General features: G+C 40.2%; 1 protein-coding gene across 2 annotated transcripts; it reads right to left on the minus strand.

The window, feature by feature from the left end:
- Window positions 1-237: 237 nt before the first annotated feature.
- On the minus strand, window positions 238-66,758 carry DKK2 (dickkopf WNT signaling pathway inhibitor 2). 2 transcript variants are annotated; one of them, XM_043545648.1, is made up of 5 exons: window positions 66,492-66,758; window positions 60,804-61,012; window positions 6,491-6,641; window positions 5,272-5,421; window positions 238-4,700 (listed from the first exon to the last, which is right to left on the minus strand). In XM_043545648.1, the coding sequence occupies exons 1-5, from the start codon at window positions 66,685-66,687 to the stop codon at window positions 4,450-4,452; spliced, it is 957 nt and encodes a 318-aa protein (XP_043401583.1). In that variant the 5' UTR covers window positions 66,688-66,758; the 3' UTR covers window positions 238-4,449. The 2 variants fall into 2 exon arrangements, with proteins under 2 accessions (XP_043401583.1, XP_007054460.1); XM_007054398.4 differs by lacking the exon at window positions 66,492-66,758 and having other exon boundaries at window positions 60,804-62,282.
- Between the last annotated feature and the right edge of the window lie 77,421 nt (window positions 66,759-144,179).

Genomic DNA, 144,179 nt, shown 5'->3' on the forward strand with positions numbered 1-144,179 from the left:
AGGATAGAAAGAGGATGGTAAGGGACATAAGAAACCAGAGTGAAATGTTGACCCATGTTTTAGGAGTCGGATGCCACATTTGGAGGGTCTCTGCTCCATATTGCAATATCAGAAGTTATGGGGATAAGTGCATAGAAATATTTTAATTGCTTTCATTTAAAATGTTTAAAATCCATAAATACCATAGGATGCAATACAATGCACTCAAGACAAAGGTGGGTGATGCAATAATTCATATCCTATGTATGTAATATGATGTGATGTATGTTTCTATGCTGTTATGCCATTATGCAGTAAAAATGTATTCATTTTAGAGAAGTTAATGAGTATTTCTGAAAAGAGATTGCATCTCTGCGGCTATTTGGGGGCAATAACTAGAACACCCCAGTTGCTTAGCAACAGTTTCTTCAACACTTGTTTCATGATGTTAGGCTTTTGAAATGTCATGGTGGAGCCAAATTCAGCCTTCAGTTTATTCCGGTAGCAACTCAATAAAGTCAGTTCTTTTTTCTTCTTCTTTTTCTAAATGTTCACAACCCAATTTCGATTTCAGAACATTTATTTCTGATTCAAAATATTGACTGAACAGTTTCTATACAAACAAATTTTAGCCTATGAGCTCTTCGCATGCTGTTCACTTCAGCTATATGCTATTTATTATTTGTGGTATGTGATGGTTTTCTGTGGCCAGTGTTTCTGCTCCCTGATTGGATGATTGATGGCTTGTATTGAGCAAGCCAACTCCCACTTAAGTAATGGGGAGCAGCAGATGTTCACAGTCTTGAAAAGCAGGCCATGAATCTTTTTTCAATAAGAGTTTAACAAAGGGCATATACCAGACAATTAATAGCAAATAATAGATAGCAAATCCTTTTGGTTTTGTACGTACACCACTGTTCACAAGAGAACATTCCATTCTCCAAGAATTCATGTGAATGAAAACCCATTCACACAAATGGTTGCAAATAACAAATAAAAGGGATACAGACATAGCGGAACTGATCAGCTGTTCAAAACTGGAACAAACGTTCACAGACACGGCATTTGCAGTATTTGACCAGCTCTGCCTGAGAGCAGACTTTGACCCTTTATTAGCAATTTGTCAGTAGGTCTTTGATTTTGTCATATCTATTGTTTCATTGTGGTAGCATTTGACTGGTCTAAGATGTTGCCTATCTTTGTGACTACATTTCAGTTAACCAGCACTTACATGCTGTAATTAATATAAATATGCCATATTGTTTGAGTACAATCTCTGGCTATTTTCTATCTGTGTTATCTTACCACGGTGAACATTGGGTATCTGAACAGCTGTTCTATTTGATTTCCTAGACTCTGAATATTATATGCATGCAGATGGGGGTATTTTTATTTTAAAAGTAGTTATTCTTGAAAACCTATGGGGAAAATTCTCCTCTCAGTTGCATATACACACTTCCCATTTAAGTCAGTGTTGCATAAATGACACTACAGATATCTGAGAGGAAATCTACTGCAGGTTCCACCATATCATAGTGAACAGATACCATTAACTGAAAAGTAGAAATCTCTGCTTCCTGAATGAGCAACTAAAATAAATGTTTTTTTTTTGTTCTTTAGGCACATGTATTAAAGTAAATGGCAAAACTCCTATTGACTTCAACATCCAGCCTGTACAGTATACAGTGTTGCCAACTCTTGTGATTTTTATGGAAAGTTTCATAATATTTGGTAGGCTTTTTTTCTTGTGTTATTTTAAAAACCCCTACAGTCAAGAGACTGCCTGAAAACCTCAGCTTTTAAAAAAAGTTTCTAGCCCTCTCAGTGCTGTAAAAAATATGAAAATATGAAACAAAAGCACCCTAAAAATCCAGAAATCAGATGGAAACTCAAAAGAATCCCAATTTTTAAAAAATATCTAATGATTTTTAAGCCAATCTACTTATTTTGGGGCCTGACTCATGATGTCTTGGCAATACTGAGTATATCTTTCAATCCACCCCATTCAATAAAGACCTACACTTAAACAGCAGGCAAGGAATGTGGGTAAATATTTTTGGGAAAAAGGACATTTAATATATTTCATCTTATTATACATTATTTTTCTAAATTACAAAGTCATCAGGCAGCACATATATTCTGCTACAAAGCTTTTTGTAAGAAATATCTCTATAAGAAAATACATCTCATTAAACATTTCCTGTAAATAAATTACTCCAAATACTAAGTTTTGTGGTGAGAAGGGGAAGTTATGCAGAAGTCAGGACATAAGATGCAAATCACTGAAGAGACCAATTCCGCAGCCTCCTACTCACATTGAATAGACACACTGAAGTGAGTGAGACTGCTCTTATATGTATGTGCTGTTATGGTGTAAGGGTTTCAGAATTGACCTCTATATTTCAGTTGTTCTGCTGAAATGATTCACTTTACAGACCTTATTTCTGTTCTCAGTTGCACTGAAGTAACTCCATTGAATTCACTGGAGTTGCAGTAATATAGCACTTGTGACAGTGAGACTGGAATCAGATCATCACTTTTTAAGGAATATGAGAGCCTATTTCTACAGACCATTCTCTTTATAACAATAAAAACTGGCTTGCATATGAAAAATATTATCCTATAAATCATTCTCTTTAATCCGGTATATACGTTGGAATTTAGATTCTTATCAGAGATACAGGAAGTGTAGTTCAGATCTGATTTCCAGTAAGAAAGTTTGAGTCAGAAGATGTATCTGAACCATTATTTGTACAAAAGGCACAGGTGCAGAAATGCAAGGGTGGGGAAAGGTGCCATAAAGGGCGGGGGGGGAGGGGTCAAAAGTTGGTCTTCACAATTAAAGTCAACTACTCTGCTGTACCCAAGCTGTTTGGAACTGATTAACCAAAGGGGAGAGCCATTGTCTTATACAATGTGGAAACAGATATTTCAGTAAGTTAATTATATAATCAGATGTTTTTTAAAGAAATTCCAGTCTCTTTACTTACATTTACACAGATAACATTCTTTAAAATAAGTGAGCAAAGTAAGAGGAGGTGCAAAGGCATTAAGAGAGAAGTCAGATGGTGGACATCCTTCGTTTTAGCCAGTTCACGAACAGGGTAGTTATGTTAACAGATTTCTTTAGCCATTGTAGTCAATGTGAATCCACTGTTCACAACAATATCCAAACTGTTAGCATGCAGTCAACCAGAACCTGTTCTCTTTTCAGTCTGAGCTGTTGTGTCACATCTCATGATGATTCGCAGCATGTCATAGATGATAGCATCACATGTCACTGTCTGTTCTTTAGGAGAGGTGATGAGATGCTTGCAAAAGTCAACTTTTTAATTTTTTTGCTGATTGTGTAAGGTGAATCCAATCCATTTTAGCCTCTCCAAACCACAGAAGAACCAGATTTACACTAACAGCCTATTGTTACTGTTATAGTATAAAACTTTTAATTTATTAGCATGCAATCTAATTGTAGCAGATGCATGCAGCATCTCTTATAGTTAAGGTTGCAAAACAATTTCTGTTATCACCTTCCATATTCAGATGTTCATAACTTTTCCAAATATCATCTTTATGGAACTATCTATAATGCAGGCATGTTCTGAGAAGAAAACTATATTTAGTAGCTCAATGAGCAACTGAATGGGTATCATTCTGGATGCATCATGTACATATTTTGCTTTTTCTGCTCAGCCCATGTATGCTAGCAGTATACTGAGACAAATACAAGCTATTAATTATAGTAACTGAAGATGAACCGATTAAGGCATTTCAGTTTAAATATTTATAGAATTATATATATATTTTAAACAAAAAAAAACCCTGTTTAAATGCCTCTGATCAGAAGAACTGCCACTGGTGTTTTGAAATCACTGTGTGGTGAGATTTTGCCACTCCCACTGGGGCCTGCAAAATCCAGCGCTCTTGCCCTGCAGGAGTGCTTTCCTTTTTCAAGTGACAGCCCTGATTAACAAGGTGTGTGGACATTCACAGTAACTTTTATTCCCATCTCTAACAGCTGCGATTTATCACTAATATTTTAGTAGCCAATAATGTGTTGACAGAAAAAGCCTTCCTGTAAAGCACTGCTTTGTGTTGGAATATGCTGTATACAATTTATTTAACAGTCTATTACCATGGTGGAAACCTATCCCACCCCTAACACTGAACTCTTGAAAAGTCATGGGACCATGCAGCTTGATAAATGTCAATAATTTCCATTGTGCTTTTTTATAATAGCATTTTCCACAAACTGTCAAAATTATTTACACAAAGAAGTTGCATAATGGAAAAACTACCGCCGCCATCGCATTCACCTCCCGTTCAAAACAAATGCAGTTTGGGGTGATTTCTATTCCTACCACAGTCATTACTTTAACCATTCTGTGTTTATTTACAGTCCTCATTTCCGACCATGCTGCAATGCAAATACACAAATTCACAGTCTGTTCGTAACATTTTTCCAATCCTCATTCAGATTTTCTGACATACATGAAGTCTTGATTTAGAAGAATAAGTGGCATCTTTCCATACTTTGCAAGACAGCCCTTTAGCACAGTCACATCGCTGGAAAATCTCCAAGCCGTGAGAGCCTTTCTTGCGCTGTTTTGTACACACCTCCCCCTGATGCAACACAGGTTTGCAAATTTTGGTCCAGAAATGGCGAGCACAGCAGTACCCCTCAATGCAGTCTGATGATCGTAAGCAGGGGTCTCCTTCATGCCCTAAGAAAAGCAACCAAAATATTTCAGTGCCTGAGACAGAGTGAAAGTATAGATTCAGAATGGTCTGGCTCGACGCTGACTAAGAAACAGAGGATATGATACTCATCGGCTGGTATTTGAAGTGCATAAACACCAATGCGTGGCGGGAGTTAGGTGCAAGGAGGATATCAATACAATCTACTGTAAGGCCTGATAAGGAGAAGTTCAACTAATGAAGCCTCATGGTCACAAAGGCATGTGTTACATATTGCATGATCATTACAAGATAAGTAAGGTGTGGCCTGCACAGATTGCACAACTGGAAAATACACTTTCACACCACATCTGACACATGGCTTACAGTAAAGGAACAAATGCTATGCCAAGCACAGAGGCTATGAATGACATATACAAGCAAATTAGTATAACTTATTTGTGGTCTGTGAATTCCTGCGATATACAGATGATGACAATTCCAGACCTCCCAACATTTCATAGCAGATTACTGTAAGTCAGCCTGGACTGCGTTGCTGTATCTTGTCTTTCTACAGCGAGGTGAATGAACTGGACTATATTGCAAAAGCAATCCTACCTTTTATGTGTGACAGCTTGGACTGTGGTCTCCCTAGATTCTGCCATCCCAAGTCCTTGCTAGAATAAAGACCGTTTTTTTTGTTGCGTGGTCCTTCCAGCGCAGGGATGTGTGGAGTAAGGATGCTTTCCGTTACTGGTATGCAAATACCTATGGGAATGAGATGTTAGAAATGGGAAGGCCTATTTGAAGGTTGTGGTAGAGGCTGAGAGGCAGTGCTGTCCAGTCAATAGGGCACTGAACTGAAATTCAGGAGGCCTGGGTTCTATTCACGGCTCTGCTAGTGACCTTGAGCAAATCACTGCATCTCTCTGTGCCTGTGTATTTCCCCTCCCACCATATGTCTGTCTTGTTTATTTGGATTCAAGGCACTTTGGAGCAGGGACTCCAAATCCTCTTATAATAGGAGCTTCAATCTCAGGTGGGGCATCAGCAATATAAACAATAACAAGAATAAGTTATAACTTCCAAGGCGTCATTTTAGTGGAGTAAGACCAGGATGAATTTGGTTCTTTACATTTATTGAAAAAGAATGGTTGTCCAATTTGCTATTGAATCAGTGAATTAATCCATATTTTAAGTAATCTGTCAGCCACCCATAGTTTAATCATGAAATATAGGTTTTGTTAAAAAAAACCTAAACACCTAAAAGAATGGGGGGGTCAGAGAGGTGGTTCACAGTACCTTAAATGAACAGAAATGTACTATGATGTTACAGAAAATTCAATGAAAAGGGGGATTTAAAAAAATAGTAAACATTCCCCTGGTGTGTTTGACATTGTATTAGTGTGAAACACAACTGCACTGCATTAACACAAGAGTCATGAATCTGACCAGTCACTGCATGACTACACTCTAAATGGTTAGTTATGCATCGAACTTCCTATTGCCACATGCAAATACAGTTTGAGCATGCAATCAAAATAACTGCACCCACAAATAAAGCATGCAGTTGCCTACACAGTTTTGAAAATCATGTTTCTTTCTAGCAGAGCAAAATCACAGAATCTCTTCTAATCATAAGGAAGAAAGAATATGACATACTTATACAATCCCTGTGTTACAAGTTTTTTGAGATGTTTCCTCCGAAGAAGGAATTGTGGTAACCCAAACAGAAATACTACTACACATGTCCTCTGCTTACATATATTCTCAATATATGCCATTAAACCAGTCATTGTCATATAGAAAAGGAAAACAAGAAGAGTTGCTTAAGTACCATTATTACAGCGGTTCCCAGGGCAGCACATGCCGTCTCTGTGGCAACGCTTCTTTTTCCTTCTGCAGATCATGCAGGCAGAAGTAGCTTGATGAGGACTATGGCAGTATCTCCCAACTTCACATTCTTTATCATTAGTGCAAGGGTATGCCTGGTCAAGAAAAAAGAAGGATTTAAAATAAAGTAGTAATGCACAATAATTCTTAATTCATATAGTTCACATCATATTAGCAAAACCAAAACAAGAAAAACGAAATGTGAGTGGTATGTTCAGAGGGAGGGGGGGAAAGGGGGAAGAATTTATCAGATCCAAGAAGGGGCCACAAGGGGGTGAAATTAAGGTGTGCTTCTCTATGGCAATTTACAGTTGCCAGAGAGGTCATTCAGGGACTATGGCCAGCTTTCATAAGTTCGAGCAGCCCATAGGCTGCTCTAGCTGATGTTGGAGCTGTGGCAACTTAAGAATCAGGAAGCCATAACCAGATCCTTAATAGCCTTATTCCTTCTTATATCAAGCATATCTTGGTGCAAGAGAGAATCTGGCCTGTGTTTTTTAACGCATTCCAAGTTATTGAGGCCAGTAATTAATACATAAAACCTCAGTAATCCAAAGTAAGGAATGAGCAGTTTTATCTTTGGTGGAGATCTACCTGGAAGTGAGTAAAACTCCCAAAGTGTCCTCTGCACTGGATCTTGTCTAAAATATGGGCTAAATACTTAGGTGGCAGCATTACTTTGAAAGGTTCCAAATTCATGTCAAGAACATGGACGAAGAGACCTTTCCCATTAGCCCATGATATTTACACTGAATACTCCCACATTGGTACAAATTCTTCTTTTGCATGCACACTGTTCCCACTGACACCTATCAGTGGGATCCTTTGAAAGCAAACAGTATCAACATCCTCCTAGCCTGACTGCCACTAAGGAAAGAACACATGGAACACTCCTGTATTCATCAAAACCACAATTCTCTTCCACTAAGACCTCCCTTTGTCACTTTTTCATGTGCGAATAGCAGAATATGGCCCTAAGGAGAGAGAAAAAGAGGCTTTGTCCTTCCAGATCAGACATAATGCTTCCATGAGATCCACATAAGGACCCCAGATCATTCCCGAAATCCTACCACTGGCTCCCAAGCAGCTGTAATTGTGCATCACTGCTGTATCTGACTAGTGCATATTAAATTATCCTTTCATTTACACAAGCAAATATATATTGTTATGTTATCTCACATTAATTAATTCAAGACTTTCCACACACGTGCTTTAAAATTGTATTCAGTGTTTTATTTAGTTTTCTATTTAACTTTTTGGATTTGGGATGCTAACGTGTCTCTCAGAACTAGTGCTGAGAGAAAAATTAGTTTCCCAACAACTGACAAAAAATGTTGAGGAATTTTTTACATAATTTCCCCCCGAAAATTGTTACTGAAAACAGTCAAAATGATTAATGGAATTATTTGTTTACCACAGAGGGCCTTGTTGGGCTTGTGTAGCTGTTTTCATTGCTATTTTTAGCCATACTAGCTAGATTACGGCTAGCTCAGTTATGCCTACCTGAGCTGCAAATCACACCTTTGATTTCAGTGTAGACATTCCCAAAGCCTGTTTCCCAACCAAAGAATTTGCTCCCTGCACAATATGCAGTATTTAAAAAGCCATTTTCTCACATATGAAGATGCAGTAATACAAATAAACACTTGGCTATTTTTGAAAATTTAAATTTACCAGTCTTCACTCAGTGGCATTTACTCCTTCTCCTTTGTAGTTGCCTCAGAAGCTGACACTGCTGCCTCATGGATAGTGGAGGGAGAGAAGGTGGTTTGGCTGACTGGAATTTGGTAATTTAAATGAGGAGGATGAATTTAACCAGGAGCGTCCTCATCCTACACCTTACTGTATGGGGTATCTACATCTGATTTACCTAAACCAACCTGCCTTGGCTTTCAAGTGCATAGGAATCTCAGGGAGCACAATCCCTCTCGGAGCTCCCAGCATGCAGGAGAAGTTTGCAGCCTATGCTGCAATAAGCATATCTAGCTCTACAAGCTGGTGCAATGAGGGGGATGGAGCCATGGCCCCCTTCTTATCTCCACACGCTTGTTTTTAAGGATATATGAGGAGACCAGTCTCTGGGCTTACTGGATATAATCCAATGCCTATTAAGTCATGGAAAACTCCAACTTGACCTCAGTGGACTCTGGATCATGCTTATTGAGCACTGGAACTGCAACTGTCCATTGCCTTTCCATGGGAATTGCAGAGGAAAGTAGAGGATTCCTTTGTGTCCACTTTCCTACTCAAGGACTAGGGAAAATCTCTCCTTTGGTGTTTACCCTCTTCAGTATTTGTAAACAGTTATGCTCCCTTTAGTCATTGCTTAATCATGCTATAATTCCCCCATAAATCAGTCCCTCCACCAGGCAATGTCATGATTTGGTTTGGCAAAACTTAATGAAGTCTAAGTACTTATCTGAAGTTATCCCAGCCCCTTTGATCTAGGAATTTGGCTAGAAAGCCCTTGTCACAAATATAAAGGGAAGGGTAAACACCTTTAAATCCCTCCTGGCCACAGGAAAAACCCTTTCACCTGTAAAGTGTTAAGAAGCCAGGATAACCTCGCTGGCACCTGACCAAAATGACCAATGAGGAGACAAGATACTTTCAAAGCTGGAGGGGGAGAGAAACAAAGGCTCTCTCTGTCTGTGTGATGCTTTTGCCGGGAACAGAAAAGGAATGGAGTCTTAGAACTTAGTAAGTAATCTAGCTAGATATGCATTAGATTCTGTTTTGTTTAAATGGCTGATAAAATAAGCTGTGCTGAATGCAATGTATATTCCTGTTTTTGTGTCTTTTTGTAACTTAAGGTTTTGCCTAGAGGGATGCTCTATGTTTTGAATCTGATTACCCCTGTAAGGTATTTACCATCCTGATTTTACAGAGGTGATTCTTTTACTTTTCTTCAATTAAAATTCTTCTTTTAAGAACCTGATTGCTTCTTCATTGTTCTTAAGATCCAAGGGTTTGGGTCTTTGTTCGCCTATGCAAATTGGTGAGGATTTTTATCAAGCCTTCCCCAGGAAAGGAGGTGTAGGGTTTGGGAGGATTTTGGGGGGAAAGACGTTTCCAAACGGGCTTTTTCCCTGTTCTATATTTGTTAGTGGCAAATATAATAATAATAACAATAATAGCTTGATGGTGGAAGCAATAAAGTCCAAGGGCAAAAGGTAAAATAGTTTGTACCTTGGGGAAGTTTTAACCTAAGCTGGTAAAAATAAGCTTAGGGGGTCTTTCATGCAGGTCCCCACATCTGTACCCTAGAGTTCAGAGTGGGGAAGGAATATTCACAGCCCTAAAGAACTAACTGGTTTTCTTTTGAGATTTCCAATAGGGTACTTCCTGATTTCAGTTAAGCAGGAAATGCCACTTGGAGTGCAAAGGTAATCCAAAGAGTATCTTTTTAATTAAAAAGTTAACCAAAACTTTTTGCATCTAATTTTTTTTTAAATATAACAGTGAGGGAAATGAACAGAGCATCAGCCTCAGCTTTTAGTTTCCTGGGTTCATAGAATCATAGAATATTAGGGTTGGAAGGGACCTCAGGAGGTCATCTAGTCCAACCCCCTGCTCAAAGCAGGACCAATCCCCAACTAAATCATCCCAGCCAGGGCTTTATCAAGCCTGACCTTAAAAACCTCAAAAGAAGGAGATTCCACCACCTCCCTAGGTAACACATTCCAGCACTTCACCACCGTGGTAGTGAAAAAGTTTTTCCTAATATCCAACGTAAAACTCCCCTACTGCAACTTGAGACCATTACTCCTTGTTCTGTCCTCTGCTACCACTGAGAACAGTCTAGATCCATCCTCTTTGGAACCCCCTTTCAGGTAGTTGAAAGCAGCTATCAAATCCTCCCTCATTCTTCTCTTCTGCAGACTAAACAATCCCAGTTCCCTCAGCCTCTCCTCATAAGTCATGTGTTCCAGTCCCCTAATAATTTCTGTTGCCCTCCGCTGGACGCTTTCCAATTTTTCCACATCCAGGTTCTGTTGGTTTGCTTCACTTCACAGCCTTATCCTTTTTTATGGGTAGAGTTTTGTCTTCATTGTAACAATCTGCCTGCAGATACTGGTTTTGAGAGAGCCAGCTGTTCACCAGTGATGTGTCAAACGAGTGGGAATAATTTAAAGCCTGAGATGGAATTTTTCACTGTGTTATGAAATGTACCATTATCAACAGTGGCTGAGCCAGTTTATAAATAAAGCTTTAAACCATCAAATTGTACAAATCATGGCAAATGTATTTTTTCACACAGTAAAAATTAGCACAGCTGCTCTACTATCCTGTGCTGAGTTCATTTGTTGTGGAAAATGTAAAGGCTGAAACTTATTCAAGTTGTGATCTTGACGGAGTTTGAGTATGGTTCACTATACTGACTGCTGGGATTAGGTAACCAAGTAACAGTTCAGGGGTAGATTGCCTGTACCTGTCCTTGCGTGGGCATGCAGGGGGCAGACAGCCGGGATCCTTCCACCCCACACAAGGACATGGGACGAGCACAGCTCTTGCATTTGGGGAACTGGAAGGACTGCTTCCTCCACGCATCCTTGGGGGTATAAATTAACCCAAAAGGGTCAGGAAAGAGGCAGGGCCATAATTCACCCTTCAAGTCTTCCTTCTCCAATGAGGCCAGCAGAGAGAGGCCCGCTGCACAAAGAGCTCTTGAGACTCCTCAGCCATGGGGCAACATGTCGCTCTCAATGGCTCTAACTGTTCATCCACTAAGCACAGCTCTGATTATAAAGGAACCTCAATGAAACTGAAAGATAATATTTAGCACTCACTGCAGCTTCATTTAGATACTCATTTCATGTCTTCAGCCCAAAATTAGACTTGGTCATTGCAATAAAACTATAGAATAATGCAGATCGGATCTATGACACAGAGTTGGAAGCTCAAATTGCATTATTAAATCTAATAAGAGATCCTTTGTTTTTACATGGTTTGCTGCTCCACCCCTGCCCATAGTTTCAGTCTCCTGTGAGCCAATTCATAATAGATATTGCTGATTTTGGTGGCAAGAAAACACATTTCAAAGTCTTGTTAAATTACTGCTGGGGTAGAGGACTCTGCAACAAGATAGTTTGAATTTTGCTTTCCAAGGGGTGTCTCTGGAAAGTACATCTCTCAGTTTGTGTCATGGCATTCAGGTGGATCAGTCCTCAAAGACTATCCTGTTTCAGCCAAGTCATGGAGAGGTATGGATGTAAACTCTAAAAAGAGACCCCCCTGAAACAGTGATTTTGTGCACTCATAATGCCAAGGGCTGTAAATGAGTCATGGGAATATTCAGGGGAAATCACAAAGCGGCCATGGAAAAAACCTCAAAAGTGGATTATTTTTAGTTTTGAAAACATCAGCAGTATTGGCTGAAAGCATCAGGACATAGTTTGCGGCAAAACTAATCCTTATTTTTCCACTTTTTGTACAAGCCTTGATAGGGCAATGTCCCTCTTCTATCTTCTGCTCTGTGTACACAGACTCAGAGACTTTCAATTGTTAAACATGCCACCACCTTACTGATTCATACACCATAGGCATTTACAGTTTCAATTTTTCCTCAGTTCTCTGCCAAGGGAGAGGGAAAAGATCTCTCTCTACCCAGAGATCCTTCCTAGCTCTGGTTCTACTAGCTTGCCTCTCTTCTTTGTGCTTCCTTACTGAGCCTTCTTATACCTCCTTCGTTAATGGGGCAATTTGCTCACTAGTGCTCTCCCAGTCCATTCTAATCCACTAATTAGGCCTGGTCAGGCCCAGCCTGAGGGGAATTAATTGGTGTTCAAGTGACAAGGATGCTGACTTAGTTGTTAGTTCTCAACATTCTGTCACCACTCTTCCCTTCTTGCCTGCTGGCCCTGTCTTTTTCTTTCCTCAGGTCTTCCTCCCTTGCCTGAGGTGTTACTCTGCCGGAGTCTCTACTCACTCCCAAGATGGTCATCTGGGGTCCCTTTGTGGAGTCCACCCATTCTTCACGAACAGAAATTTCATTTGATGGGCAGAGGTCACCCCCACAATTCTGCTTCTGCCCATAGGTCCTCGGATCATTGGGCAAACTGTGGGATCAGCCTCTCTATTCTCAACCTCTTTACTTTGTGGTGGGGCATAGAGCCTACCTTCCTCCACCTGGTTGCTCAGGATCCCTGTTTCTCCCAACCCTCCAATTTATGTCTGGGCTCTTTCCTTCTGGTGTGTGTGTGGCGCGGGGGAGGACCTGATGACCTCTCGACCCTGGCTACCAGGCTTGAGGTATTTGTTTCTTCTGCCTCTATTTTCACATTTTTCTTATCCTTCCCCCGTTTCTCAGGAGACTCCACTTTCTTTCCCTTCCTGATGGCTTCTTATCCTAGGTCCAGTGTTTACCAATCCATATCCTTTCAGTTTCAGTATTCCCCCCCTCAGCTTTTATTTCCTCCAGCTTGGGTTACATTTTCCACTGCTTGGGCCCCCTGGCACCAGACCGCATCTCAAATTGCAACGGGCTCCAATCTGTGCCCAATGTCACAAGTTGGAGCAATCTCTCTACTATTCTGGTTTGACCCCCTATAGAGGGTGAGCCATCTTTCCTGGGGAGGTCCACCTCTATGCATTCTTCTATCAGTTTAACAGCCATGTCCAGTGTGGCAGGCTGATGTCATCTGACCCATACTCGCGTGTTCTTGGGGAGGCTCTGTAGAAACTGTTCAAGGATCAGAGTGTTCATAATCTCCCTCAGCCAATGGGTGGTCCAGTGCTGCAGTCTCTGGGCAAAAGCCCAGGGTTGGACTCCCACATCCATCTATTCTTCAGTGGGTTGGCCCACCCTATCCAGGATGGCCACCGTTAGCAACTCAGTCTCTCACTTGCACATTTGTTAAAGCCACATAGGCCACCGGTGCCTTCCCAGTCAAATAGGGGACTAGACATTGGGCCCAGGTCTCCTTGTCCCAGCCTGCACCCACAGCTACCCTCTCAAAAGCTGCCTATGAATGCATGTGGATCATCCACAGGGCCTGTCTTATATGTTCCCTGTGGCTGGTGACTGGTTCCCTGTCACAGGACTCACCATACTTAGGAGCAGCTGCTCCTTCGTGTGCAATTGCTCCTTTATAAAGCCTTGCAGGCTCTTATATTGCTCTGCCAGTTGGGTGAGCAAAGACTGTCTTTCCAGATGGTGCGCCCATATGGTTAATTTGCCTACCCTGCGACCTGAACCTCTTCAGGACTGGTATGGGACACCCCATCACACAAGCAATGAGAAATACCTTTAGAGGACATATATTTTTCTGAACAGTTTTGCCCTGAACTGCCCCCTCTCTGCCCAACTCCTTCCTTACCGCTAAATGAATTTGAGTTCCTATGTGTGAAGGAAGCTCAAACAAGAGGCAAATAAGCAGCCACTCTGCCCCTGTCAAGTTCAAGCTGCTGTCTTTCTAGGAATGAATGGAGCATTGCAGGTAGGACTACTGTGTGGCTACATGCTGCTCATAGAGTTAGTCCAGCATATCATATGTGGAATTCCATTATGTCACTATTTGCTGCTTCCTCTGAGGGCAGTAAGTAGATCCTCCACTTGAAGTTCCTTAAGAAAACTGTATGAAGCTAGCCGAAGTGGCCAGAGTGGGTTGAGAGTATTCTCATTGCTGTGGAATAACTATTGCTAACAGCAGTGCTTAATTTGTACCAGGGCTGAGCCTTGGCACCTCTAGGCTTGGTAGTTCATTGCCCTGGCACCTCTAGGCTTGCATCAGTTATGAAAGTAAAAAAATTGCTTGAGCCCCAGCACTTCTTTCATTTCAAATTAGGCACTGACTAACAGGCTGGGGCCACATGAGAAACGGGATACAGGTGGGAAATGGCCATTATGTACCGCTTTCCTTAGTGTTGCCTATTGTCTGAGGCCACAAAATCTGTGGATGAGAGAGGAGCTTGTCACAACTCTTCATTGACAATGCAGCTTCTTCAATGTACTACCAGTTCTCAACTTCACATAAGCACAGTTGCTGGTGAACAATGCTAGAGTTGACGCTTCTGCTAAAGCTGAGCGGTGTGTGCAAGCAGACAAGGAATCAGCTCCTCCACTGTGGAAATCATGATTTGCTCTCAGATGTTTGCAAGAAGAAAATGAGGCTTATTCCTCTGAGAAAATTATTGGCTGCAAATCATTTGTTCAGCTCTCATTTTCTTCCTTAATTTGAAAGTGAGAGAAAGAGAGAAGCCATGGGTTCAGTGAGAGGCTGGGTGTAGCCAGGAATTTCTTGAGTGCTAATCTTGGCTGCGGAATTGACCATTCCTGCTCTCACTGAAGCAGAACACCCACTGACTTCAGTGGAAGCCAGATTGGGCCTTTGGTGAGTAGTCACAAGCTCAGCCACGTAGCATCTCTTCCCCAGTTTGTAAAATGGTGTAATAACACTTACCCACCTCTCTGCAGTGTTGTCAGGATTAAGAGATGGGCCAGCAGAAGCAAGCCCCCTTCAGCCAAGGGGGCTGAGTGTGCTATGCCACGAAGTGGGGCACTTGCTCTCATTCTTTTCCTGCACCAATAACCCCCTTAACTTTTCAGCTTGCCCTCTCTGCAGCTGTTTATAATGCTGTGAAAATGGCAGTACAGCCAACACATACAGGGCCAGATTGTGTGTGTTGATGTGTCCCTGAGTGAGGGCAGATGCTGCCTCCAACCCATAACCCCACAAGCCTTGTGCCTCACAGACACCCATCTAAGTCACAGTTCCTCCCTGTTCCCCCACCCCATTGCTGGGCAAGAATATTGCAACCTCCCCTCCCCCAGCCCTCCACGCTAGCTCAGCTGCGTTGGACAGTGTGCTGAGGGGTGGAGCCAAAACTCTCCTTATTTCTCATCCTTCCCCACCTACTCTCTGCCCATCCATTCTGGATGAAGGACTGTAAGCGAGGCCGCAACTCCATGTAGCCCATGTGGGAGAATAAGTGGGTTCTTATCCCCTCCCCATACCCTTACTCTCCTTCATGGGCACGTAGTAACTAGTTGCCAACTTGATCTGCTATCTAGGATTTCTTTTAAGATAACAAGAATAAAAAATAAAAAAACCCAACAACTGTGCACAAGTTGTTGGCAGCTGTGAACATGATGCTCCTGTCTGCACTGTCTGATTCCATTCACAGCATTTTCTCACTCAGTTCTGGAGAAAGGTACCATATCAGCAAGCAAGCCAGTTTTGGGGGAAGTGAGCTAGCAGGATATAATTCGTCCCCATCTGCCTATGTTTTCGGGGAGACGCTCTTCCTGTCAGACAATACGGTCATCAAACAATGCAGCATCTGTTTCCACCATATTAGTCCACTTGTATCTCCTTTTCCCTTCAGTTTTCTGCTTTCCCGGCTCCTTGCTATGGCATTAGTGTAGAAGGTAAGCCCCAAAAGTCATTCAAGCAAACTGCCTGTGTAACCAAGCTTTTTTGATACCAAGCAAGTTGGATTGCCCCTATATATTCTCAAATCTTCCTCATGGACTGGTGCAAATTTTGACTCTGTTCCATCTCTAATATTGCAGGAAAGAATCCTAAAAGTCTAACCATCCCTGGTGTTTTTTTCCCCCCTCTCCAACTACTGTTCTGTCATACTGATTTCAAGTGACACACCACAGCAACTCCATACCAGAGTATTCAGTAGTAGTAGAAGCAGCAACTGGCTCTTTCCTGGATTCAATCCTAATAAGAAATAAATAGCAAGTTACAAGGTAGGAGGGGCGAGTTGACGGTAAGTGAATCCAAAACTGGCACATACCAGTAACTCACTGATTACGTGGACTGCAGGTTACCTCTCTCTCTCTCTCTCTGTTATCTGTGTGAATGTTTCTGTTAAAGTACAGCAATACTGCACTGTAAAATTAGCAGTTTTATTGTCCTTGAAGACATTTTCATTACAGATAATTATATATGAGTAAATGTACTGGAGTTTGAGGTTTTTCAAACTTCTCAAATTATTCTCTGGGTTCACAAAATTAGTTCCACATCCTCAACCCATATTTCACCTATAATGTAAACAATTAGGGTTAGATTTGGACCTTAGCAAGGGACTGTGAATAAATTGCAGTGACTCATGAATAGCCTCAGCAGGCATTGTGTTTCAGAGACAGCCCTCTGAGGCGCAATTTCCCCCCTGGCTTTCTCCTTGCCCCAAGGAATAGTAATTTACTTCTGTCTTATTCTGATAGCAAATAATGGCACCTCGTGTATTGGCTGATATGATGAGGGGGGTTGGAGCCAAGTGTCCACTAATTCCTCATCCCTCCTCACTCACCTGCTTCAGGGGAGAGCTATGCACTTTCTTAACTCTGTGCCCCAGACTCCAATGTTCAGGTAGCTCTCACACAGATGTGATTGTTCATACCTCCTCACAGTCCCCCATGTGGATGTGCAGTCCAGTCACATTCTTGTCTTCATTTTTCGTGGTTAATTAAACACAAAAACACCTATGCTTTTTTTGGCTAAAGGGAAGCCTGTGCTACCCAGTGTATCCGAGGTAGCATCTTTATAGTTATTCTTTCCCCCTTTTCTGCTCCTTTTTTCACTGCCTTTTCTAAGCAGAACATGTGCACAATAGCATTTGGCTTTGAGTTGAACTTTCAAGAGCACAAATTTGCCCATCGCTCAAGATAATCTTAACAAACTAACAAATTGCATGCTATGCATGGACAGAGCTGTATGCAGGTGTTGCACTAGGGCTTCAGCTCTGGAGACCAGGGTTAAAATCTTGATTAGGTCACAAGTGAAAATGAGTTTGGTGATCTCAGCTTAATCCCTAGTGGACATTTGTCCATATCACAAGACACCAGAGTATCTGATAAACTACAGTCATTTCCTGTTCTATGTACAGGGAAAAATCACATTCCTGCTGTGCTGTGAATGGAAATCACTGTAGTTGTTTAATTATCATTAAATGGGACTTATATGAATGTATCTACTTCTGTGGGTGAATAGCTTCCTGATAATAAGGTTCATGATTATAAATTAGAAAAAAAATTGCTCCAAATTGGGGAAAGGAGTTACATGAAACCTCTAGAACTTTTCAAAAAAAGTTTTGGGTTTCATGAAACTTATTGAGTTACATAAAACCTTCTTCCCCTTAATTTAAAGCATTTTTTAGCCCAGGGAAACTTAATTTTTAAAACCATGTATTTCTTACTAAATGAAAACCTGTGTTAAGCAGAAAATAAATATTCATGTTTGAGAGTAATTCTCAGCTTGTTTCTAGGACTACCAGGGGAATAAAATTTTAAAAATATGCAGCAGTCCAGACCTCATGCTTTGCCAGAGCCAAATAAAACTCGGACTGTAAAAGTTTTGAGCTCTCTTCTGAATCTAGAGTATATAAGTATTCAGTGGATTCTGAATTTGACAAACCAGGTTTTCCCAGTTCTTACTATAATGCTATGGGCAACACTACATGTGAGTTGTGGTAGGAGCAGTGTGTAGCCAATGCCATTCAGGTGGGCTATTGGAGACACTGTGTCTCAGTGAGGCCTCAGGAACAAGAAGGGGTGGTATCATTTACATTACCAAGAATTGGGTGCAGTGTGCATCCGCCATGCATAGGGACAGCGATTGTGACCAGTCCCTGCTTCATTTTGGAAGAATGGGCTCCTAGTGCTTTCTCCCTTTGCACACCCGCTCATTTTCTGGCCCTAGGTTAGGTGTCATGTTTCAACTGGCTTGTTAGGATTTCGATTACACACCCATCCAGAGGTGTAAGAGAATATAAGGGCCCGTCCCTACATTACTCTCTGGACTTTTGGGCTGGATGGATAAGGATAAGCAGACCACATACACATTTACTCTTTCCCTGGAGTAAGTGGATGAGGAGTGGATAGGAGGGGCAGAGAATGGATGGAACCTTATTTTCACCCCTACACTACCGAGAGGCCAGTGCATCTGAGCCGGCACGCAGGGTGGAAGGTAACAATTTTATGCTGGTACTGTAGGCCAGTCCTAAAATACTACCACTAGGGAGCAGGGAAGGAACTGTGGTTCCCAGTGGAATGCAGCTACTGGCCAGCACTTTGTATCCCGTGTATCCTTGTGACAAATTCTAGCCATTAGACTATAAATAAATAACTAGTCTCTCTTAGCTATTCTGCATATTTAATAATAATCTCCTGAGTTTATATATATGATACCTCCGGGGAAAAAAGGATGCTTTCTTCAAAGCTTCAGTGCTGCATTGGTGTATTAGTAGCTAAATACATCCAGTGGGCTCCAGATCGAATCCAACCAAAGAGCGCACACAACAAAAGCACTTTGTGGCATTCCTGGCTCCATCTCGCCTGGTGGACCCCAGCACTATATGGCAATGCCTCCCTTTCAAACTTTGGGTGTAAATTTTGTGGGTCCATGGCACCCTCCAAGCTCAGGGCCTGGATCTGTGAATCCCTGGATCCAGGCTTAATTTATGTGCATCGATTTTGAATGCGGGTCCCTTATTGCACTTTAAAATTAATATGTTTGATGAGACAGGTTAAAAATGTTCCAAGATTGGGGAGCAGTCAGAGTGACCCAACCTTTACTGGCTTTAGCCCCCCTGAGTGGCTCATATTGGTTGATGAACTACCAGCAGCAGCATTATAATGGAGGACACCAAAGTAACATGAGATAATTTTTGAAAGCAGCCATACAGAACTAAATCAGTTGTGACAAAAAGCTTCTACCTCTTGATTTTAAGTCATCTTTGGAAGGCCTCACCAAAGACTTCTTGAAAGATGAAGGTTTGTTACTATGTGCTTCATTCCAAATCCAACCCTTTCAACAGTCTGTTTGTCCTTTTATCTCTCCTTTCTTCTCATCCATTTCTGCTGGTTTTACTTTTCAATTTGGTCTCTAATTGGCTATTTATCATCTGTTCCAGAATAAGATCTTTCTGGCTTTTTGATCAGCACATTAACTGGTATGGCTGAACAGTGGGTTCCCAAAAATAATGTTCATACATGATCTATTAACGCTGGAAGTATGCATTTTTTTTATTTAAGAATACTATCCAGATGGAAATAGGTAGCAGAGTCTATGCCACACAGAGCACCAGGAATTAAACCTCAGGTAGGTACTCACACATTATAGTAAGGAGTTTATTAATGTAGACAGGAAACTGGGAAGAAGTTAATGTTTCAACACATTTCATATTGCTTCTCCATCCCATCCCCTATCACTCAATATTCTGATCCCTCTCTAGAATTAAGGATGAAAGTTTTCGGAAAATCATAGAATCATATGACTGGAAGGCACCTCAAGAGATCATCTAGTTCAGTCCCCTGCACTCATGGCAGGACTAAGTATTATCTAAATCTTTACTCACAATGTAGAGAAGGTCAAAAATCAGGGGGGAAATGTTGAAAAAAAAAACCCCTCTCTTTTTTCAAAGTCAAAATTGGAAATTTCTATGAAAAATTTTAAATTTGGAACATTTTTGACCAGCTGTTACTCCTGTGTCAGTGTCTATTTGAGGTGAATATACAACAGAGTGAAATCACTGCCATTTTATCTTTTAGATGGATTTCTGGAAGCTTGGTGTCATGGTACTGAACTATCTCATGTGTAATCTGTGACAGCATCTTCAGTCTGGGGGCATCCCCCTTGCAAATGATTAATGAGAGAGTGGTACTGGTGCCAGCCCTAAATAGATCAGGTCATTTCTTGCAATATTTAATTTACCCTGTCCAAACAGAATATCTCATAGTGGTAGATATGGGCCCAAGTCACAAAGGTTGGATCCAGATCTGAACTTTCCTGAAGTAAGAGGGTATTTTGATCTGGGGTTTTGGTTTGATCCCATCTCTACATAATAGTCATCAGCAGTCATGACCAGGAGAAATTATAAATGCACCAAGAACATGGAAACAAGAGGAGGTTATAGCCTTTCCCTGTGGGTTCAAACTGCTGCTCAAGAAATGCACCTACTTTGTAGTAAGAAGTCCACAAAAACATAGAGAAAGCAATTAATTAATAGGGTGAAATCCTGGCTCCACTGAAGTCATTGGTAAACCTCCCACTGATTTAAATGAAGCCAGGATTTTACCTATAGAGAATGCTGCACGTTTATAAAAAGATATGCAAGGCTCCACATATTCTGCAATTCCATGTCTGTGGACTTGACCATGGACGCCATCCCTTCCCTACAAATTGCTGCAGAATTATGCTACCGCATCTATAATTTCTTTTTTTAAAAAATACGTTTCTAGCCCTCATGTTTACATGTTTCTTGAAAATGTGAACTCAGTGTCACACTGAGACAGCCAGAAACAACAGCACTGAGAGGCATGACCTGTGCTATTTATCTCAATTGGCTGTTAACTCTGAAACATAAAGATGTCAATATATGGAAGCAGTTATTTACTTCCCTGCTGAACATTTTAGCAGGAACAGCTGACTAACATGCTTACATCACAATCCCAAACTGCTTTCCCAGGTGTCAAAGGCCACAACTGTCATCACCCAAGGTTTCAAAAACCTTCACCTTCTCTGTTACATTCTACTTTACAGTGCAAAATCTATTATGTGAAATCTGTACTATTCTTCTGGCTAGAGAGTTGTCAGGGACTGAATCTCCGATATTAATCTCCAAAGCACAGATGTGTATCAAAAACTGAAAACACTGGACAGCAGGAATCAGTCTGATTTTAATATTAAAATAAATAACATAGGGCACTTGCACAGATTGTATTAATCATTTTCATGTTTATGATTATTAAAATGCCAGTTTTTATATTTCAAGCAAGATATCAAAGAATTAGCAGTTTGTTGCACAATCACTGCAGAATTCAGGATCTAGACATAGATGGGGACTTCAATATATGTTAAAACAGATCCCACTTCTGCAGTCCTTACAAGTGAGTCAGTTTTCAGAGTAACAGCCGTGTTAGTCTGTATTTGCAAAAAGAAAAGGAGTACTTGTGGCACCTTAGAGACTAACCAATTTATGTGAGCATAAGCTTTCATGAGCTACAGCTCACTTCATCGGATGCATACTGTGGAAAGTGTAGAAGATCTTATTATATACACACAAAGCATGAAAAAATACCTCCTCCCACCCCACTCTCCTGCTGGTAATAGCTTATCTAAAGTGATTACCAGCAGGAGAGTGGGGTGGGAGGAGGTATTTTTTCATGCTTTGTGTGTATATAATAAGATCTTCTACACTTTCCACAGTATGCATCCGATGAAGTGAGCTGTAGCTCACGAAAGCTTATGCTCAAATACATTGGTTAGTCTCTAAGGTGCCACAAGTCCTCCTTTTCTTTAAGTGAGTCAGTGTTGGTCATCACGAGTAAGGGTTGCAGAATGGAACTCAAAATTAAGTCACTGAATGCAACGCTGGGCTTTCATTTTTATTACTACAGTGTGAAGTATAATATTGGGGCCCAATGCAGCAATACTTAGGCATGGATAGTCCCACTGACTTCAAACAGGACTACCTGCATGAAGAAGGACTGTATGTAGGTAAGAGTTGAAGGTAGAGGCCCTTGAAATGTCACATGATGGTATCACCTGGGTCTCTGGTTCATTCAGCACTAACAACAGTGAAGTCCATGTCACAGTACTACAACATTAAGGACAATAATCAATCTCTACCTGAGGCCAATTAAGACTAACGGGGCACTATACCAAAAAGCCTGGACCCTTCACAGCAACAGAAAAACCACGATGATAGTGTTGTATGACTAACCTGGAACTGCCCGAACTATTCCAGCCTGTGGTAAACAATATAGCTCTTAATTTTTTCAACAATTTATAAACTTTTCATTTTTTTTCTTTTAAATTGTTCTTATTTAGTTTTGTATAAACAAGAAAACAAAAATAATACAGCAAGGCAAAAATGTGAATAAAAACAGATGAACACTAACATATTTATATGGCATTTTGCAGACTTATTATAGACTCAGGCAAAGCTTGGACCTGATTCTGAGCTGCACCTCTCAGGATGAGCTCTGGCCATACCCTCTTCTCCCTCTGACAGGTCCCCCCCCCACTTTCAGGCTTGTCCTAGCATCCCCCTACACTAGAGTCTAAAGGAAAAGGGATGGACAGCCCTACACTGCCAGACAGGGAGATCTCGATGCTCTCTGGCTTGTTTAATGTCATAGGAATGGTCAAAAGGGACCAGAATGCAAACCAGACCCAGAGTCTGTAACTCCAGAAAGAACCTTGCAAAATATATGTCAAGGGGAGAGAGAAACCATATGCATTTGGGAAGCCAAGCATGTGCTCTGTTCTAACCCAATGACACATTGTAAGGAGAGTGATCACTTTAGATAAGCTATTACCAACAGGAGAGTGGGTTTGTGTGTGTGGAAGGGGGGGTGGGGAAGAAAACCTGGATTTGTGCTGGAAAGGCCCACCTTGATTATCATACACATTGTAAGGAGAGTGATCACTTTAGATAAGCTATTACCAACAGGAGAGTGGGTTTGTGCGTGTGGGAAAAAAAAAGGGGAGGGGGGAGAAAACCTGAATTTGTGCTGGAAAGGCCCAACTTGATTATCATACACATTGTAAGGAGAGTGATCACTTTAGATAAGCTATTACCAGCAGGAGAGTGGGGTGGGGGGAGAGAGAACCTTTTGTAGTGGTAAACACCCATTTTTTCATGGTTTATATGTATAAGAACATCTTCTGTATTTTCCACAGTATGCATCCGATGAAGTGAGCTGTAGCTCACGAAAGCTTATGCTCAAATAAATTGGTAAGTCTCTAAGGTGCCACAAGTACTCCTTTTCTTTTTGCTAATACAGACTAACACGGCTGTTACTCTGTAACCCAATGACAGTTGGTGTGCAAATACATAGAAAGCTGCCCTTTTACACAACAGTGACATTACTGTACCTATACTATATGATGACTCACCCTTAACCTCAAGTTCTGCTGATACTTCTTTCTATCCTTTTCCCTGACATATTTTACAATATTCATTTGATCCATTTTTACAACCCGTCTGAAAATAATATTCTTGATCTCTTTAGTTAAAAAAATCTCTTCTTTGTTTCTGGATGTCTTGGATGCTAATCCACATAAGTTAATTACAGTGTTTAATCCCCTATGCTTGGCAAAATATCAGCCTGTGAGCAGTTTCTCTGTGGCCTCTTTTGGCCTAAATATCATTGAAGATTTGTTGTTGTTTTTACGTACTACAGGTCACCCACATTTTATAGTGGGTGGCCTAGTTGTTATTCCCATTAGTATATTTTCTACTTCTGAAACTAAGCCAAATGCAGCAACCTGGTACTGACTTTTTTAGCCCATGTAAATCTTCTGTAATGAAACGTTTAATCCTCTCTAATACGAGTTAGATCCTACAAGAATCAGGAACTATGGTAATAGTGCACCCCCTCCTTGACAACTGCTATTCTGCAAGTATCAAATTCTCGAGCACACCATATACGTTAGCAAACATTTAGTGCAATTTTTTCCAAACTTGAGTGCCTTATTGTTGGCACCTGCAGCAAACCCATATTTAAACTCCTATTAATAACCATAAATAATAATGATGATTATTATTTGTAGTATAGCAGTGCCTAGTGCTAGGGGCTACACATGCACAAAGTAAGAGACCATCTCTGCCCCAAACAGTTTAAAATAGAATAGACAAGGAAGGAGAAAGCAAGTATTATTAAATTGCTTACATTGTGTTAGGTAAGCCTGTTCAAAAACAGCTGTCAACCATGGCTCTGGAAGCACTATGCATGGCAAGCAAAGCTTAGATACTTGTTGCAATCATGGTTGTAGCATACCATAGAGTGGGGGTGTCATTTCTTGCATTTCACAATCCTGCTGGACAAACCTGTGCTGTGGTCTATATAGTATGTTCTAATAATGTGTTCGCTGTCCCCACACCATGTTGTAATTGTTAAAACTTGAATAGCTAGAAATCCTAATGTTGACAAGACTTTATATATGTAAATTTAATTGCTCTTAAAAATAAAATATTTTTTCCATACATGCAAAAAGGAAATATGTGTTTTACAATAAGCATCCAATCCACCAAAGCACGTAAACATTTGAGTGCAATGGAACTATTTGCATGCTTAAAGTTACACATGTACTTATGTACTGGATCATAGCATAAATCTGTTCATAATCTTTTATTACAGTTACATTGTACTCTATAGTCTACCTTTTGCAGAGATGGACTATTTCCCTGTAATTACATTGTAAGGAGGCAAAGAAAGGGGACAGATGAGGACTGAAATGACATTAGGCTTTCAGTGAGGAGCAGTGAAGAAATGATAGATGCCTTTCCTCAACTATGAGAATGATATTTCTCCATCTCAACCAGTTTTCTTTCTTACATGTGCCCATGAAATAGCCCAGGTGAATACAAAAACCACAGGCTAATTTGCACTCAAACAAATGGAGTATTACAAAATGGATACAGTAAAACCTTTGAGTGAATCTAGCATAGTAAATGTCACATAGCGGGTACAGTGGGTGCTCCTGCAATCCTAAACTACCATATATAGCAACACAGTCCTAGCATCATACCTCCAAACCTGTGTGTGGAGGGGGTCCTCTGCTCATAGCTTTCTCCCCACCGCCCCCTGCCCATATCGGAGGGTCAAGTAAATCAATGGACGTTAGGTGCCAAACTTTCTTAGGCATTTTTGAAAATCCAGTGCACCCCCATGGCTTTATGGGCCAGTTTCCTACCAGCCCTCCCATGTATCTTACTTTTGTTACAGGGGAGGCTTTTCTGATACAACTGAATATGACTTGATTCATGGGAACCCTGGGGACACATTAATATTTCACCCTCAGTCGTGACAGCACAAATTCAGACTGTAACCTACTTTGTGCTAATTCTGCATCCTATAAATATGCACATAAAGTCCAAAGGAAGCAAGAATATTCCCCCTTTGTGATGCCTCCATGAAAGAGAAGAGTCCCTACAAAATCGGACTTCCTAGTGCAGGAAGCTACTGCTGAGAATAGTGTCACAAATCCTTTTTCTCCACGTGGCATTTCTGATACCATATTCCATTACTAATTTTTATTATTGCAAAACACTTATATTGTATCATACGTTTACACGGTGCATTACAAACACTGATCTTCATCCTGCAAACCCTTACTCACGTCAGAGTAGCATTGAGGATGCCCAGGCTGCCTAGTTTGAAAATACTGGACAAAGTCCCCAGAAGATGACATATTAGATATTAAACTGTGATACTATATTTGATATAGTTCTTCAGACCCAATAGAATTTAACAGCTCTATGTTATGTTAATTATTTTGCCAGATGGACACATGAATCCTGCATACTAATCTGTGTGAAATTTGATAGTATGAGCAGAAAAGCAAGGACCTGATTCCTCGCTGCCATTCACCTTGTATAGTCGTTTGCAATTGTGCAAAGGGGATGCAAAACATTACCAGATCAGGATAGTAGCATGTGAATAGACCTAAATGACTACACAAGTTGCAAGGTAGTGGAGAGTCAGGTCCACATTTTCTAAAGGCATACATAGAGTAATACTTTACTCCATGAGAATTCACATGGAAATCAGTGGGACTTCTCACGGCATGGGATACTACAATGTGAATAAGGGTAACAGAATCTGGCCCTAAATGAAATAACTTAATTTTATGTTTCTCCAGAAATCCTAAAAGTATTAATTGACATTATAGACTAGTAAATGCTGCCAAAGGAAAGACAAAAAAAAAAAAAGATAAAAACAAAGCCCTCAAAAGCATTAACCTGAATATTATTTCCCCTGCTGGGTATATTTTTAGGACCTACTTAGGAAACCCTGTGAATAGTATTAAATATATATATATAGACGTAGATATATATAGTACTGCTGACATTTGGCAGTATGACTGGCAGCACTATATCACACCAAGAACACTGACCTACTATGTAGAATAATGGGACTGAGGATATGGTGGTCTGGTAACAAAACAGAAATGACTGGATGCAGTTCTGTCTTCCTTCTGTCATTTATACAGACCTATGGTGAAATCCTGGCTCAGTTGAAAGTCAATGGGAGTTTTGCCATTGACTTCAGTGGTTCCAGGATTTCACTCCTGGTTTTCATGTTCTCTCGTAATACCTTGTTTGTATGTACACACACAAACCCCATGTGTTTTCTCTTTTTTCTCCTGTTAACAATTTCAAATACTATGATTTTCTAACAGAGATTATTGTGCGCCTGAACCACAATATTTAAGGACCTATCCATTTATTTCAAATGCTCTCCACACACACACACACACACACACACACAGAGCTGTATGTTACAGATTTACTGAGGAATGTGCAGTATTACCCTTATCAGTTATATCAGATGTAACTCAAGGAAGGCTTTTGAAAAGTTCTAAAGAAGAGCAACAAACAATTGTTTTAATGATAATCCATTAGGCTTAAACTTTGTTCATAAGTCTTCCAAATCATTGGGTTTTTTTTATTGTGCTTCATGAATAATAGTAAAGTTATTCACTACTTAATGACTGGGTAAATGCCAGGTTTCAGAGTAGCAGCTGTGTTAGTCTGTATCCACAAAAAGAAAAGGAGGACTTGTGGCACCTTAGAGACTAACAAATTTATTTGAGCGTAAGCCTTTGTGAGCTACACGAAGGCTTACGCTCAAATAAATTTGTTAGTCTCTAAGGTGCCACAAGTCCTCCTTTTCTTTTTGTGGATAAATGCCAAAACTCTGGGAAAATGGTTTATTTTAGATGTTATATCCAGCACTACTGTTATCCGTCCTGTTTGGAGAAAATTGATACAAATGAATGGAAATTTTGTGGCTGCCCAGCTGTCACAGGGTGGGTTCCCCCTCCCCGTGTGTTTCACTTTGCAAGCAGTCCTCACACACTCCCGCGTAGGTTCAATACAGTGTGCTTTATTTACAATGTCTTCGACAAGTTCGTGTCCCCACAGCATAAAGCTGTCCCCAAGTTTTAACCTACTCACTAGGCACAGGGTGAGAGGTGGGGAGAAATCTCACCTCTCTGAGCTCCTGGCCTTCTTTGCCCGTCCTTCTATACTCCCCTGCACCCTTCCACAGAGCAGTGAGTCGTCCTTAGGCTAATCCTACTCTATCAGGCGAACAAAGCATTTTCCCCAGCCAGAATCAGAACAAAAATATGAATTTATTTTGAAAATAAAAAAACTAAAGGCAAGATATTGCAATCCCTTATTTATGTGAGTTGTTCTAACTGATGTAAAGAATCCCACCGGCTTCAATGGGAGTCTCAATGGATTTACCCTGTAAAGATCTTTCACATGAGCAAAGGCCTGTAGCGTAGATTATGCTGCAACGTAAGAATGCCAGGAAATTATTAACCTTATTTACTGGTTGGAACAGTTCAGTTCTAAGGAGTTATTTCAGAACAGTAGATGACTCATGGAAAACACTGAACAACATTCTCTTTAGAAGCAGTTCTGTGTACAGGAAAACTTGCTCCTAACAATTAATTTCTCTGAAATAACACATCCATTAATCTCTGCAAAAGGGCTGGGTCCTGCTGCATACAGCAGGGGAAGCTACAGAGCTATCATTCATAATCTGACACTATCAGAACAAGCCCATCTCTTCCATCCAAAATAAACCGTCCAGAGCTAAAAAAGCAGTCACTTCTGTAACTCAGCTGGGTTTATAAACATTTAAGAACTGATATTTATAACTCCACAAATGTTTTTTAAAGTGTGATTGCAATCAGGAAAGTCACTGTCCGAACGGCACCTTCAGACTCACTGGAACTGCTCCACATGTATATTCAGCATAGATCTACCTTTATTTCAGACTGAAGTGTTCCTACTTTTCTCCTATTTAGTACTGGGGAGTAAACACAACTGAGAGTGAGATGGAACAATTTTGGATCATGCATCATCCACTAAATCGTTAACTATATTCTGACGCCTGAATCTTTTTATTGTGGGGTATTTGTGGCCAACATTTTCAAAAAAGGGTGCTTAAGGTTAACCTCCAAATCCATATTTAGGCACTATGACGGGGTGGGCAAACTATGGCCTGCGGGGCGAATCCGGCCCACCAGCCATTTTAAGCCAGCCCTCGAGTTCCCACTGGGGAGGGGGGTTTGGGGCTTGCCCCGCTCCAGCACTCCAGGCAGGGAGCAGGGTCATGGGCCGCTCCAGCTCCTATGTGTAGGGGCAGCCAGGGGGCTCTGCTCTGCACACTGCCCCGCCCCAAGCGCCACCCCCGCGACTTCCATTGGCTGGAAACTGCGGCCAATGGGAGCTGCAGGTGTGGCGCTTACAGATGGGGCAGCGCGCAGAGCCGCCCGGCCATGGCTCTGCATAGGAGCCAGAGTGAGGACATGGCTGCTGCTTCCGGGACCCACTTGAGGTAAGCTCCACCTGGAGCTTGCACCCCTGAGCCTCTCCCTGTGCCCCAACCCCCTGCCCCAGCCCTGATCCCCCTCCCGCCCTCCGAACCTCTCAGTCCCAGCCTGGAGCACCCTCCTACACCCCAAACTCCTCATTCCCAGCCCCCACCCCCAAGCCCACCTCCCCACCCTGCATCCTACTTCCCTGCCCCAGCCTGGAGCCCACTCCCACACCCTGAACTCCTCATTTCTGGCCCCTGGAGCCAATACCCCCAACCAGAGCCCTCACCCCCTCCCGCACCTCAACCCCAATTTTGTGGGTATTCATGGCCAGCCATACAATTTCTATTCCCAGATGTGGCCCTCGGGCCAAAAAGTTTGCCCACCCCTGCACTATGACCTATTCCAGTAAAGAATTTAGGCACATACTTAGCTTTAAGTATATGAATGAACCCACTGACTTCAATGGGACTATTCATGCACTTATGTGCTTTAATGGATCTGGACCCTAAATAGGAGATATTGGGAACTCAGCACTTTTGAAAATCAGGCCATAAATGTGAGCCAGAAAAAACGTGGATGTTAATAACAGCACTCTAGTAGCAAGCTCCATACCTCAACAACTCAGATACAAAACTACCTGTTCGCCATGCTGGGGTTCTCTGTGGCCTTCATATGGTCACCTTAATGAGGCATATCACTAACATACCATCCCCAATGCTTTACAAACCAGACAGGGGCCGATAAACATAAATAACCTCAGTCTCATCAAACACATGGCCACTATTACAATTCAGCAGACTTTGTTTGTTTGTCTTTGTGTAGTTGAGTATTGGGAGTGATGGGGAAATGGTCATTTCATTTTAAAGAATTTATTAGGAAGACTATTATTTTCTTTTCATTTTCAATGCTCAGGATTTCAATACGTTTTAGGAAGTATCAATACTTTTTATTTTATTAGCGTTTTTTGGAACAGCTACTTTTTTGTACTGTGTTTTTTGACAAACAGTAACAACAGAAGCTTCAGTGCTTGTCCCAGAGACAAATAATAAACAGCATTGCTCACAGACTGACAGTCTGGCAAGTGTATTGTGGTATCTTACAGTAGAACCAATAAGCATCAGGAGCAGATTAATTGTTTCAGACAAAGATCCTACTTCTATGCAACCAGACCTAGTGATAACATACTGAGGGAAGGAAAAACAGGAAATACAATTAAGCCCAGATTCTGATACCTCTTGTATCATGTTTAGTAAAGTCTTAATCCATCAGTAGTCCCATTGACCACAATGGGATTACTCGCTGAGTAAAGTGCTATTCAATGTGAGTGAGGCTCTCATAAGCGGGCCCTGAGTATATGACTCTAGACACCCCTACACACCACTGCAATGATTTTTGTACAAAATATGCCTTGTGAGGTATCACCTGAAAACTAACACCACACTGGTCAATACTATCATTGTAAAATATGTGTAAAAACACTGTATGTGAAATTATGGACACTCACTAATATTATGTTTTAAAGTCTGTGAGCTTGTCTACACCACTACTTACTTTGGTATAATACGACAGGTTTCAGAGTAGCAGCCGTGTTAGTCTGTATTTGCAAAAAGAAAAGGAGTACTTGTGGCACCTTAGAGACTAACAAATTTATTTGAGTATAAGCTTTCGTGAGCTACAGCTCACTTCATCGGATGCATTCAGTGGAAAATGCATCCGATGAAGTGAGCTGTAGCTCACGAAAGCTTATGCTCAAATAAATTTGTTAGTCTCTAAGGTGCCACAAGTCCTCCTTTTCTTTTTGGTATAATATACATCACTCGGGATGCAAATAATCCACACCCTTGAGTGACGTAAATTACACTGACCCAAGCACCAGTATGGACAGCACTATGTAGGCAGGAGAGCTTCTCCCACTGACATAGCCACCACCTCTCGCAGAGGTGGAGTAATTAAGTTGATGGGAGAGCTCTCTTCCATCGACTTAGAATGTCTTCACCAGACACATTACAGCGGTGCAGCTGTAGCCTTCTAGTGTAGACTAGCCCTGTGACTAAAAGGTGTATAAACTGGGCATGTCAGGGGGAGTTGATAAAAGGTACCCTTCAGAAGAATGTATTCGAAGTTTCACTGAACCGTAAAGATAGGTGAAGTGAACCCCTAAGTTACTCTTTACCTTAAGAAGACAAAGGAGCCAAGCAATTTGATTTCTGTGAGCCAGGCTGGCCAATAAAAAGCTGGAAAGAAGACTGTTGGTGATAGAGAAACCATCTTGAACAAAGACTGTACCTTGCTAGATTAAGTTCTAGACTTTTAGATGCATGTTTTCACTTTTTATTGCTTGTTAACCATCGCTACCTTTATTTCTTTTACTTGGTATCACTTAATCCTCACTCTTTTGTTAATACACTAGTTTTGCTTTCATGATAACTTATCAGTGCTGGATAAGTTCAGTAAAGTGTGGGCATCTAGTAAGCTAATATGTTACAATGTTATACTGTTTGTACATAGGCAGTGAACCTAATACTTTTTCTGGGAGGCTCCAATGATAGGGACTGGAAGGGTACTAAGGTCAGACTGCAAAGACTATCCAAGTTGGGATGAGGCAAAGCTTCATAGCCACCAGACACCCAGAGTTGCAGATGTTGACCAAAACCCTTACTGGCCTGTGTGAACCTCAAAATGTCACAGAGTAATATAGTGATTTATTTTTCTGGGCATGCTCTTTGTGCCCATATCTGAAAATTGATCTCCTACAGATTGTGTGTGTATGTGCGGGGACACTGAAAACAATACAGACTCTTTCCATTGATATTAAAAATTTCTGACACCTTGTTACTTACCATTGTTTTATACTAAAGTTTCATATAATCATGCTACGCTGTACTGGCATATTATAAATAACAAATAATCCTGAAGAACAATACATATATCATAAGGGTATATTTGTTTCTAACTAGTATTATGCTTCTATTAATATTTCTCTTTTAGCCTAAGAGCCCCAGGATGGAAGAGGGCTGCATTGTCTAGGCATTGTACAAACATATATTTCAGTATTTTCCATTAAGTGCCTGAAGAGGTCACATCCATCTCTGATACAGAAGTCCATTGATTGCAGTGGATTTACACAGAGATGAACTGGGTCCAACCAAGTTCTTTCCAGGAGATGTCAATGCATCAGACTGAAAATTCATTTATTCCAGCAGGGGATCTGTATGTACTGCACATCTGTATACACTACACATAAGACTTGGTTTGATCTAATATGTTTAGTTAGGAAACTTTTCATTTTATTTGCTTCTCTCTTTTGAAAACAGCTTACTATATATATATATTTCTTTTATGGTTCACCAAATTACATATGACCAAATGTACCTATTTAGTGAAAATGGGTTCCATTAGTATGTAATCTTATCCAAGCATTGTTTTCTTCTGAAGAAAAATAATGGAGAACAGGTGGGGATGCTTAGCATCAGGCTCCTGTTTCTAGAATTACAATCTGCTGGGAGCCACCAGCAATCTCTGAAAGCTGTCAAAAGTGCTCAAGAAAAAGTATGATCCAGAGCACACTCAATACATTAAAAAGCCTTTTTGAAAATTTAAGTAGGTGCGACAGGAGAAAACTAGCAAATGGTGTAGGGATTTTAAAGTGTCCCTGTAAAAGGTCATGATTTCCTTCTACGCCCCACAATAACTCAAGCTGTCCTCCATTTCCACAGAAGAAATTAGCCATTTTTTTCTTCAGATCTCTACCATATGCACTATAATCTATACTGTTTTACTTTCTAAATATAGTCGCATTCACACCACTGGAAAATAGGGTCTTTGATTTCTCCTGGAAGAATATTTCCCCACAGTTGTTTGTCAAATTATTCTAGTGTCACAAAAGACGCTGTACAGATGACTACCTCCTTAAATTATTTTTAAAAACTGCATGTGATATTCTGCATTGATTTGGTCATTTGGTTACAACAGGGATCGGCAACCTTTGGCATGCTGCCCATCAGGGAAATCTGCTGGCTGGCCGGGATAGTTTGTTTACCTGCAGCGTCCACAGGTTCGGCCGATTGCAGCTCCCACTGGCCACAGTTCGCTGTTCCAGGTCAATGGGGGCTGCGGGAAGTGGCACTGGAATGTGCTGGCCACTGCTTCCCGCAGCCCCCATTGGCCTGGAATGGCAAACCACGGCCAGTGGGAGCTGCGATTGGCCGAACCTGCGGATGCTCCAGGTAAGCAACCGTCCCGGCCCACCAGTAGATTTCCCTGATGCGTCGCATGCCAAAGGTTGCTGATCCCTAGGTTACAAAAATGTACTATGAATGACCATGAAAAAAAAAGATAAGTGCAGGCCTAGACACTTTTCTGTAACTGTTAGACTGTTGCTATCCTTGTCTTATTGAATAGGAAGATGATAGGGAAGAGGTATTGTAATTGAGGGCCACATTTTCAAATATGGGGCATTTGCACTCACAAATTTAGTAACAGGTTGGGCTGAGATGTGCACTTGCGTTTTTATAGGCACATCCATTATATCCTGATTTCAAAATTTGGCTCCAAAGTTTGTTTGTGGGAGAATACACTTAAGGCAAATTTCAACAGACCTCCACCTCCAATTTTATTAAACTAGTCACTGAAGCTTGGTGGGTACCATTGATTACAATTGTGTGTCTATCTATCTACTTGTACAGCCTTATACAGAAAGGGTCTGATTCAAAGCCCATTGAAGTCAGTGGGCATCTTTCCATGTATAGCCTAAACTCATACTATCTGAGGACCTATGTTGCTCTAGGATAATGGATATTTTATTGAGTTTTTAAATTTAAAACAGCTTAGATGGGTTGGGGTTGTGACAGAGTAGTTCATTTTTTAATTTAAGCTGGGGAGCAAGAAGGGAAGTTAAAGTTATATATTTAGGGCCAGATTCTCTGCTGGTGGAAATTGGCAAAGTGTCACTGACTTCAATAGAACTATGCCAGATTACACCAGCTGAGTATCTTGCCCTAAGCGTGAAGCAGTATTTGTTTATAGTTATACAAGTACAAAGCTCTATGTATTATATTATGAATTATTATTACTTCTGTTTTGGAGCTTAATGCAAAGCCCATTGAAGTCAACGGAAAGGCTCACACTGACTTCAATGGGCTTTGACTCAGACTCTCTCTGTGCCTTGGTAGTTATGTCTGTCTAATATGTGCTAGTCTTGCTCCTCTGAAGTAGACAGCCTGCTGAGCTTCAGGTACCGTAACAGACATATTCTGTCTCAGCATTGCCCCAAGATCTTCTTTTCCTGCTTCTGTTGTTCTTCAAAGGAGACTAAATGGCAGCATGACCTCTGACCCCTGCAGATACTGGTATAAGTGGCACTTCATATGGAAACCTTTTGCTGCTGTCAAAGAAAATCCTGGGATGCCTCATAGCCTTGAAGATGCTACTTGGGGCCAAGCAGAAACTCCACTTTGTACAAACAGTTCAGCACAAATCAAATGGAAGAGCCAGCAAAAGAGAAAAATATTTGCTTAAGGGAGGTGTTTTGCTTCATTCTTGGATTTGAAAGAGGGATGATAAGAACAGGAGTTTTCAATTTAAAGCAAAACCTATTGCCTCATGAGTTGAAAAAGTAATTGCTAAAAAAATTCAACCTGAGGAGTAACTGTTTTCTGCTACACAGACTTCAGTACCATTCAGTCTGCCTATCTGAAACTGTGGATTGCTGAGACAAGTGATTGTATAGATGTGTCAGATGCATACTCAATAGATCTGCTCCCTGTGTCTGGAATCATATGGATTCTGGACTTTTCTGACTAAAATAAATGTTTTACTACTTTTTACTCCTGTTAGCTCAGCAGAGCCAATACAGCTGGATACAGATAGAGTGAACTGGATTCTCTTCCGACTTGTGCATCATCAACAGAATTGTTGACCAAATTCCAACTGTAGAATCTTTATTACTGGTGATGATGTGTGAGCCAAAATGAATGCAGCTTGACTTTCTGTTCCCAGGGTGAATGTGAAGCTCCAGCAGTTAGATTTAGCATCTCTTTATTTGTAAACTGAGCACATTTTATATGGAGTGACTGAAAGACAATAAACATGAAAACCCAGAATGCCATTTTTACAAAGTCCTATTCAGAATATAGTTGTATTATAATGCTAAAGTTCTAAATTCCCTTCCAAAGATATTTTGAAATAAAATATTAAAAGTGCAACATATTGGTAAGTGAAATATGTCTCAACAGGGAGCTCAGACAAATTTCTTAATCACCTTGTAAGCCAATTAAAATCAAACAATGTAGATCTACTTACATACTAGGATTACAGTTTTGTAAGCCAGATAAAATGTAAGTTCTTTGGCTGAAATTATGGTACATGTGTCATTATTAATACAAAAGAATTTAGACTCAAAAAAAGGTGAGTTACTGTAGTGGGAAAATTCTCCCCTCACGCCTACTCTGAAGTTATTTGCTCCCTCTTCATAAACACTGAATACTTTTCTAATCAGCAATTTATTTGTCTCCTCTTCTATCTATCATTCTGCAGTTTAAATGAACATTTGCTAACTCTATTTCAATATGTAATTCACCTCAGTCTGAAGCATCAAGGCTTGGGTTCAGTTCTTAGGAATTTCACTAATTCCAAATGTATATTTGTTTGCTCATATTCAATCATTTTTCACTTATGTGGTATTAACTGAGAATTACGCTTTTGAAATCAGTAGACTCACACTGGAGTGAAACTGGCATAAATCAGAAGGAATCAGATCCTTGGATTTTCAATAATGTAACTTTTTTTTTTGCGATTTAGATATATGGATACATAGCTTTAAAATAGAGACGTGTGCTTGAATGTTCTTCCTGCACCTGGTTTACCATTGGTTTTTAATTGTTTATTATCCACTACATTTGGTTTTACAGTTATAAAAGAACACTCTACATTTCCTTCCTTTCCTCTAGGCTGGATACTATGTCAGGAATAGTAATTAGTATAAAGAAGCTTGGATTCCTTTTAGAAGCAAATGCTTTTCAACATGAAAATTCAATTTACAAGAAATAAAATAGTGAATTCAGTGAAGCAAAAGTGATGTTAGAATAAAAGATACACAGGGAACAGAATGTCTGATTTCATGAAAATCTCATTGCGTGCTTAATTTTATGCACTTGGTCCATAATGACTTTTCCATCTTTCTTCAAAGCAAAGAAATCTTCAATTTCAAAACCATGTGTTGCCAAATAAATCTGTCCTGAATTATATCATTCTGAACTAGCTGGAAGACACTATATTTTATATAATACCACAATTTTGATATACAAACAGATTGCTTAATTTTTTCAGGACTGGGTTGCTGCATGTTCAGAACACTAAGTATCACTTTGTGACAATGCTGCTTGCAGACCTAGAGTGCTGCCCCTGCGTTTGACACAGTTGCTCACCCTTCCCAGTATGCAAAATCTGGATCCAATTTTCAAATGAAAGATCCCTTTGCTGAACATTTATTTTACTGTGGAATGACTTTACCAATCTTTGGTGTATAGATTCTTTTCAACCTTGGAGGTTATTTATTTAGGTTTTTATTCTCTTCAAAAAGTTGATGGAAAATCTTTGTCTGCTAGAGGAGTAATCACATGCTTCTGATTTAAAGGTTAAGTGACTTATACTGCCAAAAAAGCAACTGGTCAGCAAATATGTGTGTCTTTATGGATGTTAAGGCAAGAATGAGGGTAAAATTTTCTAAATATGACTTGTAAGCCTAACTTCCATTATGAAAAGGGAGTTAGGCACTTAGGAACCCAAGTCTAATTGAAAGTCAGTGTGATTTAGACTCCTACGTGCCTACCTCACTTTTGAAAACGGGACTTGGGTGCTTTTGAAAACGTTAGCTGGAGTTCCTTGCTCAGGCGTGGTACTCTAGTGAAGGGCTATGTAGAGGTTGTAACTAGATTTACTTCTCAGAAAGCAATACAAGTCCCACATAGTTTCTCAACTCTCTCCAGTTCATTCCAATGCATCCTGTGACAGAGGAGTCCTGAATTTGATTCCAACTCCTGGGGTGACAGAGGTTTGAAATCTGTGGAGTCAAAATATCCACTCAGGACCTAGTGGAAAAGAAGTGCCTTGTGTCACGGAACAGCAGTCTGTCCTGGTGCTGTATTGTCAATGGGATGCAAAGGATATCTTGCTTAGTGAGGCAGTGGTAACACACTGGGGAGAGTGTTAATGTGAGGAAATAGGGTTAAAGTGGAAAAATCCTCAATGCTTCCAATAACCTCAATAGGGTTATACAACATGCACATCTCTGTAGACAAGGAAAAAATTAACAAACTCCTTGTTTGCCTATTAAATCACGTCATGCTTTTTTAAAAGGAACAATAGCAGTAGCATTGAATTAAACTATCCCCTAATACTTAAAATATAGTTAATTGAAATCAGCATCAACAGCTGCCTTATAATGGCACTTTTTAAAAAAAATGGTGTTTTTGTATAAGGGACAGAACTGCCCTCCATACAATAAAATTATAACAGTGTGGTAGCATAGCACTATAATAATATAAAAGTTGAGACTAGCTTACTGTTTAAATCCACATACTTATTCAGATTGTCTTGAAAATTGCTGTACTTTCTGGGGCCCATGGTAGGGTTAGGGTCCAAATTTGAGGTCTGAGCAGAGGGTTCCTGAGACATAGCCCCCCATCTAAGAATATCATGTGATATGAAAATTTTATGGTTCTTATAATGTGTTTTGCACACACTTAGGGCTCAAACTATGGCTCTGATCCTCCTCAAATTGATGCTCACCTGCTTCGGATTGATCACAGCTATTGCATGGACATTTCAAAAATTATTCAGGATAAATGTTGGATTCTCTATTGTGGCTTGAGCCAAACTGACAAGATGGAGAATGTTAATTGTGCATGTACAGCAGGACTAGGGAATTGATTGTATTTATTTTCTAAAGTGATACTCTTTCTACAATATTTTTAATCCATAATATACCACATAGTTAACAGAGAAGAATGATATTCTTCCTACAGAATTCTATAGGGTGATTTACAAGGCTATAGGAAGCAGATGAGGGCAAAAGTTTTCCATCAAAACATTTTGTTGATGAAAATGGCTTTGAATCACAATAAATTTGTGTGGAAAATTTTCATTTTGGTTGAATTTTTCTGGTCTGAAAACTGAAATTTGCAGTAAAATTTTTCAGTTACAACTTTTTGTTTTTCTGTTTGGTTTTTGGTTAAACTACGGGGGTTTTGGTATTTGAAAACTAAAACTTTGTTTAAAAATGGTGGTGGTGGTGGTGGTGTTCGGGGGGGGGGGAGAGAGGTTTGACAAAAATGGGTTCAAAAATTGAAATTATATTTGGTTTTGTTTTCCCATAGAAAAATCCAAAAATATAAATTGATCATTTAGGAAAAATCACACTTTTAAAAAAAATGCATACAAATAATTTTCAAACAGCTCATTTTCTGTTTATTTTTTCACTTGAATCCTCTCTGATTCTACTCCAGTCTTTTCCTATATCTCTCCAGTTTGATCTTCTCTTTTATTATCCTTCTAATATTTATTTCATATCCAAAAAAGAAAAAAAAAATCCCATAATTGTCATGCAGAAAAAAATTGCAGCCATAATACACTAGCTGTCTGGAGATGTAAAATCACTATTATATAGTAGCATATCTCCTTATGTCTAGAACTGAGAGGAAAGATGGTCTTGTGGTTAAAACACTGGACTACAACTCAAGAAATGTGGTTTATCTGCTGGGTCTGTAACCAATTTCCTGTGTAACCTCGGGTAAGTCACTTAGTATTTCTGTGCCTCAGTTCGCCATGGGTAAAATGATGACAATACTTCCTTTCTCTCACTCTTTGTCTGTCTGGTTTATTTGGGCCTTATCCAGAGCCCACTGAAATCAATGGAAGGAGTCTCAAATTCTTCAATGGGTTTTGGAATGTAAACTCTTCATGGCACAATAGGGCCCCAACCTAAGTGGAGGCCTCTAGGCACTACCGTGAGAACAAGAAGATTGCTTACAATATTATAATATATATAATACACATGGGAATAGCAAGGTATAGTATAATATGTATAGTGTTACAGTACACGCAATCTTACTGGATGATCATTGTTTGCGTTGCTGAAGAACATCAGGTAAGGATAACATAGCCAATTACTGGAATTAATATGGTAAAATCTATCTTAACAGCTCACCTAAGAGACCAGCAAACATTAAATGCCTAGTCAAGTGGTCTTTAGTTAAAGTGCTACTTTTAAAGTGATCACATAAAACAGGCTCTTGGTGCAAGTTTCACTGTATTAGATATAACTAAAGGAGACCCTTTTTAGAAATTTATTTGTTTTTCAAATGTGGCTATTTCCTTTGCTCACCAGTTGGAACTGTGTTTACTTTCTTCATGTGCACCCCACGCAAATTGCCATATTGAGGTGTTCAAGCCAATCTCTGATCCACACAAAATCCTGAAAATTCAAACCAACTCCATCATTTTAATTTGCTAACGAGTGCAAAGAGGGAAAAGGGTTTGACGTAGGACAATGGATTAAATGGGCCTGTCACTGGTGCTATTTTTCTTGAATGCCTTACCTCCTGACTGCCATTCCATGGCCTTGGTCAGTGAAAATAGCCAGCAGACTAATTTTGTAATTTATTTGGCAACAATTGTGACTTTTTAAAAAAATACTGGGCCATATTCATCCCTCGTGTAACACCACTGAAGACAGTGGAGTTACACGGGGATAGGTTTAGGCCACTGTTCTTATTTGGAACTGTACATTTATAGATCTATACATTTAAAAATCCATTGAGAGCACAAGCAAGAAATCTCTTCAAAAATGAGAAATGACCCACACAGCTAATTGGACTGGATGAAGGCTAAATGGAGCCTGAATCCATAAGAATTCTGGTTCCCACCCCAGACAGACGTCTCTTCTAAGCTACCCCCATATCTCTGAGATGGATTTTTGTCTTCCTCCCACTTCTGAGTCCTTGATTTGTCTCCCAGGCAGCCCGGCCGGCAGTCGGCCAGCATCAATCAGCTGTGGGCTGAGCTACTGCGGGCTACTGACTCTCACTCACAGTTCCATCTGCACCATTTTGGGCTGGGCTGCACAGTCAGATAAGATCCAGCTTTGATACGCCCCTGCAGCTAACAGTGTCCCACCTTACTGTGGAGGTAATGTGATGTCCTTAGTATTTTACAGTTAGAACTCTCATGCCTCCAAGCCATTCTGTAGCTCAGTTTAGTATAACTCATCACAAGAAAAGAACTCAGTAAATGTTGCTTCTGAGGCTCTCATGGTGAGTGCTGATGTATGGCTGAGATTTTGAACACAGGTGCCTGAAGTTAGGCTTTGTTTACACTAGTACTTTTGTCGGTAAAACTTTTGACGGTCGGGGGGGCTGAAAAAAACCACCCCCTGACAGACATAAAAGTTTCACCAACAAAAACACCAGTGTGGACAGTGGTATGTTGGCGGAAGATGCTCTCCCACCAACACAGCTACCGCCACTTGTTGGCGGTGGTGGTTTAATTATGCCGGCAGTGGGAGAGGTCTCTTGCATCACCATAGAGCGGCTACATGGGAGACCTGACAGCAGCGCAGCTGCAGTGGTACAGCTGTGCCACTGCAAGATCTACACTGTAGTGTAGACATAGCCTTAGACTCCTAAGTCCTTATCTAGGCCCCTAAAAAAACAGTGAAGTCACTGGAAGCTGCAGGGAGCTCATTTTGAAAATCAGGCCACTTATTTAGTTGCCCCAATATGGACTTATGAACCTAAATTTAGGCACCCATTTTGTTAAATCTTAGTCTCTGTCCATATGGTATGGCATGCCAGAGAAAAGGAAGGCTCGGGGGCGGGGGGAGAAGAGGGAGTTAAGCTATGGTCATCAATACATTTAATGAAAAAGCAGCAGAAAACACACACACACATCATTTGTCAGTGTTTCAGCACATGGTAAAAGTAGGGCTACTAGGAGCCATTCACTAGGCTGTCCAGCTCTGGAAACAAGCTCCTTTAAATCTATGCCATAGAGAAGGCTGTATATATGTTTCTGTCACTTTTTATCAAGAATCATGGATTATTCTGAGAGCCTTCTAATAATCACCAGGTAAATCACCAAGTCACAGAGTGTTCGACGTGCTCTGGAGCAGAGCCCCAACAAATGGCTGGTTGGTCTGCTAAGCCAGCTGGCATGCTCTTCACTGTGTTGTGGGGGCGGGGAACCCAGAGCTTAATGTCTTCAAAGCAAGCCAGATGGGGGTGACAGACATCATGGATTTTGATCAAACAACCTAGAAGTCATGGGTTTTGTCACATTTGTCAGAGCCTGTGACAAAAATACAGCCAGGCTCATTAGAGGATTACTTTCAAATCAGTTTTCCCATTACACTTGCACCCAGTTTAAACTGCTTCATCAGGCTCCCTTTGACTCATTGTCTTCATCATTTTTCACAGCTGGTTTATTTTGGAAGCAGTTAGAAGCAGTGTGAGGAAGCAACGGCAGTCAACTTGGGAGAAGCACTGGTACAGTTTGGACTTCTCAGTGAAGTATTTCTGCAATTTAAGGGCTGAGAGACTGCCATGGGGCTGAGAAACTGCTGCTGGGAGGTAGAAGACGGGGGGGAGAAGATTATTTTTTGTTTTGCTTTTAATATTTTAAACATATGTATTCATCATGGCTCCAAACAGGGTGGGAGTTTACAGCTGGAAGGGTAAGGCAAAGGGGGGGAAATATTTTTATTATTAAATATATTTATTAAATAACGTGTAACAGGAAACTGCAGCTGGGGGAGGGCGCAAAGGGAACACAATATTTTTCAGATCACATGCAATCTCTTGCCTGCACACAGTGTTGGAAGGGGACTTACCTGAGTCAACATCAAAATGGGCAAAGACCTCATTTAAAATACAAAGTAACTTTTATTAGGTTCCCTCAGTCCCTCATCTAGTAAATTTAATATGAGTCTGGAAGAAAGCCCCCTTGAGTTCTATTCCTGACTCTGATACTGAATTGCTATCTGGCCTCTGTTCTCGGTCTCTCTTTTCTTCCCTCTGAAAAATGGGATAATGACCCAAATTCATCCTTGGGTTAAGTGGGTGCAACACCCAGGGAGTATCTGGGTCAAATTAAGCAGTGAATTAAACAAAGGTGTAACCTTTATATTGGGCACAAACTGATTGCAAAAGAGAAGTGGTAAAGAAACATAATTTGCACTAATATGGTAGTCAGTGAATGAGTGAATGAAATGTGTACTACTTTACAAACATTTCCTCAAAAATGTTTCACAGCTACTGGTTGGGTCATCAAAAACAGGGGAAAGTGCTGACCACCTCTACTATTTACATATAAGTAAACTATGCTTTTTCTGCTGTAAGGCCTGATTTTGCAGCTATTGTCCATGGAGAACTCTGAATGACTTCAAAGGGAGTTATGTACATATAAGGGCTTCAAGAGCTGCACAAAGAATGTGAAATCTTTTCTGGGGGCAAAAAAAGGCCTAATAGCTGCATCTCAGAACAGCAAATAATTTACTGTGCATGCTCGGAATGAAAGTTACAGGACCTGTTTATGATCTTTTTATTTTGTGAAAGTTTATTTATCCTCACCTGTAATCAGAAATTATTACGGGAATTTATTGGGAGGAAGAGCTTCACTACTTACAGCGAACATCACAGGAAGTTGCAGGGAGAGATTTTTAAAAGACTACAGCTCCCATTGTTGAATGACTTGAAAACCTGAGTGCTTTTGAAAATCTTATCATTTCCTTAACTGCCTACAGAGGAGCAGAACTCTTCTGAAGACCCAGTCCCAGCTGTGTGTGTTGTACACTTCTGCAAATTTGGCCCTAAACCTATTACTCTGTTTCTCTCTCTTTCCACTGTTTTTTTTTTTTTTTTTTTTTTGAGCCACGCTCATTTTTCCCATCCCCTGCAGTAATCTTATCTCATTTAGGAGCTGAGCAGCCTCTTTGGATAACAAGCCCCTACTGAAGTCCATGAGAGTTTTATCATTGATTTCAATGGAAGTGAGAGCAGGCCCCAAATGGACTTGATATAAAAATATTCATATAACAGGATACCAACATCCTAGGCTTCAGTTCAGCAAAGTACTTGAGAACATGCTTAACTCCAAGCAAATGAATATTCCCACTGAAGTAAGTGGGACTATGGTCATGCTTAAAGTTAGGCAAATGCTTAACTTTACCCTTGCTAAATTAAGGCCCTCATTATTAGTTTTAGCATTTGCATTCTGGTTCCATTGACATTAGTATTTTGTAGAGTTGTGGCAAACCGTTTTCCAAAGATAAAAATGTTTTGATTCACTGTGGTTATAATCTGCCATTTGCAGGGTCATCTTTCTTGCCAGACTTAATGATCCCTTTAGGGTTATGATTAAGGGTAAACCTTAAAACACTGTTACGTAGGGCACTTGAGACAGACAGGAAGGAAGAAGGAAATGTCTGGGTTATTTTGCTCTGCCAAATATTTGTGGTGAAACATATTGTGAAAGTAAACTGTAATCAGGGTGAACATATCCGAAGTTCTTCAAATATCAGAAATTTACCTTAATTTCTTGACATTTACATTTATTTTTGGGGGGGGAAATCAAGTAAAAGCAGTGTGATATTTTACTGAACAAGGGCGGAGTTTTTTCACCTTACAAACACAAAGATTCCAGTGACGGCAATGGGAATACTTGTGTGAATAAAGTAAGTGGTATTGGGTGCCCCATGTGTTCGATATGATGACACATAGTAATCAAGAGTAGTAGGACATACTGTCATCATGACAGCACAGAAGTGTGTTATGCAAAGAGATTCTGATAAGCAACTGCAAATTCATGTTTTATCTCTTCTGCTCTTGCTGTGTATTCTAAGCATTTCAGCATCCACCGTCAGAACGGATCACCTTATTAGAAACAGAGTGGATCATCTTGACCAAAATTCACCCGTGCGAAGGTGGTAGATGGGCCTTCTCCAGGCCCAAAACCCCACTTAAGTTCTCAAAATAGGCCTCATGCCATCACTGTGTACAGGCGTGAACTTCAAATTAACAGGCTTCATTCTAATTATTTTGCTTACAACTCCACATTTCAATGCTTTCTCTGTTAACACCCCCCCGACACACACACACACTATATATACCAAATACTGAAAGGTGACCAGAAAAGGCATTGGAGATAGTACGCAGTGCAAGAGAGGAAATCAAAACCAGAAATGTGGACTCAGCCGCTGTTGTTCATACTATTCTCACAGACTCAATTAATCTGATTTAGAGAGCCCTTCCTCAGCCACTACTGCTGCTACTGCTATAGCCATGGACAGGGAGACACTTCTCTGAAGAAGAGCATGGTACCATGCTGCTTCAGCAAGGCCAAAATTAAAACACTCATGTTTCAGATGCTTGTATATGTACCAGTGTTTCTGTGGAACTCATTAGATGTTAATTGTTTTAGACAGGATGGATCAGGAAAGGATCTCCTTGCAGCTCTGCTTGCAAATCCCCTACATCCGAATCCAGTTTTTCACTGAAAATGTTAGATCATTTCAGGGAAAGCAGATTAAGGGTTAATTCTGAGGGCTGTTGAAAACTGTTTGGTACAAGAATGCCAGATGAATGGCGTCTCATTCAGCAGTTCTCTTTCACGGCATCGTTTGAATGTTGTCCTCGTGGCTCCCAAATTATATATATAACCCAAAGGCCCAAATTCTGACTTCCCTACAGGACAGCTAAGGAAGAAGAAGGGACTCCAAGCAACTTCTAATTCTCCCTTGCCTGACCCAGGAGGCAGATTCAATTTAGCTACTTGTTCTCCCTGCCTGAAATTCACCCCTGTGCAGAGGGGACCAAGAGCTTAAGCAGGATTAGAATGGTGCATAGTTTTTGTACTGGCTCTGTACACAGGGGTGAATTTCACTCCTGGGCCACATAAAGGAACACACAGAACTCCATCCATCTGGAGGATGGTGTGGATTGCACTCTCAGCAAATTTGCGGATGATACTAAACTGGGAGGAGTGGTAGATACGCTGGAGGGGAGGGATAGGATACAGAAGGACCTAGACAAATTGGAGGATTGGGCCAAAAGAAATCTAATGAGGTTCAATAAGGATAAGTGCAGGGTCCTGCACTTAGGATGGAAGAATCCAATGCACCGCTACAGACTAGGGACCGAATGGCTCGGCAGCAGTTCTGCGGAAAAGGACCTAGGGGTGACAGTAGACGAGAAGCTGGATATGAGTCAGCAGTGTGCCCTTGTTGCCAAGAAGGCCAATGGCATTTTGGGATGTATAAGTAGGGGCATAGCGAGCAGATCGAGGGACGTGATCGTTCCCCTCTATTCGACACTGGTGAGGCCTCATCTGGAGTACTGTGTCCAGTTTTGGGCCCCACACTACAAGAAGGATGTGGATAAATTGGAAAGAGTACAGCGAAGGGCAACAAAAATGATTAGGGGTCTAGAGCACATGACTTATGAGGAGAGGCTGAGGGAGCTGGGATTGTTTAGTCTGCAGAAGAGAAGAATGAGGGGGGATTTGATAGCTGCTTTCAACTACCTGAAAGGGGGTTTCAAAGAGGATGGCTCTAGACTGTTCTCAATGGTAGCAGATGACAGAACGAGGAGTAATGGTCTCAAGTTGCAATGGGGGAGGTTTAGATTGGATATTAGGAAAAACTTTTTCACTAAGAGGGTGGTGAAACACTGGAATGCGTTACCTAGGGAGGTGGTAGAATCTCCTTCCTTAGAGGTTTTTAAGGTCAGGCTTGACAAAGCCCTGGCTGGGATGATTTAACTGGGACTTGGTCCTGCTTTGAGCAGGGGGTTGGACTAGATGACCTTCTGGGGTCCCTTCCAACCCTGATATTCTATGATTCTATGATTCCTTCCAGCCCTGGGAACCAAGAAGGGGTATCTGCGTAGCGCGAGACTGTGTCCATGGTCAACTTCCCCTGTGCATCAGATGTGAAGAAGTGCTGGGAGAGTGCTTCTACAGGTGGTGTTCTACCTTGGCCCTACAGGTGAGCCTGGAAGCATTATGCCTGCTTTTGCCTTGTAACTTCAGCTATCATGCAAGAGAGGGCACTTACTTCTCCTTGTTTTCCCCACTCCCTATTGTGCAATTATGGCTTCTTAAGCCTTAAATGAGACCAAATGTCAGGGGTGAAATCCTGGGCGCACTGAAGTCAATGGCAAAATTCCCATTGACTTCAATGTGGCCAGGGTTTCACCCTATATGTGGAGACTATGTACCTCTGGGTACCTGTTTGTATGTTGGATCCCATTTTTATATATATACATATACATATATATACACACACATACACACATACATATACACACACACATATACATATATATATACACACACACACATATATATTACACACACACACACACCCTCTTTAGAAGTGTTAGGACTGTATTATCTTACACTGTCTCTGTTTATTTCAGTGGGAATGTTATGAGTAACTGCTTCAGTTCAGACAACAGGCTGAATGACTTAGTGGATACCCCAGTGTCCAATGGTATCTAAACTATTTTGACCTCTCTCTAGCACATGCCTGTTTAAAATAATAAAGGATTTTCTTAATGACAATCCCTGTTACAGAGACAATCTGCAGCTCATTTGCTATTCCCTTTTCACTTTATTTTTAATGGGCCCTTAAAACATATTTCCCCTTAAAATTACAACATCCTTTTCAGCCCTTTTTGTTCATAGGACTTGTGTGCTCATAAACAGTTTGAGCATTCCCTTCACACCTGCAATGCACATGTCTGCCTCGGTTAAAGACTCTCCTATCAATCCCTCACTGATAACTAATGAGAACAGTGTTTATACAAAGGCACTTGTCCTTTTCACTGTAATATCATAACAGCATTATTTTTAAAGCAAACATGTTGCAAGTAAAGATGGGCCTGAGCTGCAAAGTTTGGATACAGATTAAAAACTTCCCCACTGTTAATGGGAATCTCTAGTTTTGAATTATGGTGTGTAAACTCCTATTTAGCTGTCTTCAGTAAAGCAATTAATGTACATTTCAAAATAAGACTTTCTATTTACAAGGTACCTTTCCCATGAGTCTCTACAAGCACATTACAAATATTAATTAAGCCTTACAACATCTCTGCCAAGTAAAAATGACTATATCCATATATCCATTTTACAGAGGAGTAAACTGAGACAAAGCAAGATTTCCTGATATACCTAAAGTTTCACAGCAAAAAAGAGCTGAGTGGGAAAAAGAATCCAGGAGCCTTACTTACTCATTCCTTCTTTAACCACCAGAAACTGTCTGCCCCTCAGCATTCCATAGTTTGTTTCTCCTATTTTTGAACAGTAATCCAGTGATAAAGAAAACTCTTATATTGTTCTATATTTATTATGTTGTCTTTTAATTTAGGATTATATATTTTATTTTAAAGTGTGAAACAGATTTAGGTATATAAAATGTAGGCTTCCTTCATATACAGTTCTGCCAATTAAATTCTGACCGGCAACAGCTGTGCAGCAATTTGGGGGGTTATTTCTGGCTTTGCTACTGACATGGGGAGGATGGTATCTAGACCAACAGTTTCAAACTTGGGTGCCTAATGTTAGACACTTATGTGGATTTAGGCAACTAAATAAGTCGTTTTGAGAGTTTTACATATCCACAGCTCCACCTGAAACAATAATAATGCTTTGTCCTACGTGGTACCTTTTATGCCTTTGAGCAACTCAAATGTTTATAGTTCACATGGTCCCTAGTTCTAGCAAGCGCTTTTCTCCCCCACCCCTTGTGCACTCCGTTCAAGGGCCAAGTCAATCACATGCCTTAGGGAAGCACAGGGATTGTTCCTGCCTTGTGACTCATACATGTAAATTGCCCCAAAATTGAGGGCGTGTGGGGTGGGGGTGGTAGCAGGGAGGAGAAGCAGGCTCTGCCATGGCTCTATCCACACACCAGGTAACAGAACTGGCTAGGAGCACTGGGGAATCAGCCTGTATCAATCCAAGGTTTTCCACAGTATTTTCTTGAGGTCCCCTGGGGAAATGAATAGGGCAGAATCTAAACGCCAGTATCTAGTCCTCATAAAATTTACTCTTACAACATCCCTGGGAAGAAACTAAAGTACATATGGGGAAACTGAGGGTCAATAAGATTAAGGCTCTCTCCCATCTGCATACTGGGAACAATGGGGATTACCCCTCTCACAGGCATTTGTGAGGCTTAATTAGCTTGTGTCTGCAAAGTGTTCTGGGAGGCTCAAAAAGGAAGAAAATTTCCATGTAAGTATTCTAACAGAGCAACACGAAGACAAGGCATAAAACTTTTGTAGGGGATCCTGGAAAAAGTGTTCTGAAAATGCTTCCCATTTAATGTAATTTGGTATCCCAAAGGCAAAAGGGTTGCTTTTCAGAAGCATCTTGCTCTTATAATTTTCCCTGGCTGGGATGGTTCAGCAGTGGGGAGCTGAATGATAGACAGTCTTTTGTTTAGTTTCCTCACTCTGGGACGGTTTGTGCCACCCTTACTCATGCGGAGTTGTATCTTACCTCTCAGACAGCCCCCGCCCCTCCGAAATGGATGGAAATACTCAAGGAATAAGATGCTGCACCAGCATGAGTATGGGTATGGGAATCTGGCCCCGGAAAGGCACTCAGATGGCACAGTAATTGATGGCCATGATATAAGAACCTAAATCAAACAGAACCAAATAAAATTAGTGTCAGGAATATTTTCTCAAGTCCCTTCAATTCAAACACTGGTGTAAGGGCTTGGAAATATTTATTTTTGTGCAGAAAGCTTGATTTTCTGGTTAGACAATTAATTCGGCATAGCGCAAAACACTGCTTAATAAATAAATTATAATACAAATATTTGTTTGGTCATCTATACTTTTAACAACGAGAACCAACGGAGACTAAAGTTCAGTTGCAATTTGTTGCAGCTGCTGTGGCAAGGACCCCCTTGGAAATGTAATTTCAAGAGGATTCTTCTTGTTAAAAAGCCATTTCCTTGTGAAGGGGGTTCTGGAAGATAGCAATAGGGAGAGGGGGGGAAAAAAAAGCAAGCACAGAAATTTACAAGCATTCCTGAAAAGCATTTTGAAAGCACTGTATTAATTTAAACAATTGCAGATACATTTTTACCAAGTTAAACAGTTTAACCCTTCCACTAAAACTCTATATTAAAAGTGGATTTTTAAATATAAGTTTTGACAGAACTTTGGCCTCAGTGAACACATTATCCTTAACAAGATGCACATGATGTTGTGTATGCCACCCAGCTCTGCTCTGGAGTTTGCTGGGAGAGAGAATAGCAGCCCACCTTTTTTCCCTGGCCCCTTCCAGAGACATCAGAATGTACTGTTTCCATACAGATACAACTCCCATGTGTTGCCCAGTCCTGGCTCCCTCACAAGAGCTGGCTGAGTTATTTCATGGTGAATAATATTCTTTGAGTCATTCATAAACTGATCCTGATTGCTACTAATTTGTTTGTTATACATAAGTATTCATTCAGTAGTCTGGATGAACAATTTCAGCTCCATTAGCTGATCACAAACTGTTTACTTCATTCTGCACCATGTGTTTGGTTACGTAAAACTCATAGTATCATTCCTGCGCCCTGACTGGGTGATAAACTGAAGAGAAAGAATGACAAAACTCCAATACGAGAGAGACCAGATGGGTGAGGTAATATATTTTATTGCACCAACTTCTGTTGGTGAGAGAGACAAGCTTTCAAGTTTACACAGACCTCAAGAACAGCTCTGTGTAAGTTTGAAAGCTTGTCTCGATCACCAACAGAAGTTGGTCCAATAAAAAAAAATATTAGCTCTCACCATATCTCTAATATCCTGGGACCCACACAGCTTCACCAACACTGCATACCACTCCAATATGGCTTTTCAGACTGTCTGTGCTAAAATGTGGAAACGTCTAGGATTCCAGAGTAATTGCTACCTCTACTTAGTGGCCAACCACATATTCACAAATAACTAATATGACCTCACGTAAAGCAGTACAATGAAGTTGGTCTGTTTACTTCTGAATGACCTTGTTTAATATTATTTATCTCTACCAATACTACCTTCTTTCTCCTGCAAGAGGCCTGCCTCCCATGTATGTCACCCTATAACCATGCCCCAGATACATAATTGGGGTGAATGTATTTTCTGACCCAAGACAGAAACCTCTTCCACTGGTGAAGGACACAGCTCCCATGTGGGTTACCTCCTTTGCAATGCACAATTTACTCTTCCCCTCTCTAAGTCACTTCAGTGTACTCCCTTCCGTACATGAGACAAGCATCCTTCCTTGCAAGATCCCCCTATTCAAGAGACAACTCTCTCCTCACTCCATGAGCTATCATCTCCCCTCTGAGAGATGGATGGGGCACTGACTCTTCATCTGAAGGAAATGCATGTGAATGACCTCCCAAAACCTAACCCCTTTGTCCCATTGGAAAGAAGGCAGAATCCTCTATCTGATCATTTACACTTCCACGAGAAGGAGAACCAGGAGGAGAGTAAACTCACCGTCCTGTCCTCAGAGCCACTCCCCCTAAAGAAGACTGGACTGACACCAGATTCTCTCCATCTGATCCTACTCTCTCATGAAGAGAAGCAGTCTGTAGAGAGGTGGGTGAGGAGGTAACAGCAGATTTACCAAGCCTGATTCTACCCATTATGAAGAGAGGAAACATGATGATCTTGGCTCAATATTTACTCCATGGAGTCTTCCCCCCACATGAAGAGAAGTGGGAGGGAAACTAGCTTTTCTAATAACATGCCTTTCACCACTCTGTCAAGAGAAAATGTGAGAGCCTCTTCATTTCCCTATCCCCATAATGAAGAGAAGCTGGATAGAAACTGGCATGTTCTCCCCAATCTTCAACCCAGAAGAGGAGAAGACAAGCGGCAGATGAGATTTGTGCAGTCCGTTCGATCCCTACTGGGACAGAGGCTTGTAAGACAGCTTCATTTAGCCTGATCTGCAGCTTCTTCTGAAGTAGAAATTGAGGGAAAAGATCTCCTAAACTCATCTTTGCTTCTCTGTTGTAAAAGAAACTGTTTTTTTTAAACACCAATCTGTAAATATTTTTGGACTGAGCTCAGATAACAAAACAGAACAAATAAAAGAACCCCAACATATTCTACATGAACACATATGAGATAAGAAAACTACAAGAGAAAGTAGCCAGAGCATACCTGTTGCTCTAGAAGGATAAGGTGGATACAATTTTCAAAAGCATCTGAATTATTTAGGAGCCTAAGTCTCATTATCAGAAGTGACTTAGCATTTAGGAGCTAAAGCCTTACTGGCAATCATTTGAAAATGGGATTTTGGCTTCTAGGTCACTTAGGCACTTTTGAAAATGTTTGCATTGCAGCTATCCAAACTGTACCGATCTAGATTAGCTTTGACATATGGTTTCAGAGTAGTTGTGTTATGCATATTTTTATTTGGTTTTAATATGATTTCTCATGCTCTTCCTAATTAATCTTGTTTTACTGCAACCCATGTAGTTTTAGTTTCTTTGGGAATTTCATTAAACTGAACAGAATCGGGGAAACCGTCAAAGTCTAACATGATGTATTAAAAGAAGGGTGTCTGGAGACTACCCTGCTCAGAATTTTGTGTCAAAAAGAGATCATCTAAGGAATCTTTTCCCATAAGGTTTGTTACTTCCAGGGTTGTGGTCCTAATGATATACAGGAAACATCATGGATGAATATGAGGTTTTAGGGATGTAAGCTGGCTACTGCAGTTCAGAGTATGTATATGTGTATATGTATATATATATACATACACACACACAAACCCACCCCCCGCTGGTATTCTTTATCATTCCATTTAAAAATATCCCTACTTAAAAAAAAGTCAAAATGTCAGTTCGGCAGTCACAAGCCCTGCAGACGACTGCTCATTCAATGCAAACTTTATAAAGTGCATGGAACTGAAGCCTATACTTTCATTCACTGGACTGATGTGTCTACTTGTAAAAACATACACAGCCTGGTTAACACTTACATTATGTGGAGAGAATGAAGCAGAGTTCCTGTGGAGTTGAGTAACACCTCATACCCTGAGCATTTGCAGAACAGTCCACCTTTGTCATGTGCTAAAATGTATTAAAAGTTGTACTATTTGCACTACATATGTGCAAAGTGCAGTTTTCAAAGATTATTAACTGTCATATGAACACTATCATATCAAAGACTGAAGGCAAATCCCATGGGACTGAAGCAAGTGCTTAAGTGATTTCTTGACAAAGGGCTTAAACAATGTTATCTTCCTTTCCTCCAGTCTTTACTGATAGGAAGTCCAAAGCAGTTAAATGAGGAAGCTTTTTATTTTCATTCATGATTTTAGATATGCTCATTTCAGAATCAATGACTTCTGTGTCTATTTGCCCAAAGGAACTAATAAATCATAGATGGGTATGGGGCTTGCCACAAGAACAATGATTATTGTGAGAATCATAACTATGAAATCACTGTTGATTTGTACTTCGGCCATTTGGTATAGTTGTATATGTCCATTTATGTCTCCTTCCCCAAGGTAGAATGTAAGGACACATTGTGTATTTGTAACATGAATTTTTGTAGCTCGTTCTAGAGCTCTGTGGAATTTTCACTGTGAAGCTGAAAACCTGAAATTCCATTGTTTTCAAGTTTCATTTTGAAATTGAAAACTGCTCTGTTTTCATGAAATTTTGAGGGAAAGTGGATCTTCATTTGCAGCAAAGAGAGAACATTTAGGGCTGTCAAGTGATTAAAAAAAATTCTGATTAATTGCACGGTTAAACAATAGAATACCATTTATTTAAATATTTTTGATGCTTTCTACATTTTCAAATGTAGTAATTTCAATTACAACACAGAATATAAAATGTAAGGTGCTCACTTTATATTTATTACAAATATTTGCACTGTAAAAAACAAAGTTGAACTTACAAATGTAGAATTATGTACAAAAAACCTGCATTAAAAATAAAACTATGTAAAACTTTAGAACCTACAAGTCCACTCACTCCTACTTCAGCCAAATCGCTCAGACAAACAAGTTCGGTTACAATTTACAGGAAATAATGCTGCCCACGTCTTGTTTACAATGTCACCTGAAAGTGAGAATAGGTGTTCACATGGCACTGTTGTAGCTGGCATCGCAAGATATTTACGTGCCTGATCACTAAAGATTCATATGTCCCTTCATGCTTCAACCGCCACTCCAGAAGACATGCGTCCATGTCGATGATGGGTTCTGCTCGAGAACGATCCAAAGCAGAGCAGACTGACGCATGTTCATTTTCATCATCTGAATCAGATGCCACCAGCAGAAGGTTGATTTTCTTTTCTGTTAGTTCGGGCTCTGTAGTTTCCATATCGGAGTGTTGCTCTTTTAAGACATCTGAAAGCATTCTCCACACCTCGTCCCTCTCAGATTTTGGAAGGCACTTCAGATTCTTAAGCCTTGAGTCAAGTGCTGTATCTATCCTTAGAAATCTCACATTGGTACCTTCTTTGCATTTTGTTAAATCTTCTATGAAAGTCTTCTTAAAAAGTGTGCTGGGTCATCATTCAAGACTGCTATAACATGAAGTATATGGCAGAATGTGGGTAAAAAAAAAAAAAGAACAGGAGACTACAATTCGCCCCCAAAGAATTCAGTCACAAATGTAATTAACACTATTTTTTTTTTAACAAGCATCATCAGCGTGGAAGCATGTCCTCTGGAATAGTGGCCAAAGCATGAAGGGACATATGAATATTTAGCATATCTGACATGTAAATACCTTGCAATGCTGGCTACAAAAGTGCCGTGTGAGCCTGTTCTCACTTTCGGGTGACATTGTAAATAAGAAGCAGTCAGCAGTATCTCCTGTAAATGTAAACAAACTTGTTTGTTTTAGCAATTAGCTGAACAAGAAGTAGGACTGAGTGGACTTATAGGCGCTAAAGTTTTACATTGTGTTGTTTTTGAGTGCAGTTATGTATAACTTACAAACGTAGATTTTTGTTGTTACTTTCACGATGACGAGACTGCACTACAGTACTTGTATGAGGGGAATTGAAAAATACTATTTCTTTTTATTACAAATATTTGCACTGTAAAAGTGATAAACAAAAATATAAAGTAAGCACTGTACACTTTGTATTCTGTGTTGTAATAGACATCAACATATTTGAAAATGTAGAATATCCAAAAATATTTAATACACTTCAGTTGGTATTCTATTGTTTAACTGTGCGATTAATCACAATTCATTTTTTTAAATTGCAGTTCATTTTTTTGAGTTAATCGTGTAAGTAAATTGCAATCAACAGACCTAATAAAATTTTGTTCAAAGCAGGTGTCATTGAGGAAAATTAAGCCAATTTTTGATCAAGGATGGATCTGCAATGAAGACATGAAACTTCATGTTTTCACTGTAAAAGTTAAAGGCAAATTTTGCAGACAAATCACCACCTGGAACAAAATTATGAAAGTTTTCCTCCTAAGAACTTTGGCTGCTGTGTGGGGCTCTCCATGTCACTGGAGTCACAGCTCAGTGAAGCTAGCTTCAATTGATGGGTGCCAAAGGCACAATCTAGCCCTCAAAGAATTTTCAAAGGACCCCATGAGGCTTTAAGATTAACAGTTTAAATGTACACAGGACTTTACTTTCTTCGATAGTTCCTTTCATGCTTAAGGATCCTTAGACAATTTACAATCTCTACACATCTGACACTTCTGCCATGGACATGAAGCACAGTGTTAAGCATGTAAAGCATCAACCAAATGGTACACTTACTGTGGGATCAGGAAAGTTTGGTGAAGGTCACCAGGGCAAAGCCTACTTACAAAGAGTGCCCTGGGATCTGGCCAGAGATCTTTAATGTCCACACAGAGGAGGCCAGGCCTCTGCCTTTAAAAAAAAAAATCTTTTGGATAAAACCTTAATTCTTGATGTGGCAAAGCTTAAAACAATAAAGGGACACATGAAAAAACAAACTCAGGAACTGGTTTCAAGGGGCCCCCTTTGGGCAGAATTAAATACCTACTGTACTATATGTCCTGGGATGCATAGTTGTAAGGCAGTCAGTAATAAGACCCAGAATGCTTAATCAACTAAACAGAATATGATAGAGATGTAGCATACGGACAACAGACACAAATGCTTAGTTTTATCTAAAATTAAAACTGCACATCATTCGCACATACAAAGCTTCAGTTTAACTGAGCTCGGTAGGTGCTAAAAAACCATTTTCAGAGGGAAAAAATGTTATTAAACGCTTTCTCCACCATTTGTCTGTGTAGTCTACTGAGACTGTTAGATCTTCAGGATAGGGATAGCCTTTGATATGTGTTTATACAGCTTCTAGCACAGTGGCACTCCAATTTCAGCTGAAGGCCTCTAGATGCTACTGTTATATGAACAGTCATAAATTGTAATAAATATAAATAATTTAGAGGAAGAACTCCCATAAAATAGTAAGATGTTAAGAAAAAACATTAAAGTGGACTCAAAGTGAGACATTGAAAGGAAATAATTCCTGCCCAGTTCTCTAACAGGAAAAGAAAGAAAGTTTCCTCAGCCACTTAACAAGATTGCTAACAATCTAAGTGTTCAGATTCCAGACAGCTAAAGAGGAGGGCAAATAATAATTTCTTTGGTGGCCTTTATAGATGCTAGCAATTCTGGTTACTTACATAAAATTATTGTGGCTGGATATAGTTCTGGGTACTGTAGTTAAATTATTCTTGATCCTGTGGTTAAATAATTGGTGCTGTCTTGCTTGTTAGCAATTCAAGAGACTGTGGTTACATTTTTGGTGTGTTTGGTACCTTTTATTGCTGTGTTCTTAGGATACTGTGGTCAATTACTGAATCTCATGCTGTTTTACTTGCCTGCTACTAAAAAAAAAATCTCATCTTAGCATTTTCTAGGATGTCACAGTGTTAATCCTGGTAATTATGTCCAGTTGGGAAACACTAGTATGTAAATGAGCTGGTGAATATTAGAGGTGTGCAAAGCTCTGCCATTTTGATTCAGCTCACATAATGCTTATAGTCGAAACACACACAAAAAACCCACCATCTGAACTCAAAGGTTTGCTTGGTTTCAACCTCTTCTCCACTTTCCTTGCCTGTTTCTCCCTTAACTAGCCTTTTTTACCCTCTCAGTTTCTCAGTTGCTCTTTCCTCTAACCTCTTAACCCCTTGTTCTTTTCTCTTCCCCAGCTCAGAGCTATTGCCCACTCCCTCAACAACTCACACCACCACCACGAAAGGTTAGGTCCATTGAAGAACGGCGATCCAGTTCAGCTTCTCAGCATCTGCTCTTTTGGCCATCTGCAGTGGGGAAAGTGACTGGACTTGGTAGAAGTAGGAAGGAAGGAGGGACCTGTAGCTGGGGTTAGGGAAAAGTTGGGGGGGGGGGCTACTAAGACCTATGCATTAGTAAAGGAAAGTAGTTGGAGCTAGTAGGTGGATAGAGCACAGCAGAGAGGATAGAGTCAGAAGACGGGAAGGACCTTTACCTACAGTAGAGGGTAGTACTCAGCAAGGCTGAAGCACAGAGAATGGAGAGTCTCCAGGAAACAGAGGGGTAAATGCAAATTGTGGTGAAGTGAGGTATGGAGGCAGCATACAAATAGTCTCACTGAATTCAAGGGAATCTTCATTACTTTCAACCAGGAGTAAGAATTTTGCCCATAAAAGTGATAATTTTAGAACAGTGGGGGACAAAGGAAAGCTTGCCCGGCCACTGTGTAAACTACGCATGATACGTGGCTAGAAAAATTCAATTGGCAGTGCTGCTAATCTGGTATTTTTCATTAACCTTAAATGGTTTCTTTGTTTTGTTTTTAAAGATTCTAAATCCATAATCATTCTCTCAAGAAGCCAAAATAGTAGCTGTTCCTAGAATTCACACATCTAAATCAAAATTAAAAAGAAAAGCGAGAGGAGGTGATGGCATGTCACAAGGCCCTCTTAGAATAGCACATTCTTACACTATTCCTGCTCAGGAAAAGAGTCCATTGATTTCACTGAGCCTCATGGAGCAGCAACTAACCTGGGGCCTGATTCTGCCACCTTTCCTTGTGGGATTACTTATGCGAGTCAGTAACACAGAATCAGGCCCTTACTGAGTAAATGGAGGCGCGTATGGCCCCATAGGTGTATATATTTTCCCTAGTGTGACTGCTAGTACATTTTACATTTTTGTGGAAGTGGATAAACAACCATAAAATGAGAAGGAGTGACAGGGATGAAGGGACAGCCAAAATCCAAATAATTTAGCAATTCTATGAATACTTGCTCTTGGCTATTGAAAAACTGCTAAATTATGTTATGGCTATTTTTAAAGAAATAATGCTTATTGTATAGGCATAATTGTGTTCAAGTAGTATTCAAAATCGTATTCCTCCTGATTGCCCCTGTATGCGTATGTCTACACTGGAGTAAAAGACCTGAGGCATACCCAGGACTGGCCTGGGTCAGCTGACGTGGGCTCTCAGGGCTGCGCCGTGCAGGATAAAAATTGCTGAGGTGTCTCAGGCTGGAGCCCAGACTCTGGGATCCTCCTCGTTCCTGGGGTCCAGAGCAAGAGATCTAGCCGAGCCCGAACATCTATACCGCAATTTTACAGCCCCACAGCCGAAGCCCTGCAAGCCCAAGTCAGCGGACCCAGGCCAGCTGTAGGTATTTAGTTGCTGCATAAATGTAATCCGAGACCAGATTCTGCTTGCCTTACTCATACAAATACTCCCATGGACTTCAATAGGAGCTTTGCCTGAGAAAGATGTGCAAGATCATCCCTTTCGAAATGAAAGCATTATGAAGTGTCAATTGCTAGAGAAAACATATCAATATTCCAGAGAAATCATGAATTAATACATCCATTTCTTTAATTGACTAAATTAGAGTCAACCGTAATCTTGATGTCGCAGATCATCATAGGATGTAAATAAATGTAAGAAATGCACCAACAGCATACTGGTCTAACACAAAACCACATACCCACCCACAAACAACTAATTGTTGGCTATCGTTCTCTTGTTCAGCATGAACCAAATTCTTTGCTGGAAGAGTTCTGTTGACTTCAGTTTAGCTCTGAAGGTAAATTTTATTAGTTTTTTTTTTCCACTTTATGCCCTAATTATTAGGGAAGCCATTTTCTATTTCTACGTAAAATAGAAGTCTCAACATTTTATTTCTTTGGTATTAAAAAGGTACTGCTATTTTTATCAGACTAACAATCCCGCTATGGAAAAAACATCAGCGAGAAAGATGTAGGAAGCGATGCTCTTTTAACATACATATCAAGTTCCCACTATAATGTCCGATTGTCTAAACAAATCAAGGAAGAGTACTAATTTAATAAAGCTCTATTTTATGAAAATTATTAAAATGTCTTAATTGGTTTGTGATATACGATACCACTGTTTAGAAATTCAGCAGCTTACCAACTCTGAAACCATACATGTCAACAAAAAATTATCATGACAAGATTCGTTTTTTTTTTTACTGAAGTGTTGTGTTAATTATCTTAAAGAATGAGAGAAAAATAATGTCTAAGAATTATTGGTTGTAAATCTCAGCTATTTTCATGGCTATCCAACCCCACACCTAACGATGTAGCCACAAATGAAGATGAAGCTTCATTAATGAGAAAAATATAATGAATACATTACCCTCTCAACAGGAGCCAATCCTGTATTCCCTGCTCAGGATAAACAGCCATTGATTCTAATGGGAGTTTTTCCTGAGTAAAGAGTGCAGGAATGGGGCTCCTTGAGCTAAATCTTGTTTGCCTTTCTCAGCCATGTAATCCATTAAATATTGACACTATTCACACGAGTAAACTGAGCAGGATTTGGCTGAAGTGATATTTGTAGTGCAAATTATATGAATACAGGATCTGTAACCTAAGTGGCATCTTCTTTCCCACTAAGGACATTTATAATTATATACAGATGTCTCAGTGTGCTTTGCAGTAGAGCATCACTAATTCGTGCTAGTGAGTGAGAGCCATTATAAATTAATGAATAGTTCAAATTAGCAAATAAGGGCCCACTCCTGCAAATCTTACTCCTGAGTAGTTCCACTGACTTCACTGGGATTAAGTGAATTGCATCAACATCATGTCTTTAGCGCTAAAGACATCTTATCCTGAATAAGGATGGCCATGTTAATACCAAATAGCCAGATTCTGTCTTCCATACTCTTGTTTTATAGTACATTACTGTGGGAGCAGCAGCACAGAAATTAAGGGACTGCTCAGAGAGCAAGATATTATGGGGTGCGAGAATGGGTGGCAAAATTTGACTTTGTGATTAAACACAGTGAAGAAAGCAAGGCGAATGAATAAAAATGTACATTGCTCCTTTATTTTGTCAATGGCGAGTTATAAGTCATACTCCATTGTTTCCTAGTAAATGTAAAAGTAGTAAAAGAATGCAATAATCTTAGTAATATGAGACTTTGCTACAGCACCTGCTATTAAACTTTTGCTCAGAGGTAAGGAATTCTGTGTGAATTATAAAACAATTGTGGGGTCTGAGAAGAGAAGCTACAGAGATTCAAAAATCATATAATTAGCTTAAAATAAAACCCTAATCACATATTGCTAGTTTTGCATGCACTCAGAACAAAATAGCTACATCCAATTATTAGGAAGCTGCAGTGAAATAATTCAGTGAATTCAATGAATCACTTGAATTTGCAGCTTCTTCCTTGCTTTAAAGAAAGATGTGAACAGGACAGAGACCCTTCAGCACTGGAAAGGAAACATACTGAGTGCCTGAATGTTGGCAGCTCCCTTGCCGCAACACTGTCTGTTGCTTATGAAAAGCAGCTGTATCTGGAGGTGCTACTAGTGTCTGATTGTATGAAAACCAATATTTTCGAAAGCAGAATAATGCATGCTCTAGCTATGTCATTTATACAATCACTATAATGTGCCATTCAAGTGGAGACCTAAGAGATGATAGAGGACTGATGACTTAAAACGCTACTTTATCATTTGCCTTCCAGGAAACATGAATGCAGAAATGTTTCAGTCAGATGTGTGTGTGTGTATATATATATATATATATATATATATAATCTCCAAAGCAGGGGGAGGAAGGAGTTGTTGTTCACAGCCAAATCAGGTTCCCTTCTTACTTCTATAACTGTAACTCCTTTTTATTTCAGCTCAACTTTGCCCTCCCCATCCTGACGGCTGTCATTCTGACCTAGCATGGCCATGACCAAAGAAAACATCTGCAAACATTGTTGGGTGTCCCAGAGTGAAATATGCAAACCTTTTCCTACTTCACTCTCAGCACAAAACTATGCGCACGAATTTTGCTAAAATATTAGACTAGCAAGCCTTCTGACCCTCATTAGTACACTTTCACACAAGAGAATTTCTCCTGCTCAATCTCCTACTTGTGATTTTTATGAAGGGTTTCATTTTATCACTAGCAACATCCTTTTCACTTTGAGCTCTAATTTGACATCCGTTCAAACTTGACTAACTAAAATAAATAGCAAGCAGCTACATCCTTTATTCATTAAATCATTTTATTATTATTATTATTATTAATAATGGTTTTATTTCCAGCCGTCTTTATGAGCAAATCCAGCAGAGAAATGCACAAGGCAATCGTTTAAGATTACTGACTCCCTCAGTCAATTTGATACTTTATTTTTCTTAAGGTTTAAAACCGTATCAATCCCCCTTACATCTACTCCTCTAAAAACAGTGTTGTCTTTGAGAGTCTTGGAGAAGTGAATTCATTTCATTTTGGAAGGAAAGCTCTGTCAAGAAGAGAGGGACTACAAATCTGACTTTTTTAAATATAATAAAGTTGAATTTTAGACCTATGTGAAGTAGGGAGGGAGAGAGATCACATAAAAAATCATCATTTACACATTAGGGAGAGAAAAAGAGAGATGTGTATATGAATTGTGTCCTACCTCTCCTTGCCGATGATGGTGCTTTGGAGGTTTTCCCATCTGCCCTTGGATTTTGCCCTTCTTACTGCTCCCAAGTGCCAGTCCCTGGTGGATGCCTGCAGATCTGTTGGTTGCCTGCGTTGGAGCCTCCCCCATCAGGGTGGACTTGATCGAGTTCACCTTGGAGCTGGAGCTGTCTAGCTGGGAGCTCTCCACCATCAGGATCACGGCTAGTAAGAGGAGACAGCAGGAGCACTTATTCCATATCAGCAGCATCATCTCCCCCTCCCCACCAAAAAAGGGATTTAAAAAACAGCAGAGGGATAAAAAGAAAAAAAAATTCTCCCAAAGTTTGTTAACAAAACAACTCAATAGATTTCAATGCCACATGCTCAGGAAACCGCTGTCCTGGGAGAGACAGGAAAAAGAATCCCCTAAAAAAAGTACAGTCTAAAAGAAATGAGCAACATTCAGATCAAGTGAAGTGACGGCTTTTTTCTCCAGATTCTTGAGAAGTTCAGGAAATTTTTTAGTGACTGGGAGCAATAAACTGAGGCAATTGCACCCAGGAAAGCTTCCCACCAGTGGAGTCACCCTGCAGGTTTGCTCAAACTTCAGACGAAGAGTCAGTTACTTATTTCCCCCCACTCCTCCTCTCTTGCTACACAAGTCAGCAGGGAGAAAACTCAAACCAGATCCAATCCAAGCAGCACTGTCAAGGGCTGGGATTAGTTTTGTTTCTCTCTCTCCCTCCTTTTTATTCCCCTCCCTTCTTCTTTCTTTCTTTTGCCTCAGTCTCTGTAGCCAGTGTTTGTGAAAAGGACACGTTCTCCTCCTACAGACTAGCTGGTGCTGGGGTGAGGGGCTCCAGGCATCCGGCAGACAAGGCGAGTCCTGGGGACTGAAGACCTGGAGTAAGGATCACACAGGCAGAAACAGACAGACATCTAGACAAACTCACTGACAAACTCCTTAGCACAGATCTCTACACACACTCACTGTTCTCTGACAGTCTCTCACTTTGCTCTCGTCTCCCACTGCCCCCTTTACTTTTTATAGCTTTCCACAATGGATTTCTCTTTCCTCCGCCCCCAGTTCAGAGTGACAAAGAGTGAAACTGACTCTTCTCATCCCCCCCTTGCACCCACCTTCCCAACAGCAGATCTTTCTTCCCATTTTGGCTGGGAGACGGAAGTATCCCCTGTCTTTAGGAACACAGGGGCTGTGTCCCCCTGAGTGACCAGCACACCTCCTGAACACATGTACACACACACAGTGTTTCAGGGATCAGCATACTCGAGGACACATATCCCTTTTCACTGGACTATCTGTAAGGCTCAGATGTTGGCACCCAGGCATGGTGTCAGAATGAAATCAGGAATTTCAATGAAGTCCATGATGAGTTTGTGCTGCAGTGGTGGCTCCTTCCTGCAGGTTTGGGCCTAGCTCCATAGGCACTGGAGACAGATGAGGGGGCAAGGGGCCATGCGCCCCACTTTTAAAAACCTGGACAAGAAAAAAAAATTATATATAAGGGCAGCGTGGTCCAGCCAGCCAGCCCGCACCCAGGTCCTACTGGGTGTAACATGCTGGCCATGTCCTGCTCTGCACTGTGCAGCAGAACTCAACTGCCAGCAGCTGGAACTGCAGAAGTAGCTCCTCTTGGCACCAGGGACCGGCCAGGTCTGGGATACGGGATGGACCAGTTACTTGAGGTCTTGTTCTTGCTGGTAAGGAGCTGTAGGGAAGATGGGCTAGGGCTCCAGCAGGGTCAGGCTGGTGGGAGAGGCTCCCTCAAGGGCTCCGGGAGGGTCACTGGGTGACGATTCTGTGACTTCCTCCTCCCACCTCTGCTGTGAAATTTACTAAAAATAAATAAATAAATAAATAGTAGCTTTAATTATCTAGGATGAGAGTAAAAGTTGGATCCTGCCAGAAAATGGTGCACTCTGCTAGATCCTGCCAATGTCTATACCCAGGCCCCCAAAATTCCACTGCCTAAATAAAAAATGTCCAATCATTAGTAGTGTGCAGAAAAATTCCACAATGAGACATCTTGGCACTGTAGCTCCACAAAAACACAGATCCAGGACATGAATCCTTCTGTATCCCACCAATTTTTGTGCCCAAGCCTCTAAATTCCATTATCCAAATAAAGAACACATCCAACTACTTTCAGTATATCAAAAAAAGTCCTGAATACAGCACATCTTGGTACTGCAGTGCCACAAACTTCTGGATCTGGGATGTGGATTCCAGTAATTTTGGCATGCCGCTTTTCCAAATCCCACCACCTAAGAACCCATCCAACTGCTACCAGTGTGCTAAAAAAAAAGGTGCATGGCACATCTCAGCACTGCAAACAACCGGAGACAGGCAATGGAACTGGGGATTTGGGTGCAAAAATCAGCAAGATCTGGCAGGATCTGTCTATATCTGGCTTTTACCTATTAACTGCAAGGGACTCACTGCAAAAGGCTCACCCTGGGTCAGTGTCTGTACTGCTGCAGACTAGTTACAAACCCTTGATTCCTTAGTATGTATGTATGTATAGTGAGTGACAGGAGGGGAGAGAACAGTTTTTCTTATAAGTTGCTTATTTACACACTTAAGTGTAAGCAACAACATTTTGGGAGGTGAGGAGTTCAGTAACTGGGTCTTCACGGGTTCTTTTCCTTCCACAGGGCTACTCATCTGAAATAGAATCAATCATTTCCACTTATTATAGCCCTTTACATGGGTAAGAGGGAGGAATAAATTAAACTTCATTTCCCTTTTCCCTGTTAAATCAGCAGTTGTGTGAGAGGAAATCACTTAGGCATGCACGGAGGAGGGAGGGCAGAGAGACGAAAGCCCCTTGAACCAGCATCCCTTATTCTTCTGATTCTGTGAGCTCTCTTGCCTGGCTGCGAAGCTGTGGCTAGATACTTTTTAAGGAGATAAGGAGCTGTGTCTCCAGCAATGACCTCATATGAAACATTGCCTTTTACAGTCTTTTAAAAGAACACAGAGGACTGTTTCTGTCAACGTGTCCCAATTTTAGGCTTTGTGGTAATCTAGAAGGAGCTCCTGGTAATGGGGAAGTGAACCTATAAAAACTTCAACTCAAGCCTTTGATATTTTTTTTTAAAACCCAATTTTACATGGAGGAATTCTTTAAAATCTCTTTTTTCTTATCCAAAGAGGTTATCAGCTTCAGTACTCATTTTTAGTATGGATGGATTTAAAATTAGTTTCATTTCTCAGAAGTGGCAGATCAACTATAGAGCTTGGATCTTAAATCCATAGGGTCCTAAAATAAATTGTGTTGAGTAGTTTAGAGTCTGATTTCAGGGTCAGATAAGTCCTTGTTTTAAAGATGAAATTGACTTTATTATGGTCAGTACAAAGGTTTATAAGTTTCACATTTTTCCTATCCTAGCCTTTGAGCAGAGAGGGAATGAATGTGAAATGAAACTTCATTAACAATCTGACAGTTTTTCTTGCTAACAGCTTTTGTCTTTTGCCCCTTTGTGGAGCCAGGATCAGGTTAGGAAATGAAGGATGGTTTTTGCATTTGCATCTGTGTATAATCATGGAAGGCATTTCTACAGGAAAGTGCTTTGAAATTTCCTTAGGAAGGAGAAAATCATCTCCCCCACCCCACCCCCCCCCGCTTTTGTTCACACACCTTTCCCCCATGTGATCTGGTTCATCGGAAACCTGTGAGAGAAAGCAAGGGCAATCATCTACCAGAGCAAAAGCAAAAGGCTACTTCTCATCAGGGGACTCATTCAGTTCACATATGGATGAGCCTTTCACTTATACCACCACCAGTTTGACTGGGAACCGGGTGGCAATTTAATGTGTTGAAAAGATCCTTCTCCGTAATAATTTTAAATCACTTAAACTTCACAGAAAACTAGTGAAGTGAGATCTGAACAGACTGCACACAGAAAGATCCCTACAACACTGCCAGGTAGAAACACCCAATCAGCTCTGATACCCCTGGAGGCACACACACAGGCACACCAGCCACCAAATTCAAACATAAATCGCACTGAGATGGACAGACACGCAGCTCACTAGTTTATCACTGCAGTGAGAGACGTCCTGCGTTTCTTTCCTGTAGTCAGAAGAGTCCTCAAACGAGTGTGCCAGGAGCTGAGGTATTACAGAGAACTACTACCATGGAAATCACATCTCTTTCCAGTCTTCACAGTGGATTTCACAAAGCAGCCTTCCCTTAGCCTCAGTGTGCAGCGCTCACTGGCTTGTGATAAAGGAGCAGAAGGATCAAGTGGCGAGGTTTTGCAGGCTCTGCTTCCCATCTCAGTTATCACTCCCCCATGGTATACAAGATCAGTTTAGTACTCTGCTTAGGTAAACAAACCTTGTCCCCCCTTACTTAAATTGATGGCACAACTTCTACCAGATTTTTGGCTTATTGATCAGAAAGCTGTGGGTGATTATACTAGACAGCTATGTGGGAGGGAAAATGTGATCCTTCATTGACAGTTTAATTATTTCATAAGTACCTTTAGGGACAGTGTCTCCTCTATGCTTTGTATAACTAGGAACACACTGCAAGCACTCAATAAGAGTCAGAACCTTCTCCCATTGAAGTACATGTGAGTTTGCCTGCTAACTTCGGAGGGAAGAGATGAGGCCCTACAAGAATTTATTGGGACTGTGGATCTGGTTCTGTTGTCCTCAATTAGGAAACATTCCCACTGACTTCAACCTGATTTTTTGGCTGAGCTAGGGCAGCAGGATCAAACCCCATATTAACACTCACTAATATTTATGTTTTTAAAAATACATTTTCCATTTATTTGAAGTAAAGATCAACAGAAATAGACAAATCAATGATGAGCAAGTCTGTTTGGGATATTGCTTCTTATGGGATTATAAAACAGTGGCTGAGAGAGAGAAATACAGAGAGTCCATGAAAATAAAAGCTACAATCTAATGACCTGTTCCAAGTAACAACAGCTCTCACTGAAATCAGTGGCCATTGAGGGTGCTGAACATCTCAGAGGAGGCACTGAGCACCTAGCTGGATTGCACTCTAAATCTGATGATTTGTCCTTAAATTAAAAAAAAAAAAAGGCATATATCATGTACATAGCCTGAACACAAACCACGGGACAAAATTCCCAGTAGCTTCTATGCCCCTGGGTATAGGTTCAAAGGAGAGAGAAAAATGTGGGGGTCCAAAGGTGATATAATAGATAGTAGAATGGTAATAGGATGTATTTGGTGGAGTTCAATGGAGGGATGAATCAGAAATAAATGTGACCTAGAATAAGCATTGCTCAGAGGATGGGGGAAACCAACTGAGAATCCAGCAGTCCAAAAGGCTAGAACCTATTTTATGATATGTTTCTTACATGAGATTCTTTGGAGTGAGGATTGCCTTGCAGGATTTGGAGAAAAGGTCTGCATTGTCTCCTTGACATTTGATTTTCTCCATGAGGACTGAAGATGCAAGTTCTGGGTTTCACTCTAAGTGCAGGAGGGCTAAGGATTTCTCCACTTGCTCAGGGTGCATCTTTTGCTCCTACCCCACCCTTCACAGAGCTCCTGTCCCCCTCTCTGCTCCTAGGTCCTTTCTCCCTCCCCTCTCCAAGCTCACCAACTCCTGCTTCACTCACCATCTGCACTTATTTACCATCTCCAGCCTCCTCTGCTTCTATCCACCCCACATACAGTCTCCTGCCCCCTCACCTGCTGTCTCCCTCATCCTCCGGCTCCTGCATTGATCTCGCCACTTCATTCCTTCCTCCACTGCGTTCAGTACAGCTGGTTGCTGCAGCAGTGCAGCAGGGGGTGGGGAGGCTGCAATCTCCCTGCTCAGTTCCAGAATCTTGCCACAGCAGACAGGAGGAACAACTGCAGGGAAAGCTCTGTTCAGCCCCTGCATGCAGAGGCTAGAGCATGCTCACTTGCTCTCTGGGGATGGCACATATACAGTCTAGTCAGAGGATGGGGCACGCTCAATATGAATGGAATCTTCAGATAATTTACAAGCCAAACTAAGATCTCTACTGAGCATGTGCAAACAGATTTTTCAAAAGCTTATACCTTGACCAAATTTGAGGAAATTTTCACAGGGACAGCAAAAGTGACTGTGACATGCCACTTCCCACATACCCCTGTCAAGTCCCTGCTCAAAGCATGGAGGTGCTAAAGCTTCTCAATTAAAACAGTTGTACTTTTTGTTTTAAAAACATGCAGAAAACAATGTATTTTTTAAACAGTCGAACTGATTTATCTTACACTCCTCCACACAAAAAACTAAATCAGCATGCAGCAAACAGGTCACGGAAAATTTCTGCCCAAATGGGACAAGTCTGGCAAACTTATAAGCAACTGAAATAGGGTTTCACAATGGAAAGTGTTCGGAGAACATTAAGTATAGGCTGCTAGTGCCACCTATAATAGTAAGAATATTGCTCTACACAGAAACAGCTGAAAATGCAAATAGTGAATCCCAGCAAGATGCAAGTTAGGCTGAGAGGTAACAATAGGGCTGGTCAAAATTTTTCCAAAGCTATTTTTGACAGTAAATTGGATTTTCAAATAATTTTTTTCACCATTTCTATTTTCCACAGAAAATTTGGAGTTCCCTAATGGATCAGGCTATGGAGTCATTCTCACTTTTTCTCTTGCCCCGTGAATGTTTTGTTTCACCAAGAAAGCACACACGCTTTGTTTTGGGCTGATCCGAAACACACGTTTTGCTTTTCGATTCAGTCAGCAAACCTTAAAACAAAAAACAAGCAAACAAAAAAAACAGTAGTGAGGGGAAAGTAAGCTTCCATTTTCCCCTTCGGGAAGAGGACAGCTTCAGAAGTTGAAATGTGATTAACTAAAGCTCTCTTATTTCTAAAGAAGTATGAAGGTATCTCCTTGATGGATTTATCCCTCAAGTTTGTCTCTGGACATTAACGTTTGCAACTTTCACTGAGCCTCTCTCATTCTCTGGGTACTAGGAAACCATTTTAGTTGTATGAAGGTTTTTAAACATACTGTTGCACATAAAAAAATAAATACTTTAGACTTGTTCTAGAAATATATCAGGGTGTTTTCTTTAATTACAGCTGGTCGTGTATTTTTCATTCAACACATTTTTCCCCTACCAACAAATGGGCTTTTTTTAAAACCTAGAAACTTGAAAAAAGATTCCAGTTTTATGATTTTTTCCCCAAAACTTCAAAGAAATGAATTTTCAACTATATGTATTTTAAAATGTTAGTTTTTCATAATTTTGAATTCCCCCCTCCTTCTCCCTCTTTGTGTCACAGAATGCATTAATTATGGCCAATTTGTTTGTCCACTTTTTCCATGTCTTTCCTTTTCATTTTTCCTTTTGTCACTCTGAAACTTTAAGAGATGAGGATGTTCTGAAAAAGTTAGACTAGCAGAAGGAAAATTGGAAAGAAGGAAGGAAAATTAAAAAAATAATCCTGGAAATCATTTTACTCAATGACAAAAAGGAAAAGTTTTTAAACACACATTTTGCTTAGATACAGGTATTAAAATTTGGTCCATATTTTGACAGCTGATGTAGTCTTTTCTGATATATATTAGTTCAAAAGTGGAAAATAGCTCTTTCAAGGATGTTGCAAACTTTTTGAGTGAAAGGATCTCAAAGAGCATTTAACTGGCTAAGGTAACAACCTATATGTGAAAAATATTACAGGCCAGATTCTAATCTCACACATTTTACACTAGTTACACCATAACTCAATTGACTTCAATTGGGCTATTCCTGATTTATACCAGCTTGAGTTCAGTTTCCGGTCCTAGGTTTTTATTTCCCTTAAACAAACAAAATTACCTGTTCTAATCTGCTTTTAATTCTGTGTAAAGCATTGTGGGATACAGATTATATGAAAGACATTATATAAAATAAAGGTGTATTGTTTGGGCTTTTTTTTTAGATTCTCCAGCTGCACTGAATTTCCACCACTCCATGCAACAGTTCTCGCAGCCCAGATATAGCCAGTGCCTCCCTTAGTACTCCCACTAGGGCCAACTAAGCAGTTTAATTTCTTACTGAAAAAGACAATCATGGTCATTAAGCAGTTCCCAGTTTTCTTTGGGCTCACTGAAGAGTGTTAAGTGAGAGGTAACACTTGGATACCTAAAAGGAAGGAAAATAAACTGACTTCCAAATGCCCCTGCTGCCTTAGTACCTTTGCTGCCGAGGAGCATTTTATACTTGAACATAGCTGCGCACTTTCACTTTCTATATTAACGCCAATGGAAATACTGATGGCAGACTAGCATGAAGGGTCTGATCCAAAGTCCACTGAAGTCAATGGAAAAACTCCCACCATCTTCAGTAAGCTTTGAATTGGGCCCTCAGTGCTTATAGAACTGGGGCTCAGATCCAGAGACAGGACACAGGCACCTAAATCCCAGATACCACTGCAATTCACAAAACCCCCGCTTGGCTGTCACCTAATCCTATAGTCACCTAACGTTACTGTGCAGCTAAAGTGTTGCTGTAAAAGTGCCTATGTTTCTGCCTGTACATAATAGGTGTCTGGAGACCTATTACAGGACTGCCCTTCAGAGTAGGGTTGCCAATTTTGGTTGGACATATTCCTGGAGAGTTAGTCACATGACAGTCTTGGAATTAAAGATTAACTCCCGGTGACTCCAGACCAACCCTACATCAGGAATCCTCAAACTAGGTGAAGGTAGGTGGGGTAACACCTATCTTGCCTCTAGGGCCTAATCCAATAGGTGTGCTTAGCATATGCCTATTAGGTCAGGGCCTATTCAAAAGGCAGTAAAAGGAGGAGGAGGTGGCGGCGGCTCATGCCTTTTAACTTTTAGCCCTGTAGTCAGAGCATGCACATGGGCTGTGGGAGATCCTACTTCCATTCCCCTCTCTGCCACAAGAGTGCCCTAGCTACAGAATGTAGCTCCTGGAAAGGGAACAGGAGATGTCATGTTCTCTGATAGTTTTGCCTAATTTCTAGCACCTCATTCCACATCGGAAGGGAGGCAAAGGATGCAGTAATTTATAAAATGGGTTAAAAATCCATGTTGACTTATTCAGACAGGGGTGTACTGAGTTTTATTCTTGTTGGTCATTACATGAGTTCACCTCCTTGATTAAAAACAGTACAGAACAGTGTAGCAGTATTAACTAACTGCGTGGTAGCCTGACGGGCTTGGCCAATCACAATTCAGGATTTACATAGCTCATTTGTTAATAGCTGTTAACCTTTCAGGGTTGGGAATCACAATTTCCCTGGGGCAAAAATTGTTGGCCAGGAATATGCCAGAAACAGGGTGTGTTAATGTCCACCCTGTGGCTATCACTGATCTTTTCCAGGACAAGCATTACTCATACATGGAAACTATTTAAGATTTGGCATTTTGATCAGCCAAAGGTGAACTTGGTCAGTAGAAGTTTACAATTTACATGAAAGGAAGGTCAGGACAATTAAGCCAGTCATGGAGTATTATCATTCCTGGTCACTAACCATGAATCTATGACTAATCACAAGGAAATGCTTCTAACTATACCCCATCCCACACACAAAAGAAATGATCAGTATCGACAAATATTGCTTTCAGAAACTAAAATTGGGTTCCCAATTAACTTAAATAAAATTATCCCAAAATATTCTTAAATATACTTTCACCCATTCATTGAATTAAAAGTGGAATCCAAGTTGCATTGATTACCCTTTCCACTACTCTGTTTATCTCAGATCCTATCAGAGAGAATGAGGAACCAAAAGGAAAGATTTTGGTACAGAACAAGCTAGTTCCATTCCATTGTTGGGGATGCAAAACTGAAAGGTCTTATTTACTCTAACGGTAATCATTAGGTACCAGAGGAAAGCAGCAGATAAAAGGGTGTAGGAAGATTCAGTCACTTTTATTTAGTGACATAACCAGTCACAGAGAAAAAGAAAGGTTTCTATTTCCTAAAAGTTTATTGTACTGTGTGGCAAAGAAAACTATGCTATGGTAATTAAATGTAAAGATCAGGCAATATTGTTAGAAGTCAAATAATTACAACTCCGCTGAAGTCCATGGAGTTACATCAGGGATGAATTTGATGCAGAACGTGTATTTCTCACTATTAAAGGACCAGTTTTTTTGCTTTATGCTGCACCAGTGATGGAAAGTAACCATACAGAGGTCAGGCTAGTCATCACAGTAGTACTTTCTGGCCTGAAAATAATAATAATTAAAAAAATCTATAAATCTGGCTAAATTGACCAGTCAGCCATGTTTACAGCTGTTTGGCATTGCTGACCTGGTGGCAGCTGAAGCATGTTGATGGATCCCAGCCCAAATACTTGGGATGAAATCCTGGCTCTGAGTAAATGGCAAAACTCCCATTGACTTCAGTGGGGTCAGAAATTCATCCTTGGTCTCTTGGAATCACCATAGAGTGGATTCTCTCATCTATCTCTATTGGAGAGAGAAGAAAGAGGCAACAGACTAGGACCAGGAACAGCAGAAGGGAAGAAGCAGTGGTTCTGTGGCATGTTCTGCTCCTCCCTTGACCTTACAGAAGCCCCTCTGCAGGGCTATGGCTGAACCGATGTTCTTCTGAGCTCAGAGAATGCCTGAGCAGCACTTTAACAGCAAAATATGGTATTTATGTGCCACATGCAATTTTCAAAGATCATAACAGTCAAACCAAAACTTAATTTTGCTGTAACACTCAAAGCCATTTCTCAACAATGTATATAATGTCTTCTGCAGTTTCCACAGCATGCATCTGATGAAGTGAGCTGTAGCTCACGAAAGCTTATGCTCAAATAAATTGGTTAGTCTCTAAGGTGCCACAAGTACTCCTTTTCTTTTTGCGAATACAGACTAACACGGCTGTTACTCTGAAACTCAACAATGACTGTTTCCTTACCAAAATTTAACTGTCTATCCCCCGTTGTAAAGTTGCTAAAAAAAGTTTGAGTAATTATTTATAGTTGGGAAAGTCTAGATACCCCAACTTCCCTTATACTCAAGCAGCTAAACCATTTTCGTTCAAAATTCCCAAAGAAAAATAACCTTAAATAAAACTCAGACCTCAAAGATGAAAACTTCAGAAAGTTATGAGGGGTGGAAAACAGGGGTTAGAAGGAAACTAGCTATAATACAAACTAAGAAAACTGTTATTTTCACACTTTTTCTGATATATGTGGAATCAGATCTGAACATTTTTACATCAAGTAAACTCATAAGGTCATTATGTTTTCTGCCTAAAACTAGATGGGGCAAAAGATTTTTCTTTATATAATTTTGGGAGTCAAATGCAAAATGTGAAAATAGGGGGGAAAAAATTAACAGTGAAAAAAACAGTCCCCCAATATTTTCACAGAACTACTGAATGCAGTAAGATGTCAAGTCAGTTTCAAGAACAAATCCAGAAGCCAGAACTCAGGGGTGGGGAATACAGGCAGGATTAACATTTCAGAGCAAATAGGAAAGTAGGACTGCCCAGGGCACATCAGAATAATTGACTTAAAAGTTGTGCTGCCATCTCAAAAAGGTTCTGAAAAACGTGTAAATGCTTATTTACACCTAACCAGACTGTCCTGAGTTCTGCAAAACAAGGCTATGAAAATAGGTTCTCCTATGATGTTTCCACTATTTCTTGTACTTGGAAGGCCAACAGTACTGTAAGGACAGCCATTCTTATAGGGATAAACTTGCTGTTGTGCAGAAAGCCAGCACAAGGTTTATCTATGCACCATTTAAGTCCTATTTTTGGTTCTTAGGACTTACGGAGGGACTTCGGGGGAGGTAGAGAGATAATGTCATCCTTAAGATTTTTGGCTCTTCCCCATCCTCTCCAAGCTGAAACTAGGAAATATAAAACGAATGAAAAATACTAGGTTAAAAGCCCAGCATTCAAAACTCTGACAAGGCTTTGAAATAAATTGCAACAATTTTTGGACGTAGTACATTATATCTAAAGAGTGTGTAATCTGGAAACATCTCAGGTATAGAGATCTAGCAGTGTCTCTTTTTTGCCACGCAGTTCTCTAGTCTTTTTGCATGATCACGCTCAATTCTGTTTCCTATTTTTCTTTAAAGATACGACTAAATTGATATTATAGTGAGCATAACTATCTAAAATGTGTTAACATGTTTTCACATTAAATATATTTTAATGAAATCAAAAGCAAAGTGTGAAAATTCCTTGGTGAGTAGATACTACGAGTCGTGAGCTCATTAAATAGATAAAATAGGTTTAATCCATCCATCCCATGCAGATATTTAATCTCTATACTAGATTTGCTAAAACTAGTTGTTATTTATAATTTGTTAGACTGCCTTGTGAGACCCATATAGGTGTAGATCGGGTCACTGTGGAGGAACTTGTTTGATGTGAATGAGGGAAAAGAAACATAATTGTTCATAATGAAACCAAGAAAAATAGAAGTACGAACAATGGCTCAGTTTGGGTTTGGTTCAAGATTGTGGAGAAGGTTCAAGCTGGTTCTCATTCAACCCAAAAACTTCTTTCATCCTTGCTTGAAAGTCAGCTAGATGGGCAGTTACAAGAGGGCACCAGACAGTAATGTCAAACTATATATATTTTAACGGATTTATCTGCAGTGTCCAGACGAAGCAAGTAAAAGGGAGTCCAAAAATTCCAACTTTGGTCTTACTTTAGATTGTTTGTTTTTATCTTCTAGGCAGAGGGTCCAAATACAGGATACCAACACAATGAGCTGTTATTGCTGCTCCATTCCCCACTATTTCCACAGCTACTTTCTTCCGTCTGTATCACCCTGTGGCTGTGGATGGGAGGGCAGTAAGGAGAAGAGCTTGTCTTTCAAACAGGGTCAGCTAATGCCTGACTAGTCGAAGAGGTGGGGGAGGGTGCAATTGCTATATCTCATCTGATTTGTTTATCCAGTCCCTTCTCTCCTCTCTGCCGCCCTCCCCCCTCTTCCCCTGCCCAGTTTCCTTCTCTCCTAGGGTCACTTGATGGAAGAGCTCTTCCAAATTCATCCCTGGAGAACTCCACTGAAATCAGTGGAATTACAACAGGGTGCATTTGGTCTCTTGCCTTTTTCACTAATATCACCATGGGCAGCTCCATGCTTCTGCCTAACAAGTACCAGAATATTGAAACATTACAGCTGCCAAGAAATGCAGAACAAACAGATTTACATGTTTTTCCCTTTATTTCCATCATTTGACCCATGCTTTTTAGTCCTAGGAGAAACTGCAACTATATTTGCACGTTTAATCTAGAAGAAATGTTAACTTTTGTTTAGATGGCTATGGAGACTTTGATCTTTGACTTTGATTTTCTAATTTTTTTTTAAAGCAAAATAATGTATTAATGAAAACACTGAAATTAGTTTTAAAGACTATTTCCAGTTTATGTTTTTGATTCTTTCAGCTCCTGCTAGATCTTCTTTGGCTTCCCTGAAGTTTTGGAACTTTAGTTCAAAGTCCAAAAAATTAACTTGTATCCCAAAACGGTAGACACTCAAATCACTCAAACTGACCAATTCATTTCAACCCTGGTTGACTTTGAATCATCACAGAAGTATCTGGTACTAGCAAGGCGTTAGAGCTTTGTTACCTACCTACACAATTATAAAGCCCCAAGAATGGAGAAAGGAAATCTGGGGAGCAAAAAATTAAGGATTTTGATGAACAAATATGCATCAAGAAATAAGATAAAAATAGCACAGGAAAAAAAGAAAAAATATTGTAATAAGAATTGGGGAGGGGTATTTAATTATCTATTAGGCTTTACAATTAAAAAAACCCAGACAAAACTCTGAACATTTTCACAAGCCAGATCTGATCCCTTTTAGATGCCAAGTATTACCCTTGGTGGTTGTGGTTGTTTTTTTCCAAAATGTTGATAGCTCATTATTCGAACTGAGCCTTGGCCTCCAATATATGAAGAGCATTTAGCACTTTCATTTTTTAACATAGACATACACACACACCTGAACCATAGAATCCACCCAGTGTTTTATTGACTATATGCAGGGGTGAAAGTGGGCCGGTACAGTGTACCGGTAAGAAACCAGTACTGGCCCATACGCAGCCGATAACCTTGCTGCCCCTTTTGCCCCCGCCTCCCCACAAGTCGGCAGCCCTGCTGGTAGGGTTCCTACCAGCAGGGCCGCCGACTTGGGGGGGGGAGGAGGGGACATAAAAGGGGCAGCTGCCCCCAGGGCCGGCGATTTAAAAGGGCCTGGGGCTCCAGGCCACTGCTACCGTGGCAGCAGCCCCAGGCCCTTTTAAAATTGAAGCTGGAGCCACGGGCAGTGCGGACCAGACAGCGCGAATAGGCTGGCTGGGGGATGCTGACCCCTAGCCCCGCCACTTCCACTCGAGGCCCCACCCCTTCCAGGGGCCTGCTCTGGGCCCCCGTACCAGTAAGAATTTTATATTAGTTTCACCCCAACTATATGTAAATAAGTTGTTGGTGATATACCATTAGAATGGTCTTTTATGTTTCTTCTGCCATTAACTCAAAGAATTTCTTGCAGATTGAGGATAAAGGGTCACTGATACTGAAATATTGCAAAGAAAGAAAAAAGATTGAGTGTGATCCGTTTCCTACTGTAGATAAATGATGTTTGATGTTAATTTTGCAATTCCTTGTAAATTACATCAAAAGTCTTTGTAATGGGGTTGCACTCACATCTTGTGAGTGCCCCCTGGCTAAGAGTGTGGGCCTGCAGACTCTCTACCTGTTTGTGGAGGGTCTTTGCTGACTCGGCCAGCCGAGTCACACACAGTCTGTATGTGAAATACAAACAAAGCAAACCCCTTCCAGGGTACAAGTCCAACTGGGCCTATCTCAATAATGTCTCTTGATCTACAGCCCTATCTTTGGGCTCACTCCTCTATCAGTCCAGAAGGGCCAATCACAGTACCCTGATTTGAACTGTCTCAGCCCCTTCTGGGCCTTCTCAAATTGTCCCTGCTCTTCAAGTAGTCCTAGTATGGGGCATATTCCCCAGTGCTCCCTCCCTGGAGACCATTTCCCTCTGAGCCTTTCTGGTCACAGCTCTTCAGCTGGGCCACTAAAAGAGTTCAGTCCCCTTTCTGGGATGCATCCATGGCCCAGTCACTTTCCTAGTGGCAGAGGGGGCATCCAGGCCCATCCTTTACTCTTGGTCCCAGCCCAGGGACCCTATGGATATAGCTGTCTGCCATATCCCTTTAAATAAACTGTGTTGCTGCTACAATTCCCTGGGCCACTTCCCTGTGGCTCTAACACATTCTTCACCCTTACCTCAGGGCCTTGTCCAGTTGAGTCCTAGCAGCCAGCCCACAGCACCACCCACTCTCCTCCAGCTCTAGCAGGGAACTGATTTCAGTCTGCCCCTACAGTTCTTCTTATACTAGCCTGCTGAGCCCTGATTGATTGCTTCCCACTCAGCCACTTTAGGCAGCTTGGAGGACCTCTCTACTGCCCTTTTCTGAAGCAGGGTGTGGCAGGGCCACAAGGCCCCTAGCAGGGGGCCTCACAGCCCAGTCTAGCCTGTCAGAGTCCTATACACATGTATCATCCTTAAGTATCACAAATGTGTATCATTCCATTTTAACTGTATTGCTTTACCTGAAAAAGACTTAGTTTTTCTACATTGGCCGTAAAGGAAATAAAAAGGATGTTTACTGCTCTAATATTTGCCTACCAGTATTTGTCTTCTTTTTACAGAACCTATTCATCAAATCGTATATGCCCTTTCCCCTAGATATTAAGGTCAGAAGTGACCATTATGAACATCTAGTCTGACTTCCTGCACAATGCAGGCCACAGAATCTCACCCATCCACTCTCACCTATGTCTGAGCTATTGAAATCCTCAAATCATGGTTTAAAGACTTCAAGGTGCAGAGAATCCTGCAGCAAGTGACCCGTGCCCCATGCTGCAGAGGAAGGCGAAAAACCCCCAGGACCTCTTCCAATCTGCCCTGGAGGAAAATTCCTTCTCGACCCCAAATATGGCGATCAGCTAAACCCTGAGCATGTGGGCAAGATTCACCAGCCAGATACCCAGGAAAGAATTCTCTGTAGTAACTCAGATCCCGCCCCATCTAACATCCTATCACAGGCCATTGGGCCTATTTACCATGAATAGTTAAAGATCAATTAATTGCCAAAATCATGTTATCCCATCATACCATCTCCTCCATAAACTTATCGAGTTTAATCTTGAAGCCAGATAGGTCTTTTGCCCCCACTGCTTCCCTTGGAAAGCTGTTCCAGAACCCTTTCCTTTTCACCATCCCCTTACAGATGACCATACTCAAGTTTACAGATGACTATCAACTATTGAGAGGAAAGGAAAGGAGAGTGTTCATGGTGGTGGACTGCTGAAGATTTGAATTGACTTCCCTGCATGAAGTTTTTTGTGAAGCTATTTGTGGCTGTAGTGAAGACTAAAGAGAGGTTTATTTTCTTCTGCTATTGCATCTAACCAGTAAACTCTTGAGAGTGGTGGACCATCTACCATAAGGTTCCAGAGCTGAGTGTAAAAATGAAAAAAGAAAAAAAAAAGAGGAGATTGGTGAGATTTAGAAAAAAATCTCACTGGACCAATGGAGGCAACACTACCACAGAAAAGAACAAATGCACCTTCCTCCTTTTGCCCAATTTCACAGTCATCAAAAGATTCTATATGCACAGGGAGATTTCTATGCAGGTATCGAAGAGGTAGAGCTCAGCTTCTTGTAGTTAAAGCCATTCGATATTGTCTGCATTCATTAAGGGAAATAAAAAGTGTCTGACTGAGGGAAGGCCAAGAGTCAAGACCCTCAGGGGGGAAAAAAAGTAATGACTGTCTTTTTTCATAAATTCCAAGACCAGAGGACATATGTGATCGTCTGGGCCGACTTCCTATATAACAGGCTGTAGAAAATGCTTGACTTTAACAAATTCATAACACTGCTATTCAGTTTTTAACCTTACCATTTTGGGGATGATCACTGAGAAATTGGTGGCTAGTTAATTACAACATCTGGTATCCTCAAATTTTTATGTTCCAGTCACTCAGATTTCAATCAGGCTATGACATGGAAGATGCATTATCTTGGTGGTTGTTGACGTACTCAGGACAATGCATAGAGATCAGTCATCTAGGCTGATATTGCTACATCTACATGCAACCTTCAGTGCCCTGGAACATGAGCTGTTACTTACTTGACAGTAGTGGGTTGGAAAGACTTGCCTTAAAGTGTTTTCTCCCATTCCTTTTAGAGACGTCACAGAAAGTAGTGTTATGCAACTAGTATTCCTTCCTAACGCCTCTCAGTTATGAAGTACTATACTATGGTAACCCATATCTTTGACATCTCAAGGCTTAACTTCTGCAATCTGATCCATTCATAGCTAACTTTGAAAGCCATCCAAAAGCTTCATCTGGTACAGAATGCGACAGCCCATTTAGACAGAGCAGAACAGAAGTATATTACTGTATTCTGTACTGGGAATAAATAGGAATAACTACTCAACCCCAATTACAATTACCTCTGGATAGCACCCTCTCTGACCCACCCAATTTTATGTATTGTACCACTGTTCTTTTTAATATATATAGGAAGAAGATGAATGTTTCTGGAAGGCAAGAATGATAACTTGGAATGTTGTACAGCAGTTTGAGTTCAACTGTATGGAGTTCATAGAAATTAACTTGTCCTTTCAGGATGTTCTTGAGATTATCAAAACTTCACTCTCAACAGCAGATCTCTGGGAAGAATGTAAACTGGGAGAAAACACAGTACATTCGTCATTGTCAGCGCTCCAAAGGATCTTTAATATAACTCCTGTCAGTTTGAGAGACCTTGAACTTCCCAAGACAAATTAAACATCCAAGTAACGCAGAGCTTTAAAGCAAGAATACATATAACCTGTTTTGGACTAGATCTTCCGAGGTCTCTTCCAACCCTAATCTATGATTCTATGATTCTGCTATATTACCACTTAATATATTGTGCTGTTGGTTCAATTTCAGATTTGCTAAACACTGGGTTTGCTTTCAAAGAATAATCCTGTACAGTGTATGCAGATACTGGCTCTAAAGCAGAGAAACACAGTTAAGAATGTGTGGGTTTTGGCTTCAAAATTAACCATGCTTTAGTAATCTAGTACACTAAACTGTTTCTTATTACTAGATCATGCAAGTCCTCTCCCATCCCCTCACAAGTCTGACACTTTTCCAACATATCAATAACAAATGTTCTGTGAAATGTGACTTTCTAATGAAGCCCACCCTGACTTTTATTGTGGTCTTAAGCCACCAAACTTGAATATCAGATGTATTTTTAAATAAAGAAAACAATCTAAAAAAAAATCTTGTTAGTTCAATACCCCAAGTTTGTTTTTTTCTCTGTAGAAGGAAGTCTGTCTGCTTAATCCTGATTGAACAGATTTCAGTTTGTTGGGTTTATCAAGTGACTTCGGGAGAAGGTTGGTGTCATGTCCCTCAATGTAATTGTTTGCCATAGAATATGGTTTTGAAGGGTTTCAGCTTTAAAAACAGCTGTTTTCCTTTTCAATACAAGCAAGACTTGTCAAGTAATTTTTTCAAAGGATTTAATTTAGTGAATGAATTTTACAAACACTTCTGAGATGTGGCCTAACAAAAATCTTTGTCTTCTGTATCAGATTATTTAATATTCATATTGCCATGGTGTCCACAAGTGTCAATCAGGACTGGGCCCCACTTGTGGTAGGCACATATAGAAACACAGTCTCTTTCCCAAGGAGCTTACAAAGCTTAAAAAGACAAATGACACAAGAAAGATGGGGGAGGGGATGCAATCATATATAGTCATTTTTCTTAGATATTCATTTTCAGTTTTTTAAATGATAGTAAATAGACAAAGTATCATCTATCCCCATTTGCCTCTAAGGCTCACCCTCATTAATTATCTGATTTTTATAGGCATTGTGGCAGAGGTGAGTCTTGAGGAGAGATTTAAAGGAGAAGGTAATGGCCCTACAGATATCAGGTCAGGGAAGGAAATTCATGTATATGAGGCCGCACAGAAGAAAGCACAGAGAAGGTTGTGTGAGAAGCCATCAAATGGATGGATAAGGCTCGCACCATTGGTGGAACAGAAGAGGTGGGGTCTGGGAAACACAGAAGACACATGAGCAGAAAAGTACGGGGGGGCAAAGCAAAGGCTTTGAAGGTCCAGACAAGGAGCTTGAACTTGATGTGGTGTAACTTGGGAGGGGAGGGGGAAGTGGAAAGATTCAATGTGGGCAGTGATGTGATCAGAGAGGCAAGCAAGGATGATGCCCTTAGCAGCTGTGTTTCAACTGAAGTAGAAGGGGAATGTGCTTGTGAAGGATGCCAGAGAGGAAGAGGTTATGTTAATCAAAATGGGAAGCAATGAGTGTCTGGACAAGAGTTTTGACTCCCCATAGAGAAAGTAAAAAGGATAGCTCATAGAAATGTTACAGAGAAAGAGAATTGGAAAGATTTACACACAGCTTGGATGTGTGGAACAAAAGAGAGGAAGGAATCAAAAGTAAATCCTAGTTAACATGCCTGAGAAAAGATGGTATTTTCATAAGTGGCAGAGAATGGGGGAGTAAAAAGTGTGTTAGAGGAAAGAATAGGATTTTAGTTTTGTAAGGTTTGATGATGGAGTAACCCATTGAGTTCAACAGATAAGCTACAGTCAATCACTTATTGTGAGTCTTGAGATGAGACCAAAGACAAATTTTGGACTTGCAGCCCCATCTGCAAGTGCCATGAGTAAAGACAATTTTAGATGAATGTGCACTGGGTTTAGCTTTACACCTCACATATCTTCTTGATTACAAGAATGTACAAGTTCTCAGAATCTTTCACTCCAAGATGGCAGAGCTGCCGCCATTGGATCTTGTCACAGGCTAAGAACTCCCAGGTGTTGAGTTTATGATGTTTTCTTGGTCTGCCCCTAAAGCAATTCCAGCCCTCCATTCTCCATAAAAAGAGACGACCTTTGGTATGCTACTCTCAGACATACAGACCACATGACTGCACCATCTCAGCTGCACTCTCACTATAAAGGTGTCAGTGCCTGTGATGGTGCATCACTCAAGGACCACTGTGTTTGGAACAAAATCTTGCCATTTAATTCCCATTATCCACCATAGACATCACAGATGGAATTGGTCCAAGCATTCTATGTGGCATTGGTCAGTAGTCCACATATCACCATCTTAGAGGAGTGTGGTTATAACAATGGCATGGTAAACATCAATTTTTGTTTTCTGTCTGTTTCTGGAATGAACACTGTGTCAATGCTGAAGTTCTCCAAAGCCATTGCTGGCTGCACCAATGCGTTTCATAATGTTGTCAACAATCATTGCATCTAAGGTTTGAGTCTCTAGTAAGGCGTCCAGGAAGAGATGCCAGAGAGTTTAGCTGAGATGGAGGATTGTATGGAGAGAATGGATAGTGGATGGAGGTCAAGAATGGAGAGGTAGATTTGTGGGTCATGGGAGTAGAAATATTAGATTAGATTGTAAAGGAAGAAGTGGAAGGAGGCAAGTAAGGACTCAAGGAGAGAGTCAGTAACTAAATAGGAGAGAGGAGAAAAAGAAATGATTGATAGAGATGCAGAGGTAGCATTCAAAGGAGTAGGAAGAGAGACAGGAGAGGATGGAGTCACAAAAGCCAAGAAAAGACAATATTTTAAGGAGTGTGTGATTGAGATCATCAGAAGAAACCGAGAAGTCAAGAAGGAGTAGAATGGAGTAGACCCTTGTATTTGGCCATTTATCATAAAGGTCCACTATGATAACACTTTTAAACACCTATGAACCTTTATTATATTAATCTTTAAACAGGTAAAAAGATTTGTGTGTTTAAACAGATATTCCTTTGGTACTCAAAACTCCCATTGAGATGTTAGTGGAAGTTAAAGTGGGCAAGGATTGCAAGATCAGGCTTTGTATCTCCAAGATGAGCAACTGTAATCTAAAGGTAGGTAGCTAGTAAAGGTTTACAATCTATACATTTGCCTTTGTAAATTTAACACAGTTAGTTCTCATCTAGCAATGCAATATGGGAACACAGTAATTTCAGACTGGATCAGACCCAAGGTCCATCTAGTCTAGTATCCTGCCTCCCGCAGCGGCCAGCACCAGATGCTTCAGAGAAAGATGCAAGAAACCCCTTTTTAGGCAGATTTGGGGTGTTGCGTCCCCATGAATCTCTCATCCTAAATCCTAATGGAGTTTGTCTTAAGCCTTAAAACATAAGGCTTTATCTCCTTTCCAATACTCTTTTTGTTAGCTTTAATAATTATTATGGACGAGTTGAGCAGGCACTTGCATTATAAGCTCTTTTATAAAAACTATGCCTAAGATGTTATCCACTACTCAAAAAGAATTATCCTCTGATATATCAGAATTTGAAAAAATTCTGCTCCTACTTATTTAGATATTTGTCAAACTTTTTTTGGGGGGGTGGTTCTTGGATAATATAAAAATGCCATGACTAACTGGCCACTCATCCACCATGGACAACTTTACATACAGTCATTTCACTCCATGCCTCTTTACAAACTAAGAAGAGATGTGACATCATCCAAGGCATCGAGTCCCTCTGCATGGGTTCTACACTGCCTAGTCCAAAAGTACACTAGCAACACAGAATTTCCATTGTAGCTGGAGCTGCCATGGGCTTGCAAGGTCATCCAAGTGTTTTCCAGCACAGTATTTTAGATGAAACTGGTGGAACTAGAATGTAATTGAGACTGACCTCAACATATATTATGACGGTGATTTAAAAAGATAAAATACCAAAGCTTGGGTAAATCCTATTAACATCAATGAGAGTTTGGATTAATCACCTCTTCATTTGACCCAGAACTTTCAATTCAAGGAAATCTGGAGTCTTTGATTCTATTCCATTCTCTCTTTTTTTATGCTGTACCAATCATGGTAGTATCGGAGTGCTCTTGTTGGAGGTTATATTAGGATGTTAGATATTTATAAATGACTGATGCGTTCAGGCATAGTATGAGAAAATGCAACAGAAAACTGGAAAAAGAAATCCATGCTGATATTTAAATTTTTTAATCCCAAAAGCTTTTGGCAAATGAAAGCAGAGAAAATACTTTAAATGCAGAGAATTTCTTGCTTGTTTCCAGAGCAGGTGAAGACAGTAGCATTAGACAAGCATACCTGTATATTTTAAAGCACTACAGAAGTGGAATAGTTATTATATTAAAAATAAACAAGTTCTCTAGGCTCTGTTGCCTATGGAAAATGGAAATCTAAAATAACTAAATCTAAAATAACTGTTCAAGAACCTAACTTCATTTAACATGTGTATAAGATTAAGTGGTTACAAATAGAAATGCTTGATATTTCATAATAGCTGGGCTGCTTGTTTTGGCAGCTTTCATAGGGACGGGGATCAGTATGGCATCTGTTTTGCTTTGAAAGATCTCAAAAACATTAAGAAAAACTGATGTGCAATGAAGAACTGGAGAAAATGAATTCAGAATGACTTACAAAGAATACCTCTCTGCCTCACCAATGAGTTTGGGCTGAAGCTCCCTTCCACTGTATGGTATGCCAAGTGAGTGAGTTAGGATCATAAACAGTGTAATTCTAACATTTCTTGATTACAATGCAGCTACGTCAGCCTTCTCTGCTGCATTCACTTTAGCTAGACCTTCCACAGCTTTAGTTACAAGACAGTCAAATGCCCTCTAGTGACTAATTAGCAACTGCACCTTGTCATATGAAGAATTTTAAACACATTTCTAAAAATTGAAGAGGTGCATATTTACAAAGAAACATTTTCTTTCTTTACTCTCACAGACAGTTTTCTTTCATGCATGTTAAGCAGAAGTCCTGTGCATCACTTAAATTCCAGGAAAGCTTTATTTTGCAGGTTTAAGTTAAATGATCATATGTTCTGGCCTATACATTCAGTGGAATGAGTGTTCAGTGTGATGAACAGTATCTGGAGTGAAGAGAAACACTGGGACTATGAAAGTTACTCTGTTACTCAGAGTAAACATCAATGGCACTTGTAGTGTTTTGTATGAGTTTATCACAAAATACTGAACATTTCTGTATATAAAGAATCAATAAATGCATTATTAGTCTATTGAAACCAACAAAGATATAGAAAGTCTAAATCTTATCCTGGTTTCTCTTGATTGGCTCAGAAAACTGTACAATACATCAGACTCAAATTAGCTTCTGACAGCCAAGCTAAAACTTAAAGTATGACTCCGTCTCATATGAAAAAACATAAAATGCCTTCTTGAAATATTAATTGAAATGTTTGTGACAAATGAGGAAAAACTGCATCCAAGATATGGAGTCCAAGTGATTGTCATAGAACGTATATTATTTTATACTACCAGCTTTAAAGCAATATATCACATAACTACAGGCCTTTCCATACTTTCTAGCCAACAAGCCTCCAAGAATATACCTGAATTAAGCACTTACCTTAACATACATAATCACAGAACAGCCTGATTATGCACCTGTGACTTCCTAGAACTTTTCCCAGCCTTACTTATGATCCTGTGTTTGTTTCCATCATTTTGTTTTTGAAATAAGTTCTAGTTCTTTTCCATTGTTATTATCAGTCAATGTGTTTTTCACTCAGTTTTAGGCATACTGAATTAGAAATAGAAAGTTTACTACATACACAAAGTTCTCACTGCACCTATGTCTAGTCTGTGCCTAGTCCTCAGAGGTAGCCTCACTATTGCTTAGTGTAATCTAGTACAAGGCAGAAGCATCCTTCCTACCTGTACTGAGACCCATGCTGCATGTGCAGCTTCAAAACAGACATAAATGATTGTCTTAAATGGCAAGAGGACTGCTTGGAAATATCTCTGCACTGTATTTTCTTAATAGCTGTAACCGCACTATATAACATGTGTCAAAATTCTGAAAAGAGACCAGAAACTCCTGATGCTTTGTGCAATGTATATAGCTTGCTCTGATGTTTCTGCTTCTTTATTTTATTAAATTATCTGGATTTTTTTTTAAAGGAATTTGTCCTTTGTCTCTCATTACTGACCTGTCAACATTGTTTGAGCTAAAAGAGCAGCCAACACCTTCTGGACAATTTGAAAAATTAAAAAAAGCATTTGACTGTATGTTATAGTTTCTGTTGTGAATGTTAGCGACTGGCCCACATGGAGGGCAGTGCAGAGCCATGCTACCCAAGGGGGCTTTGTCTCTGGCTCACAGAGGAAGCGCACCCACTACATCATCCCTTTGGGAGAATGCAGCATTCACATCTGTACCTCTGGGTAGTTCTGCCTTGACTCTGCCTCTCTGTGTCTCCTTTGGGGTGTCTTATACTCTGAGAGCACAAAAAGTGACTGCAGCTGTGCCCAGCTGCTCTTCATGGGATGGATGGGTGGCAGAGGGACCTGTGTCCTTACTCCCCTGGCACATCCACCCACATTACACCCAAGCACTATCTGGGCTCTACATTTTTTTGTTTGGTTTAAAAGTTTGTTGCTTTCACTGGCTTTTTCCTCACATGAAGCTGTATAACTTTTTGTGAAATCACTACTAGCTGCTGTAGAGAGGGTTATGACTTCAAAGTTCTTTTCCTTCTGTTTAGTCCTCACCTGAAGACACAAAGATCCTGTTTCCATGAAGACATTTCTAGTAATAAATGCAGAGAGATCCAGAAAGTACAAGAAGTAAGATATCTAAGGAGAACTGACTCTACAGAGAAGAATTTATAAAGTTTTCCATAGTTCTTTAAACTAGAGATGGGCCTGAGTTATCCAAAATAGCAGGGATGGTCTAGTTCAGCCTACTATAAAATGATCCCAATCACAAAGTTCATCTCGTGATTTGAATGCCCTCGTTGTTCATGGGTTGGACAGGCTCGGATCTCCTGACCTGGTCTGAGACCATCTGTACCCTAAGCGTCCCAAATCTCTTTAATATCATAAATATACAAATGCTAGAGGGTTATGATATATTATAGATCCTGACTCACAAGAGGGAGAACTAAGTTTAAATGGAAGAATGTTCGTGTAAGTGACATGAACTTATGTGTCTGCAGTTGACCAGATTTAGAAAATGTTGTTCACATGTTTCCTGATTTGGAGCCAATGGTTAATATAATCATTCAGAAATGTAAGATCCTTCACCCATACATAGGCTGTTCCTCAGCTATAAACAAAGCTGGGCAATGTCAAAGAGCTGAAATGGTCAATGTCAATACCTAGTATTAGGTTAGAAACTAGATTGTTTTTCATGAACAAAATATACATGAACCTTCTAACCCTTAGATAAAAGTACATATACTAGTAAACCAACAGCTCAAAACAGTAGAGTAGAGGTGCACCAGAACTATAAATCAAGTGCCCACCTATATTATTGCAACGTACAATAACAGAGGGTGTCTGTAATGTGTCTCACTTAAATTTCAAGATCTACATGAGCCTGATATAAGACAGAAAAGTCAAATCAGAAAGATGCACACAAGGTGAGGGTGGGTGGGGAGCCTGCAGACCAATTTAAAGAGCTACACTCACACACTGTAAGGTGTAAGTACTGTCACGAGCTCAGCCACCAATAACACTGGAAAACGGTATCCTAGTGATTCCTAGTGAGACAGGTACTACCTATTCCAGGAGCAGATCCTTGGAGTCATTGAGAGATGAGGGTGACAGTCGCTGCCAGGGCATTCAATGTGTTACAGCTTTGAGCTTGTAAGTGGTTAAGAAAAATGAAGTGTCAATGCACAGAATGCTATTACTTGATTTATGGCGCTGATTCAGCAAAGCACATGCTGAATCAAAACCCATGTGCTTTCCAGGATCAGGCCCAAAAGCAAGTCTGAGAGTATTGTGACGTTTTGATGCTTAGCGCCTCCCAAAAGGCACACCTTGCAGGATGAAACTCTAGGTGATCAGCAACCACCACTCCCATTGACTTCAATTAGTATGGTGAGTGCTCAGTACTTCTGAAATTCAGGCTCTAAAACCCTGATCCAGTAAAGCATTTAAGCACAGGCTCAAATTAAAGCACACGAGTAATCCCATTGACCACAGATAAGCACATACAGCGTTTTTCTAGATCAGGCCCCAAGTACAATCAATCTGGGCATGTATATCAACAGTGCATATATTTCAGTAACTGAGTATAGGAAAATAAAACCCATTTTGATCAGCAAAGCAGCCCACACAGTAAGAAACACTTTTTAAAAATTCATTCTGTAGTGTTTGTTAGCCTAGTATGAGAATAAGGAAATCTAAGTTTGTGGAGCCAGCATTACAAACAGTTTTCCAACCTGCTTTAGTAAGGATTTAACAATCAACATGTATAATATTTAAATGTTTTTTTTCTCACTGTTAAAACATTAAAAGCAGACTCACTCGATTAGTAGTGTCCCTTACTGCAATGACATCACATTTTAGCAAGAGGGCTACTTACAACACTGGCTCAGAAAAGTCAAAAGCAATTAAAATAAACCCTTAAAATACCAAGAACAGTGTAACAGCTTTATAACGGTCGTAATCTTTCTACCTAATTCAAGTTTAGACTCAGGTTGAGCAAAATTCATACTCTTGCCCTTTAATCTATTCCATAACATGCTATCTCCCTTTTGCTAACCAGAATTAAGGCAATGGAAATGTTTGTGGTGGTCTAAAAAGGTCAACCGTGGTGTAAACACTAGCATCCAAGAAGTTAAAAGCGTCCTTGGCAGTGGAATAAAGTCACCAGCAGATCTATTAATGTAAGAGGTCACATAAATGCTGCATAATATATCAAACCACAGTACAATGAACAGCTTTTCAAAACTGAATTTCTCAGTCTCCTAAGGCCCAAGCACGACACAAAGAAAAACAAGAAAGTCAGAAATGATGTAAAAGTAGCTTGCTTGGGAACAGTATAAAAATTCTGTATCACTTTGAGGTCCTACGTAGAACCAGGAAAAAATTTGTGTGTGAATACTTTTTTCACTGAAAATGGAAGATTTGGCTTAACTGAAACAGGTTGTGAATTTGGGTCAATTTTGACAAATTGTTTCAGTTGGGAAAAAAAATCAGAAATGCTCAGATCTTTTGAAAAATGAAAAGTTGAAACATGTTTCACTTGGGAATTTCCCTTGATTTTATTAAAATAAATAAATAACTTTTTAAAATTTCAAAATCAAAATGAAATGTTTCGTTTTGGATTGAACTAAATGTTACATTTGATCTAAAATGAATTTTTTTTTACTTTTGCATTTCACCAAAAAGTTCAAAAATATTGCTTTGCACCAAACCAAATTGAAAAATTTGTTATTTGTAGTTATTATTTATTTATAGTCATTAATCAGAATTTCCAATGTGCAAATATTCACCATTAAAAAAAAAATCAGCATTTGCCAACAATGTTTAGTGAGAACCATTTTTTCCTGCTATAGTTAGGCAATATCTGTGCCAATTGTGTCCAAGTCCTGATCCTGACCTTCAAAACCATCAGTGGATTTGGCCTGACCTATATCAAAAGCCGCTTCCTGCTCTGAGACTGACAGCAACTACCCAGGTCTCAGGCATGGAAGGTGGGGACAGTGACTGAGATGCAGCCAGAAGAGAGGTGTTAGACACTGGGAGGTGCTGGGAAAGTGTCCTTCCCATCAGTGAAAAGTAAAAAAGAGGTGATCCCCCTCACACCCTATGTGTATGTTTTATACATTTCTGGTTGAGTTTCTTGAAATACATCCTCCCCCCACCCCCAAAAAAGAGTCAATTCCCCCTGAGAGTTCAAATATCAAAAAACTAACCAAAAAGTAATGGGATTTTAAAACAATTTTTTTTTTGTCTATCTCATGATTTTTGATGTTGCAGATGTTCCAGTTGACAATACTGGAAGCTCGGACTCTTGCCCCAGAACTTACCTCCAGCTTGCCACAGAGCACATGCGGCCATGGATATGGAACTCATTTCTTCAGGAGGAAAGGATAAAATATAAAACCCACCTGTTGCAGGCTTTCTCCGGGGCCAGCATGCCTCGTGGTCAGGCCACAGCCAAATAGTGTCTCTGGGCTTGGACACCGCTCTTCTGGGCAGTTCAGAGCCCTGGCAGCCAGTCCATCGTTCATTGCCCCCGTGGAGTCCTCTAGAATCTCTCAGTAGGTTGGGGGAAAAGGGGAAGGATATGGAGATCCAGGCTCTCCCTGTCCTCTGACTTTCAGCCCACAGCCCAAGAAGCGAGAGGCAACGGGGTAGCTCAGTCCCTTGTGGCTGCCATTCCAGATCAGCCTCTCCTGAGCCACTTCCTATCTTCCCTGTTTCCCTTCAGTTTGGGGAGTGGCCTGAGCCTTCTGCTTACACAGTCTCAGTAGTTCGGGGCTTCAGCTGGGGTGGAGAATGCTTACCTACTCATCCCCCATGTCCATTTTCCCAAACTCCCTTAGTCAGGTGCAAGGGGGGATACCAGTCAAGCCTTACTTACAGTCCCAGTACTTCCTCTGTAGACTGCGCTGCCTGCCTTCTTGCAGCCACTCTCTCCTCCATGCTCCTCCCACAAGACTGCCAGAGCTCCTTTTAAGCAGGCCCTCCATAGAGAGCATGCCTGGCAGCTGCTGAGGGGCAGGGCCTTCTTGGCCCAACACTGTTCCACCACCCCATATCAACTCCATCAGACATATACCTAGAGGAGTCCCTTCTCCCTAACAAGACCTACCTAGCAGTGATGCTGCTTGTTTAAGTGACCTGCGCAACAGGATGGAGGAGGTACCTGTTTTGAGGTATTATTCTTCATGTATGATGGACTCATTGCATCCCTCGATAACTGCCTGCCTGAAGTCTCAGTTCTTAACAGCTGCTACTCCGTCTGTACTGCAGCAGAGGTGTCCACGTGGTGAAACTCCTGTGTGTCCTGCTACTGCTACTATCATTTTCACTCTCATTGCTCCATATTCTCATTGCTCCATACTTCATTACCACCCTCCATAAATCCCTCTATTGGTTATGCATAAAACTGCTCATCCGCACCACCAATGCATAAGCTCATTTACGTCTAAATTCCTACTCATTTCCCATTATTCCTCTCCCACTTCCTAAGCATTTCCCAATCTTCTTACCGTAGTCTTTTTTTTTTTTTTGTCTCCTCTCTTCAAGTGACCTCTATTATAATGCCTGGAACATTCTCACTGTTCTGATCTGCCAAGCGCCCTCTCCTCCTTCAAGTCCCTGCTTTTAAAAAACCTTTTCAGAAAGTCCCTCCTCCCTTCTTCTCTGTACTGGTTAACCCAAGACCTGTTGTTCCTGAATTGGCATTCCATGAGTTTGCCTTGTCTTATTTAGATTGGGTTCTTCTCTCCTGGAACAAGGGAGAAATGTGACCTGAACTGTGACTGTCAGAGTGACCATTAAATCCCTGCCCAGCTCTTGAGGACTAGCACACAATTGATCTGCCTTCCTCATAAGCTCCTTGGAGCAGAGAATATGTTTTAACTATACTCTGTAAATTGCAGTCTAATTCTTGGAAACATGTAAACATTTAATAGTATTAACAAAACCCTATGTTTGAGCAGCATAGACAGAAGCTCAAGAGGATGATTGACATCAAAGCCTTGATTTTCTGGATATCCCAAACCTTTACGTGGCAAATTTCTCTGATCACTAAAGTAGCTGGCACTGGACAGCAGGGATGGATCCCTAAATAAATTGCTCTGTTCTGTTCTTTCCCTCTGAAGCATCTTGCACTGGCCACTGTTGGAAGACAGCATACTTGGCTAGAGGGACTATATATAAATAAATATATATGGTTTTACACACTTTGAAAACTTCCTTTGGAACATATTTCTTTTATAAAGCATAGGTATTTCTGTAAAGTTAGTTCTCAAAAGCTAAACATTTGTTGAGCTGTTTTCAATTATAATATTAATAGTCCAACAGTTTAAAGCCAAGACTTCTAATTTACAACAGGACTTGTTAATTTACAACACTGAACTTGTAATGTTTAAGTAAACACTGCACTTCTGGATGACAGATAGATAGCTAAACAATGAAATAAAACTTCAGAAACATCCCTACTCCTAGAGTTTTCAAAGAGCTTCCAGTGCTGTAAAAACAAACAAACAGCATTCAGCTGGCCAGCAGTCACTTACAGTTATGTCTCCTGTACCACTAACATGGGGGAAGCCAATAGCTTAAAATTCCTCATTCAAAAGCTTCTTTTATAATTTCAAACTTAAAAGGAAAATGCTGCCTTTGTCTCTCCCCCCTCACCAACCCCTCTCCCATGGCAGGAGAAGGGGAAAGAATTCTAAGGATAGCCAACCTATTATCATACAGTAGCCAGTTCAAACCTCATTTCTTTCTCCAAATCAAACCTTCCTAAGGGCCAGTTTGGTCAAGGAGAACTTGTCTATGTGCCAGCTTCCTATCATGTGACTTCTCAACATGCTGAGAGTTTCTTGCCACAACAACCCAGCCCCAAGCCTCCTTCCCCAGAGAACAAAAAGTTCTTCTCAGCTACACTGTGGGGTGCTTCTCCATCAGACAATCCCTCTAACATGCCATCTATCATTCAGCCGAAAACCCAATTTTCTATCAAACAGTTTTAGATGGAAAAATTTTTGACCAGGCCTACCTAAAGCTTGTAGCTTCTATACTTGAGGATCCATTTCACAATCTGGCTGCCTTCTCCTGGGTTCTTGGGAACTACAATTTTCAAATTTCAAACTTTGTATGTAGTAGTGTAGTCGGGGGAGACATCTCAGCCTGGAAGCCCCAGAACAGGCCAGAATGCAGCAAATGTATTTCAAAGCAGCTCTTCAAAGGTAGGTGGGATGGAGGGACCCACAGGTCTGAGGAGTTGAGGTGTGTTCCAAAAAGCAGAGAGGGGTGGGTGCATTAAGGAGCTTGAGTTATGCTGAAAGGTAATAACATGAGAGTAATAGCATCAAAGTCATGTTGCGGAAAGATGGGATACTGAATTGGCTTCACAAGGTTTGTGACCGTCCAAAATTTTGGGTAAATTATATTATAACAGTATATAAAGTTTCTAGTACCCATTATTCTCGGAGGGGGATGAAAATTATGAAATTAGGCAGCATTCAAGTTTGGAATAAAGGGACCACTGGTTCACAAATACTGTCATAAGGCCACATCCTGAAAATTCCTTTTTAATGAAAAAATCCCATTGATGTCAATGGGATTTTACCTGAGGAAAGGTTTTAGTAAAGGCTTCAGCTGATGTATTATTACTGGAAAAAGTGCCACTGCTGCTCAGGAAAGTCTGGGGACAGACTCCAGCAAACCAAATACTACATATGGGCTCATGAATCTGTTATGTTTTTCTCATGTTTTAAAATGAAGTGTAAAAACCATTCCTCTTCAGAGTTATACTGCAACAAATCCCCAGATTTAGGCCCAAGTTCAGCAAGGCATTTAAGCATATGCTTATCTTTAAGCACGCAAGCAGTCCCACTGATATCAGTAAGCACATGGGTAACCCCATTATTTAAAATTAAGCATGCATTTAAGTGCCTGGCTGAAGTGGGGCCACAATGATATTGCTAATGGGAACTCCATTAAAATTCATTTTAAGAGGGTCCCACAGTATTTAAGATGGGTTCTAGTAGAAGCCCTCTGACAAAGACAAATGTGCCTGCATCTAGTCATGAGTGATGCCATCTACACTGTTACATGTTTACATATATTGAAAAGCCATCTCCCCTGCTGTATTATTTATCTACATTAAAAAGTAAATATTTACTGACGGTGAGCATGACATAACTACTAAGGCACCCTAGTTATTTCTTATGGTATGTACAGATACGTCTTCATCTCAGAGACAGACTCCACCGAAGCAGAAGGATCTAGAATTATTCTAAAACTGGAAAAAGAAAAGGAGTGCTTGTGGCACCTTAGAGACTAACAAATTTATTTGAGCACAAGCTTTCATGAGCTACAGCTTTTTGCGGATACAGACTAACATGGCCGCTACTCTGAAACCTGTCATTATCTAAAACTGAAATGGCTTGTTTAAGTAGGAAAGAAGGGAAAAGGGAGCTTTCACTTCACTCAAAACTAATGCATGTTTCCAACATACAAAATAAGGTACAGCACAGAGCCACATCTGAAACAAAAGACAAAGAATAGGAAGAGTATTAATTTACTACAGTGTCTGTACACTAAAGAAAGAAGCAAAGGACAAGCACCAAGAGCTAGAATTAATGGAGACTATAAACTACTGGGCATAACACAGAGATTGATTCTTATAAATAGAAATGTCAGAACATGGTAAGTGTTAATAAAACTAGATAGAAAGAGAGAGCATGCATATGTGTTTGTATGTGTGCGTATTTGTGCATACGCATGTGAGTTTACCCTGGGAGTAGAGAAGGATACACAAAGAAGAAATGGGAGCACAAGAGGGTCCTGGGAAGGAAAGGGCAAGAATTAAGGTAACTGCTAAATTGTCCAGTTGTGTGACAGTCATAATAAACAAAATAATAATAATCAAACTTTTATAGGACCTTTCATCCCATAGCACTCACCCAACTGAAATTCAAGTATTGCCACAGTCAGCAAAATAAGAGATACAAATTTTAAAATAACCTGATTTTCAAAGGCACTGGTACCTCAGCTCCCACTGAGGTCAATGGTCAATACCTCTGCAACTCATGCAGTCAAAAAATCTGTTTTTCCTATTTTGCCAGTCATAAAGAGTCATGATTACAAAGCACAACTTGAATTTTCCTTTGGCAAAAATGGAAACCTTTGGGTTTTGCAGTGGCATATAATTGATATGATTAGCTGGACCATAATATTTAAGAAGCTCAAAATTACCAGTAAGAAAATGTGATCATACAATGAGGTTTTAAGCAAGATTAGATGAAAGCTATGCTCACAGTTAAAATGAACATACCTAATACTAACCCCAAACTGATGTGATATTTGCTCTATTTTTATTATTTATTATAAGCATCATATCTTCAAATCCTGGTTGTCTTTTACTCATAACTGTCTCAAGGTCGTTTGAAAGATGTGAGCATTGGCTTACGGTTAGGAACAGATGATTTAATATCATGCCGTGATGCCACTGGCAGAACTGTGAGGAGTCCCAGCATGAAAGTGTGGCATGAAGTAAATTCCATTTCTACTTCCCACAGGGAGCAGAGATTCCATCACTCCAGCTTCTCTCCCCATTTGCCCTCTCCTCCAATGAGCACAGGAAATCCTGTCAGAATTCACATTCCACATTCCTCTGTGGTATCAAAGAGATATTAATACATTCCTAGCATGGCATTTGGGGAAAATATGCCGGAGAAGTACAATCATCTCTTTCAGCTCTCTCAAAATGAAAATTCCTGCTTGAAGACAAGGCTAACACACTTGCTTGGGGGGCTATAAGGACAACATTTCTGAAGCATGGAACATGAACTTAGCTTGGTTTCTTTAGATTTACATCTGGATCTTGCAATGATCTTCATGCTGGTGGACGGCTGCACTCGTGTGGTGTTCTATGGACTTCAATGGGCATCTGAACAGGCACAGGGTATGCCTAGGCAGAGCCAGCGTACTTAAAGCTAAACTCATACTTAAGTGCTTTGCTCAGTTGGGACCAGAGTTCTCCGTACTTTGCAGGACCAAGCTGGTACAAAACATTAACTTAGGATAAATGATTTCAGTCTTCTCATTTTCCAGTATCATAAAATGCCTTTCATGTGACTTAATGGATAATTATGTAATCAAGTACTGTCTATAGGCCTCTATCCAGCATTGAGAACTAAGTGGGCACAGGGATATGTCAGCACAGTTCTCAATGCAAGATCAAATCCTAAATCTTCAATATCACTAAACAGTGCTGCACTCTATCTAATAAAGTTCCCTGACTCATTATACCTCTGTCAAAATGGAGCCAGCAAAAGAACATACCCAGTACACATTATGTTGCATAACAAAATTCATTCATTCAGCTACTCACATAATAAATATTATTTGCCTTTAATGTATAAACTTTCATAGCACCAATTACAGGCCTTAAATCACATCCAGATATATGGATAAAATCTGGCCTAAGGTAAAGTGTTTGTCTGTAGAATTAATGGTAATATGGCCCTGATCCCTTTCTGCTGAAGCCAATTGGAGTTTTGCCATTGCATACAGTGTGTGAATATAGCATCTGGGCATAAATGAACAAACATGCTGCTATATACAGTCATTCTAATTCTCTGCAACACCTGTTAAGTGGTGATAGCTGAAGAATGGGATTAAGAATACCTTTGCTTGACATTCATTGAGAAAATATTTGACAGGCCAAATACTCCCCATTCTCCATCACTGTGGTTTGTTGTTCAGAAACTATTGGACCCACTGATTGTCCATTCAAAGGCAGATTTCAGAGCACATGATGTGACTGAGACACCAGTCAAGCATCCCCTATATATTTCTGCAACAAAACTTATCCATACTGCAATAGCCTTATTTTTAATAGTATTTTTACTGAATTCTTACAAGACACAATATAGAGAATAGCTCATAAAGTTCAACATATAAACACTATGATTTAATATAAATGATGCAGCTATAATTATATATCAGCCAAACTTCATATTAAGTTCCATTAATAAATGGTTTATAAATTAATTAATAAATTATCAACAGCTGTTTTAAGCATGTTATTGACATGAGTAGTATGTATTACAGATGGTTAGAAGTAGATCAGTTAAAGGTGCTATAGATCAGTGGTTCTCAACCGGGGTATGCGTACACTGTGGGTACACAGAGGTCTTCCATGGGGTATGTCAACTCATCTAGATATTTGCCTGGTTTTACAACAGGCTACATGAAAAGCACTAGTGAAATCAGTACAAACTAAAATTTCATACAATGACAAGTTTTGTCAATGCTCTATCAGCGTTTGTCAACCTGGGGGGGGGTCATGATTTATTTTATAATTATATGATAAAAATGAGAAAGTAAGCAATTTTTCAGTAATAGTGTGCTGTGACACTTTTGTATTTTTATAGCTGATTTAGTAAGCAAGTCTTTTTTAAGTGAGGTGAAACTTAGGGTATGCAAGACAAATCAGCCTCCTGAAAGGGGTACAGTAGTCTGGAAAGGTTGAGAACCACTGCTATAGATGATTATAAACTATGGTTATAAACAACCTATTGACTTGCTAGAATCTATAACAATTGATTAACCATTTATAAATACTTTATAAACTGTTTATACATGGAACCTTAAGATAAAGTGTGACCAATATAGTTATATATATTTAGAAATAAAATGCCACATCTAGTTACATTTCATGTGTTTCAGCTCAATATCCAGGAGGCAATGGTAAAGCCAGAAAAAGGCATATAGGGTTCATGGAGGAAATTTCTATATATGTGAAATAACACGTCTATAAGCAAAGCTGCCACTAATTCCATAGGTGTCTCATGATATACACGAGAAAAGCCTTCTTAGGGCTTGTTTAAACATCAGGTTACTGTTAGTGCATGACAAGCCAGAGTATAATTGTACAGTGCACTAGCTTGCCATATGCTAACTCAACATGTGGACACTGCTACAGTGCATTAAAAATTCTGTAGTGCACTTTGATGTACTTCGGTTTCAAATAGCACACCCGCTTGCTCCACTAAATCGCTGTGGAGACAAGCCCTTAGGTTTGGGGAGTGAGGGAGCATGCATGCTGTTGCAAACCTTCTGATGAAGAAGTTCTTAGGGCTAAAACAGAGATTTCCTATGTTAAGGAAATACAAGCATATTTATTTCAGTTTATAAATGTGTGTCCAGTTAGGAGTTCTGAGTGTATTCATTATAAATATAAATTATAAATAGCTACGTCCAACCAGTAACCAATGGAACCCTCTGAAATCTACCACATCTCCACATTCAAAATGGAACTATGTTTTCTCTTCCAGGAAAAGCTTTGGATAACAAATTGGCCTTGCAGTGACCCAAAGGACAACATGGGCTTTGACAAAATGATGAATGATGCAATTTCCACAACTAAAGGCCTCCTCACTGAGTATGTCCTGCTTCCAGCCCCCTCCTGATTAGCTCAGCACTGGAGATGATCTCAAGCTTCCTCATTATCATACAAAGAGTGTATTGCTATTCATATTAAGGCAGGGAGACCTTGTATTTAGCACCTAAATTACTTTTATTTAAATATTATATAACATAACAGCAACCAGAGCCTCGTGTTGACTGTAAGGCTCCCTGTAGTCTAGAGCCCACCTTCCAGAATGGAGGTTGGTCTTTGGTCTTTTCAGCCACACCTTCATCCTGACATCACAATAGCAGCTACTTCACTCAAGGAATGAGGTGGCTTCTGAGGTAACCAAGTCTCAACATTCAATGCTGGTCCACACGCAAATTCGCACTGAAATATCTAAATCAGATTTCATCCACATCTTTTGTTATCTTACTGAAAGTGTCTGTGTGGACAGTTATTTCCAGATAAAAGTGTCTAATTTCAATAAGCAAAATCAAAAAGGACTTGTACCAAAAGCAGCTTTTTACTTTCTCCCAGAGGGGCTGGCATAGGAAAAAGCACTCAGATGCTTGTGGGGAAAATGGGTGATCAAGGTGGATGTCATTGGCAGAGTTAATCCAGGGGGCCACTTCACAATAAGAAATTAGTTTTGATGTGTAGAGAAAAGCTAAATAAAATCTTAAATTCTCATAAATTAATGGGAGGGAGAGCAATGTGAATTTGTCTATATTGGAATCATTCTCCAGACTCAGTCAGCCTATACACACAGCTACAAAAATCACTGGTAGGTTGATTTAAGCAGTTTTATAGCATTTTTTTCTATTCACTTCAAAGAGATAGTATATGCTACAGTTAATTAGATTTGGCCCAAATAAATAGAGACAGGCCCAAATTTAAATCCTACATCAAGTGTTCTACCTCTGAACCTGCAACAGATCGAAAGTTTGCCTATGGGCTTTTTATGAGGCAGAATCAAAATTCCAGGTCCAAACATTTAAGACTAGACTGAAATTCAGAGTATTAGTAATTTGTACATTGACACTGTGGCTAAACAGTACAATTAATAGTAAGCTAGGGGATCAAACTAATGTAATTGGTATAGGTGGTACTTGTTAGTAACAGAAATATTAAATTGTCTTAAACGTTAACCATCACTCCATCATACAAGCAATATGTCTTTCATTAGGAAATAACTTCAGGCACGACATCCTATCACTCTCCTTTTATGCTTAAGGTTCTATAAGACTTAATTCAGAAATTTAGCTATTTTGGTATTCTTAATTTTGGAAAAAATATCTTTAAATTTAGGTTTAATTCAAAGGGATAACATGTCTGACAGTTGGAAAAACTGAATACCGATTACAATATGCGAAGCTGTCTGATCAAATTAGCTCTCTCCAGAGCAAAAATCCCACTTTCTAAATTTGTCTGTTTTATTTAAACAACATGCTGTCTCTAACAGAGCTAAAGATGGAAGAGTACTTGAATGTTTAAAAAATGCTTTAGAAAAACCCACCTCAACACTCTGGATGCCTTAAGTCTTGCTTAGTCTGCATAAACTGTGAGCTGAAGGGCAAATGAGTTTACAGTAGCATTTTTATGTGGTCCTGAAAAATATATTCAGCCATACAGAAGGCTAAGAAACATGTAAGTACAGCAAGAGGTGGGTGACTAAATGCACTTGTAATGATGTTTTGGAAACTGACACTCAATGAAGATACTTAAAATAATAAGCCTGCACTGAAATTCCTATCAGAACAAAGCTGATATATCAGAACAAAGCTGTCAGTCAAACTGATGATCGCTAAAGGATCAATAATTCAATATGGGCTAGAGTCAAAAATAGAATACATGTAAGTAATTATTATTATTTGTATTACTGTAACACCTAGAGACTCCAGTCAAGGTCAGGACCTCATTGCATTAGGCTCTGAACAAACTATACAATAAAGACATAAATCGTGCCCTGAAGAATTTGCAGTTTAGACATGAGAGAGAGAAAGAGGCACACAGTGACTTGCCCAACCTCACACAGCTGGAAGGAAATAGCACCCAGCCTTGTAATATGTTATTGTCCTATTGGCAGCTAACATCTGGTACCTCAGAAAATACTTGGTAACTAAATTAATTGCCTAAAAATGATTGGCTGGGATTTGACAAAGCAAAATAAATGGTCTTATCAGCATTCAGTACCACTTCCAAATGACAACTAAAGAGAAGAGAAACAAAGATGAGTGAAGAATTAAAAGAGACTAATAACATCATATGTTGTTGACTGAACTATGTACTCTCTCTTTATTTGATCCCCTTTCCATAACTAATCTGAGCTGGCACAAGATGTTACATGATATTTCATGCTGTGGTAATTAGAAGCTATTGTTTTCAGTAGAAATAATAAAGAATGAAACTAGTAACATGTGTCAGCAGTTTCAGATCCTAACATGGCCAATTAAGAATGTGCATCTTTAGCAGTGCCATGCCTGTCTATCTTGCCTCTTCTACAGTGCCCATCACAATGGTATTGAAGCATCAAAGGTGGGTTCCTTTAAAGAGTCTACCTTCTGTAGAGCTCTGTGATTTTACTGGTTCTAACAGTATGCTCCATTATGGGTGTGACATTGAGCCAGCAGGCTAAGTGACCCAAAATCAACCTTTAAAGACATATTAGAGAAGTATTGAAATGGTAAACAGGACCATTTCTAGTAGAGAGTTATTGAAGCCATATTAAGTACACTACATTCTTTGAAATCTAAACCTGTATTGTCAGAGAACAAGTAGATACTAATTGTATTTGTCTGTGTTTACCTATATCTGTTAGATTGCATTGATAAACTTCTGTTCCTGTTACTATATTCTATTGATTCAGAGATAAAAGGGAATATTAACATCTTGATGAAACTTGGGATGTAATAATATCATTGTCTGTTTTTCTCTTTGAAGTTTGTAGTAAACTCTCTATGAACCGCTTGAATGGTTAATTACCATATGCTAATGAATGCAGCTAGTTACTGGTGTGTGCCTAGGAAATAGAGATTTACTTCAAAGCAACAATGTAGGTTAGAATTTGAATAAACTCTTCACATGGACTATAACCTGTGAAACTGATTCTGAAAGGACTTTTATAAAATCAGTTCACCATCTCTGTTAGGAACTGATCCAAGAACTTTATTCATACCTGTATGTATAATGATCTTTTAACCATAGTAACTCTTTCCTTTTTAAAATAAAACTTAAATTAGTTAATAAGAATTGGCTGTAAGTGTGTATTCGGGTAAGGTCCAAAATATTCATTGATCTGGTGGGTAATGTGTCCGATCTCTTGAGACTGGTAGAATTTTATATATGATGAATAAGATTTTAAGTAATCCTCACTATATTAGACTGGCTGCCTGGATGGTAGCCAAAGGCTGGATTGCTTAATGGGAACTGTATTTTAACTTCTCGGTAACCAGTAAGGTATTCCAGAAGCTGTTGTTACTGGCTTGGTGAATCTAGTTATAGAATAAACCACCATTTTTGGGGATCATCTGCCCTATTTTGGCAGTTTGCCCTGATTGGGCATTCTCAGAGTGGCGTCTCCCAGCAACCATGGTCACAATGGACCAAAGTGTGTAATTTAACCCCTGTACCAGGAAGGAGCAACGAAGAATCATATCTCCCCTAAAAGGCCAGTATGGGAACTGCGTAGGCCATACCGTCCTTTAAGATGTGATTTATGATAGTCCCTCAGTAAGGTTCCCATGCATATATCAGTGGTAACAATTTTGTTATCCATTAAATAAATTCTGGCATTAGACAGGTGTATTTAATATATCTTACCTCTTTAGTTAAGGATGGGTTAATGAGTTGTATGAACAAATGGTTTATTATTTAAGTATTGCTAAAAATTTGTATTAGGAAGAGAGCGCCAAATTTTTGACACTCAAAGAGCCTCAGAGAGGTTTTCAACAAAAGTTAAGGGTAGGATGGATTCTTATTTTATCCAAATAGTTTATCTATTCCTACTTACTACCCTACTTGGATTGGACCCTAAATGAATCACACATATGTTGGTTAGAACAGGCTAAGGCAAACCATGCATCATGACAGTCTTCCACTCAGACATAACAAATCTATAGAGGTGATGAGACAACAAAAACATTTAGTTCAATTTCAAATATTTTTATTACAAGTGTGAACTGCAACTAAATTAAATGCATATTAAAATGGAATGTATCATTTAATTTACTGAGTGCTCAAAAGTACAAAGAGAATAAACTGTTTCTGAGCGTTTGATTCTCATGATAATCATTACTTTATTCCCAGTTTTAATTACTCACAATAGTGTTAAGAAATGCATCTGAATTTTCAGTTTTCTCCTTTTACTCATTAGCTTTCATCAAATGGCTTACACAACTGAAACCAAATGTTGGCATGATTCACATGTTAACTAATTCAAGGGAGATCTAAGGACATCCTCCTTATAAGATTTTGCAACTAACTAAAATTGATTCAATATGGTATTTAAAAATGGAAGAGGGAAAAAATTTATTTTTATATTTTAAGTATCTTGGGGATTTTGAAATTAAAGCAAATAGAAATATCTCACTTTGATTTCAAAAAAGATTGTGGGCCAAATTTTCAAAGCAGCTTTAGCCAGCCTTCTAAATTTGTCAGTATATGTTCTGCATTCTTTTTGAAAAGTTTTCCCCACAAACTCAATGCGTTAAATATTTTTCTAGTGTGTTATGGTCAGGAAAATGTCTGTGTAAAATTGGCACTTTAATATTTAGCACATCTGCTTTTCGTATGTCTTCTACTCATATTTTCTTATGTTGCTGACAAGAAGTCAGTTCAGAGACACAGCCCTACCAAATTCATGGTCCACTATGATCAATTTCATGTCCATAGGATTTGAAAATTGGTAAATTTCACATTTTCAGATGTTTAATTCTGAAATTTCTCATTGTTGTAACCATGGGGGTCCCATTTAAAAGGGGATTGAGGGTGGGTGGTGTGTCGCAAACCTTTGTAGGGGAGTCACGGAATTGCCACCCTGACTTCTGTGCTGCCTTCAGAGCTGGACTCCAAAAGCAGCAACCGCAGAGCTTCCTGCAGCTGCAAGAGGTTCCTGGAGGTGGAAGTGGGTCTGATCTCCTTCCTCTGTCCCCCAGAGTAGCAGTGCAGGAGATAGACAAGTCCTGTCCCTCCCCTGCCCAGCTGGAGCTAGGAGCCTCCTTTGCTTGGGCACTACTAGGAACAAGGGGACATCGGATTTCACAGGGAAGGGCTTATTTCAACATCTGTGAAATTGGTAGGGCCCTACCTGTTAGGAGCTAAGTATTTTTACTAACTTTAGCCCTGAAGTGTAAATACAGGTATGAAAAAGATAACTGAATTCTATTCTGCCTTGTATATCACCCCAGCAAAATTGCCAGCTACATTCTGAATAAAGCAGTTCAAATTTTCAGAAAGGCCCAAGGTGCACATGCAAAAATACTTGTGCAATTTTACACCTAAAATCAGCATGCTCAGTTACATTTTTGGGACATGTACACTGTCCCAGTAAGGAACAGCCAAATAATAGAATCATAGAATATCAGGGTTGGAAGGGACCTCAGGAGGTCATCTAGTCCAACCCCCTGCTCAAAGCAGGACAAATCCCCAACTAAATCATCCCAGCCAGGGCTTTGTCAAGCCTGACCTTAAAAATATCTAAGGAAGGAGATTCCACCACCTCCCTCGGTAACGCATTCCAGTGTTTCACCACCCTCCTAGTGAAAAAGTGTTTCCTAATATCCAACCTAAACCTCCCCCCACTGCAACTTGAGACCATTACTCCTTGTTCTGTCATCAGCTACCACTGAGAACAGTATAGATCCATCCTCTTTGGAATCCCCTTTCAGGTAGTTGAAAGCAGCTATCAAATCCTCCCTCATTCTTCTCTTCCGCAGACTAAACAATCCCAGTTCCCTCAGCCTCTCCTCATAAGTCTCATGTTCCAGTCCCCTAATCATTTTTGTTGCCCTCCGCTGGACTCTTTCCAATTTTTCCACATCCTTCTTGTAGTGTGGGGCCCAAAACTGGACACAGTACTTCAGATGAGGCCTCACCAATGTCGAATAGAGGGGAATGATCACGTCCCTCGATCTGCTGGCAATGCCCCTACATATACATCCCAAAATGCTATTGGCCTTCTTGGCAACAAGGGGACACTGTTGACTCATATCCAGATTCTCGTCCACTGTAACCCCTAGGTCCTTTTCTGCAGAACTGCTGCCGAGCCATTCGGTCCCTAGCCTGTAGCAGTGCATGGGATTCTTCTATCCTAAGTGCAGGACACTGCACTTGTCCTTGTTGAACCTCAGATTTCTTTTGGCTCAATCCTCTAATTTGTCTAGGGCCCTCTGTATCCTATCCCTACCCTCCAGTGTATCTACCTCTCCTCCCAGTTTAGTGTCATCTGCAAACTTGCTGAGAGTGCAATCCACACCATCCTCCAGATCATTTATGAAGATATTGAACAAAACCAGCCCCAGGACCGACCCTTGGGGAACTCCACTTGATACCGGCTGCCAACTAGACATGGAGCCATTGATCACTACCCGTTGAGCCCGACAATCTAGCTAACTTTCTATCCACCTTATAGTCCATTCATCCAGCCCACACTTCTTTAACTTGCTGGCAAGAATACTGTGGGAGACAGTGTCAAAAGCTTTGCTAAAGTCAAGGAACAACACATCCACTGCTTTCCCCCCATCCACAGAGCCAGTTATCTCGTGATAGAAGGCAATTAGATTAGTCAGGCATAACTTGCCCTTGGTGAATCCATGCTGACTGTTCCTGATCACTTTTCTCTCCTCTAAGTGCCTCAGAATTGATTCCTTGAGGACCTGCTCCATGATTTTTCCAGGGACTGAGGTGAGGCTGACTGGCCTGTAGTTCCCAGGATCCTCCTTCTTCCCTTTTTTAAAGATGGGCACTACATTAGCCTTTTTCCAGTCATCCAGGACTTCCCCAGATTGCCATGAGTTTTCAAAGATAATGGCCAATGGCTCTGCAATCACATCCGACAACTCCTTTAGCACTCTCGGATGCAGTGCATCCGTCCCCATGGACTTGTGCTCGTCCAGCTTTTCTATATAGTCCCGAACCACTTCTTTCTCCACAGAGGACTGGTCACCTCCTCCCCATGCTATGCTGCCCAGTGCAGTAGTCTGTGAGCTGACCTTGTTTGTGAAGACAGAGGCAAAAAAAGCATTGAGTACATTAGCTTTTTCCACATCCTCTGTCACTAGGCTGCCTCCCTCATTCAGTAAGGGGCCCACACTTTTCTTGACCTTCTTCTTGTTGCTAACATACCTGAAGAAGCCCTTCTTGTTACTCTTAACATCTCTTGCTAGCTGCAACTCCAAGTGTGATTTGGCCTTCCAGATTTCACTCCTGCATGCCCAAGCAATATTTTTATACTCTTCCCTGGTCATTTGTCCAATCTTCCACTTCTTGTAAGCTTCTTTTTTGTGTTTAAGATCAGCAAGGATTTCACTGTTGTGCCAAGCTGGTCGCCTGCCATATTTACTATTCTTTCTACACATCAGGATGGTTTGTCCCTGTAACCTCAATAAGGATTCTTTAAAACACAGCCAGCTCTCCTGGACTCCTTTCCCCCTCATGTTATTCTCCCAGGGGATCCTGCCCATCAGTTCCCTGAGGGAGTCAAAGTCTGCTTTTCTGAAGTCCAGGGTCCGTATTTGCTGCTCTCCTCTCTTCCCCATGTCAGGATCCTGAACTCGACCATCTCATGGTCACTGCCTCCCAGGTTCCCATCCACTTTAGCTCCCCCTACTAATTCTTCCTGGTTTGTGAGCAGCAGGTCAAGAAGAGCTCTGCCCCTAGTTGATTACTCCAGCACTTGCACCAGGAAATTGTCCCATACACTTTCCAAAAACTTCCTGGATTGTCTTAAAGGGGGAGTTGAAATGATAATTTTATTGAAAAATGCACACATATAACTTATTGTTCACATAAACCAAAGGGGGCTTCTCCCTATGAAAAATTACAGACTATGTCACCAAGTGCAAAATGGGCATTAATAAACTCAATGGTTTATACCATGAAACTAACGGTAAAAAAATAACATGAGCTATAGTACAGACTGTAGTTAAGATTACCGTATCCAGCATTCCATGATCAGACACATAAATAAAACATTTTACGTTTTACTTTCCTTTTTGGAAACAATACAGAAATTCCCAGAGTAAGAACTTTAAGATAGTTAAGAAGTTTTTGCATAGATTTCTGGTAAAACAACATTTTAATTAAAACCAAAATATATAAAAATCAAGAAATTAAAGATTGTATTTTAAAATCACCAACTAAATGTTAGGGAGTCTGTAAATACTCCATTAGGGTAGTATGTTCCCAGTCTAGCCTATACACAGTAATTCTTTGAGTCCTCTTCAGGGATTCGTCAGTCTCAAATGAGATGACTGCCACTGGACTTGTTTTTCCTAAGTGATTCATTCCACCCCAATTTAAGATTTTTCTTCAATCAAAGAGAGCGTTCATGGAACTGAGTCTCTTAATTGCCCAGCAGAATATTGTCACTCTGTAACCTTTCTAAAATCATTGCAGATTTTGTCTCCAGACATTTATAGAATGAATTAAACAAGAATAAGTTATAGGCCAGTACATTTGCTAGAGCTTCAATACTCAACCTGTTGACTGTAGAGCTGGTCATGTAGCTCGCTGAGGTCTCACGTGCCATTTTCATGAATCTGTGGATCCAAAAAGAGCTACTCTTGATTTGCCTGGCTGTGAAAGAAGTGCTGAGTAAAAAAAGAGTAGAACATCCAGAAACCCTTCTTATCTTTCCCAGCAGCTAATTAAGGAGATGGGAAAAGCAGAAGGAAGACAGAAAAGAAACACCTCCCCTAATTCCCTCCTAGAAGCTAGGAGGAGTAGGAAAGATGGGGAGAGAGGGTGGGAGATATTGTCCTGGACAAAACAGTCATGGCACAACTTCCTAACATTATCTACCTAAAGGCTTTTTCCCTTTGGTATCTGCATTCTGATGCTTAAGGCTCAATCAGCATGAGACAATATTGAATTGTTGCTGATGCAACACCACACTACCAACCACCATTATGTCATGATGACATCATTATAATGTGACTCTCTTTGATTTGATGACATGGATCTGCAGCTTTTCAAGCGAGGAATAACAGGATAGGGAGATTTATGTTCACCTTGCATGCATCACAGATGATGCTACTCTGACACAAAGCACTGCCATAAGGTCTGATCTTAATCATCATGAAAGTATCAAATTCTTACCACCGACTAAATGAATTAAACTTTAACATTTCAGCTGATTTCTTTAAGAGTTCATTTTTTTACTGCCAGACTGTAGACTTTAATACACTTGTATTTGTGTACAGTAAACACTGACATCCAGTGGTAGGTTAGGCAAATCACCACTGTATATTTTTGTAGCTGTCCCAAGGAATATACCAGGTTGATACTGATTTAAAGATGAACCTCAGCTGGTCAGATGAGCAAATCTATAATTGTGACCATTGGTTAGAACATTAATAGCCTTGATGATAATCTATTTATATTTCTACCATGCAGAGTCAGTTCAACCAGTGCCTAGTGAAAATCTGATATAAATAGTCTAAGTGACCTCCACGGAAAAAACTCTAAAGATAGTAAGGATTGCCTGGATGTCTGTATGTTGAAATCTCCATTCTGGAATCTGGATGATGATAGTTCGATTTGTCCCACATTAACCTTGCATACCAAAACAAAGTTACGTGACTGAGTTCATTTCAGCAATATTGTTTACACAGATATAGGTAGTAAACAAATGCTTACAGATTAGCATGCACATTTTTAATGGATTCCTATCTCAGTCCTTAAAGCAACCACTTTTTCTTTTAGATTTGTTGCTGTCCTAGGGCACAGTTTGCAAGCTGCTGTATGCCCTCAATCTCTCCTGATGTCAATGAAAGTTGATGGGATTTAACCACATCTAGGGCAGGAAACTTAATTTATTCTTTTACAAAAAGAGGATGTATGTGTGTGACTTTAGACATTCTGATATATTTATTTTTCTCCCATAATATTTTCCATTGACATTTTCCAAGGTCTCCCCTGAAGCATCACAAATCTTATGTTAAAAAAAAAATCTGTTCACTTGAGCATTTCTAGCCCAGCTTTCCAGACTTAAAATGCGTGGAAAGTTTGGATAAGGTTGATTAAGAAACCAGACTTTTGGGTTCTTAGCCAAATCAAATTTTTGAACATTCTGAGGCTTGATAGGGTGCTACCATTTTAGAAAGGTTGCTGCTTCAGATTAGGCAGAATGGCTCCAATTCAGAAAAGCACTTAAGTATATGTAAGTGTTGAAAAACTGGAAAGAATAGAGAATAGAGCTACAAGAAATGTTCAAGGTCTGGAAGTCCAGCCTTACCATTGGAGATTTAAAATGCTTAGTCTATTTACTAAGAAGATTAGAGATGTTTTAATCCTGGTTTATAAATACCTACATGGGGAAATGAGTTCTGATAGAATAGGTCCGTTTAATCTAGCAGACGACAGCATAACGAAATTCAGTGACTGGAAGCTTAAGATAGACAAATTCAGACTAGATATAAGATGCCAAATTTTTAACAGTGAGGGTTAACCAATACAACAACTATTCTAAGGATGTGATGGCTTCTCCATAATTTGAAGTCTTTAAATCAAGATTGAATATCTTCTTTAAAAATACGGTCTGGCTCAACAAGAGCTGAGTTAGATGCACGAATTCACTGGGTGAAATTGTGTGGCCTGTATTATGGATAAAATTAGACAAGATCACCACAATAGTTTTCTTCTGGCCTTGAAATCTAGCAATATAGATCTCCATTCACTAATCTCAGTGACTTAAATGGGGCAACTCAGGTGGGCCCAATAATATGGCATATGAGGCCAAATAATTTTTGCCCTAATGCATCATCAGTGATGGTTACACAAACAAGATCATGAACAAGCTACAGTTTCAAAAGTTGTACTGTTCTGCTTGCAGTCTCTCTCTTTTCTTCTTTCCAAGAATGGAAAGTAATTCTTGTCTTGCCACTTAAATCCTCCATCAAGGGGTTAAGGTAGTGTGGAGGACCTTTCACAAGCTGTCTGCACTGCCATGAACTTCACCCACAGGGAGTAACTACAGTGTCAAGGCTGCATTCCAAGTATAGTATTTGTATTTTAGCCCAGTTCTTATTGCTAAGTTCTTCATCATCCTGAGTTTTTTTCTGAATATAGTAAAATATATGGAATTAGCTGTGCTTTCAGCATAGGACAAAATGACCTTATGATAACATGTAAAATAGGGAGCCTATTAATTGCTTGCTACACATCACCACATCTGGGAAAAATCTGTTCTTTCCAATACCACAAAAGACATTACACAACATGCTTATTTTCCATATTGAGAATCAGACAACCCACAGTATGTTAAAAAAATAGGTGAAATACCACTGTTTTATGCATAGTTTTTCCTCTTAAATTTTTGTAACATTATAGATGGTGATAGTACAGTGTGGAAAAATCCCAGGTGTCAGCACTTCAAGATTTAACTGGGATGTTTCAGCTAAAATCAGGGATAAATTTAGTTTCCTTAAAAAAAAGGAAAATTTCTGATATTTATTAGAAATCTAATTGTAATACTTTGGGGCTCTTTCACAGACTACCTTTTTAATCTCTGTGAAATTAAAATTGCTTGAATTTGCATTTGAATTTATCCAAATTCCAGCTTTGCACAGACAAGGTTGCCCAAGTGGTTCCTCCTTGTTTAGTTCAAAATTAACTCCTTCCATTGCCATTCTTACCATGTCTCAAGGTTTGCCTCACAATGTGATTTTATGTGTTGCCTTTTACCTAGATACAAGGTTTGATTGTGCCTTGATTGTGCACAGCCCTGAGCAATTGCTGGTGTATATGCTGCATTGACTCTGGAGTAGCCTTGGGAGGCATTGTGACTTAGAGACTCCCATCTAAGGCACAAATCTTCCCCTCCTCCTGTCTTGCTCTGACAGGTATGGGAAGTGGGACACTCACCTAACATCAGCGAAGGAGAAGTGGGCCTCTAGTCCTTCCCTGAAAGAAAGCAACAAGATAGAAGTGATGATGGGGAATGGGTTTTGAGGGCCTATTGGATGGAAAGAGCTTCCCTGATCCCCGTGATATCCATAGACTGGTTCTGCCCTCAATGTAAGTTAGAGCAAGTCCAGGGCTGTTCTAAAGTATGACAGTTAATAAAGGCCCTCAAAGGACCATTATGTAAATTTGGGAGTGCTGGAACACAGTAGCGATCCAGTCATATAGTGGTTTTAAAAAAACTAAACTCCATATTCCCCAAATCAGAAGTGGTTAAACTCAGTTTATCCTCAATTATACAATTCCCCAGTCATGCAGAGCTGGATATCCTAGCCTTGTATCAGTCAGGGAATGCCAGCAGCAGCCCACTGAGGGCAGCTTTATGCCCCTTTGTGCTATGGAAGCAAACCACCTCACTACTTCACTCCTCTTTGAGTTCTAGTTTTATCAGCTATTCTCAAGGATATTCTTTACATAGCTCATTTAGGTTATCATGAATGAGGAGCATAATTCTTTATGCATTTAAGTTCAAAATTTCAAAAGTGGCCAATTTCCTAGGTATACAAGAATATGTGTTTTAAAAATTTGCAATTTCTGGGGACTGGGACTGTTTAGCAACAGGAACTCAAAGAAAAAGTGATGAAAATGGGGCCAAACTTAACATTGGGAATATGTTCAAATGTTTCCTCTGAAAAAAAAGTTAGAAAATTCTTTACTAAAGAGTTACAGCGAAAATTCAGTTTACCTATGAAAGTTTACCAAATGTAGGAGCTAATTTTTGTCATCAATACACGAAACAGGAATTTTAATCCTGGTTTAAGGTTGCTTTTGTATTATATATATATATATATATATTTTCTCATTATAGAGTCACTTGTGACACCTCAGCAAGGTTACCCACACTAGGTACATATTGACAGACTGGAATGATGGAGTTATGACTGAGTTGTATTTTGCACTTAAAACACAAATTCATCCTCTTTGTATCAATTATATGTGTAAATATATATAAGCATTTGTATTCTGTGTCTCATTCATGTGTACATGGATGATTCAGCTTAATATTTTTTCCCCATAGGGCTCGGTCTAAAGCCCATTACATCAGGCCCAAACATAAGCACCAGGAAACAGTCTGAGTTCTGGAATTACATTGCTTCAAGTGGTTTCCAAGGTGAACAAAAATCATGTATTTTTAGAGATCACAGAGCCTTCCGAACCTTTTGGGGAAGCCTTTGAACTTCCATTAAATGGTGATCTGGTTAATGTTTGGGTATAAAGGAAGGAGAGGAAGTTGGTTAAACTAAGACAGTGTTAATACAACCTCATTCTAACACCTTAGCATTTCAATCATGTAACCTTGGGAACCACTATAGATAATTATTGAATTCGACATTCAAAGAGGTAGCTGACAGGTAGAAATAAGGCAAACAAAGATAAGCTATTCTTTCTCTAGGCACCAGGAATGATGCAGCCTTAGAGCAAAACAAATTTGTGTGTGAAACTACATACTGTAAATGTTAAAATTTTCATGGGAAGACTTCAAATCCTGTCTGACACGTCTTTGGAGTGAAAAAACTCCTGGCTAAATATTTTTTGGTTTTGTCTTGGTCTAGGAAAAGAGATATTGTTTCTTTATTAAAAATACCATGAAATGAGCTACCTACAGCAGAGTAACCTGCCATATCCATTTAGGAACAATAGAACAGATGTAAATTTTCAGTCTTATCAGAAGCCACCGGTCCAAAAGTATTACTGGCACCTACTGAATTTTAGCCAGGGACATAACAGAAAACATCTGTTCTGTTACTTAACAGCAAATCAATAGATTAAATCAAAGTTCTCTTTCTTTCTTCTGTCCATTAGAAGCATAGGTTGTCCCCCTCATTTTTCTTCTATTTCTATTAATAACGTCGTTCTCCTAGTAAGTCAAATCCTGGTATAATATAGAGCTTTCTATGACTGTGTCTGGGCTTAATTGGGGAGACATGTCTCTATATCCTAATATAAAGCAAGCAGAGAACTATTTTTCAGACACATACTTAGCAAGAGTTTGATCAAGCTATATTTAATATCTGGACTGAAGGCAAACAGCCCATTTAAAAAATAAAATTCAAAATTGAACAATTTTGACGGCAAAGCTTACTACAAAGACTAATAAGATGAAAAAGATTCAGTGCTTTTCTTTCAAACCCGAAAGTTACGTTATAAAGACAAATGTTATTAATGAAAATGTCCACCTCCCTTTTAATGCACTTCACCGGTCTCTATTATATCAAGAATATGACTATATTCTTGATATAATATCATGAATATATTTAGCAGGGGTACCAAAATCGCAGCATATACTGAGATCACTTACGAATATATAAACTAAGTTACATTTCCACACATTACATCACCTTCTCTGTGACATAAATTTGCATTGTGCCAACACATGCACATTTGTACAATGGAATACCATATACAAGTCTGGATGAAAAGTGGTCTTAAATTCCCTCCTTCTGTCTTGTTCAGATAGCAGACATCCGGTGACAGTTTTGAAAGGAGGTGGAGGAGATTTAGGTAGAACTGGTCGAACATATAGAGAGGACTAAGAAAACTGTATTAAACTCTTGTCATTTTTTCATTAAAACATGGATAAAATTTTTCACTGAAATTTTGAAATTCACAAAATTTCTACTAACTCTAGATTTAAGTTGGTGTGAATGTATGCAGATGAAGATTAACATTTTTGCCAATCAGGAGACAGCCCCAGATATTAAATTAAATGATTAAATTCAGATATTAAATTAATGTAAACTGCTACATTTATCCAGTTTGTGATTTTTGTTGTTAAATATACCCTGACCCCCGAAATGGATGAGATTTCACATTGCTTATGTAATCTGATGTGAAATCAAAATTTGGTGAAGAACCAATGAGCACTTCTATGTGTGTAACAAGTAGATGGAAATATATACAGGAGGAGAAGGACACCCTTGGCTGGAGTTGAAATTATTTTTAAGAGTAATACCTGCTGTAAGAATATATGTATAATACTATGATAAATGCATGAAAAGAAAACGTGTAAGAGAATCTGGGAAGAATATTACCATATGCTGAGGTGTATGATAAGGATTTTTAACCATCAAGAGAAAGATAAATCATTACTTGATCTAGACCCCAAGAATTATATTAGTGTAGGTAATTATACACTGTTATTGCACTATGGAATGGTACAGACTGTTGTATAAAACACAAGGATGTCAGAATAGTAGTACATTGTGCACCCACATAAAATGTTTTGGGCCAAATCCTTCCCCCTGCTGCATTCATCTAACCCCACTGACTTGACAAACCATGGGGGCAACTGAAAGCACAATTTGGCGCTATGACTTTGAAATGCTCAGTCTATAGATTACATGATCACATCATTTGAGAGGTTCCATCATACCATTAAAGCCATGCTACTTTCACTAAAACCTAGCAGCAAACTAAGGTTAGCAAGATACATCCTCTCATGGCTGAATGGAGAGTCTTCATTGGGGAAAAGAAAGCCAAGACTGGAACCACCATCTGGGACTGAGTCAGAAAGAGAAGGAAATAAAGAGACAACCTGAAAGGAGAGGAGGAGGAGGAGGAGGAGGAGGAGGAGAGAGAGAGAGAGAGAGAGACATCACCCAGAAAACAGAGAACTGGGTCTCAAGAGAAAATGAGCAGAGGTTCTTGAAGAGAAAGGGCATGATAGCTGAAGAACATTCACTAAATAAACCAAATTTGGGATGGCCATACAAGAGGGGTATAAATTTGAGAAAAATTGTTATGTTAAGAGACTGAGAAATAAAACGAGTCTAAAAATGGGTTTTATCTTATTCTGTGCCATTTCTCTTTTTGTTACCTATTAAAACAAGGATGCCTCGCTTGTTACTGAACAAAAACAATAAGAAATGGGAAGACAAAATGCATACAGAAAATTCAGTCTCAGCCCTACCTAAACATGAACATCAAATGTGTAAAAGTCATTGATAGTTCACCATCTCATTGTGGGAAAAAAATATTGATGACCATCTGTGTTCAGTGTTTGATGGCACACATTATCATTTCCACAGCATTCCCGTTAAACGGCATAACAGCTCATATATTGTAGTGCTTTTGTAGATGATAGGATAATCCATCTCTTTCTTTTAATCTCATTTAGATTTTTAGGTTCAGATTAACCTTTTTTAATCCTTGAGGCAAGAGGGTGGTGAGGGAGGGATTTTCACAGCCATACTAAAGAAAATATATTCAGATCTCTAACAATTCCTACATTTTAAACAGGTTTCAGAGTAGCAGCCATGTTAGTCTGTATTCGCAAAAAGAAAAGGAGAACTTGTGGCACCTTAGAGACTAACAAATTTATTTGAGCATAAGCTTTCGTGAGCTACAGCTCACTTCATCGGATCCATTCAGTCAAGTGAGCTGTAGCTCACAAAAGCTTATGCTCAAATAAATTTGTTAGTCTCTAAGGTGCCACAAATATTCCTTTTCTTTTTACATTTTTAACGTGCATTACTATCCACCTACAATACAGCAGGAGTGCAGGAAAGAACAAAGGAAATTATGCTAACACCCTCCTCCGCCCCCCCCCCCACAATGTACTAAAAATATTGACTGTCTAGAATCCCTGGGTATGAACAGGGTTCTTTGAGATATATATTTTCATTGCATTAAATTAACTAATACTACTATAAAAAGGTAGGTGATATATGAGTACTCATAACCATAGAAAAGAATAACTGATATTTAAATATCTGAAAATTTTGTAGCATATGAAGTTTGTGAAATGTCTAGGAACACAATAGAGGTCCCCAATTCTGGTCTTAAGAATATGTCTAACTTTAAGCATGTGAGTACCCCCACTGAAGTCAAGGAGAAAAGTCATATGCTTAAAGTTAGGCGTATTCTTTTAAGTACCTTGTTCAATTTGGACCAAATTCTGTATTCAAATGATTGTGCTTGAGGTTGTTTTCAAAAAGAAAGTAAAGCTGAATTAGACATTATGAAATGAATAGCTCTACGATTCCAGGATGTAGCAAAAGGCAGCATCAGAATGTATATGCACAGAAGAACAGACTGATCTAAAACCTATGTTTCTAAATAACTGCTCTCAAAATGTAAACCCAGAGAGATTTCTATGAAAAGTAGCAATACACTACACCGAGCTGAAGAGAATGCTTTCCAAAGTCTGCAATGGGTAATTTACTTTAAACCACCACGTGAAGTGTGGATAATAAAAACAGGAAACTTGGGACTTCAGTGGAACTATTCTCTCTAAAATAGCAATCGTTTTGGAAACTATTAAAAAAATAAAGCCACTTGACCATGTTATTTATTCCATGCAAATGTCTTCAGAAAAATGCACATGTATATACATCTATGCCATGAGTTTATAAGGTTCCTTTGTGTTCAACAAAATGTGGGTGTTGCAACCTGTGTTTCTTGACATATTACAGCTTTTCTTTCCATTTTCGTTAGCCATGTCTGTTGCAGTTGCCATTATCTCCTTACTATTATTTTCTTTTACCAACTAATGTAGAGCAGTGGTTCTCAACCAGGCATACGCAGACCCCTAGGGGTACATCAACTCATCTAGATATCTGTCTAATTTTACAACAGGTTACATAAAAAGCACTAGTGAATTCAATACAAACTAAAATTTCATACAATGACTTCTTTATACTGCTCTGTATACTATACACTGAAATGTAAGTATAATATTTATATTCCACATGATTTATTTTATAATTATATGGTAAAAAGGAGAAAGTAAGCAATTTTTCAGTAACAGTGTGCTGGGACACTTTTGTATTTTTAGGTCTGATTTTGTAAGCACATAGTTTTTAAGTGTGGTGTAACTTGGGGCTACGCAAGACAAATCAGACTCCTGAAAGGTGTACATTAGTCTGAAAAGGTTGATAGCCAGTGATCTAGAGATGTCTGTAGAAACAAAGAAGTTTATTTTTTGAAATGGTTTTAGGAAATAAACTAAACTTAGTAACTAACATTTTCAGTGATAAGCATTTTCAGTAAGCAATTTCAGTGCCAGTGAGGGAAGGAGAGAAAAAGATACCAAAGTCATCAGTAATGTGTTCATGTCTGAACCTGGATTATTTTGCCATTTGGTCGCTTGATTTGGGAACTATTCATATTATATTTAAGATCTTCATCACAACATTATAGCTACTATACATTTCATTTTCTTGAGACAAGCAAACGTAAGTCACTTAACAGGAAGCAATAAAATATGATGTTCAGCCATGCAGTATGGCATATTTGTTGGACTACATCATTCATCTGAAGACATACAGCTTCTTTTAAACCATTTCACTGCTACTGAAAACACTAGATTACTATGGTCACACTTTGGAGGACTGTCACTTTTATGCCTGCAATTTTCTCCATATTTGTGCCCACAAAAAGCAAAAATTGCATGTCAACTACTATTCTGACAAGCTAATTGACTAAGACAGCTACCTGATCTGCTGATGCATTAATTTAAAATGCTGTTTGCATGCAAAATATATGACCCAAATCTTCCCCTGCATTGAGACCACTTTGCAAGGTGCTGCTAGTGCAATGTAGCTAGAAAGCTTGGGTAACTGGCCACATGAGCACAAAGGGATCTTCTAAGGATTTTGTGCCAGCAAAGCACCTTACATGCTAATGCCTCTTCCTGCTGCCTTTGTGACTGGGGAAAGGAAATATGGCCAGGACTTTCCCACTCCCCAGAAATCTTCAGCACCTAACATGGCCCTTTTGGCAACAAGATGGAATCTAGTGGCACATGAGAACATGACTGGGATAGGAGAGCTGCAATCCAACATTACTTTTTAGGATATCTCAGAAAGAGAGGAATGCAACTGCCTGAAAGTATTCTCACTTACTCCCATCTAGATCACTATAAGTCAACACCACCTTGTGACCTACAGTAACAAAGTCAGCAGATAGAGCTAACAGTTACAGCACGGACATCTGATTATCCATTGGCAGGAAGTGTCTCTCAAGCTCCACAAGAAGTGCAGTCTGTGTGAGTTACGCAAACCTGAACCCAGATTGACATGGGTCATGGAATTCCAAGGTATGCAAATATTGAGGAAGCTGTCTTGACTCATCCTTCTCTATCATTGTAACCAAAAATATAATACAGTATTAGAGATAGGGCAAAAACTGGACAAGTTATTAACTGCAAAGACCAAACAAGTACTTCCTTAAACCTAACCGGGACACTACTCTCCCTTCAAACAGGCATTGGCAACCCCCACCAGAAAAGGATCCAGAACTTTTCCTTACCTCTTTACACAGCATAACTCCTCAAGAAATAATTGTGCTACCATCAATCAGCTTCAACACAAAACTTTAGCTACCAGCTATCCAGCCATCTTTCTGCTTGCTTCAGCTGCCATAGGTCATCCATGAATCAGGATGAACTGTGAAAGCTACGTCAGGGGAAAAAGCTGTCCACTGTGTCAATTGCTGAGGACAAAGTAGTCCTACTAAACCTTTATGGATTACTCACATACTTAACAGGACTACTCACGTACAAGATAAACACAAGACAGACACTTTATTAGATCTATCTTTGGGGCAGGAGCCACATGGCCTCTATGTATCATGCTGCACAAATACTTGGCTGGGGCAATGGTGCCAAACCTCATACCATAGTGCTATCCAACTAGATCTTGGTTATATCTGCAGAATTAAGGGTCTTGCCTTTAAATAAAATCATGGTTAAATAAAATTAACTAGTAACCTTACATTTACCAACATGGACCAAAGACCAGATATCTTGTCCACTAACATCTCGCCCTCCTGAGAGAAATCAGGTGACTTCATACTTGAGTCTTTGAGACCTCATTTGTATAGTCTCCTTTGTCACATTGAGTAGATAGTTACTTTTCCTGGATTTAATCTTTGCTTTGTGCCTCCCAGGTTCTGTATTTGGTTAGAACCTTAGTTTTGCATATTCCACTCTGGTCAGTAGTCTGCTAATACGATAGTTTTGCAGTGGGATCTATAGCAGTCTACTCGTTGATATTTTTGATTAGTTCTTCCAAGTGATTCATATATTGCTATTTTAAGTAGTGGTTTGGCTTCTTCGCTATCTTTTTAGTTTGACTGTTTGCTCCACTGATTAGGTGTGTGAGTTGAGCCTAGGAACCAATGATATGTAACAGTGGGTTGTGTTTTCATTTGGATTTAGTTTTTGATACTATAGTGCTTTGCAGTGGAGAGAGTATTTGCTGCTTTGGCTGAGGTGGCACAATAAATTAAATATTGTTTTCTATATGTTAACTAGCAGCAGAAATTGGCCAAACTCTGCTTTTCAGTCATTATTGCAGGAGTGTACAGATGAAACCAATGTAATCAAAACGCAAGATCTCAGTCTTCATTTATGCCTCAGAAAATTTCTTCCTGCCTTGTCGCCTCATCTTTCTTATCCCAGAGATCACAGTCCTCATAACCAATTGTAATCCATGTTTCCATATACCAATGCATGGCAGTTTTGTTCCACCATCTAAGCCCTACTGAGATAGCTATTAAAGAGCCACAGATGCTGTAGTTGGCCTCTCAAATAAGGATCTTGAGGCAAACTACAAAAACTGTATCTAGCAGTATACTTCCTCCCTCATAATACCAAGCAAGAAGACCCCCTCCCACTTGACAATCCCTCACTAACCTTCAGGTATTTCACATCCTAATTACTTTTTTCTGTGAGGAAGTATTGCCTGTGCTCTTCAGAATCACTAAGTCCTGTAGCTGAGGACACTTGCCTAAGAAGTCACTGTGCATTGAAAAAATAAGTTATTTTTAGGCCAATGCTAAGCACCTTACATGCATGCCTAAGATCATCACATAAGTACGTGACTCCTAACCCTTTCCCAACTCCACCCACTGGAATGTCCACTTTGGCTGCTGAGCAACCCTGTACTCTCCTGTGTAGCAGTAAGCAACAGCAAGTCTTGCTCAGCATGGTGCACCTAGATGCATACCACACTGAGCGCCCTTCTGAGCCAATGTTGGTGCTGAGCAACTGTGCTCCTGTCACCTCTGTGCTGCCGCACACCCTACTCTGTATCTTGCAGGATTGACCCCTTTCACTGTTTGATTCTATTCACATTTTGTTTCTCTGCATAGGCCTCTTTCTATATGGAAGCAGGTGTCAACTTCTTTGATACATGAATGTTTACAGCAATGATCTCCTGGGTGGGCTTTTTGCTGCTGACATGAGAAAATCCCAGAGACTAGCTCCATATAGGTCAGTGCTTGCGTGGACAGTGAGACAGCGGAAATGAGTAATACAGCCACTGAACAAGAAGATTGTTTTTCTCCCTAAGCAGCTGCTCTACATGTGTTCAACAGATCCTTTTTATCTCTTGTCCAGCAATATTTAAGTGAACCCAAGTTCCCCAGGGAACGGAGGGGTACAAGTTGGCATAAAGATTTGTACTTGGAGGGGGAAAAAAGATAGCCTGCCACACTGAAGTTCTTTAAAATTTGCTTTTACATGGAAAGCCATCATAGGACGGTGAGATGTTTGTAACCCTAACTTATATTTACTGTTTCTGATAGTATATTTCTGTGAATATATTCAGAGAAATATACTCAGTCTATTTGTACTTGTAATAGTTGTGGCTAACGAAGCCACCCATCCTTTTTGTAGCAAACAGAACTGTGCAAAAATCACAAGGGTTCAGGCAAACCTAGTTTTTCTTTAGTTCTGACTCTACAGGGATAAATGCTTCACTTATGTATTTAATCCTGACCAATCCAAAATACTGAATTTCACTTGGTCTGATGCCACAACCACAGGAAAGTGTGAATTTAGCCTGATTTTATGTAAAACCGTAAAGTTTGCCCAGGAACTTTAGTGAACTTTAAGAAAGTTAGTTTGAGATTTGAGTTTGTAATTAAAAACAATTAAAAACAAATTCAGGGTGACTCTAGCCTGGTTTCAGACTTCATTATGAATAAGTCATTCAACTCTTGTAACTAATCTTACATAGAGGAAATAATTCTACCCTCCCCGCCCCCTACCGCATTTTGGTATATTGTTATTTAAACTAGCTCCTTTGTCAGTTCTTTAGCTACAATGAACTTGTGCTTAAAAAGACATATCCCATAACTAAAGTACTTCAGGTGAAATCCTCAAAATATCTAAGAAAACAGACAGAAGGTGCATTGCTTTTTAAAAATTATGACTTAAATTTTCAAAAAGTATTCTATTAATTTTGGGTACACACCTATAGATCTCAAGTTGTGCACCCCAAAACCAAGGCACCTAAATTAGTGGATATAAACAATTGAGTCCATGTAATGCTATAGTAGGGCACTTACTACCTCTCCTGTGTGCTTCTTTGAAAGCAATTCCATGAAAAAGGAACAATTTCATATCCCATAAGAGCAGTTGCTAAAATATCCTTATATTTTCAAGCAATTTTTGTATTCAGATATAAAATAAGTGATCAGCCAATGTCAGGAAAATCTGAGGAGGACAGATATCTTAAAAGACATCAAGTATGGTAAGATGTTTAGGGATACCGTACTTCACAAAAAACACCAAGATACTCCCACTTAAATTTTGTTAGGTTCACCACTGTTCTGGTAGATCAACATTAATGTGTATGTCAAACAACTAATGGCATGACTGCCAATGATTCCCATGGGCTTTAGTCCAGGATCTAAGAGACCTGCAAAACTGAAAGTACACATGATAAAACATAATGATATACTTCAAACACCTAGCTGATAGGAACATAATGAATATCCCCATGAACAATGGATGGTTTAAACAATGATTTCAGAGCAGCCACATCTTTATCCAAAGAGATTCAGTACAGAACATGCCCCTCCTACATACCTTGAACTGAAGGGACTACCTCTTGGAGACACAAGATAGTTTTCTGAGTAGGCTGATTTAATCCTTAGCCTCTTGCTGAGATTGCAATTAAAGAGCCCGATTCATCAACTCCCAGTAACTTCAAAGAATTGGTTTCAATTAGTGTTTTTTCTAGTGTGGACTTTCGTTCACTGGAAACAGGACTGAGATTAATTTCTTTTCACATAAGCCACCCAATAGCATTTAAACAGTCAACTTTTGGTTACTACTTCACCTGGACTAGATTTTTAAAGGTGAACTATACGCTCTATATCCTATTATGAATCCCTTGTGCTATTCAGTCCCACAGGCTACATTATTTTTGTATTTCTTGTAGAGCCTGATCTTTTGATACTGCGCACAATGAAAATTCTCTTTGGCTTTCTGGAACTCATTACAAGTTTAATCCATTCATACCATATTGAAAAGCATGCAACAATAGAGGGTGCCTTCCAACTGTCACCTTGGATTTGTCATGAAATATTGAATATTATGGAAAAAACTGTATGAGGTGAAATATAAACTTCCAAAGTGGTAAAATATACAAAACACTTCATCATGCTTAACAGGTGTCTCTCAATGCCATTTCACTGTCACCGGTCACTGATTTAGCGTTAGCTGCAGTAATCCTGTCAAACAAATGTAAAGCTTTATTCAGGGTCAAAACCACCAAAAATGAAAAAGCCCAAACAATTTTGATATCTTTACAGTGTGATAAAAATATGTTTTAGTAGAAGGAAATATATACAGCCAATAGAGTCTTATATCTAGCCCTCAGTGAATCTTATAAGTCAAAGAAAAGGAGTACTTGTGGCACCGTAGAGACTAAATTTATTTGAGCATAAGCTTTCCTGAGCTACAGCTCTCTTCATCTGATGCATAAAAAAGTGGAAAATGCAGTGAGGATGTTTATACACACAGACCATGAAAAAATGGGTGTTTATCACTTCAAAAGGTTTTCTCCCCCTACCCCACTCTCCTGCTGGTAATAGCTTATCTAAAGTGATCAATCTCCTTACAATGCGTATGATAATCAAGGTGGGCCATTTCCAGCACAAATCCAGGGTTTAACAAGAACGTCTGAGGAATGGGGGGGGAAGGGGGTAGGAAAAAACAAGGGGAAATAGGTTACCTTGCATGATGACTTAGGCTTGAATAGAGACTGGGAGTGGCTAAGTTAATTGTATCCAATTTGCAAATGAATTCCAATTCAGCAGTCTCTCGCTGGACTCTGGTTTTGAAGTTTTTCTGTTGTAATATCGCAACTTTCATGTCTGTAATAGCGTGACCAGAGAGATTGAAGTGTTCTCCGACTGGTTTATGAATGTTATAAATCTTGACATCTGATTTGTGTCCATTTATTCTTTTACGTAGAGACTGTCCAGTTTCACCAATGTACATGACAGAGGGGCATTGCTTGCACTTGATGGCATATATCACATTGGTAAATGTGCAGGTGAATGAGCCTCTGATAGTGTGGCTGATGTTATTAGGCCCTGTGATGGTGTCCCCTGAATAGATATGTGGGCACAGTTGGCAACGGGCTTTGTTGCAAGGATAGGTTCCTGGGTTAGTGGTTCTGTTGTGTGGTATGTAGTTGCTGGTGAGTATTTGCTCAGGTTGGGGGGCTTCTGTAGGCAAGGACTGGCCTGTCCCCCAGGATTTGTGAGAGTGATGGGTCATCCTTCAGGATAGGTTGTAGATCCTTGATAATGCGTTGGAGAGGTTTTAGTTGGGGGCTGAAGGTTACGGCTAGTGGCGTTCTGTTATTTTCTTTGTTGGGCCTGTCCTGTAGTAGGTGACTTCTGGGTACTCTTCTGGCTCTGTCATTCTGTTTCTTCACTTCAGCAGGTGGGTATTGTAGTTGTAAGAATGCTTGATAGAGATCTTGTAGGTGTTTGTCTCTGTCTGAGGGGTTGGAGCAAATGCGGTTGTATCGCAGAGCTTGGCTGTAGACAATGGACCGTGTGGTGTGGTCTGGGTGAAAGCTGGAGGCATGTAGGTAGGAATAGCGGTCAGTAGGTTTCCGGTGTAGGGTGGTGTTTATGTGACCATCGCTTATTAGCACCGTAGTGTCCAGGAAGTGGATCTCTTGTGTGGACTGGTCCAGGCTGAGGTTGATGGTGGGATGGAAATTGTTGAAATCATGGTGGAATTCCTCAAGGGTTTCTTTTCCATGGGTCCAGATGATGAAGATGTCATCAATATAGTGCAAGTAGAGTAGGGGTATTAGGGGACGAGAGCTGAGGAAGCGTTGTTCTAAGTCAGCCATAAAAATGTTGGCATACTGTGGGGCCATGCGGGTACCCATAGCAGTGCCGCTGATTTGAAGGTATACATTGTCTCCAAATGTGCAATAGTTATGGGTGAGGACAAAGTCACAAAGTTCAGCCACCAGGTTTGCCGTGACATTATCGGGGATAGTGTTCCTGATGGCTTGTAGTCCATCTTTGTGTGGAATGTTGCTGTAGAGGGCTTCTACATCCATAGTGGCCAGGATGGTATTTTCAGGAAGATCACCGATGGATTGTAGTTTCCTTAGGAAGTCAGTGGTTGTCTCAAAGATAGCTGGGAGTGCTGGTAGCGTAGGGCCTGAGGAGGAAGTCTACATAGCCAGACAATCCTGCTGTCAGGGTGCCAATGCCTGAGATGGGGCGCCCAGGATTTCCAGGTTTATGGATCTTGGGTAGTAGATAGAATATCCGAGGTCGGGGTTCCAGGGGTGTGTCTGTGCGGATTTGATCTTGTGCTTTTTCAGGGAGTTTCTTGAGCAAATTCTGTAGTTTCTTTTGGTAACCCTCGGTGGGATCAGAGGGTAATGGCTTGTAGAAAGTGGTGTTGGAGAGCTGCCGAGTAGCCTCTTGTTCATATTCTGACCTATTCATGACGACAACAGCACCTCCTTTGTTAGCCTTTTTGATTATGATGTCAGAGTTGTTTCTGAGGCTGTGGATGGCATTGTGTTCTGCACGGCTGAGGTTGTGGGGCAAGTGATGCTTCTTTTCCACAATTTCAGCCCGTGCACGTCGGCGGAAGCACTCTATGTAGAAGTCCAGTCTGCTGTCTCGGCCTTCAGGAGGAGTCCACCTAGAATCCTTTTTGTAGTGTTGGTAGGAAGGTCTCTGTGGATTAGTATGTTGTTCAGAGGAGGGTTGGAAATATTCCTTGAGTCGGAGACGTTGAAAATAGCATTCTAGGTCACCACAGAACTGTATCATGTTCGTGGGGGTGGAGGGGCAGAAGGAGAGGCCCCGAGATAGGACAGCTTCTTCTGCTGGTCTAAGAGTATAGTTGGATAGATTAACAATATTGCTGGGTGGGTTGAGGGAACCATTACTGTGGCCCCTTGTGGCATGTAGTAGTTTAGAAAGTTTAGTGTCCTTTTTCTTTTGTAGAGAAGCAAAGTGTGTGTTGTAAATGGCTTGTCTAGTTTTAGTAAAGTCCAGCCATGAGGAAGTTTGTGTGGAAGGTTGGTTTTTATGAGAGTATCCATTTTTGAGAGCTCATTCTTAATCTTTCCCTGTTTGCTGTAGAGGATACTGATCAGGTGGTTCCGCAGTTTCTTTGAGAGTGTGTGGCACAAGCTGTCAGCATAGTCTGTGTGGTATGTAGATTGTAATGGATTTTTTACCTTCAGTCCTTTTGGTACGATTCTGTAATCACGTGACCAGAGAGATTATGCGATTACAGACATGAAAGTTGCGATATTACAACAGAAAAACTTCAAAACCAGAGTCCAGCGAGAGATTGCTGAATTGGAATTCATTTGCAAATTGGATACAATTAACTTAGGCTTGAATAGAGACTGGGAGTGGCTAAGTCATTATGCAAGGTAACCTATTTCCCCTTGTTTTTTCCTTCCCCCTCCCGTTCCTCAGATGTTCTTGTTAAACCCTGGATTTGTGCTGGAAATGGCCCACCTTGATTATCATACGCATTGTAAGGAGATTATCACTTCAAAAGGTTCTCCCCCTACCCCACTCTCCTGTTGGTAATAGCTTATCTAAAGTGATCAAACACCCATTTTTTCATGGTCTGTGTGTATAAAAACATCTTCACTGCATTTTCCACTTTTATGCATCAGATGAAGTGAGCTGTAGCTCACGAAAGCTTATGCTCAAATAAATTGGTTAGTCTCTAAGGTGCCACAAGTACTCCTTTTCTTTTTGCGAATACAGACTAACACGGCTGCTACTCTGAAACTTATAAGGCACATTAGAGTGGACAGTTGCCAGGTAGTAGAGCTACTGAACTGCATCAACCCATTTCTGAGATATGAATTTGTTGCAAACTGTCAATCAGATCTGTACACTGGAATCTCAAACATTTTATGCCTTGTATGCAAAAGCCTAATATATTTCAGCTACAGTAATACCAATATTGCTGCGTGACTGAAGACTGAAACACCACCATTGGCTTCCGCTTTAAAGTACATCACAGGTTTTGCTGAAATTTACATTTAAGTGTGCTAGTTTGAGTACTTTCTTCTGTGTTTTAATAAAATGAGTATGGATTGGCAGAAACCTGATATGGAATTTGACAGCTACGGAGCTACTAGAATCACTGGAACAAATTTTGTAAGTAAGGTCAACTGGACGAACTTTGAAATACAGTAGCTGTAACCACCCCTCGGCCCCACTCAATCCCATAGTAGATTCAGCATCTATGCCTAATATAGTTATTGTTGTCAAAAGAGAAAAATGAAGAAAAATATGTGATTCCTCAGACCTTATATGTCTTAATTTTCTAATGAAAGGATGCAGTATATTAAAAGCCCTCAGACATAGCCAAGGCCGGTCGCACGTGGGGGGGTTGGGGGATGGGCAGAAGGGCTATTTGGCCTGGGCCTCAAGCTCAAAGGGGGCCTCAAATTTAGACACTTGTTAATTTTTTGGCATTTGATATATTTCGCAACTTGTTTTTATGTGCATCCCTATCGGACCAAAATATGACACACTCTCTCAGTTCAGAGCTGCAAATTTAAGCAAATAAGAGATGTGATTTGGTAAAAGACATAATTTTTTTGTTAACTGATATAGATTGTCATATTAAAGAGTTAAAAATGTTCATAAATATTAATAAAAATATATCAGTTCTGATGGCACAAGATTAGACTGATGAACGTGTCCTTTCAGATCAGCTGATTATATAAAGAAAAACTACTACTAGTGGCTGCTGCTGGATCAAGTGCGTGTTGAAAGGTAGAGAATTATTACATTTTAGTGTCTTTATAGTTTTACATCTAGTTGACTAAGGAATTTTTTATGTGTGAGAATTCCTCCTCATCATCTTCATATGGTAGCTAAAAGAGGTGACTGATTGGTTGGTTGAGCCCTAGCTTGGTAGTTTTGCCATCATCATAGGCTTTCGTAGTCTATAGGCCCAGATTCAAGGTGAAAATTTGTGAGGACCATCTTGTACAGAGAGTTTCGTTAGGACACACGTCTGAAAATTTTGGACGTTATCCCTTGGTCTGTATCCGTGTTTACTATATGTGTATATATATATATATATATATATATATGTCATCCCTTTGTCTTCAGCTCAGCCTGTTATATTATACATTGCGTGCTTGAGTTTTGATTCAGTGATCAAGATAATAACCTGTCTGACTGTTTCATTTTGTGTTCTTAATTAGTATTCCTTCATTTTAAGTCTTTTCAGCATTTGTGTACGATTCGGCATTTGTGTACGTTTACAGTAGAAGATTTCACGTGTAGATAAGCTACTTATTTACAGCAGAATATTTCAAGCGTGGATAGGCTACATATTGACCAGATAGATCACTATGAAGAGGAGATTTGAAAGTGGTGCAAGCAAGAGACTGAGAAAACAACTGGGTGAAGCAGCAGCTAAGAGCTCAAAGCCAATAACGTCATTTCTCAAACCACCAGAAAGCACACCTTACCCAACAAACAATGCTACAGATAATGAAAACTCCGCAACTGCAACAGGTGATATTTCAATGCCAATACCTGAACATGAGGACAGTAGTCAAGGAGATGTGTCAACAGTAACAGATGCAGCAGAAGACCCTGTGTACGATCAAGAAACTCAACAGCAACAGGAAGATGTAGATCTTACACAGCAAGAGCAATGCATGAGTACTAAAGGTTTGACTGTGACTGAGGGTATGTCTACACTACGGAATAAGGTCGAATTTATAGAAGTCGGTTTTTTAGAAATCGGTTTTATATATTCGAGTGTGTGTGTCCCCACAGAAAATGTTTTAAGTGCATTAAGTGCATTAACTCGGCGGAGTGCTTCCACAGTACCGAGGCTAGAGTCGACTTCTGGAGCGTTGCACTGTGGATAGCTATCCCACAGTTCCCGCAGTCTCCGCTGCCCATTGGAATTCTGGGTTGAGATCCCAATGCCTGATGGGGCTAAAACATTGTCGCGGGTGGTTCTGGGTACATATCGTCAGGCCCCCCTTCCCTCCCTCCCTCCGTGAAAGCAAGGGCAGACAATCGTTTCGCGCCTTTTTTCCTGAGTTACCTGTGCAGACGCCATACCACGGCAAGCATGGAGCCTGCTCAGGTAACCATCACCGTATGTCTCCTGGGTGCTGGCAGACGCGGTATGGCATTGCTACACAGTAGCAGCAACCCATTGCCTTCTGGCAGCAGACGGTACAATACGACTGGTAGCCGTCCTCGTCATGTCCGAGGTGCTCCTGGCCACGTCGGCTGGGAGCGCCTGGGCAGACATGGGCACAGGGACTAAATCTGGAGTGACTTGACCAGGTCATTCTCTTTAGTCCTGCAGTCAGTCCTATTGAACCGTCTTATGGTGAGCAGGCAGGCAATACGGATTGCTAGCAGTCGTACTGAACCATCTTCTGCCTGGCAGGCAAGAGATGACGATGGCTAGCAGTCGTATTGTACCATCTTCTGCTGGGCAGGCAAGAGATGAGGATGGCTAGCAGTCGTACTGTACCATCTTCTGCCGGGCAGCCATGAGATGTGGATGGCATGCAGTCCTTCTGCACCGTCTGCTGCCAGCCAAAGATGTAAAAGATAGATGGAGTGGATCAAAACAAGAAATAGACCAGATTTGTTTTGTACTCATTTGCTTCCCCCCCTCCCCTGTCTAGGGGACTCATTCCTCTAGGTCACACTGCAGTCACTCACAGAGAAGGTGCAGCGAGGTAAATCTAGCCACGTATCAATCAGAGGCCAGGCTAACCTCCTTGTTCCAATAAGAACAACAACTTAGGTGCACCATTTCTTATTGGAACCCTCCGTGAAGTCCTGCCTGAAATACTCCTTGATGTAAAGCCACCCCCTTTGTTGATTTTAGCTCCCTGAAGCCAACCCTGTAAGCCGTGTCCTCAGTCGCCCCTCCCTGCGTCAGAGCAACAGCAAACAATCGTGCATTTGAGTTGAGAGTGCTGTCCAGAGCGGTCAAAATGGAGCACTCTGGGATAGCTCCCGGAGGCCAATACTGTCGAATTGTGTCCACAGTACCCCAAATTCGAGCCGGCAAGGCCGATTTAAGCGCTAATCCTCTTGTCAGGGGTGGAGTAAGGAAATCGATTTTAAGAGCCCTTTAAGTCGCAATAAAGGGCTTCATCGTGTGGACGGGTGCAGGTTTACATCGATTTAATGCTGCTAAATTCGACCTAAAGTCCTAGTGTAGACCAGGGCTGACACTGGAATTACTGACAAGAGCAATGCTGCCCAAATGCAATCTTTTCTTCAAATTAGTTATTTTGAAATTCCAAGTAACATTCAACAAGATGCTGATAATCATGCTTTCCCTACTCGTCTGCTGACAAAAACTCTTCCAAATGGTGAGACCTGCACAAGAGACTGGTTATGCTGGAGTATGAAAAAATAATCTCTGTACTGTGCACCCTGCTTCACATTTTGAACAAAAGTGCTGCAAATGCATCAGTTCTCTCCAATCAATCAGGATGGAGCATCAACAGAGGTTGGAGGAAGTTGAAAGACTGAATACCATCACATGAAAGTTCAGTGTCACACAAAGAAAACTATGTTGCACGGAAATCAGCCAATAGGGCAGCATCAGCTGAAAGTTCAGTTGAGAATTTACTCTTGACTGAACCCTCTACAGAAACTCATAACTGGAAAAAAATTTGAACGCATCCTGAATGTCATCCTTTTTCTTTCTGAGCAGGGATTGGCTTTCCTTGGTTCCAGTCAATGTATTGGTGATCATGCAAATGGAAACTTTCTAGGCACAGTTAAGCTCCTCAGCAAATGTGACCCACTTTTATCAGAGCATGTTAAACAAATCGCAAGAGAGTCAAAAGCACATGCAAGTTCATTATCTCTCCAAATGCATATAAAATGAGTTTGAGCTATGTGCGTCATTTGTACAAACAACAATTTTTGATGAGATCTGAAAACCCAAGTATTTTTCAATTATTGTTGATGCCACTCCAGTTTGTTCTCATAAGGAACAGACTATGGTTATTTGATATGTTAAGACTGTAGACAGCTCAAAATTTTCAATTGAAGAAAGGTTTATTTTGTTTGATAATTTCATGAGAAAAAACTGAAAAAGAAATTGCTGCTCGAGTACTAGCAATTCTAGAAGGTATTAAGTTAAATTTTCAAGTCTGCATTGGTCAAGCCTATGAAAATGGATCTAATATGGCTGGGAAGTACAATGGTGTACAAGCAGTTTTGCTTGAGCATAATTCGAACTGTATTTTCTCCAGATATGGAAACCACACATTACACCTTGTAGGTGTTGACTGTGCTGAATCATGCAAGGAGGCAATTACTTTGGAACTGTTCAACAATTGTACAAAGGTGGGAAATTCTGAAGCAGTATCTTCCTGTTTCACTGCATGGGATATCCAAAACTAGATGGTCTGCACGGATTGATGGAGTTCAACCAGTTGCACAGCATTTGAATTCAGTGAGAAAGGCTTTAAATGAGCTTGAATCTCTCAATCTCACTGCACAGGCTCAAACTGAACTTCAGTCTATTCAGAAGCACATGTCCAAATTTGAATGCATTCTGATGTCACCTTTGTGGATGAAGCTACTTACAGTGATCCACCAAACTAATCTGGTAATTGAAGCATGCAATGCTACACTTGATGTTGAGAGGGATAACATTGAAAGTCTTATCAATGACATTCAACAGATTTGTGAACAATGGGATGCGATCCTGACTGAGCTCAAATTAGTAGCACAGAATATTGGCATTTTATCTGAGTTCTCCACCAATCGCAACTTACCTACTAAATTGGATGCCAAGCAGCATTATACAGTCAATGTCTTCCTTGTCATCATTGACTCTAATGATGGCCTTACACATCGATTTGACTCACTGCGACTAATTTGTACCCTTTTTGGGTTTCTTTGGCAGTTCAACAGACTGAGTAATGAAGATCTACTTCATGCAGCTTAACAATTTCAGCAACAGTACCACAAAGTCGTCTCAAAAGATCTCAGTGATGAGGTCATCTTCCTCAAATGAATATATTCCACAAACTTTAAATTGGATTGCAACCCAAAGGAATTGCTTCAAGAAATACTCGAACTCAGACTCTCTGGGGTGTTTCCTAATATCACAGTTGCATTGTGTATTTTTTCAGTTTGCCTGCATCAGTGGCTACAGGTAAATGCACCTTCAACATGTTGAAGCAGGTAAAGAACTATCACCATTCAACTATGGGACAAGAGCATTTGAATGGGCTCGCCATGCTTAATATCAACTGTGACATTGCATAAAAGCTAGATTTTTCCTCAATAATTAGTGCATTTGCACAGAAAAAGGCTAGAAAAGCATTTGTTAAATAAAAATATTCAAATTATCACTTTTTTTTTGGTGCCTTATTTTGTTTTCATGTGTCATCATTTTTTATATTTATTATGGCTCTGGGCCTCAAAAGCTAGAAGTGGCCCGGGCCTCTCTGGACCTCTGAGAGGGCCTGGACATAGTTTATCAATAGCACACAGCCTAACTGTGCTCCCTTTAAAGTCAATGGGGAGTTTTCAAAATGTTTGAAAATAACAGCAGCAGCAGCTTGGGGAAAAGGGCTCTGAGAACGATTTGAATGCAAAATCATTTATCCAGAGAAGGCATTAATCCAGCCCAGATGACCATCTTTTTCTATGCAGGAAAATTAGTATCAAGAGCCTGTAATTAATAAATGTATAGGTAGTGTAATCTAGCACTATTTAAGAGACAAGTTGTCAACACGCTCTTAATGAAAATGAGTCTGCTGAACACCAAATAATATTTTTTCATAAAGTGCAGATACAATAAGATGTAAGCATGAGACCGCAACTGTACAACTGAGGGAAAAAAAATAGCTAAATCCTTCTGTTTTGCACAAAAAAATTGGGAGGCAAACCAACTAAGCCCAACAGACTTTTGCTTTTGATGTTGCTGGATCAAGCATTCTTTTCCTGGTATATTCAGGGTCAAAAGGAACATCCTGATAATGAGACTGAGTGTTTGTGTGATCTTTTTTGGCTTCCTGTATTAACATTAATGAAATAAAGAAGGCAACATCTGAAGCCTAGGGTCTTCGTTCTTCCATTGCACATTCAAAGAAATTAAAGTTCTTTGCAACTAAACGAGAAACAAAAGAGAAGTTGCTTAAATTCCTCAAAAGAAACCAGATAAATTCACTTTGTGATAAAGTGAACTTACATATTAATAAGTTGAATATCCTCTGCTTACTTCCCCTACCTCTACGATATGTTGTTAGTTTATGCTAGTTATGTGTAAATGCATTAGGTTCCTGTTCAAACTGGGTGAAATTCATCTAAGGACAGAGAATCAATCTAAGGCATGCCGCATATTGCAGCACTTAATCCCCCAATACAGGGCTTAAGTGAAGTTGAAATGCTGCATAGATTCATTCTAGCCCTCGTCACAGCATAAATATCACCCTTTGTTTATATGTTTGGGGCTCTCTCAAGCAGTGATTGTTCTCAAAAATACATGAGAGGGGATTAGGAAAATAAAACCTGAAACAAAACAGCTCAGGAAGTCTGATTAACTCCCAATCCCCACAAAGGGGGTCTTTGAACTGCTGTGGGATCTAGAATGTGGTTGGACAGTTCCAGCACTGCAGAGACTAGCAGCCAGAGAGGCAGAGATCCAACCCGGCATTGGCTACCAAGAGCCAGATGAGACTTCCACAGGACTCATAACCAGGGAGCCAGGAGAGGATCCTGGCCCATCTGGAGACCCTTTCCTTTTTTTGAAGCTGGCCAATAATTGCAGAACTGCCATACCCATCTCCAGACTCATCCAAGCATTCTGTCTGCCTGAAAAAGTGCCAAGGAGGGAACCGGGGGTTATGGTACAATTATGAATAGTGGAGGATGGGAATTTGTTGATATTAATGTTATAATATTTATTAGTTGAGCTTAACCTTTTCCTTCCCTAGAGCCTCTGTTTTCTGTCCCCAGTAAAGTCCCCCTTTGTTACAGTGTTATTTTAGGTGTGGCATTTCATTTGTTACAGTCATAGTATAATAATTTTATTTCTTGTGTACTAGATCATACTCCTTGTTAAAAGCAGTAGTATTAGTTATTTTCTCAAGTGACAGCATCCCTTGTATCCCAGGCAGAGAGAGTAGTCACTTTGGGTGCAGGCATCAGGTGTTGCAAAAACTTAGGACACAACCTATGTGAGGAGAGGGGAGAAACTCACTCCTAAAAGCAAGAACCAAGAAAGAGGTTTGAACCACACCTCTGGGGAGGGGCTACACAAGCAATTCTAAAATGGTCTCAATTATTTGTTTCACAAAATATTTTTTATTGTATAGGAATTAAATGGCTTTTACTGAATTGTTTTGGGGGCTTTTTTGTTTTTCTATTTAAATATTTTAAACAAGATATATGCAATTATAATTCTTCAGGGAAGTGTCTAGAAATCAGATAATTCTGCTCATGCAAGAAAAAATATCTATAAATCCTGCAAACGTGCTTTACATTGTAATTAAAAGGTTGCATCAATAAGGTACTCTTTCAAAGGCTCCAGTTCAGCCGGGTACTTAAATACTTGCGTGAGTTGGTCCTATTGACTTCAGTGGGACTGTTCATGTGCTTAAAGTTACACACATGCTTAAAGTATGGTACCTTGCTAAATAAGAGCCAAATAAATTGAAAAATTAGCTGTGGTTCAGAGGTGCTTCAGACCACTTATGGCCCACATAGGGGTTGTATCATAGAGTCAAAGTTTAAGGCTAGAAGGGACCACCAAATCATCTAGTCTGAACTCCTGTATATCACAGGCCACAATCACCACCCAGCTCCCCCACACTAAACCCAACTACCAAAATTAGACCAAAGTTATTACAGCCTACAGAAGACTAGACTATTTATGTGCCACAGGCAAAGAATAGGAGAGACTGAGGAGCACCGATGCTCAAGGCCCCTCCAATGTCAGGAAATTGATTTTGTGAGATATACCCAGATCAACCTGGCAAGCAACCTGGACCCCAAGCTGAAGAGGGAGGCAAAAACTTCCCAAGGTCACTGCCAATCTGACCTAAGGAAACAGTCTTTCCCGACCCCACTTTTGGCTATCAGTTAGACCTTGAGTGCATGAGCAAGAATCAGCCAGCCAAGCACTTTGAGAGCAAATGCTTAGTGCCACCTCACAGCCCTAGGCCTCCATGTCCAATGTCCCATCTCCGGTTGTGGCCATCTCCGATGTTTCAGAAGGACACCAAAATAAAAAAAACTCTCCAGAATACATTGTGGAAGAAGACAAGAGTGGAATGGCACAAAAAGTGGGAGTGTGCTGATAAAGTCTGTGAATGGCACAAAGTTGGGAGGTATTCCCAGTACAGAGGAGGATCAGAATACCATTCAAGATTTGGATGACTTTGAAAACTGGAGTAATAGAAATGGGATGAAATGCAATAGTGCAAAGTGCAAGGTCATGTAATTAGGAACTAACTACAAGAATTTCTGCTATAAGCTGAGAACGTATCAGTTGCAAGCGCCAGAGAAGAGGAGACAGACCTGAGTGTATTGATTAACCACAGGAGGACTATGAGCTGCCAATGTGATGTAGCTGTGAAAAAGGCAGTGCAATCGTAGGAGGCATCAGGCAAGGTATTTCCAGTAGAGATATGGAAGAGTTATACCATATATACAAGGCACTGGTGAGATCATCTGGAATACTGTGTGCAATTCTGGTCTCCCACGTTTAAGAAAGATGAATTCAGACTGGAACAGGTGCAGAGAAGATCAACTAGGATGATCAGAGGACTGGAGAACCTACCTTACAAGAGGAGACTTAAGGAGCTTGGCTAAGCCTAACAAAATGAAGGATGAGGGGAGATATCACTGTTATCTATAAATACATCAGAGGGATAAACACTAGGGAGGGAGAAGAGTTATTTAAGTTAAATGCCAATGTTGGCACAAGGACACATGATGTAAACTGGTCATCAATAAGTTTAGGCTTGAAATTAGATAAAGGTTTCTAACCATCAGAGGAGTGAAGTTCTGGAACTGACTTCCAAGGGAATGATGGGGGCAAAAATCCTAGTTTGTTTTAGGACTGAGCTAGATAAGTTTATGGAGGGGAAGGTATGATGAGGTTACCTACAATGGCATATGGACTCTCCACAACTGTTCCTAGCAAATATCTCCAACTGCCGGAGATGAGATATTAGAGGGGTAGGGCTCTGAGTTACTACAGAGAATTCTTCCCTAGGTATCTGACTGCTGGGTCTCACCTACATGTTTGGGGTCTAACTGATTGCCATATTTGGGGTTCAGAAGGAATTTTCTCCACAGTCAGATTGGCAGAGATGTAGAGGGTGGGGAGGAAGGGGTTGCCTTCCTCTGCAGGATGGGGCCTGGGTCACTTGCTGGTTTGAACTAGTGTAAATGGTGGATTCTTTGTAACGTGAAGTCTTTATTTAAAGATTTGAGGACTTCAGTAGCTCAGCAGGAGGGTATGGGTCTGAGAGTGGGTGGGTGAGGTTCTGTGGCCTGCAATGTGCAGGGGTTCAGACTAAATCATCATAATGGTTCTTTCTAGTCTTAAAGTCTATTAGAGGCACCTGAATTCCCACTATGTGATGCAGAAAGAGTCTCTACATTAGCAATTGGAGAAAGTCATGATAGGGGTGAGCTGGGGGTGGGCCAGTAGAAGGGCCACAGGATCCACATTTTTACATGTTTGGGACTCAACAACAGGCCCAGATGATCTTCAGCTGCTATTCTAGCCTACAGCATCCCCATTACTCCTCTGCATTCCACCTGCATAGACCCTGATTACTCAGGCATTTTGCAGATGGAGAGGATTTCACCCAGAATATGTATTTTTAATCCCTGAATAAGAGTATCTCCCTATGTTAGGAAAGGTCATCTCCTTTGTTCTTTTGGAAAATATTACAAAAGATCATCTACAGGACATAGCCCAGGCAAATAATAGAAATGTGAGATAAGGATGGTTGAATTTAGAAACAAACAATTATTTTTGATGATCCTAAAAAGAAATCTAAAATAAGGGGAAATATTTCCACACACAGATGATTCTGGATAAACTAATCTTACACTTCATGGAAATTAAATGGCCTTAATGGCAAATAACATCAGTCTTTTAAAACGTATTTTCACATTTCTTATTTGCCTCTCTTCTCTGGAAAATATGTATCACAATAACTTTGTGCCTGATTCTAATCTCTATTTACACTGATTTGATAAATTCCATTGATACTGGTGTATTTATTTCTTTCAGTGAGATAAACTGTAAATAGTCAGTGGCCAAAAGAGAGGAGAGTGTAGTCTTCCTGAAGTTCTAGTTTATTACACGCAGTCTTTTTTGTTAAACATCTTACTATTTTTATATCTAATTTCTTGATCTCTGTACCTGTAAGACTCAGAGGTTAAGGCCTGAAGGGACCGCTAAATCATCTAGTCTGACTTCCTGTATATCACAAACCACTGCCACCACCCAGAATGTAGCTGATCATATTTCTTTATCTCATATTCTTTCTATTCAGTATTTCTTAAAGAGCAACAGCTGGAATGCAGCTCCCAGACTTGATCATACTAGCTCCAGAGGGAATCAGAGAGCTCAGTATGCCTGGGAGAAAAGATATTGCCTTTGCCAAGATACAAATATTACAGTACTACTGCAAACGCAGAAACCAGTGGTAGAACCGAAGAGGGCACGGACAGCAGCAGAAAAGATAAAGACCAGGGCAGAGGGAATTCAACCAACCCAGCAGCAGCCTTCTTAAGAAAGGTATTAAAGGCTCAGTCCAGGAGAAAACAATCCATTTGTGAGAGGTGAACTAGTTTGGATAAAATAAAAACCCCACACAAGTTCTCCCTCATTTTTAGAGCTGATCTTGAGCTGACACTTTTCTGAGATTCTGAAGTGTTCGAATAATAATAATTTTAAAAAAACAACAGTTATTTGTTATCTCAGCCATACTGGAAATGCTGAAATACCACACAAAATTCATTTTGTGTTACAGTGTAATGTACCAGTTAAGTTCAAAATAATATTAGAAAACAAGGCCAATTCAATCTTATTACAACAGTGTAAATAAGATCAGCATCTGTCCCCAACTGGTTAGGAGGAAAGGCAGTTCTGAACTTAAGAAACTTCTAAGGAAATAAGAAATGGGAAATGTCTCATGAAGCAGAAAATTTATGTGGAATTTGAAGTAGTTTGTGCCCACAGAAGTATATTCAAAAAACAAATATTGAAATATTATAAATTAAAATCCTATTTATTGAGTTCAGCTTGTGTAATCAGTTTCCATTATCTTAAAGTTATCCACTTCCAGCAAAACAAGTTTTCCAGATGGTGCAGGGTTTTGTTTGATGCATACATGCGTCTTCTAGGTAAGATCACCTAAGACATTTCACTTGTGATCTGAGTCACATTATTCTAATCTCAGTTGTATTACCTCACAAAAAACCCCTCTTAATTTAGAATTAAAGCTTTCTCGGGTATATTTTCTCACAACAGCACAAACTAAACAAAAGTAAACAATACACATTTCCAAGAATTCCCCCATTATCATCGCTACTCTCAGCCACACCAGTTCACAAATATTTTCTCTACTACACTTTCATTTCAATAGTACTATAACCCTCAGTTCAGACAAAAACTACCTAGAGTAATACTTGCAGCAATTCCCCCTCGCCCCCCAAAAGTAGATAAATTGAGTCGATAATATAAGGGAAGACAGACTACAGCTGAAATGTGCCCTTTAAAAGGTCTACCTAAAATATAATCAATTAATTAATTTCACAATGGCATGGAAAGCTGCAAATAAATTTCATAATAATACTGACCAACAAGTGAAAGAAGAATGTTTATAGTTCGATGGAACTTTTTGTGCTAGCAAGTTAAATTATGCTAGTAATCCCAAGAAACATACATAAACCAAACATTTCTTAGACCTTGTGAGGTACAAGTTATTATATTGACACTGTAGCCTCAATAAGAAATTGTGACACAAAACAAATTGATGAAAAAATTCACACTAATCATAATTATGAACTACTACTTGTAGATTCCTTGAATTACAAACCCTCCACAGCAGCAGAAAAATTACAAACTGTAATTTTGGTCCTTTGGGCTTCAATAGTCCTCATGTGTTATTCAACTCGGGATGAAATCACAGCCCCCTTGAAATCTACGGCAAAACTCCCAATGGAGTCAGGATGTCATCTCTAGTAACTATAATTTTGTGGTAAAACAGCACCATCATAAAACCATTCAGGGCTAATCCAAAAGTGGATGGCAAGTCTACGCCAATCCATTAGAGTACCCGATCAGACCTGTAATGTTAATAACTTTCTATCATGTGTCCAGTTGTTAAATGAATGGATGCCTTTGTTTAGTGGTGCCCCATCCAGAGATGCCAAAGTCTAAAGCAGTGAATCCCAGCCAGATGCAAGCTAAGCCAAGTGGTAAATGAAGATGATAAAGCATCCTTATAAGAAATATACTAATCTACTTTCAGTTCTGAACAATGGCATTTCAGTATGGATGGCACAGAATTGACAATTACTGGAACATGTTATTGTATATTTTAACGTACAGCATAGAAACTCAGAACATAGGATTATTACAAACCTCAAGCAAGGGTCACCGAGAGCTCTACAAACCTAGATTGAATTTTAGACATTTCCTGATCTTGTTTTCAGTGTCAACCCCAAGTATTTGAAAATCATGAGTCAAGCCCCCATGATTATGAGATTGTCTAAAATTATCACCAGATTTACAAAATGTTCAAAGAGATTTGCAAAATACATTTTGGGTTCTTTTTCTTTGTCTTCTGGTTTGACTCTGTAAGGTACACAGGTCATGTTTTCAATTTTTGCCACAACCAAATATTAAAACTTCTTTCTCTAAATAGGAACTAGAAACTCCTTTTGGGGGGAAGGAAAGACCAGGAGCTGAAGCTTTAAAAAAAATAAACTCTCACCCCCTTCCCCCACACACTAAATATGACCAGACTTGTGTTAAAATCACAAGAATTGGCAAAACACTGCATTTTAAGGGAATTTGGGGTTTGTGATTTTGCATTGGGATCCGGAGCTTCCGCATGGTCCAAAACCAAAGGAAGCAGAGTATAAATTTCTGCTGAGTATAACTTAAATTAATTTGAAACCAAAACTCAAAGCAAAAACTAAGGGGGCAAACAAACAAAGATCACAGCACACATTCCGGATCTAAACCACTGTTTTTCACATAGCTCTAGTTAACATCTGTCTGTCTGCTTTGACTCATAGTAGAATCTGTCTGGGAACACAGTTGTCTGTGTACAATATGCCAATCACTACCATGGTATCTAGGGCTAGTCTACTTAAAAAAACAAACAAACAAACACACACCAAGCTGTTGATATCCTTAACAACCACAAGTTAAGGCAATGGCTGTTTTTCCTAAAAAAGGAAGCACCTCTGATAGCGGGATATATTTTAGCACCATGCTGGAGCACAGGTTGAGCGCTAATAAAGGGAAGAGTGCCACCTACTGATTCACCAAGAACATTTCCTGCAGTACCTGTGTTTTCCTTGATGTTCTTCCCTCTGAGTATTGACCATGTTTGATTATGTTTAGCTAACAAGATGTGATGGGATAATACAATGAAGTGGGGTGCCTGCAGGCCTGTGATAAAACATGCAGAGTAAAGATCAGTTTGAATGGATAGATTCTTTTCTAAATAAAGCCAAACCACAAGATCAGAACATTGATTGCACAGTACATTAACAAGTGACATAGGATATTTTCTGAATACTTCCCCCTAGTAACAACTTGACACTCCATTGGATACCATCTGGTAACATTACACTACAACAGTATTTCAGGATAATGAGGTCTATCAATCATTTGTATGACCACTGTATATGAAAGAGATGCATGTTGCCTGTAAAATAATCTGGCTACATGTTATTTGCTCATTACTGGAGTTTTCATTCTGACTAGGACAAATGTATATCTGCAGAGCAGCTGCTATAACAATACAAAGTATCTTCTTTGAATGGATTAATCTGCAAAGACTAGTAAATGGGTGATGCAGAGAATAGTTAACCAAAGAAAAGAACAAAGCCATAAGTACAAAAATAAATAATCAAACACTGAGCATGACTCTAACAACTGTCCAACATTAAAAAAAAATCAGAGCCACACCACTTAATAGAAGTGAGTACACAGTGTTATTTTATTGTGTCTCAATATAAATTAGACAATAAAGGGGTGTGGTTAAAGGAATGTGTTATATAGGGGAAAATGAAGAAAATTAGAACTGGACAAAACAGGTTGATTTTGGTTTTTTTAAATATTGTCGGTGGTTGTCACAGGTCATGCATGCCCCATCCCTTTTTGGGGTGGGCCATGTGTCAAGTTTGCATGACCCCTTTCGGTCTTGGAGTGATATGGCCTAACAGCCAAAGTCAATCTACTTGCCCTCTCTGTTAGGGCAGAGTGATCCAACAATCAGAGTCCCTATCACCACCCTCTCTATCAGGGCTGTGCTGCCTAGCAGCTGGAGCCAGTAGGGCCACCCTTGCAATCAGGGCTGTGTAGCCGAGTGGCCAGTCAGCAGAGCTGGTGAGGCAGGCTGCTGCCCCAGGGCAGGCGGCAGCCAGCATAGGGGGACCCAGGCCCTCCCTCTCCACTAGGTCCCAACCCAGAGCCCTGTTGGTGGTAGGGTTGCCCGCCACCAGCATGGCAGGGATCCAGCCAAAACACACCGAGCTAGTTTCCAGTTCTCCAACCAACTCCCCGCCAAGACTCTCTGGGTTACTTCCTACCCACTTCTCTGTGGCTTGTGGTCTCATAGTTCCCCCTGTCCCTTCTCACTCTGTGGTGTCCAAAGCCTGTGAGTCGCTGACATCTGGCTGGCCTCCACATCATGAAGTGCTAGCAGTCCTTCAGCAGGAGCCTATAACACATCTCCTTCCTCTTCAGCAGTCAGCCCAGACTGAGCTGGGCTGCTCCCTCTTATACTGGTACTACACTTCGAACATGCCCAGTAGGGATGTGTGGGCATGGCTTCCTCAACTCAGTTAATCCCTGCAGTTCCAGGGCATCACAGTGGTGTTGTGATTTTGGAAAACCAAACCATGAGTGGTTTTAGTCTAGGTCCCATCTGATCTGTAATGATTTATTCTCCTTATTCATCATAACCTAACTGAGTTCTGCTAAGACACGCAGACCAAACTGTCAAGTTCTGCTAGCTGCTTCCATTCCCAGAGCTGCCCAGCCTGGGTCCCCAATTCCCTAACTATGCATACACTCCTACCACCACAATGCTAGAGGATGAGGAAAGCAGGCAGGCAGGCAGAAGGCCAGGGCAGGTGGATATTAGGAAGCATGTGGAATTGGGCATTAAAGAGGGAAGGAAGAATGTAGGAAGGAAGATAGGGGAAGAAGAGGAGCCGTGCAGAGAGGATAGGGGAAATAGCTAGGCTGAGCAGTGAGGAATTATGGTTGGAAGGTGTGCAGGGGAGGGGGGAAAAAAGGGTGGGGTATGAGCAGAAGATAGCCAGTGTGGTGTGGGGGGAGGAGAGTGGAGCAGGAGAGAAGCAGATAAAACACTGCATAAGGCTTATGAGTGTAACACCTGCTAATAAGAGGGGTCAAAAGGAGAGCCCTGCATCCTTGTGGGGATGATAGTCCCTGCCTCATGTTACAGCACTTTCGTAAGAGCTATTAGTTTATTCTGAGACTTTGTTATGAGTTATATAGCACCATGAATGTTCCTGACACTTTTAAACAACATTTTAAAGGCCATATAACAACAGGTACCTAGAGGGAGGAGCAGCACATTTTTAAAAATGGAAATGAATAAATCAAGGCAAAGGGACCCCAGGTTGCAGGGCAGGTACAAGGAGTGGGTCACACCCTTAGGTGGCATTATAGTGAATACCACCCAAAGGTCACCACCTCTAGCTAAGAGAGCTGCTGTTGGCTAGAAGCCCTGGGATTGGCCATCTGGTGATGGGAAGCTGCCCATATAAGGGACCACTGGGTAGAAGCAGGCCTCTTCCTGCTTTGCACTCCCATAGAAGGCGGTAGGGTATACAGAGAAGCCTAAAGTCCTGTGGAAGATTCAATAACTGCCCTATGTAGTACTTTGCATGGATGGAAACGATGGCTGGTTACAGTGCAGGGCATCTGTTGGGCAACAGTGGGGGAGAAGGGGTAGAGTCAACACTGCAGATCTTTAGGAGTTATTTTGTTTGAAATTGAAATTTAAGATTTAATGAAATTGCAGCCACTTGACCAGAAGATTCTAGTTTTGACCTGACACCTTTGGCAATGGATACATAAATAACATGGTCAAGCTAATATTCCTATCTGAACCTTTCCTATTTTCCATTCCCTTAACACCACATTAACAAAACCTTTTGTATTTTAGATTTATATACACAATACCTGAAGTGCACTTTTCTTTATCCATGCATATAGAAAGTTTTCCTTTAGAAGTCCATGTAGCAATAGTTCTCTTGAATGGCTTTTCCCAAGCTCTCTGGAAAGCCTGCCCTTTCCCATATAATACAGACTTTGCAATGGTCATTTATGTCAGCTCCAGGCTAGATTATTATAATTCATTTATAATTGGGTTTCACTTTAAATTGATCCAGAGGCTGCAGAAATTGAAAAATGAAGCTACCATTTGCTTATTGGCAATTAATAACACCTTCCCTTGGCATTTTGTGCTGGTTTTCAGTGAGCTGAACTCAATTAAAGTTTGGCCCAAGGGTTTTATCTGCAAAAATGTTCACACCTATGTGCCTAAGTTAGGCACCCAAATCCACAACTAGCCACCTAATTAATGCTCTGACTTCCAAAGGTGTTGAGTACTTGAAGCCCCCAGTAAGGCCATTTATTTAGGTCTGTAATTTTAAGCATGTCTGAAAACGTTAGTCTTAGTAATTTAGAACCAAAATATGAGTGACCTCCTCTCCCCCAGTGTTCTTCCAAAGTAAAGGAAATAAGCTGACTTATTCTTGCTCTCTGGCCAAGGTTCCATTTAAATAGAGTCTGGGATAGTTCAGTTCTGGAACCCTGTGTATGTTCAGCAAGGCCTTATACTATTTGAGTCAGTACGTCCCTCACCATTTTGGCTTCCCTTTTCTCACCACCTTTTCTTTATAGGTTACTTTCTTTTGCCTCTTTTTGTTTCAAGAGTAGCTGATTCCTCTGGGAATTAAGTCTGGCTGTGATTTAACTGTTGTTTAAATCTTGTGCAGGGTCTGAATGCCTGACCTAGCGAAAACAGAAGCAGCTTTGGAGTGGAAAAAATTAGAGGCAGAGCAAAAAAGTGAAAAGTTCCCCTCTCCTGCAAAGTGTCAACCTGCCAGTTCAGCAGCAGTTTGGGCACTCCATCCTCTTCAGTATTCCCAGTTGACTTGTCTGCTTTTAAAGAAAGTCACTGAAGAAAATGGAACAGGCTGTAGTCATTGAACATAGCAAGGTATTACTTACAATCACAGAACTATGGAAAGATGGAGTGGCACAGTCAGGGAAAAAAGAATAAATTTCATTAGCATACAGTGGGACCAATGAGTTATTTCAGTCAGCATAGTTGAGAAAAGTTGGCCTGGTTGCCAAATTTTGTCTGGCTTCACCGCATTTGATTCTCTGCTTTTCTGTGGTCAGTATATTCCGTATTGTACTATATTAGCTCCCCAGAGTTAATTAGGGCTAGATGGTGGCCCATCTTGTGTGCCTGTGCAGAGGAGTAAGAGGGCATACTCCTCTCTAGGGCAGAGTGTGGGTGATGGGTGCACCAGGGAACTGGGCCAAAGTGTAAGGAGTCTCAGAACAGAGGAAAACTGGTAGGCAGTTTGTGTTTCAGAAAGGCACCGTCGGTTTTCTTGGCTGCTCCTGGACAGTGAAAGAATGTATTGCCCCTTATACAAGGCTCATGGACTGAACCCTGAGTTTTTATAAAGCCATTAGTAGTGGCCTTTGCTGTCGCCTACCTTTTTAGCTGTTGGGAATCCTCTTTTTATCTCACCCAGAACAGCCTTTGGATTAGAGGAATTGTGGTTTGAGCCTTAGCTGAGGCACTGTTGAGGACACACGCACAGAGTCCAACCACCAGATGGAAACTCAACTAATCAGTTCACCCTGCTCTAATGCCTTGCCACCAATGGGCAAACAATAGGGATAACCTGGTTTGTAGGAGAAGAGCTGATAATAAATCTGCTTCTCAATAAAGTCACCTTTTGTACATGTATGTGAAGTGTCCAGAAATATTCTTCCGCTACTCACTGCCTGGAAAGCAGCTATTTATAAAGAAAGAGGAAAACTGGGCTCAGTTTTTACATTCAGTGAAAGATTCCCTGAATCTGATGAAAGGGCTGAATGCTGAGCCCAAGGCCAGATGGAATATTGTTTTCTCAGAACTCAGATCAGTGTGGAAAATGGTCTTTTGCCAAACAAATAAATAAAAGGAAGACAGCCTAATTATACCAACCGCTCTAAAAATTTTTTCCAAAAATACATATTGGCCTTATCTGGAGTGGAAAGAAAAATCAGAAAAAGCGTCAGAGGTGTTTGAGTTTAGTTTGGCACAAGTAGTGAAATTATAGGAATGGTTGCTAACTATGGCAAATGCAGCTGCCTCTAAAAGACACAGTTTAAGGGTCCTATGTAAAGCCATAAAATCCCTGAGAGACTTATAAAGAGCTGGCAAGGCTTCATTTGAATCTGAGAACAGAATTTTTTTTTTAGAGCCAGTTGGATTCTATTATAACAGAGGCCAAGGCAACAAGCACCAAAACAACAGCAAGAAGGCAGTTATCAACCACTCTAAAGCCTCATCATGTTCAGGGCTAGGCTATCTAAAATTCTCATTAACTGACACTGATCTGAAGGTTTCATGTGGCCCACCAGCTATGACCAGTAGCAAAAATCCCCAACTGCTGGAGATGGGACACTAGATGGGGAGGGCTCTGAATTACTACAGAGAATTCTTTCCCAGATATCTGCCTGGCAGCTCTTGCCCACATGCTCAGAGTCTAACTGATTGCCATATTTGGGACCGGGAAGGAATTTCCCCCATGGTCAGATTGGCAGAGACCCTGGGGCTTTTTTGCCTTTCACTGCAGCATGGGGCACAGGTCACTTGCAGGTTTAAACTAGTGTAAATGGTGAATTCTCTGTAACATAAGTCTTTAAACCATGATTTGAGGATTTTTTGTAACTCATCCAGAGGTTAGGAATCTATTTTGGGAGTGAGTGGGTGAGGTTCTGTGGCCTGCAATGTGCAGGAGGTCAAACTAAGTGATCACAATGGTCCCTTCTGACCTTAAAGTCTATGAGCGTAGAAATAGTAATTTTAGGTCTCAAAATTACTACAGAGAAATGATAGGCCAGAGTGATTCAGAAAAACCTGTATAAACTACATAAAGTCTAATTAAAGTTTGCAAGGCTTATTATAAGCTGGGTGAATATTCTTAGTATGTGAGCTTGGGGAAGGGAGAAGAGTATCATGGTAGGTCATAAGTAGCCATGGGTGAGTTTGGAATGGTAAGAGGTGAAGATCTGTGGGCTTGTTGCCTAATATGTTCCCCCTTCAGGCTGATAATAAGAATGAGTATGTAGAAGGAAGGAAGGAAGGAAGGAATGGTGAATCCACAGAGAATTTTTCATTCTCCTTTTGGTTCTTTTCAGTGGGACATTCTTTATTTAAAAACCAAACAGGAACTAAAATAACATTCTAATCAGGAGATATTTTAGTCTTTTGTGATGCTGCGATGAAGCGGGACTGTTCTTAATGTTTCCTCTGAATAGTGTGGGGATCCCTCAGTTTCCCCTATGCAGTTCTTAAGTATCTAGGTGGTGGGATAAGGGTGTATGATCGTTGCAGAGCCCTAGAGGGCAGGTGTGTGCAGGGGTCTGGACACAGAGAATGGCCAACACCCTGTTTCCTGACAACTGATGGCCTGGCCCTTCCCCCCGCAAGGTGAGAGCCAAAGGGTTGGAGAACAAAGGAATCAGGTGACCTCCTGGCC

The sequence above is a fragment of the Chelonia mydas genome, chromosome 4, assembly GCF_015237465.2.
Source record: "Chelonia mydas isolate rCheMyd1 chromosome 4, rCheMyd1.pri.v2, whole genome shotgun sequence".
Lineage (NCBI taxonomy): Eukaryota > Metazoa > Chordata > Testudines > Cheloniidae > Chelonia > Chelonia mydas.

Coding starts and splice junctions, on each gene's coding strand:
- DKK2 (XM_043545648.1), bottom strand. CDS start 66,687: ATGCAGGGGCTGAACAGAGCTTTCCCTGCAGTTGTTCCTCCTGTCTGC. Junction 61,013..66,491: donor GAGGATGAGGGAGACAGCAG/GTGAGGGGGCAG, acceptor TCCTCTTACTAG/CCGTGATCCTGATGGTGGAG. Junction 5,422..6,490: donor TGGGAACCGCTGTAATAATG/GTACTTAAGCAA, acceptor TCATTCCCATAG/GTATTTGCATACCAGTAACG.